The sequence below is a fragment of the Onychomys torridus genome, chromosome 12 (assembly GCF_903995425.1).
Source record: "Onychomys torridus chromosome 12, mOncTor1.1, whole genome shotgun sequence".
In the NCBI taxonomy this organism is placed as follows: domain Eukaryota; kingdom Metazoa; phylum Chordata; class Mammalia; order Rodentia; family Cricetidae; genus Onychomys; species Onychomys torridus.
The window spans coordinates 36,066,292-36,210,470 of record NC_050454.1 but is presented as its reverse complement, the minus strand read 5'-3'; the positions used below and the strand labels follow the sequence as shown (position 1 = coordinate 36,210,470).

The 144,179-nt window shown below is 42.4% G+C and overlaps 2 protein-coding genes and 1 pseudogene across 2 annotated transcripts; all 3 read left to right on the top strand.

Annotated features, from left to right (window-relative positions):
- Positions 1-2,424: 2,424 nt before the first annotated feature.
- LOC118593849 lies at positions 2,425-3,492 on the top strand (annotated as a pseudogene).
- Positions 3,493-76,388: 72,896 nt separating this feature from the next.
- On the top strand, positions 76,389-108,002 carry Cmss1 (cms1 ribosomal small subunit homolog). Its single transcript, XM_036203437.1, has 11 exons — positions 76,389-76,428; positions 82,246-82,317; positions 90,502-90,614; positions 90,722-90,790; positions 92,341-92,470; positions 96,079-96,138; positions 97,516-97,618; positions 101,563-101,623; positions 102,001-102,088; positions 105,768-105,856; positions 107,719-108,002. The coding sequence occupies exons 1-11, from the start codon at positions 76,389-76,391 to the stop codon at positions 107,800-107,802; spliced, it is 909 nt and encodes a 302-aa protein (XP_036059330.1). The 3' UTR covers positions 107,803-108,002.
- Positions 108,003-119,542: 11,540 nt separating this feature from the next.
- LOC118593754 (cell cycle control protein 50C) lies at positions 119,543-137,109 on the top strand. The gene is made up of 7 exons (XM_036203267.1): positions 119,543-119,728; positions 122,199-122,309; positions 125,670-125,771; positions 126,816-126,903; positions 127,340-127,480; positions 133,305-133,514; positions 136,925-137,109. The coding sequence occupies exons 1-7, from the start codon at positions 119,543-119,545 to the stop codon at positions 137,107-137,109; spliced, it is 1,023 nt and encodes a 340-aa protein (XP_036059160.1).
- The last annotated feature ends 7,070 nt before the right edge of the window (positions 137,110-144,179 follow it).

The following is a 144,179-nucleotide window of genomic DNA, read 5'->3' as shown; positions in this document are numbered from 1 at the left end:
ACTGCACACACCCTAAGTGAGTTCCCAAGCAATGATGCATGGTGTTTTTAGAAAGAAAAAAAAAAGTCTTTATCTTTTTTTTTTCTTTGTAATCTGTGAAACAGAAATGCTTACACCTCACTTGAATCTCTTAGGTCAACACCAGATGCAAAAATAGAAGCTATCAACAAGAAGGTGTTTAATGGTACATTGCTGGATGCAGCCTTCCAGGAACCTATAGTGTAGAGCATTTCAAGGAAATGCATTTTGAGATATGGGGAGTTTACACAAGTGAAGAAAAATAACATTAAAGGTAGAGGAAGCCGGGCAGCGGTGGTGCTCACCTTTAATCCCAGCACTGGGGAGGTGAGCCAGGCAGATCTCTGTGAGTTCAAGGCCAGCCTGGTCTACAGAGTGAGATCCAAAGCTACAAAGAGAAACCCTGTCTCAAAAAACCAAAAAAAAAAAAAAATTAAGTCATGAAAAAATTACATGGTTAGGAACACCCAGTTTCTTTATTTAGACTCTAAAATAGAATGCCAGTAGTATGATGGTCTACTAAAAGGATATTGCTTTTACCAACAGTATTAAGTTATTCTGTCTAATAAAGAATTGAGGGTTTTTTTTTTTAAGATGCTATGTTTTATATGCTGATTTAATAACCATCTTATCTCAACATTTTAGGATACAAACATAATATTCGGGGTGTAAATACTTAGTCTCACTCCCCAACTCAAAAACGAAGAAAGGATATTACATCTCAGTCTCCAAATATATTGGACAATAATGGGTCTAATGGAGATGTGATTCCCACTGTAATCTTGATGTAATCTTTAATATCAACCTATGTGTAAACAACTATTGGTTAATCCAGAGCAAATATAGAAACTTTGTCTAAATTTTTCTCTGGCTTGGGTCTAAGACAAAGAACAGTTGTGAAATCTTGCTTTAACTAGGCAAAGATGTGTTACATTTTTTTATGATGTAGAATATTACTTTAACTGTGTAAACGTGTGTTGTATTTGTTTATGCTGCATTTGTGTAATGAAGTAAGAATGTGTTGCATTTGTTTCACTTTGGCTGCCTGAGGTACCTGATTGGTCCAATAAAAAGCTAAACAGGCAATAGCTAGCCAGGAGATGGATGGGGGAGGGGCTAGTGGGCAGAGAGGGTAACTAGGAGAAATCTAGGCTCAAGAAGAAGGAGGAGAGAACAAGGGGCAAAGAGAGGGAGATGCCCAGGGCCAGCCAGCGAGGCAGCTGCCAGACAGACAGACGTGGAGTAGGACATACAGAAAGAAAGAAAGGTTAAAAGCCATGAAGCAAAATGTAGATGAAGAAAAACAGGTTAAATTAATTAATAACAGCTAGTGGGCCTAGCATATGCTAAGGCCGAGCATTCATAACTAATATTAAGTCTCTGTGTCATATTTGGGGAGCTGGTTGGTGGCCCAAAAGAAAGCCTGCTACAGGGTACACAGTGGATGTTTTAACCTCTGTTGCTATACAACAGACCATTCTAAAGTGTAATGACTTAAAGACAACAACAGGTTATCATTTACTGATTAGAATCAGCTAAACAGCTCCTCACCACAGGGTGTGCCAAGCTATGGCATTTTGATGAGATTTCAGTTGAGGCTATAACATACAGAATGACCTCTATCATCTAAGGTGTCTCTTCCTTACCCCTCAGCCATCCACAGACTAGGGCAGATTTTTTTACAGCATGGTGACTGACTTCAGAGAGGCCAGAATCAGAAGTTCCCTGACCTTCAAGGCTTAAACCCAGAAGCTATAAGATTTTTTTTTTTTTTTTTTGGCTATTTATTGATCAGAGCAATGACAAATCCAGCCTACATTCACGAAGAAACAGTCTCATCCCTCCACCCTTCATGATGACTTACAAAGATCTTAATTTATCATAGTTACTTAGTAAATTTTTGCTGAGTGGTCATATGAAGATTGCTTTTGAATTTTTTTTTGTGTCCTTTGTGAAATTGAAATGATATGTGTTATCATTTTGTAGAACAATTTACTTCGTACCTTATGGACAAGCAAGAGATATTTTATCATGTCAGCAGAAGAATAGTAGATGCTTAATCTCTGGACTATTGCTAGATCTATATCACTTTTACTAATGAAAAATCCATCTAAATTTATGAAATAAGATCCTTCTGGTTTTTTTCTTTATGGTAAGTTTCCATGATTTTACATGAGATTATCTGAATTCCCAAAACATTAGAAATACTTTTTGTTGGTGGTGGTTTTTTGTTTTGTTTTGGTTTTTTCGTGACAGGGTTTCTCTGTGTAGCTTTGCACCTTTCCTGGAACTCACTTGGTAGCCCAGGCTGGCCTCAAACTCACAGAGATCCTCCTGCCTCTGCCTCCTGAGTGCTGGGATTAAAGGTGTGTGCCACCACCGCGCAGCAGTGAGAAATACTTTTCAATGAAGACCACAGTGAGGGAAGTGGATGCGACGGCTGGGTCCACGTGTGTGTCCAAGGTCTCTCAGCTGCTGGGTGCATTCCACAATACAAAAGAGGTGACGAGAGGCTTTGCTGATGGTGTTCAGACAGTCACTTAATTCCAGGAGATGGAATTGGCACAGAAATCTCAGCCTCGGTTATGAAGATTTTTGATGCTGCAAAATCCCCTATTCAGTGGGAGGAGGGCAATGTCACTCCCCTTCAAGGACCAGGAGGGAAGTGGTGATCCCTCCAGAAGCCAAAGAATCCATGGATAAGAACAAGATGGGCTTGAATGGCCCACTCAAGACCCCAATAGCAGCTGGCCATCTGTCTATGAACCTATTGCTCCATAAGACATTTGACCTTTATGCTAATGTCCGGCCATGTGTCTCAATTGAAGGTTATAAAACTCGTTACATGGATAAAAATATTGTCACCATCCGTGAGAACACAGAAGGAGAATACAGTGGAACTGAGCATGTGATGTTTGATGGAGTTGTGCAGAGCATCAAGCTCATCACAACGGAAGAGGCGGAGCAATCGCATTGCTGAGTTTACCTTTCGAGTATGCTCGGATCAACCACCACAGCAATGTCACAGCTGTGCACAAAGCCAACATCATGTGATGTCAGATGTTCTGCAAAAATGCAGGGAAGTTGCATAGAACTATAAAGATATTAAATTCAATGAGGTGTACCTTTGATGTTCTCATCATGCCAAATTTATATGGAGACATCCTTAGTGATCTGTGTGCAGGTCTGATTGGAGGTCTTGGTGTGACTCCAAGTGGCAATATTGGAGCCAATGGTGTCGCCATCTTTGAATCGGTTCATGGAACAGCCCTGGACATTGCAGGCAAGGACATGGCCAATCCCACTGCCCTCCTATTTAGTGCTGTGATGATGCAGCGCCACATGGGACTTTTTGACCATGCAGCCAGATTCGAGGCTGTGTGTTTTGCTACAATTAAGGATGGGAAGGTCTTAACAAAAGACCTGGGAGGCAATGCAAAGTTCTCTGACTTCACAAAAGAAATCTTGGATTAGTACTCCTGCAGGGGGGTTGCTGCTCTTAGTCACTCCAGAGGGATACCCTGCAATCATCCTCAAGAATGCCCACCATGCTTGCTTCTTGACAGAGTACATTTTCAAATCTGACCTTAACCAGACCCTTGCAACAGCTGAACATGATGGCCTTAGGCCTTCATTTAAAGGGTTTTTCCCAAGTGCTTGTTGTATTTATTGTCTATTTGGTAAACCTTTTTTTGTAAACTGTAAGTGAACTATATCATTTACCATTGTTACCCATTTTACACTTCAGGCAAAATCGTTTTTCCTCAACTGTAAATATTCTGATACAGAACTAATAAGAGAAAATATTTAACTTCTTAACAAAAGCCCTGGTTTTGGTTTATGAAAAACATACTGGGAATAAAACGGGGGTTTTTGTTTTGTTTTATTTTTTTATTTTTTTGTTTGTTTGTTTTGTTTTTTGTTTTTCGAGACAGGGTTTCTCTGTGTAGCTTTGCACTTTTCCTGGAACTCACTTGGTAGCCCAGGCTGGCCTTGAACTCACAGAGATTCGCCTGGCTCTGCCTCCCAGTGCTGGGATTAAAGGCATGCGCCACCACCGCCTGGCATAAAACAGAGTTTTAATAATCACACAAGATAACATTCTAAGACTAAATGGGCACAAAAGAAATGTCGTAGGAAGGTTCACAGAAAAAAATGGTATATTTCTTAGCAATATGGAAAATAGAGATATTTGTCCTGTACATGAATTACTATTAATAAAAATGTAAGCTACAAGAAATATAAAAAAAAGAAATACTTTTTAATGAAAATAAGACCATGAAGAACCCTAATTTTCGAGTAGGGGTTACTGCCAATTTGTCATTACTGTGCATTATTATTCTCATAACCTATGGTTCAGCAGAAAATGGTGCTTGTTGCCAAGCCTGGCCTGAGTTCAGTCCCTGGGACCCACAAAGTAGAAGAGAGCTGGTTCCACAGAGTTGCCCTTTGACCTCTGCATGTGTGCCATAGCATATGCACACCCATGTCATCTGTATAGACAATGTGGAGGGTTCTTTCTTTTTATTAAAGTACAATCAACTCACAGAGTGTGGAGGCTCACACCTGTGGAAGGAAAGAAGGAAAGGAAGGAGGAATAAAGAAAGTAGTCAACAAAAAGGGAAGGGGATACCAGGCATGGTCGCAAAGTCTTTAATCCCAGCATTTGGGAGGCAGAGAGGCAGGAGGTTCTTTGTGAGTTCAAGGACAGCCACGACTACAGAGAGAAATTCTGTCTGAAGAGGAGGGGGAGTTATTGCCCATTTTCTATGGTTACTCCAGAATATCTGATACTTAAAAGGAACAGGTGTTCATTTTGGCTCCTGATTGTAAAAAGACTGCAAATTCCAAGGCTGTGCATCCAGGTCAGATGAGGACCTCATGCTGCGTCAGCTCATGAAGGCAAGCAGGAGAGAGAAATTGAGACTCTTGCAGTAGTTAATAATCCATCCAAGTGAAGAAAGACCTTAATCCATTTATAAAGGCTTTCTCCCCATAATCCAAATACCCTTCCCTCATTCCCACCCAGATGCTGAGGAATCAGAGTTCCAATGCATGCACTAAAGCCATGGCATATGGACAAAACAATCTATATCAAAGATTCCCTCAGAAAAGGGTGGCTTGGGGGAGATAGATCTAGAATTTACAATGTGAGAAATTAAGCTCACCACAAAAGTAACTAACTGTCCCAACTCTGAGTCTTTACAGGCCCCTTTAACTCTTACCCCTGCTGAAGTATGCTAGCGATTGTTTTTTAAGCTCGCAGATGCTGGCTTAGGGGACAGAGAGGGTGGGAAAGTGTTGCTCTGACTTTCCCTGAGTCCTTTTATAGAGGATTTCTCAAACTTTACTGACCATGAAAATTACCCAAAGAATGGCAGTGTGCTGATGCCTTAGTCATCATGGGCATTTCCAGTTACATAGTGGGAGATTTTTATGGTTTGGATCTGAAATGGACCCTGACTGGGTCAAAGACTAGGTTGCCAGCTTCTTAGCTTTTGAAAAGTGATTGGATCATGAGTGCTGACCTCAGGGGACTAGTCTATAGTTGGATTCATAAGTTGATGACATTACCGGGGTTGGTAGAAATAAGTAGGTAGGGGCTCGTTGGAGGAAGTGAGTCTTAGTGGGCATGCCTTGGAAGAGGACATTTTTGCCCCTGATACCTCTCTCCTTCTCTCTCTCTCCTTCCTGGTGGTCTCTCAATAAGCAGCTCCACTGTGCTCTTCAGACATAATGCTCTGCCTCACTCAGGCCACAGAAATGTGGCCAAGTGATTATGAATTGAAACCTCTGGAACAGTGCACCAAAAGAAATCTTTATGCCTGTAAGTAGTTTTTGTATTTTGATTTTTAAGTATTTTGTCACAGCGACAAAAGTGACTAACACAGAGACGAAGCCCAAGATCAGAATTTAATACCCTGGATGATGGAAACGTAATCAATTTGTGGTCCAAATTTTGAAGAATCCAGCCTCCATCTCCAAACAGTCCAGAAAGGCTGGCAGTGAGGAAAACTGTAGAGTTGGGGTGTGCCGTGGTCTCCTATTAGCGTAGGGAAGTTAATTAAAGAATTCAAATTGATGTAATTCCTTGGCCAGTAAGAGGTTATTTCTGGTGCCTGTGTTGTTTTGTGGTTCTGGAGCTAGAATCCGGGTCCTCGCTTGTTAGGCAAGCATGCTGCCCCTGTGTCTGTCACCCCTGAGCTGCAGTACTTCCTTACTTGCATTGGAGCTGGAAGGCTTGTTCCAGTCCGGAATGTTTCGCCAGCCAGTTATCACCCAGGTAAGACATATCCAGACCTTGCTTGCCTGGTCCTGCTTGGGGATAGATGAGTATGCTTGGCTTATGATTACTAAAACAGTTCCTTTGAGAACCAGCTCATACCACCCCACTCAATGATTACTTGGAGTAAATATAGTTGGTGTACAGTTGTGCTTTTAAAAGATAGAGAAGCCACATATTTGCCAGCCTTCTTTAATTTATTCAGGTAACGTTTATTGAAGATTTTGCGTGAGGAAGGCTTGTTCTAGGACACTGTTTCTCCATTAGTCTTGGCAGCCAATGCCTCAGCTGTTGCTCTTTAGTTTTAGAAAAGATACCGCAGTGGTCCATAATCCTCTCTGCAGATAGAGTGTCATCTGAGCTACCTGAGAGCGTCACTAGTCTCAGTGATTTCAAAGATAAAAGGTTTTTCCCACTTGGTGCTTTTTCTCTGTTACTGCCAGAGGTATAGAAGGACAGTAGCAGTTAATGTGACTCGGGGCAGCATGCTTGTCTAACAAGCGAGGTCCCAAATTCCAGCTCCAGCACCACAAAACACCACAAACCCACCGTAGCCCTCTTAGTGGCCAAGAAATCACATAAATTTGAATTATTTAATTAACAGCTTTCGTATAGAATGAGTTCTCTATGTTATGTTTGCTGCTGTTCCGAAGACCACCTAGAGTTCAGTTTCTGTCCTTGAAAGCCTAACTGCATTCTTCGAAAACATGCTGTCACAGTCTTGGGCAGGTTTTAATAATGTTCCTTTCTCAGCAGTAGACTTTAGTGGAATCGGGTAGCATGAGGGTTACAGCCTCCTGTGTTTGTATCTGAGATCTTGTGACTTAGCCTCCTTAAAGCCTATATGCTGTGGGCTTTGATTTTATCAGAGTGACAATCACAGAAAGTTTTCCAGGAAGTGAGTCTTTTGTACACATTAATTAATATAAGCAAATCATAGAATGGTCACAGGGAAAGTTAATGTGTCTTACTATATTACATTGTGTCTATTATTTTTATAATTAAATCTTTTCTCAGTTGTTTTAGGACAGAGTTTCTCTACATGTGCATGAACTATTACATTTTTGTGTTAGATAAGACTTAGTTAACAAGGCTATCCTGTGTTGTAGCATGTTCAGCAAGATAGCAATCTAGTCTGGTAAATGTCATTTTGCTGGCTCTAGGTATCTCCAGACACTGCTAAATGCAGAGTCCACCTGAAACAAAGTTGCCCCTTGCTGAGAAATACTTGTTTGGGAGTGTCAGGAATAGTGTACTTCAACATTAGGCTGCCTGACTAACTAGAGCAGTTGCCTAGGACAGGTCTTCCCCATCGTCCAGTCGGTGCTCTTAAGGCTCTGAAAGTGCTCATCGACACTGTTAGGAGCACGGAATCTTTGCACTGGAATGACAAAGTGTGAGCACCGCTTGGCTCTCCATTCTGTTATTTCAAACTGACCGAGAATACTGTTAAACTGGAGAGTCATATAAAGTGTGCTGTATAGGATTCACAGGATGGGATCTGCTCCTTAACATATGGACCTAAAATATGCATGTGAGAAAGTAAATACTACAAACTCATAACTCAGAGGCAAGAATTTACAAATAGGGTATAGCAAAAACTTACACAAACTCCTTTATGCAACTGGAGGTAATAACCATGTGTTTTATTATTATGGATGAGAAATTTTTTTCCTCGTTTTACCTCGATGTTTAAGGCTGGTGGTTAGTAGATGGCTTTTCCATCCATCAGTGAGAAGTGATCCGCTTCCAGGACTCTTATAGAGAAGATGGCCCATGGCATCTGAGTGAGCCAGCTTTCAGGCCATAAACAGTAGGCTGGCATTCCTGATTCTGGTCAGAAGAATGCTACTCTGAGAAAGACATGCATGGGGCAGCCAGACTTGGCTCAGACTCAAGGTCCAATCAATTTTCTTTTAGGAACCTTTATAGACACCACACAATCCCACCCATTTTTATACCCTGACTTAAATTTATTGTTACAAGTTTCTGTTTCTGTGAGGTCCATAAATGTCACAAAATCTGCTTGTCAGCATGGTAGTCAGTGTTACCCTTGTTGATTTAAGGAACCGCCATGGTTGAAGAGATATAATTCACCCCTCAGGCTTTATTTTGTGAGAATGACCTATTGTACGTTCCACAATCTGTAGAATTAGCTTGCCTGTGGTTTTGAAAGAATAAATTGAGAACTCCTGCTTTTGTGGTTTTATTTAATGTTTGGAAAAGTTCAAGTTTAATCTGGTAATTTGGAATGTATACATTTGACTGACTGGCTGTATTTATGAAATTATAATTCTTTAGCAGCAGTTTCAAACTCTAAAAAGTTATGTGTGGGTTTTATTGTTCAGGGTCAGGCATGTTGGCAGGCAGTGCCTGACAGTGTCAAAGAAAGAATTTTTATACAACCCCTCAGGATATTTAACATAAGACTCCCCAGAATAGTTGACATAAGAATTAACCAAGTAGTTTTTCTTTATCTCAGCCATGCTTAAGTGATTGAATCTGTAGCTACCTTTTTCTCCCTTAAACCTTGACCAACTAGTTTAAATAAGCAGTTCTTACTTTATATTTTCTTAAAGTATATTGCCTGGAAAAGAGCTTCAGCATCTCCTGGGAGCTTGTTAAAAATAATTCCAGGCCTCAACCCCAGGTCTACTGAATCATTGTTGCTGTGGTATATAGGGTATGGCTCAGTATTAGAATACTTGCCAACCATGTGCAAGGTCCCAGGTTCAATTCCAACCATGGATGAAGGACATGCAAGCAAACACAGAAATCTATGCTCAAATAAACTCACCAGGTTAATCCCATGCACACTAAGATTTGAGAGACATTTGTTTATTGTCATAATCATTGGGATATAACTTCCTGTTGACCCTAATTCTATTGGAAGGACCTGGTTTTTCTAAGAAGTAAAGATTGTCTAGTTAGAAGCATACTCTATCTCTTTTTTGCTTATCTACATAAGCATGAGGACCTGAGTTCAGACCCCCAGCACCCATGTAAAACCAGCCTCTGTGACACATGCCTATAATTCCAGCACTGGAGAGAGTGGTGGGCACGAGAGGACCCCTGCACCTCATTGGCTAGCCACCCTGACCAAACTGATGATCCCTGAGTTCATTGAGAGGCCCTGTATCTAACAGTCGGACATCAAGGAAGACATCAAATATGGACCTCCAGCTGTCACATACATGTGTGTAGAAGTATGCACATGTATGCACACATATATGAACACATACCACAGGGACACACAATAGGAAGTCTACATTTTCTGACATACTTAAAAAAAAATGCTGAAGTAGTCAAGCTTAGCTGAGTTGGAACCAAATTACAGAGAGTTGGTTAAGGCTGAGCTCTTTTGTGTGACTTCTTCCTGTCATACAACAATGCAGGGTTCGTACCAAAACTGCAGGGTATCTGCTTCTCTCAGGCCAACAAAAAGAGCTCAATTCTAAAAGAAATTGCTGCCCCATTAGATTCACCTCATCTGCTACATGGATAGGCTTCTAGCCTAGTTAACTGGTTAACTGTAGCCTGCTTAATAGAAACACCATGTTGTTACTTCATGGGCATGTGTTAGTTTCAACCCCAGCCTTCTGAACGAGTCATTTCAGAACTTAGCTATAGGATATAATGTTGGTTTGTTTTTTTTTAATACCTTTAAGAGAACATATATGTTCATAATCTGAGGTCAATCGTCATACTTAATCTGTGCCTAAATATGAATTCTGGTCGGGACTGCTTGTTCAGTTACAGTGAATGAATAAAACCTTTCAAAGACTGGTTTGAAAGTAACAATCACTAAATACTGAAAGACATTATGTGAAGACCCTTTTAGTGGCCCTGTTTCTTCAGGGGACCTTTATAAACAGGAACGGTATATATGTGTGTGTATATATGTATATATATATATGTATGTATATGTGTAGTATTTGGTCATAAAGTCACAACTTAGAAGAATTACCATTTATATATAACACAAGCATATATGGATGTTCCCAGTGGATCTTGCTTTTTCCCAAAAATATCAGATGAAAATAATATTTATAAGTCATGGTTTTCAGCTGGTTCATAGTGCTGTCTGAGGATGCCAGCAATCTTCCCCAGCCTAGCATAAAATTCGGGTCTAAAATGTTCCCAGAAGCCCATATGCTGAAAGTTTGATCACAAGCCAATGGTGGCGTTGGGAAGTGATAGAATACTTAAGATGTGGGGACAGTGGGTGGAAGTTAAGTCATGGGAGCTGTGGCTTTAAGGGAATTAGGAGCCCTACACACACACACACACACACATTCTGCCTGCTTCCTAGACATCATGGGACAAGCAGCTTCTTCACCTCCACACTGAAATGTTCTGCCTTGTCACGGGCCTTAAGGCAGTGGGTCCAATTTACTGTAGACTGAAACCTGAAACTATGAGCAACATAACCTTTCATCTTTATAAGTTGTGACAGGTGATTCACCACAGATATTTTTTTAGTGATAAAAAATGGACTAACACAATACTAGATATAATATGACCACTATTTAGAAGACAACCTATTTTTAAATATATTTTCATTTTTAATTAGATAAATATGTATGTGTCTGTGCGTGGGTTTTGTGCACTTAAATACAGTGCCCACAGAGACCAGAAGATGGAGTCAGACCCACCCTAGAGTTGGAGTTCCAGCCAGTGTAAGAGCTGGAAACCAACCTTGTGCCTCTTCAAGAGTGGGACATGCCCTTAACTGCTGAGCCCTCTCCCCTGGCCCTACAAGCCCACTTTTAAAAAGTCAACCCAAGAATCGTTTCATAATGCCTCTACATTCCCTTTCAGTCTCTTTGTCTTCAGATTGTCTGTCTAGTTTGTAGAATTGTGGCACACTTTCAAATATGTGAAGTTCTCAAACGAAGCCATAGCCTCACACGGAGGAAGCACATGCTAGCTGAAAGGGATACTTGGGAGGGAATTGTCTTGGAAGTGTTGAAGTTGATTCCCCACCCGGCCAGAGGTAATTACCTGAAGTTTGCCTGGAAAAAGCATTACTAGTTTAGAACAGCTTATTGTAAAACACAGCTTGAATACAGAGTAATGAAAATATGTCACACCAAGATGGCTGATATCCTGGGCATCCTCCCTCCTCCTGGAGGAATTCATTTCCTACTGTCTTCTCATTTAGGGAGGGATGGTCCATTATGATAGTGGTCTTGTAATTCATGTTACCTATTTGAGGCATATGCTTTTTGTATGTACTTTAAATCTCCCCACACTGGATGTCAACCTTCAGGATTGTTGGGGTTTTTTCCTCTTTTGAGAAAGAGAAAGAAAATTGTTTTCATTCCTTCTCTGGTCACTAGGGCTCTGCAGTGACTCCCTTTCATGTGTCCTCTGAACACAGCCCTGAGATGAGGGCAAGTGTCCTCAAACACAGGCTTTCTGACTCTCATGAGGGAAGTAAGCGCCTTCCTGCCAGTGCTTCTGCAATCTTCCTCAGCTTCCTTGGTATTCGGCCATGTTTGTCTCCTGGGAGTCAGCTGTGCGTGTTGATGACCCCTTCCTAGTGGTCAGTATAGAAGTTACAGATGTATTCTATTCACCACTATTTCTCAGGAGACTTCTGCAAGAGGAAAGAAGGTGTTTATGTTGTCCTGAAGAGTAATGCATTCCCAAGTTGGATTCTAATGGATAACTTAGCTCCAGGTTAGATTCCTTGGCACAAATGTCACCATTTTTAATATAGCAGGTCACCAGTATGTCACTAGGAGAGTTAATCAAATAGCTGCTCTAGTTCAAAAGTACATTTGAATAAAATACGATTCGTGTTAGGAAGCTAAACTTGACAGGTTTCCCCCCGGGTAATAAAATGGCTTTTAATGAAATAAATGTGTGCCTTTCCACAGCAAATATGCATGAAGGACAGCACACAGTTACATTTTATTCCTGGCAGTGGTAGGGAACTTTTGACCTGTCATGGGCTGCATCTTCTTTAATCATAAGTACCAACTGTTACTCAACCTGATTAGCAGAACAACCCACTCATAAGTGCCGCAAACGACAGGGACACAAGAGTCCTGAATTTAGTCCTGTTTATCTGGGTGTCAGCAGTCTGGGTCATATTGTTTCAAGCGTTACTTACTGAGACATACCTTTGACTCAGCTTTTCTCTTTGTACACCTGTGCTTGTTCAGCCTGCAGCAAGAAACAGGTCCCCCTCACACCTGTTCTGTAAACAGTGCATAACCCCTAGTTGAGACAGACCATCAGTACTTCTTATGGTCAAGCAACATTGATGACTCAGTGGGCTGATGTCCAGAATATGAAGCCTACTTCTGTGGAGCTTTGCAACCATGTAGTGAGGAGCCTCTGAAAATTGTTAGCATATACCTCTGGAGAGCCAAGAGCCACAACTGGTCCATTTCCTTGCTGTTTAAAATGTTAGATGCAGTAGATCTTTGATATAACTACTCTATACCCGAAATACAGAATTCTTTCATGGTCCCAAGGAAATCCTTCATAATGCCTGTTTTAGTCAACTTATCTTGGCAACCACTAAGCTATTTCCTCTTCCTTTTTTCTCTCTTTTCCTGGTTGTAATATGAAGAAAATCCTATCAGTCTTACCAGAGTGTACTGGAGATACTTCCAAATTGTTATGTTCACCAATAGTTTGTTCCTTAAAGGAACTGCTATTATAGTAGTCCAACATATACATATACATGTATTTTGCTTCCCTGCTCAACCACTTGATCGATATTTACGTTGCTGCCTATTTTAGGGCATTAGCAATAAAGGCCACTTTGGCTGTTCAAGTATGGGATTTTAGAGAACATGACTTTCTGCGTGTTCCTCTGTGAGTGGAATTGCTGAGATTTATTGTAAATGGACGTCTAATATTTTGTGAGGAATTCTCTGTTTTCTAGTCTGTACTGCGCTGCATTCCTATCAACAGAGTGTGAGAATTCCAATTGCTCTTACCCTCGCCAACAGTTAGCATTGTCCGTGGTATTCAACTGGGGAGGAGGATGTCTTGTTTTGTGCCGTTGGTTGGCTGAGTTGTGACTTACTTCTTAACCTTTTTAGTACTGGTACTCATGGCTTTCATAGGAATTGTTTATTTTGGTGAAGTCGGTTTATTTTTTTAAGATTGTACGGATTGTACTTTGGCATCATTCTAAGAAATTGTTGCCTACCCTCCAAGGTCACTGCTTTTCTCCTGCATTTTCAACTAGAAGTGTTTCCCTTTAGTATTGGTGCAGGGTTCTGAAGTGAAATTTGGGAGCTTGTTGGTGAAAGAGGTAACAGAAAGGAGAGATTCTCATCCTGTGGTGTTCCCTTAAGTGGTGTTCATCACTGAAGTTAAGGGCAGGATTTGATACGCATTCAGAGCTTGATTTGATATGCACAGGTAATTTCACATCTGAAATTAATGTAGTTAACCTTATTGAATAAGGACAGCTTTATCCTTCCCAAATTAAAAATCATTCAATGTAATAGTGTCTTATTTCCAAAAATGCATGTGATAAAGCATAATTAATACATAGACTTTTTAAAGATTTTATTTTATGTTCATGAGTGTTTTGTCTCCATGTACATCTGTACTCCACCTAGCTGTCATCCAGTGTCCAGATGAGAGGACACCAGTTCCCCTAAAACTAGAGTCGCAGATGGTCGGGACCCACAATGCTGGTGCTAAGGGTAGAACCCAGGTCCTCTGGAAGAGCAGCCAGTGCTCTTAACCGCTGAGACATCTTTTAAGCTTCACGTTTCTGGCTGTAAAATACATTTCTAAACACCAATCATTCCTTTAGAGGTACCCACATTTTGTGGAAGAGAAACAGTATGTGCAGTGATTTCAAAACTTGGCCCTAACCAGTCCTCTGGGTGTTTTCGGTGTTTTCGACTGGTACTCCTCCTCTGTGCTCTCAACCCTCCCTTCCCTGTCTGCCACTCCCCGCAGTTACCATCCTTTCTCCTGACGGGTTGTCTTCTCGTCTTTTTACCCTGGAATTCCTTTCTCCTTCCATCGGGGGGGGGGGGGGGGGGGGAGGTCCTGCTCCACGGCCACCTTTAGGGTAATGCAAGAAAATCCAGGTAGGCGGCAAGAGCTAGACTCTTTCTGTCTGAGGGCAATTAGAAATAAGTTGCCAGCTGACTGGTAAAATAATGAAACACACAAGCTTTCTGACGTTAATTGTCTCTTTTACTTCATCTTAACAATGGTCTCTGACTCTTTCTGTTTCCATATAGCTGCATATCTCCACACTGCTGCAGACAGCTTACATACATACATCTTTTCACATGGCTACACATCTTTCTTTTACATACATTTCTCTTCTACATCTCTTTTCTATACAACCTTATCTTCCTTGTCTCCACACAGTTACAAATCTCCACACGGCCACGGCTATCTCATTTACACAGCTCTCTCATCTTACAGCACTTTACACAGTTCCCAGGCACAGCTCCTCTACATAGCAGCGGCTTTCACACAGCTCTCTCTCTCACACACACACACACACACACACACACTCTGCAGCAGCTCTCACATAGCTCTATACAGCCATCTCTGTCCACACCACCACTGCTGCTGCCTCACAGCCAAACTCTGGACAATTAAAAGTTACTTTTTCAAGGTCCTACCCATTCTCAAAACACAAGATAAGTCACATAATTTGTCTTAGACTAGTAATGTCACATTGACCCATGCATGTAGCTCTAAGTTGGTGAGAAGTCCCAAACAGTAAACAATGGGCTGAACCTTGAGCGGTCAAGGTATGTTCAGAAAGAGCTATTGCAAGGACTATATGTCTTTATGTAAACAACTTGACCTTGATTTAGCAATAAACAGTACCTGGGAATTAGTCTTTATATATATTCTGTAGGGGCAGCTTAGTCTGTTTTGGACTGGTTCTAAGGTCTTTGCAAAAACGTGTAAAAGGCTGTCCTTGAGACTGAGAATGCTGTTACTTTACTGTGTCAGCAAAGAAGAATATTCTGGTAATGTTTCTGATCATCAGAATTATACAGCTTAAACAGAGATTATAACCTGATCATCCACAGCTAATGTGTGTCCAGACATGGAAAACACACTACCAATGGGCTGTGGAAAGCACCCACAGCTGTTCTTATAGGGAGGCATAGCAGTGGCACCCGGGGAAGTCACAGACAGAAAACAACTCATTTCCACAGCCAGTGACCCCATGGCTTTGCCAGGTGGGGCTGCCCATCAGGGAGTTAATGTCTGGTGGGTCAACTTGTCACACACTAGTTGTCACCTGCTGTATACTGCCACGGCCCTCGGCACATCTGCCTGCCTCCGTGTTTTCACATTAGCTCACTCCAATATAGGGATGGATTCTTCTAGGCTGAATTTATAAGTGAGATCTTTTGTCTTCCTTTGCTGATGTAAATATTAACTTTTTGGGCCTTCTGATTTAGACATTTGGTTAAAACCACCAACCAAGTCACTGTTATCATGCACTAATCAATCATGATTTGTGTACTCTCCAAGAAAGTAGTCTTTAATGAGATAAAAACATTATTTCTTCTTCATACAGCACTAATCAGCAGCATCATTGAGGAACCTGTTATCTATGTCCATGGAAATAAAACATCCCTGATTAAAATATCATCTATTACAGTTAACGTAAGGTGTCTAGACACAGATACTCTTCAGTACATCCTAATGGTCTTTGTTTCCTTTTTCTTAGAGAATGGCTTATTGATTTGCTTACTGACTTTCAGACTTTGTCCTACAGGACTGATTTTATTAAGTAGAGATTGTTCCATGTTCCCAGTACTACAACTTGCATATCTACAAACTAAACAACCCAAGGAGATTCAGTTGCTTTTTTTTTCCCCCCTCAGGTAACATACAAAATATTTGCTATGATATCTAACAAAAGAATTTTACATTCTTTCTCACCTAATGATACTTGCTGATATTTGGTTTCACTAACTTTATAGAGGAGATGATTGACTTAATTATAAACCTTAAAAGAATCCATGGAGATGAAGACAGGATGCTCTTTCTTTGTTTACGTCACATGAAGTCAAACAGAATAGATAGAAGCATTTCTAATTAGTCCCTCTTGCTTAGGTTTAACACTGGAATTGGGCATTCCTGGCTGTAGCTCTTTCTTTGGTAATTGGTGACTGCATAATGCTATTGGTGCACTTGAGGGGAAGGTGCCTGCCTGGGGAAGTAGTATGCATGAATTCCCTTAAGTCCATGTGTAGTGTATGAATCCATTGTTCCAAAATGATCGGGAAGAGAAAACATCTAGTGACTCAGGAAGATTTAGACACTCTGGTATTGTCAGTGCTGGGAATGGAACCTAGGACCTTGCACATTCTGGTCAACCGACCACTCTGCTACTCTGAGCACAACCTCAGGCCCAAGGACAAACTTTTAAAGCACCGTGTTATAACAGAAACAACTGGGTTGTAGTCTTCACTTTTGCACTTCGTGCTAGTTAGCAGACCATGAGGAGCCAGTCCTCTCACCCTTCACTGTGCGTCCTGGACTGTGGAGTGTAGGGATTGTATTTAAGTGACCTTCCAAGTGTCTTCCAGCTCTAACAAACTTTGAAGGGAGTAGGAGTTATTCTTATTTGCCCACTCCAGCCAGCTCTTGTCTTGGTCTGGCTGCTTGCAGCCACAGTTACTCTTACAGTTTCTCGGTGGTCAGTGCTCACTCTCCACGGCTGCCTGTTTGAACCCCATCCTTCTGTGCAGTGCTTGCCCCAAGGCAGTCACTCTCTGGACTGTGAAATACTCCATGAGTACCACTTCCAGGAAGGCCCCGGGCCTCTTGTCCACATGGGCCCACCAGCAGCTGTTTGCTATTCGTTCCCCCCTCCCCAGAACCAAATTTAATTGTCCTACTCTTCGAAGTCTTTAAGATAGTCCAGGGAACATTAGCTCACTGGAAATAATTGAAAACACCTTGTGGAAGAGGGCAGCTGGGGATGTGAGCATCGGATTCAGTCGGGCTGATCAGGGTTTCTTAGCAGAGAAGTTATTCATCTACCTTGTAACATTTTCCAATAAATTTGCACAAAGCAGTTCTGGAGGCATAGAGTTTGGAAGCATGACAGGGCCGTGGACAAGTATGGCTTGCCTAGGACCTTCTAATGGTAGGTTGATTTCCCCACCCCCAGCCTCCACTCCTAACACACACATACAAGCTCTTTCTTTGCTACACCAGTCTCTGGCTCTCGAGGCCACACAGACCAATCCTGTTAAATGTTCCCTTTGACCTGAGGGGAAAGTCTGAACATGAGCTCTGTCACAAGGGGAAGCCATACTGTGGGTAAGGAGCCTACTCAAACACTAAAGGAACCTAGTCAGTGACATTGTATTTAAGTGACCTTCAAAGTGTCTTACAGCTCTGAACAGACTTTGAGGGGAGTAGAAGTGATTCTTTGTCCACCCCAGCCAGCTCTTCTCACACTCTACCACTCTCCCGGGAGGTCTTTATGAATATGTCGGTGGTGGCAGGTGCCCCTCCCCCAAAAAAGACATGCTATCTCCAAATCCACCAGAGCTCCCTTGCTTCCTTCCATTCCATATCAGCTATGGTATATTTTAGGAAAATTTGAACTTAATGCAGAGGTTAAACATTTGTGAAGTGACTTGGGCTGACAAGTAATTTTAAGTCAAGATCATTGGGAAAATATTCTAATTGGAACTCTGTCTTTAAGGAGCATATGAGTGTGTGTGTCTCTGTCTGCTTCCTCCCTTGTATTAATCACTTGTCTTATTGCTTTGACAATATCTGACAAAAATAACTTATGGACAGCCTTGTTTTGGTTCACAGTTGAAGACACAGCCAATCTTAGGGGAGTTATGGAACCAGGAAATAGAGGCAGTATGGTCAGTCAGGAAGCAGAGAGCAGTGAGCATTTGTGCTGAGCTAGCCTTTTCCTTTTCACAGTTGGAACCCACCCCCCAAAGGTACCAGCCGCATTTAGGGTGAGTCTCAATTACCCTAGTCTGGAAGATCTCTCTCCATAATGTCTCTAAATCCCATCACGTTGACAAGGAAGATGAACCATCACATCCTCCAAAGCCAGGTGCTTTAAAAGAAGAGCTTTTTGGACAGACTGTAGGTTCTCTTGTTCTGCAAAGGGAGAAGCTGTGTGGAGAGCAGTGTAGCGAAGAAAGAGCATCCGGTTTTAACGATAGTTTTTACCTCCCAAACAGTAAGCATTGGAAGTGCTCTGCCACTAAGAACACAGCCAGGGCCTAACAGAAATGCACTGAAAACACCGAGCGCCTCAGTTTTCCAGGATCTTGCATTTGAACTTAAGAGAGCATCTGAATTCCTGTTTCTGCCATCGCTAGGAAGGAATGAAAACAATAATGGAAACTAATTATTTTACTTGTACTTAGCAAAAAGTAACTTGTTTTTCTAGACATTTCCCTTAAGTGAGAATTCATCATATGGGTGATATGGGTTCTTCTCTTCTCATTCCATGTCGGACTTGAGCTAAGGCAAAACTTCATGGAGATGAAGAGCTCAAGTTCTGGGGCCAGGTTCCCCCAGTTAGAATCATGACTTTTTCCAACTCTTTTCTAGACCATATTGATTGACTTTTCTGGACCTTATCATTTTTCCACATCCAAAAAATCAATATGAAGATATTAACATCATTGTTGTAGTTATAATGATTAGTAGTTTTTTAAAAAAAAAATGTACTCCCAAAGGCACAATGAAAAACTGACTACTTTCTTGGACATTTTAAATTTGGATGTAAAGCTTTTCATGATTTTAAAATGTATTTTCATTAATAGGAAGTAGAACACAGTAAGTGTTCTATAACATGTCTATGTAAAAATTGGTTGTGGCTGAAATACCTCCTATTCTGGCAGATGTAATTAAAAATGGGATGGAAAAGGAGAAAGGTGAAGTTTAAGAAGGAGAGATAGCTTGCTTTAAAAGCACTTCACATAATAGCCCTTGATTGCTTAAAAGTCTTGGGATTCGTCTCCACTTATCCTGAAACCAATAGTACTTCTACTCAGGCATGTTCTAATTCCAGAAAATCTGCATACCCCAAGACAGTGATGTACAGTACATATTAAGATATGCATTTTAATATTTATTTTATCAAGTAATTTAATACTTTAGTAGGTAAGATTTGCCTTTTAATAAGGTGGAAAAGCAGTGTGAATGTAGGTAGATTCTTGGGCAAATAGAAGTTGAGGTCTGAAGAATGATTCACAAACATCCTTTATGTGCTCGTCTTACAAAAACATAGGCATGCTGATATACATACACTAATTTAAAGGTCATAGGGAGGAAATTACATGTCAACATGTTACTTCTTTAGGCCAGTGCCCAAGATACAGGAAGCAGTGAGCAAAAAACATGTTATTATGTGGCTTTGCAATTCAAAAATAATTATGCGCATCGTTTCAAGTTCCTATCTCGTCCTTACTAGCTGTCTGCATTTGCTATACTTTAGAGTCAGTGAAGGATCACAAAACTTTGTTACCTCTGTAGGAGGAACCATGGCTTCATCATGGGACTGAATAACTCCAGATATAACTGCTAAGACTCCTCTTTTTTGCACATTCATGTTTATTGCTCTTGGACTTAGGACAGCAAGGTACTAGAACCAATGAAGATGCCCATTAGCAGATAAATTAGTAATGAAAATGTGATACATATGCTAAGCAAAGCAGAATATCACTCAGCCATAAAGAAAAATGAAATATGGGAAAGTGGATGAATTTGCAAAGTATAACATTAAATGAGGTGACCCAATCTCAGAAGGAAAAGAATGCTATGTTCTCCTTCATATACAGACTCTAGCCTATAGTGTGTACATGAGAATAGGTGTCCATGTGTGTTTATGTAGCATTTAGGAAGGAAAAGAGCCAAGAAAGAGTACTAGGCCATCAGGGAACAACAAATGTAGATGAAAGGAGTCATAACAGAGGTGACTTTTTGTTTCTTTTCCAGTTGCAACTCCACCATAGTTTTTTTGCTTTTCTCACAGTAGATAAGTGAGTTCAACTCTGTTATTGAAATAGCAAAACTATTAAATAAACAAAGTAATTGAAAAAAAACAGAATTTCCTAGAATTCATTAGCATATGTAATATTGGAATCTTACCATGAAAACAAACCTTTGGCTAGAGTACAATCCTCAACTTGTGGGTCCAAATGACCCTTTCACAGGGGTCATCTAAGACTATTGGAAAACACAGATATTTACTTTATGGTTCATAATAGTAGCAAAATTACAAATATGAAGTAGCAGTGAAAATACTTTTATGGTTGGGGGTCACCACAGCATGAGGTAGGTGTTAAAGAGTTACAGCATTAAGAAGGTTGATAACCACTGGGTAGAGTCTCTTTTAGAAATGATTTCCTTGGCCGGATGGTGGTGGCGCATGCCTTTAATCCCAGCACTCGGGAGGCAAAGCCAGGCAGATCTCTGTGAGTTCGAGGAAGGCAACAAAACTACACAGAGAAACCCTGTCTCAAAAAAACCAAAAAAAAAAAAAAAAAAAAAAAAGGCTTCCTTAAACTAGGAAAGCATTGTAAAGGTCACAGATGATAAGAAAGACTGTAAATTGCCTTCAGTTCGGTAGTTTAAGATCGTAAATCAAATTCCACTTAAGGCTGTGCTGGATTCATCTTAAAGAGTCAGTCATTCAGGAAGCACTGTTTACCTTCACAAGTTAAAGAACTATTATAAATTTAAAAGTTTTCAAAGTGTCATTCTGTCTTACAGTTTGTCAGTCCAAGATTGAATTATTTGCAGAACATAAGATTTGGTTTCTGAATCTTTTGGGTGTTTATTTGGGAGAGGGAACACACATGCTGCTATACATGTGTGGACATCCAAGGACAAAACATGGGAGTCAGGTCTCCCCTAGAATGACAGGAAAGTCCCAATGAGCCTCGCAGTCATAGGAACAGCCCTCTTAACATGATCCAACTATGCCAACTTCAGGAAGTCACTCAACTTTTCTAAGGCTTATAGCAGGAATCTTAAAAGTACTTGTTAATGAAATCAAACCTGAGGCCAGTTATTGGGGTGAATGCTGGAAGATCAGAGAAGCAGAACAAGCCACAGCTATCTCACCTTGCTAGTTCCTCAGGTGATCCTGTTTCCTCAGGCTGGAAGCTTCTGAGTCCTCATCCCAATGGATCTCAGCTGAACTGTGCTGCTCCAAAGCCTGAACGCTTCTCCAGCCAAAAGCTTAACTAACTACATGCTTTTACTTTCATAGTTCCTGGTCCTCATGCCTTATATACCTTTCTCTTCCTGCCCCCACTCCCTGGGATTAAAGGTTGGGTTTCTGGGATTAAAGGCGTGGGTCACCATGCTTAGCTGTTTCTAAAGTGGCCTTGAACTCAGAGATCCACCAGGCTCTGCCACCCAAGTGCTGGGATTAAAGGTGTGCACCACCACCACCCAACTTCTGCTATGGCTTACTCTTCCCATTTTCTAGCCACCATTTTTCACTTTGTTCTAGTGGCTGTCTGTTCTCAGATATGTTTATTTCGGGGGACACACAATATTTCAGGGAACACAATACCCACCACAAAGGCTCATTTTCATATTACACAGAAAAAAAAAAACATGTAATGATGTTTCTGCCTGCCTAAGGTGGCAGTCAAGTAAAATACCGAGCAGGGAAGAGCACTTACGCTCAGAACACCTTCCCTGGTTTTCATCCCATAGATCGTATATAAACGTCCACACTTGACCAGACTCTGCCCTGGTAATAGGATAAAAAGTCAAACGAGATTGTTCCTGTCTGCGGAGACATAGTTTACCAAGAGGAGACAGACATGTGAACTACTTAAGCACAGTGAAATATATTAAGAGCACAAAGACAGAACCTTCCCAGTATGGCCAGCTGTAGGACTAGGATGTGGACGTAGAATGAGCAAAAGACGTCCGTGTTCAGGTTGAGGCCCCTCCCACAGGAAGGGAGTTAGGAAGGGAAACAAAGTGACCAGTTGCCAAAGTCCTCCTGAGTAAGGAATGGAGGTAAATAGGTGTCAGAATTGAGGAGGAGTCCAGCAGGGAATGGAGAGATGAGCCAACCCTTGAGAGAGGACAGATAGTGACATGATCATGGAAAGGAAGGTTCTGGAAATTCTGTCAGCTCAGGATTGAACATGGGTCCTATGACCCTGGGGGCAGCCTCTTAAAGAGACTGAAAGGTTGTATGTCCTTGGGGATGGGTAGACAGGAAATGGGACGTCTAAGAAGGGTAAACCTGTGAGGGTTCGATAATAACAATATAGGTCACTTTAGAAACTTGATCAAAAGACTGCGTGGAGTTAGTACTGTCATCTGGACTTTAGAGCCCGTGCTCATTATTTCAGGTCACACAGGAAGTCCATTTAAATCACTGAGCCCAGATCAGCCTAGCTGCAGATCTGTGCTTTACAGTGTACCACATGCTTCCAGAGAGCTCGGAGGGAAGCAAGAGAGAACAGGAAGATGTGGGGCAAGTGCAGTCAGATAGAGGGAGCAAGCAGGAGATGCGGGACTGTTGGCATAAGTGTGGTTGACAATGGCCAGGCTATCAGAACCGAGATTGTTGAGCTACGGTGGAGGCCAAGGCCTGTCAAGGTTAATAATTGCTTTGTTGGAGGCTCAAGTGTAGCCTCTGTGGAGAGGGCATTGTGATGCCAGTCTGAGAGACTTCTCCCAGTTAACAAAGAGATCAGCTTTCCCTGGCTCTTTGTTCCTGGCACAGTGATCAGCTGAGGCTCACTCACATCGGCGCCTGTTAGCTCCAAAACATGGAGAGCAGAGGAGGGAGTATGGATGACGCTGGTATCCAACCCAAATGGAGGATTGAGAACATCAGACTAGGCAGTGCCTAGGAGACGTTGCGAGATGGACAAAAATCACACACATGGATCAGCCTTTCCTCGTCCTGGGTTCCAGTCTATTTCCTACCTCTATGCCAGCCAACCACAGTGCCCTGCTTTCCTTCACAAAGACATCACCATGCTCCATTTGGGGAAGCAGAGCCCATTGCTCTGGAAAAAGCATTGTTATTTAACAAAAGGAGATGCTCCACTCTACAGCAAGGTAAAAGTGGCCTTGGGTCAAGAGAAGCAGGTCAGAGGCAGCAAAGGGTGAGCAGCTGAAAGAGAAGTTAATTTTCACAGCCTCCATTTCACTGAGTATGTCCACTGGGATTCGTGATTATGGAGGAAATAAACACATCCTTCAAGACACCCTGTGTACTGTCTGACCCATTCTGTCACAGGCCAGAGTCGTAGGAGGATGAGCAAACACTCTGGGAAACAGCATAAGAAGCAGAGCAAAGTGAAAGAAGCTTTAAAAGCCTTCCTTTACAGCCAGGTGTGGTGTCATGCCTGTAATCCCAGCCGTCATGAAACTGGACCAGCGCACCAGTGAAATCAAAGCCAGCCTGAGCTGCATGTTTGAGACCTTACCTTAAAGGGAGTGGGGAGGGAGGGAGGAAAGGAGGAAGGAAGCAAGGAGCAAATCTCTCATTTGTGGTCTGTGTGTGTGTGTGTGTGTGTGTGTGTGTGTGTGTGAGAGAGAGAGAGGGGGGGGGGGGGGAATGGTACTGTATTGAACCCAGGGTCTTTCACATGTTATCCACTTAGCTCTACCCCCAGTGACAAGGTCTCACTACCTGTCCCCTGTTACCCAGACAGGACTCAGACTGTCAGGCCTCTGCCTCCCCAAGTGGCTGGTAGTGCAGGGATGTACTTCCAGGCCCTGCTTCTCTTTCTCTTGAATCAACCCAGATTTTTTCTATAACTCTCCTGTGGCCTGATTAATATTACATATTATTTTATCATTTTAATGAGAAATAATTTCCCATCTTGGTTTGCATTCAGTTACTCAATGCTTGCAGGAACATATGTACCCATGGACACTAACTAATTCTTCAGATTTCTTCCTACCTACTAAAGATACAATTTGCAAATCCAGTTTCCTCCTTTGGTGAATATCACAGACTATTACTTTTTAAGTATATTTGTATTTTATTACATTTATGTGGGGCAAGGGTGCACACCACAATAAACATGTGAAGGTCAGAGGACAACTCTAGGGAGTTGGTTCTCTCCTTCCACCATGTGGGTCCCAGGGATCAAACTCAAGTCATCAGGTTTGAAGACAGAAGTCTTTACCCCAGCCATTTGCCTGGCCCCTAGGGTATATATTGTTTAAAGTGCTTTGTAATGTTTCATGTGTGTAGGAGGGTGGGGAGATTCTTCAGTTTAGGGAATGCTGCTAAGTCTTATAAAAAATGGTCTTTCTGTCTCCGACCAAGTTCTGCCGGGGCGGAGCCCGTTGGCAAGAGCAGTTCACAGGAAAAAGCAATGTCATAACTCTGTTCATGGCCTACAGGCGCTAGTGGAGGAAGAAAGCCTGTGTGGTGGAGGCTTACGGTGCTGACCACAGTAGAGAAAAGAAGTGGACCAACGGATGTGGGTGCAGACATCGTGAAACACCTCCCTTCAACTTTATATATTCCTGTGCACTCTGTCATCCAGGTGTCTTTAAAGGGAAGCTGGTGATCTGAAGTTTCACCACACAAACAGAGTCATCGGGCCCTTATGTGTGGGTTCTTTGACCATGGGGAGGGCAGCAGCTCAGAATGGCAGCAGGGCTAGGAACAGTCAGAATGGCCAGAAGTTAGATCCCGAAATTGGGGGCAGAGCAGTGAGCTGGGCAAAGCCGCTCCATTCTAAAGACTGTTGTTGATCCTCTGGAGATTTACACAAACCAGTGACAGCTGTTCCAGTGGTAAGTGTAAGACTGAATGTATGGCTAAAGATTTACATTCTTGGGAGGTTTATTCCTCGAATGTGTGTGTGCACGCACGCGTGTGTGTGTGCACGCGCGCGTGCGTGTGTGGGGGCGGGGGGTGGTGGAATAATCCAACTTCTTTTCCTATGGAAGTTGGATATGCCAATTTTATAGATAACACCAACCATTCTTAGCTCTGAGCAGGAAGGAATGGACAGGATAGGCCTAAAGTTAGAATGGGTAAATGTACATATGCATGTCTAGGTTAGAAATCCTAGAATGGTGACTTGAGGACCTGTCACAAACCACCCGTGGGGAGGTCCAAACAGCACACTTGGATTTAGCGTAACTAGCTTCCTGCTTGACTAAGCATGCTTGTGGCATTAAGATGACCCCACAGAAAAGTCTCTGCCCTTTGTGTTGGCAGCATTAGCAGTGAAGTGCTGATCTCCATGAGAGTCCGTGTTCCTAACGAGAATCACAAGCTGCCCAACAACTTACTTAATCAGCCCGAAGATTAGTTGAAGCATCTGTTCATAGCCCTAATTTCCCTATGGGACCAGAGGCCATATCACCAAACTGGGGTGCCACAGCTCTTTCTATGGGGTTCCTGCCACAGTCATGGTGCAGCTGAGCGCCACAGAACATTTCCCTCAGGCAAAGCACTGAGATGCCTGGCTGGAGGCTCCTCTGCTGGGCAGCTGTCACTGACCACTGCCCGAAGCAAGGAACAGAGCCAAGATGACATAGCTGTGGCCACATACAGCCTGTTAACTGCATCAATTGTCTTTATTTGTTTATTCAAGAACTCTGAGCTGCTTTTTTTTTTTTTTAACAAGAAATTCAAACCACATTTTGTTTGAGATACTCCAGAGACATGTAGCAATGTGGTTGCCATTTTATAAACTTTTAAATGAAACCGTTAGCAGCTCACTACTTTATTTAAAGAACAAGGCCTTGGAGCGCAGACCTGTGTTCTCAAGACCCAGAAGACAGTGACCAAGGCAGAGAAGAATCCTGTGCAGAGGCAGCAGCCAAAGCTTGCTTTGCATGGCAGGAATTCAGTGTCAGTGTGGAGGCTTCTTCCCATTCTGCAGGAGTGCTGGTGAACTTGGGACTGTTGCGGTCATGATTCCCACCAGTCTTTCTGCCTGTGTTGTTTCTTCCCTCTGTAACAGCCCATACCTAACCAGTGCTTCCATCTAGCCTTTCTGCTAAAATCCCGGCCTTCATTTGGCTTTCTCCCCACAACTCCATGTACATGTATAGGGCTCTCCTTGAAAGTTGTTTTCCCCACAGCAGTTAGCTGTGGCATTCTCTTATCAGTGTCTTAGAAAACATTTCATAAACATTTCCATAAAAGCGTTCAGATAGTTATACCCTTGTTGATTTTCTAGACTGTTGGCAAGGGTCGTTTGGTAGATAACATGGTTCTCACCAGGGAGTGTGGTTGAAATCATCTGTAAAGTGGCACATCTAGTTCCCAATCATACGAAACACATAAGAGTGAAGGAATTTAGACTAATAGCTTTTTGACACGTCTTTTTGGAAAAGTCAGTTATATTCCCAGAAATCCATTCTTTTGGATTAAGTAGATTTCATATCTAGCAATTTCATAGTTTCGAAGGAAGATTATGGCTAAAATGTTAACTAATTCTAGGGCAAAGGGACATTGAGGCTTAATAATCATGTAACAGGGAAGTTAAAGGACTGTGAGATTAACCAGATTTAACCTAAAGCCTAGTGTTTCTCATGTAGCCTTTAAGCAGCACTGACATGGTATTTCCTGGAGATTAATGACAGTCTGAGTTAATGGACTGAAGGAGGGCCATTAATCCCCTGCACAAAGGTAGTTTTGAAAGTAGAAATGAAAAACAACTGCTAGGTCAAGGGCACTGGATCCCAGGAGATGTGTCAGAAGATTAGTTACTTCAGAAGCCATCCTTGCTCCGTTCTCTTTCCCTTCTCTACAGGGTACCTCAGCCTCAGGGCTTGGCCATCCAGGCACGTAAGCAGTGTTTTGTGAGTAGTTTGTAATCTTTTCATCAGACAGAATGGTTTTTGTAATCAATAAACTGCTTCTTCCCGCTGAGAACTCAACAATGTCATCCTCCTAGAAGTCATTCTTCACACATAACTTTGCCCATCACAAACATGGTGGCTAGAGCCGTGCTTGGGAGTCAAGAAACCAAAGCAAACAGAATTATAAAAAGAGTTGTATGTGCTATGCATAAGATACACAGGGAAAATAGGAAATGTAACTGCCTGGGTGGAGTTGATGGAGCAATCAAACTGAGACACCACATCAATAAATCATAAGAGCTTGCCCATCAAAAGGACACAGTGACAACTCAGTCCTGTCAGGAACTATTATAAGCAAAAACTGCAAGCTTCCAAACAGTGAATTACACAATTGAAGATGAAGAATGTCAGGCTGGATTTCCAGCCTTTCTGTAGACCAGTCTAGGCTTGACTAATTTCGCATGTACTAATCTAGCCAGGTTTGTTAATCTCAGGATTAGGTGAGGTATAGTATTACCTCCCAACAAGAAAGTCTCCTAGATAACAGAAAGGCATAGAAACTGGAAATAGATATGTGTGTATATATGTATGTATATGTATATGTATGTATGTGTGTATCACACATTTCAAGAAACTCCCTGGGGTCCTTAGAACAGTTGAAAGTTGCAGCTTTTCTCTTAGTTGAAAAACATCTGCCTTCATGTATGCTCCTCATCTGTAAGCGTGCATCCTTGGCAAGGGTTCACCTGCCTTCATGTATGCACCTCATCTGTAAGCGTGCATCCTTGGCAAGGGTTCACCTGCCTTCATGTATGCACCTCATCTGTAAGCGTGCATCCTTGGCAAGGGTTCACCTGCCTTCATGTATGCACCTCATCTGTAAGCATGTGTCCTTTAACAGGGTCCTTTGAGGTCCAGCCTCAGGGTCCCCTTCAGAGTTCAGAAGAATATGCTGCAACAAGCAAGGGAACGCCATTGATCTGAGGGCAAAAGAATGAGTAAGCTCACCCCGGTCTTCTCCTCTTCTCATGTCTCCATTGTTCTAATGCTTTTCTAATTCTCGGTCTTAATTCTAAAGCCTTCCTCACTTCTCCTCTAGGCTAAAACTCCCTTTTTAGGAGGCTTGAAGCAATAGAAGAAATTACAAGACTTTAATCTCATTGGTCAAAAGTACATTCCTAGGGTGAGCAATAAGGGCAAAGCCATTTACCATGGCAACACAAGGTTCCAAGGTTACAGAAGACTGACCAGAAAGGGGGGGGGGGGGGGGAACAGTACCCAGTGACAAACTTGAGACATAGGTCTGTTGTCAGCAGACTTGGCAAGGAAGAATTGGCAGGCTTTTTTTAGGGTGTCTTGTGTAGTAACCTTGGTAAGACACCTGCGATTCTGACCTTGTACATAATTGTAAAGTTTTAAACTTAACGATCCATTTACAAAGACCTTAAGTCTAGCTTGAACTTGCTCTGAGGGTGAAAAATAAGCTTAATGTGTGCAGTTTGTGTTAGACCAAGGAAAGATTGTTATTTTCTTGTGTTAGTCTGAGCAGAAGGAACAAAGCAGGCGTTGAATGTCTGCAGTCCACGTGGGACAATGGATCTAGCTAATGAAAAGTCATCTTCCTGACCACCCACATATAGCTGTGCCCATAAAGTTGAGATTACAATCTTGAGATTACACATCTCATGAACATTGTGGTACCGGGGAGATATCGTAGCTGTTATTGCACATGAAATTACAGACGGAAGCAACAGTACTCACAGTCTGCAAGCCTTGCCTGACAGGGTACCCCATGTGAGAACCATTCCTCTGGTGGGTTGACACCTGAATTATCAATTGCTCTAAGCTGTATTTGCGCCCTGGCCCACAATAGCTCATGACAATGGCTCCCGACAGTCCTTAGGATCCAGAAGCTTGCTCCCTTTACCTGGGAGAGACGTTGCCCACCTTCCCACTTCGCATGTCAGCTTCCCTGTGAATCCTGAAAATGCCTTTAACCCCATTAAGTGTGTTAAGTTGTTCTGCTAGTTCTGACCTAAGACTCTGATCCTTGTAGTATGCTTTCATATATTTGGAACAATTAAGATGCCAAAAGTTAATTTGCTGCTTAGAAAATAGTAATAACTCTGCTGACAATAAGATAATAGGCCTGTGCTAAGGGAAACTACAAAAAGATATTTTCTGGTCAGGTAAGTGAAAAGTACAAATACAAAAGTTCCATTAAAATAGTGACTGGAGGGAAGTGGGAAGGATGGATCAGAGGTTAAACATGCTCACTGCTCTTGCAGAGGATCCAGGTTCGATACCCAGTACCCACATGTCAGCTCACAACCACCTGTAACTCCAGTTCCAGGGGTTCTGACACCCTCTTCTGACCTCCATGAACACACACACACACACACACACACACACACACACACACACACACACATATAATGGTGACTGATATCTTGCCACTAACATACCTGATCTAACTCTGAAAACTTTCATCCTTACAGAATTGGAGACAGCCATGAGGTAGAAATGTGTGTCTACCTGTTCAAATGGGTAGTGTTACTGTTTTAGCACTGCAAGGGCAGGTGAAGATCTTTATATCCTTCCATACTATTAAAAAACATCGGCCGGGCGGTGGTGGCACACGCCTTTAATCCCAGTACTCGGGAGGCAGAGCCAGGCGGATCTGTGTGAGTTGGAGGCCAGCCTGGGTTACCAAGTGAGTTCCAGGAAAGGCACAAAGATACACAGAGAAACCCTGTCTCGAAAAACAAAAACAAAAAAGTCTTATTTTCTCCTCTTCCCCATGCCCCTGCCCATTAACACCTGAGCAGGTGGGAGAGCCGCTCTTGCCTACCACCAGCTGCAACACTCGAGAGAGCAGGCCCCGAGTACAATAGAGCCAGCCCCATTGGTGGAGTTGTGGTGAGCCAGCCCCGAAGTTGTGAGCATGGGAGAGCTGTCCCCATAACTCATCTGTCATGTGGTAGCATGGTCTGGGGAGAGATGCCCTGCTCCACCTCACCCCTGCCCATCAGTGCCTGAGGTAGGTGGGAGAGCTGCCCCTTAGGCAGCTGCAACACTCAGGAGAGCAGGCCCTGCACCTTACCTGGGCAGCACCATAGAGCCAACCCCACTGTCAGATGTGCTGGCCCTGAAGGTGTAGGTGTGGGAGAACCAACCCTGAGGACTCCATAGTGGGGAACTGGCCCCGCCCCTTGCTCATTGCTTCAGAAGGTGAACTAGCCAGGGCAATGCAAGAGCGCTCACCCTGGTGGTGAGAACAAGGTAGGACTGTCCAGCCCTGCAACTTCTCAGGCCCAGAACCAGGGTTATGAGTTGGCCCATCCCATCATCCACCCAATCTGTGATCTGCTGCAGGAGCACATAAAGCTGCAGAATCTCCACAACACAGGGCAACAGTGGGATTCCAAGAGGGGTTCCAGTAAAGGCTCCTCACATCGATAGTGCAGCAGAGACCAGAGGCCTCGAACCAGACCATGACTCTCTGCAATGAACACTTGAAAGTAAAGATGTATGGCTAAAAGGTTTACTGTGTGACTCAGTGTTACACTACAACTTCCAGACGAGGCTGATTTTTCTTTTCTTTTTTTTCCTTCCTTTTTTTCTCTTCAGTTTTATTTGGAGGTAGAAAGTGGATATGAATAGATGGGCAAATGAATGGGATGGAGATGCATGGTGTGAAAGACACAAAGAGTAAACAGAGGAAGTCTTAAAAATCTTCTTTTGTATGTAGTTAGCTGGAGTGCACCTAGTACAAATTGCCTTGTACAAGCGAACTGCCTAGCTGTGGTTGGGACATAACCAAATTATGTGCTGAAATAACTAGATCATTTAGGTCGTACTTACCACTTCGTGACTCCATCTGGGGAATTGGAAATGACTAAGTGCATGTGGATTGGAGTTGAAGTTCTCCTCCTTCCAGTGGGCACTCTGGCCTCTTTAACACTTGGTTGGTAGTGAAGTTTCCTGGTCACTTGGCTTCCTTTGAGAGCAACAGATCACTGATTGGACCTGGTGCTGTCCACCCACGTGTTTGGCAGGTGTGGAATGCATCTGTACAGCTTTTCAGAAACCTGATCCCCTTGTTAAGTGATGGGATAGTAAAGCTCGCTACCTTGTGTGTACAAATGCTGTCTTTCCAAATTAGAAAAGAAGCAAATAACACCCCGTGGGGGTGCCTTGTTTTAAAAGGAGTAATTTAATGCTCCACTGCTAACATTCTTCTGAGGTAGCATTACATGAACAACCACTGCTGGACGAAAAGTCCTTTCACATTCTGAAATGAGTTGAACACGTTTGAAATTTTTATTGTCTACTCAGAATCCACTGGGCTGTGAGGCTGTAAATTGGAACATCCGTGATACATTTTAACTTTTATGACAGAAGCAAGCAAAAGAATGATATTGAAAAACAATTACTTGCGTAAGGCCAGAGATTCTCAAAGGAAAGAAAATGGTATTTCTACTCTTTAACGTCAATCAAAGAAATTTCTGGTTTGTTTTTAGTAGTTGGCTTCCTGGGGATTTTCCTAGTGCCCAAAACATGAAGTTTGGCTTTCTACACTCATACCTCATGGCGCGTGTGTAGAGTCTGAAGCTGTGGTTCGTCTCTCAGGGTCCAAAGAAAGCAGCATTCTCTTGTACTTCACTTACCGCCCAGGGCTTCTTCAGTTGTTTCAGAAAATCTACATTTTGTGTTTGCATGCGTTTTATGCTTCATAACACTTATCAGCTTCTCAGGAGGGCCTAGTATACCACATTTTCAAGACTGGATTACTTAGCAGCCTAGAGCATCGCGATAGTTTTCTGTGTTAGCCACAGTGGTGATGACAGCACCTGATCAAGTACTCATATGCCATTAAACGTGCTCACTGCTTTCTATTTCCCCTAATTGCTCTCAACAAAGGCAGGCTTAGTTACTGTCTCCATTTTGTAGTTCAGAAAACTGAACACTTTGAGGTTAAGTAGGTTGAAGATCAAACGGAACTGAATTGGGAAGCCAGCGTGCTGTCTGGGAGAATCCATGCTCCCAGGCATTATGCACTGTGGTGATAAACTCAGCCATTTACTGGTTTCGTTCTGACTTTGACTTTATGTGGACGTCATGTATTCAATCCAAACAGTCCTTTCTCTGTTCTAATGATTGGGCATTGCTCCGTATCTAGATGCTAATCTGTTACAATTCCTAGATCAACATCAGATTGTAGGATCCAGAATAGTGTTTGGCACATGATTTGTTGGTAACACAAATAAGTAAACAAAGGAACAAGCATAGGCCCCTTCCAGGCTTGGCATGGGCCTTCTTTTGTGATATTCCTACACTGGGGACAGTGTGTGGTATTTAGTGGCAGCAACATTGGTGACTTTTGATCTTTAAAGATTAGACATGCAATAGTGTCTGACTAGTAAAATCAGATCAAATTCTTTTGTAACTAATTTTTAGAAGCCAGCAGCTTTGGCTAAATTTTTTACAGGAAAGCAGCTACATGAAGAAAATCTTTATGTAGATGTTTGCCCTGCGCCTTTTTCATTGGACAGTACTGTCTTAATAGTCAGTATTAGACAAAATTTCCAGGGATTCTGAAAGTTGATAAATTTTGTTAGCTTAAAAACAGAGGCAAATTTCTCTGCCAACAGTTTCCTCTGGCCTAAGTTCTTCATCTGGAAACAAGATGAGTAAACTATACCAATCATTCAAACATTCTTTTTCCTTTGTTTTAGCATCCTGGCTTCTTAAAGTTAAGATTTTTTAATTTTTATTTTGTATGTATGGGTGTTTTGCCTTCATGTCTGTCTGTATACCACACGCATGCAGTGCCTATAGCAGTCAGAAAAGGGTGTTGGATCCATGGAATTAGAGTTCCTGCTGATTGTAAGCTGCCGTGTATGTTCTGAGAATTGAACCCTGATATTCTGCAAGAGCAGTGAGCATTCTAAACCACCAAACCATCCCACCAGCCCCCTGACTTCTCTTCAGATGAAAATAAACCTGTTCAAAAGCTCCATTGTAGCAAGACCAAAACAGAATATATGTTTGAAGTTTGAGGCGGAAAGCTCTTGGTATTCAGTCATACAGGTGTTTAACATACACTTTACCAACAGTAGGATTTGCCCTTCAGATAATGTACAAGTCTACAAATTGTGACAAAAATATATGGTCACAGATGCCACCCTCAAGACCTACAGGAGTTCCCCCAAACCTACCCTCTTGCCCCTTTACAAAACTCCTCTACAAATCACTGATCTGCTCTCTGTCCCTATAGCTTTTCATTTGCTGCAGTGCCATATAATTGTGCTTACTCAAATGTGACTTCCTGAGTCTGAATTATTTCCCTTGGCCTAATGCTGTTGAGGTTCATCCATGCTGCTGTACTATTAGTGTTCAGAATAATTCGTTGTAAAGTTGTGCTATGGTTTGATTATTCGTTCACCTGTGGAAGGCTGTTTGAATTGTTTCCAGTGTGAGGCAATTACAAAGAAAACTGCTATAAATATTGCTACTCAGTCACATGCTAGTTGGCTGTTAGATTAGAAAACATCAGCTTCAGGTACCATTGAGGAAGGAATGGCTACCCTAATCTTATTCTGCTCCAACAAACACACTTCCTTCTAACGGGCAGGATGGTACATGCCTTAATCCCAGCACTTGGGTGGCTGAGGCAGGAGGATCATCTGTTCTGGGCCAACCTGGAAGTCTCTGCCTCAAAAACATCCCTTCAAAACCTTTCCTTTGACTCCCTTGCCACATCCATATACACAATCACCAATGGAGTCCTTAATAACCCATGTGTTGTCTTGGTGGGAGATTAGTTCCCAAAATAACACAACCTTCACACCCAGTTTTCCTTTCACACCTATTCCCCTTCAAAGAAATAAACAACCCCAAGTGGGCTGTACCCACAGCGTTTACCCTCCCTCACTTTTGCAACCCATAGACGATCTTATGTTCCTACCTCTCACCAAAGAAAATGCCTCTTAGCAATAGTGAAATTTTGCTACTATCAAAAGTGTAATTATGGGGAAGGGCTCCCTACAAAGTGTAGGGACTCATGCCTAAACATGGCTTATCTTACAGAGTGGCTCTGCTGTGCACACAGATCGTTTTGGCCAAGTGCACAGACTACCATTGGTCTTTTGAGTTGAGGCTGTTGACATGGCTTGCTATACTATCACGATGTATCATTCAGGCCCCTAATATCACTTAGTGCAGTCATCATCATCACCCAGGCCATTAATGTCATTTAATATAATTGATGTCAGCTAGGCTGAGAGTATCACTTAGTAAAATTAATATCATTTAGTGATATTCAGAGTGTTGCATATCAACCTCTGCTGCTCTGGAAACTTGCTCATCTGCTATGACATAGACCAGAAATTGATGTAAGCATTTAGGAGCTTTTACAGCAGTCTGATTTACTACAGGAGCTTAGCTTATGATCTTGATTCTGAATAATTTTTCATTACAGTCAATGATGAATGGACCACAACAAAATTTTTGTTCTATGCCACAGGTCAGTGGAAAGCACAGATATAATGTGGTTTTCAAATGCTAACTTACAAAGAAGTTGTATCAACATGTAGACTCGATTCTAGGGTGGAGCCCGAGATTCTGCATTTCAAACATACTGTCGAGTGATACCTACACCCCTCCTCTGCCAAGAAACATGAGCAGTGGAAAGTCAGAGAACTTGTACACTTTACATAAACACTGTCTTCCTTTTGTTTGTTGGTTTAAGCGTATACCTGCCTTTAGTAAACATTAACATGAAAGGCAGCAGAGGAACATCTCTATAATCATTGACCTTTGGTTTGGGTTATTGTCAGTGAGAAGCAGGGCCTGCCATCATACCGCTTACCAAGCTTCATGAACACCTCCTAGATCTCCAGTGCCAGAAAGGGAGGCTCAGTAAGTCGATGGTTGACCAATCCCAGCCCACCCATCACCCTGGACTAGAAAGAAGGCTGCTTGTAGACAGTGTTACAGCTTGCCTGGTTTCTTATGAATGAGTCCTTTACAGAAATAAACCTCTGCAGTTCCACCATGTCGTATTTTCGCTCTCTGTTAAAATATCTCATTTTGGGATTTCCTGAGAGAGTTCCGCCTCCCAGAAAATTCTTAAATCCTGGATGTGCCTACTCCCCTGATTACCCTACCGCCTTTCTTTTCTGGAGTTGGACCCAAGCATCAGATTCTAGCACAACTTTTTGTTGAGTCTCCTAAATAACACAAATGTATCTTTTGAACTGATGGAATAGATAACTCTGACTTGGGTGCATGCAGGTATGGGACACTTGCAGCAGACGGGAAAACCTGAAGTTTAGAAAACTTTGCAGACACTGGGCTTAAAACATTTTTTAAAGGTTTTGCTTTGCTTTGCTTTGCCTTGATCTTTTTCTTTACACTCTATACCTTTAGAGAGTGGTGAGATTCACAGGATAAACTGTCTCCATCAGTAAAAGTTCAAATGATGAATCACAGTTCAGTATTGTCACACAGCCTCATTTGTTCTTATGATGTCCTCAACAGTCATATGCCAAGCATGAGAAATAGAAGTAGGATTATCTTATTGGGCTTTAGCATAAATACTTATACACTATACTACTTCAAGTCAAATTTTATATATAAATTCCATATATATACTATAATTTTATATATTTTATAGAAAGTTTATAAGATTTTATCTATTCTATAATATTATAACTAAAACCCATCCAAACAAAAATTATGATACTTTTAAGCAAGTCCTAAATGGTGTTAATTACATTAAAAGAACAGTTTTGATCTTTTGTTTGTTAAACTTGAGATAGTCTGTGCCTGCATTACTCAGGATGGCTTGGAGCTCATGACCCTCCAAGCCTCCACAAGTCACATTTTTATTGAATGCCTCTCCCACAACATGTAGTTATTTATGTCTCAGTTGTAAGAAAATAGGATAATAAGGTTTTTTTTTTTTTTAATTTTGAACTATTAACTGCACCTGCTTAGGATCTAAAACCAAAGTGAAAAACATAAGGCTTAACCCCACATGCTCCCTGATCAAATGCAAAGTTTCTTAAAATAGCCTCATATGGCTGGTGATATGAGGAGCAGCTGGTGTCACTGGTGTCCCCGGGCACAACCTGGCAGTCTGACGGTGCTACACAGGAGCTGCCCTGCTTCTTTCCCTTCCTGAAGAAGCTGCAACAGCTTTAAGGAGAAGCCCAGGAGCAGCTTCACTTTACCCACTTTGCTAGGATCTCCCAGTTCCAGTTTTGTGGCCATGACACCCTAGATCCATCTGGATGATCTAGGACCTCCATTCCAACCCACAAACGAGAGAAATTCCTCCAAACATCCTCCACAATTACAGCAAACTTTAAATTAGAGTACAAAAAAGCAAGATGGAAGAAAGGAAACACGGGAGATGGAGTCTTGTGATTTTAATTGGTCACAGCTAATAGATGGTCCCGGCTATATGTGGTGCCATACACTCCGTTCTCGTCTTGTGTTAGTTAGCAGCTGTGATGTGTCTGAAGTATTTACTTCTGCGATGTATAGGTTTCAGTATGAAGGGAAATCAGCCCTGAATATAGACAGCACACCATCTCTTGGACTTGATTACAAGACTGAACATAAAATAGAGGAGGGAGCCAGGTGATCAGGAGCATTCACCTTTCTGTTGCCTGACCTCAGGACCAATGTGGCCAGCCACCTACCATTCGCATGCCTTCTCACCATGATGGACTGATCCCTTCTTAAACTGTGAGCCAAAATAAATACTGCCCTTAGAGTTCTTCTGCTGGGTGTTTTGTGACAACAAGCAAAGTAACTAGCACAGCAGCAAGTGGCTTACTCCCTAATGTCATCAGAAAGGCCCACAACCACACTCAGACTGCTTTGTTCAGCTACACACAATGCAGTCTGGTACATGGAGCACTTTCTCATTCATGTAAGGTTTTTTTGTTTTGGTTTCGTTTGGTTAGGGTTGGATTTGGGTTTCTTGTGGTGTTTTTTCTTATCCCTGATAAATTGCTTCTCCACAAGGACCCATCTGTCTTTCCCCAGAAGCAGTACCTAGAATAGGGGAGTCTGGTCTACTGTGTCGGTGTTTTATACTGCTGGGGTTGGTGCTAACCACCAGTTTAAACTCCATTTGCTTTTACACATTGCTGGAACTAACACGCTCTTCTGTCACTGTCCCATCAGTGTCAGATTTTTTGCCAATTCTGAAAGATGCATTAACATTTCTTACTCTGATCAGTAGAATACGTTTTGTTCCATACAGTAGTGCAAGAGGTAAGCTGAGCGTTAACCATCCTAGTTACCCAAGGTCTACACAGAAAAAGTAGTGGCCTCTTTAGGAAGGAAGCTGGTTCTTCAAAAGCCAGGGGAAACTCTGGTCTAAAGAAAATGGAGACAGTTGGGGATTTAGCTCAGTGGTAGAGTGCTTGCCTAGCAAGCACAAGGCCCTGGGTTCGATCCTCAGCTCCACGGGGGGGGGGGGGGGGGGGGGGTGGAGACAGGAAAGGACGATGGAGTGATAGGTGTTGAATCTCTCCCTGTTGGCGTAGTTCCCAGTTTACCAATACCAACTTTAACCAGTAGGTACCTACAGGGTATGAGTGCTCATGTGGGAAAATCAGAATTTTCTAATCTTTCACTTCAAAATTTACTCTGAGGGCCTACATCAGGCTGATGGAATGCTGGGACTAGCCCCCTAAATATCAAAATCCAAGTTTGTGATCTGCTGAGCAAGAAATGATAATATCTCCCTCCCCTATTGCATAGAATCAAATGGTTCATATATGAGTTCAATGAACAAGACAAAACATTCCATAAGTGTGATACAATAACGTTTCCATAGCCAGCGTGGGCAGCACAGCAGCTCTGCTCTTGCAGTGTGGGCCCAGGGATTGACTGTCACACAGGCATAAACATCATGAGCATCTGTTCACCAGGAAGTCCTGATATCTAAGAAGTTATAGTACAGATTTGCCTCTAAAATGTTCCTTAAGGACTTCCTATCTGACCCAGTTCTGAAAAAAGCAGACAGTATCAGTAAATGAGCCTTTTGTCTAGCATCTAATGCATGGTCCAGACTTCAGTATCTCTTTATGATCCTCAAGTTTGTGCAAAATGTGTATTCCAGCTTATTTAATGCTGAGATGGTCTCTGGAATTGTTTCCATATCTTAGAGATATTGAATAACCACTGCAGAATAGGTAAACATTTCTAGTCCTTTTAATCAGAAATGAAGTCAAAAATACTTAATCCTCGTAAACAATATGCACGGTATACTAGTACTGAAATCACTACAGATTCCTTCTACAAAGCATTTGCTTCATTGACTATGGCACCCTTAATAATCCACATGGGGCCTAGGGCAGAAGCATTCCAAATGAATGAACGAATGAACCACTGAAGTCACAAGCTCTTTACTATGAAAGTATCATCCCTAACATTAATGAAACAGCATTCGTCTTTGTTCGGTGTTACTAAATGCTTGTCATCACTAATTCTAGACTGCAGAAAAATCAACATTTTAAAATACTTGAATGCATCATGCTACATAAAGCATATTTCCTTGGTAATAAAGTTTTGTTTTAGACTAAGATAAAGAATAATATGAACTCTGTTCTGAAAGAAAGAATAAAAGGCTCATTTCATGTGGGGATTTTCCCATCCTTGGACCTGCCTAACTCTTGGCAAGTTGCGATCTGAGTCTCTCCAAATTCATCATCATTTTGAAGCCACGATATGATGTATCTAGTTACAGTGCTTCTGCCTGAGGCTAGTACTTGACTGAAATTCTAGTTGAGTGAAGTTTAAAAAGAGACAATTATACATGAACTTTGGTAGATGCTAAACTCTGAGAATAAATCACTGTCCTTTTCTTCCTGGCCAGTGCTTCTCTTTGCCCCAGCATTTTTGAGTGGTTTTGCATTGGCTATAATCAGAACCCAAACCCCACATCATTTTGGGAAATTACACAGGAAAGTCTCCTCGGAGGAGATCTGTGTTAATTATGCTACATATTTGTTTTATTATTTGTTTTTTAGAGAATGGAAATAGCACGTTAAAATTAGTGATGCTTCTGAAAAATGTCAGTAACAAAAAAACTCTCATTGCTGATGCTGAGTTTTAAAGTTAAGCATGAGGAACGTTTCATAAGTGACAACTGATAACTACAAAAAGATCTAGTTACTTGGACTATTTGTTTTTAAGGAGTTGACAAATAGGACTGCGTCATCATAAGAAAGGCATTTTATTCGCATAATCGGAGCATTGCCATGATTAACACCCTACACATATCTTCCTTAATGGATATATGTGAGTATCGTTTGGCAATATCTGCATTGTGCCTCTTCTAATGTTTCCTGACACTTTTTTATTTAAAAAAAATTATTCATTTTACATACCACCACAGATCCCCCACTCATCCCTACTCCTGCTAACCTCACCCCTGCCTAACTACCCCCCCACACCTACCCTTCCTCCAAAAGGGTAAGTTCTTCCCTGGGGGAACAGCAAAAGCCCAATACAGTCAGTTGAGGGAGGACCCAGCCCCTCCCCTCTGCCTGACACTTTTTTAAAAGATGTGATCACTGGTCACTATGAAAAGAGAATGCATGAATAAGACTCAAGCCTCTTAAGTAAGCACACGCCTCTATTAAATGAACTTCTGTTCCACATCCCAAATTTCCTAGCCATCCATCACCTTAAATTATGCTCCCATTGAGCACACTGAGCCGAGCCACAGTATTCTCTCCAGCAGTCTGGAGTCACTTCTCCTTTATAGTAATGTGTGGTGGACCTGTGGATATCCAGTCAGGCTCAGTGCAGTGAGCTGCAGTACAAGTCCATAATTAGCATTGCTTGAGACTTTTGAAAACTTAACTTACAAAACCTGCTCTGTTCTTTGGCACCCATTCACATCCTAACATCACAGAAATAAATGTGAATACAGTAAAAAGAATACTTTTTAGTCATCATGTGGAGATGCTGATCTCTTCTGCCATCTCTCATGAAAGGGGAATTCCTTCTCTGACCCAGCAACCCCAGTAAGCTCCTCCATTTTCATTACACAGTGATCTGAAACTGTATGTTGATCATTTGTATTTACAAAATCTGACTACCAATAAGAAAAGTCATATGCTCAAACCTCTCTTTTTACTTTTGACCATTTCTCTTACTCTTAAGAGGATAATAACTTAACATTTCCTTTAATTTTCTTTCATTGCCCACAATGTAACAAAGCTCACTGTCAGAATAGAACCTCTATTTTGCAATGGGCTCATGCCTATTTTAGACCAAAAGACATCCTACATACACTCTGAATCATACCTGAGACTTATTCCCCTCCCCTTGCATAATTTCCCAGGGATCTTGCTTCTGGAGAACATTTGACAGTCCCCAGCTGATGGATAACACAGAAACACCCCAGTGCCCTTCTCAGTCAGGACAAGGACACTTAGCTTACCATGCAGAGGCCTTTGTTGGGTCACTCCTGGCAGATCTCTCTTCTGATCCCTGTCAAAATCCAGTAGTGGAACCTGAGCACCCAACAACGTTTTCTTTTCTTTTTGGGGACCCTCTCAGTCCTTGTTTTATGGGCTTCAAAGTCACTGAGAGTTTGCAAAGAGGGACCAGTGACAGTTCTGCAGAGGGGATGCAGAAGAGAGCCCAGCGCCAACTGGGCCCAAACACTAAATATAACCTTCTTTCCTTGCTGGGCAACGTCCTTCATACTCCGAAGACAGGCGACCTTGCCGAAACACTCGCCCGGCAGCTTTGCCAGTCTCCTGAAGAAAGGGTCTACCCAAACTGGGCTGCAAGATTAGGCGACCCTAAGGCCAGAACCCCTCTGCCCACAGCACACGAGTAGAAGCAGGTATAGGCTCTCTGAGTGTGTCTGCATGTTCCGGTGTTTGTGTATTTGCATGCCTGTGACCAACAGCTGCTCTCCAGATTAGAAGACGCCACTCGTTGGCAAGCATCTCTGAAACCTCCTCCTGGGTCATTTCAGATTCATGTGCACATCGTGGATGAGGAGAGAAGCTGCTGGGCACAGCCTAGGTCCTCTTCTCTGCCTGATGCTGCCTGAAATCTACTGTGAGCCATAAACAGCAGTGCTGGCCTACGAGGAGCACATACCCAGATAGACAGTAGGTTGCCCCTCTTTTTGTGTCCTGCAGCTGGGAACTGATGGAGGCTTCGTTTGAGATTTGAGTAATGAAGCCATGACCCCTTATTTGACAGCCATAACCCAAGGCACTGTACGTAGACACTCACATTAGTAACGCTGTGTTGCTCTTTAATTTGAATGCCTGCCCATTCCATTTAGTGTTACAGAGGACTGGAGGGCAAATCGCTAAGAAAACTCTACAGCAACACCCAACACCCAAATGTATAATAGATTTTTATTGTCATATATTATTCAGCGGTTACTGGAACTTTGTGTTTTAGAGTTCTAAAATTAAAAGGCTCAATTTCATTTTCTCTTGGTATCACTTATTCGGGTCGGGGAGTGAGATGGGGGGGCTTGTTTATTGATTTGGCAAACACTCTTTGCAGCACCATTTAGATATCAGATCCGATACCTCACATGTCTGCCAGCTGTCTGAGACTCATGATCTTACTTAATCCTCATGGCATCCTTTTAATTGAGCCTTGTTTCTAATGCTCAAATGAGAAGGTCCAAGACAGCAATCACTAAGTAACTGCCTGTGTCTTACACATGATGGACACTGCACTGGGAATTCAAAGTTGGATGTGAGTCCCTCTAAAGAAGCCATATTCTTTGTTTTGTTTTGTTTTTAGGGTGTGTGTGTGTGTGTGTGTTGTATGGGGTTGTAGGTCAGAGGACAAATTGTGAGAAACCATTTCTCCTTCTGCCATGTAGGTTTGAAGAATCAAAATTAAATGTCTTTACCCCCTGAGCCATATCACCAGCTCGGTCCTCCTTATTTTTGATTACTAGCACTGAAGTAAGTTCAGACTCACAGGAAGTATATACAGCATGTATAAGATACAGTAATTCTCTACTTTTTAACATTTTATGTTGCATCTTCCCCCCACCTCTGTGGTTTTTCATGTGTGTTGTTTCCTGAATTGATTTGTATAATCACTTTATAACAACTAAAATCAGGAAATTAACATTTTTTTATTTCTAATCCATTAATCCCATTCAAGTCGTCTCGAAAGCTTTAATGATATTCTTTAAAATACCTTTTGGTCTATGGTTATGGGATGCATTTAGTTATCATGTCTAGTTCAAATTGAGGTGTGCTATAATTGTGAAATGTCTATAATTGTGAAATGTCTAGTGAATTTCAACAAATTAGCAAACAAAATATCTCAATGATTTTTATATTAATTGTATGTTGAAGTTATAAAACTTTGGCATACTGGGTTAAAGAGAGTACTTTTTTTTATCCAAAAGGCAGATACAATCCAAGTGTTCCCTAGGTGACTAGGTAAGTACAGTGTTGTAGATGTATACAATACCGAATTACTCCAGCTTAATAAAAGAGAGTCCAATCCAGGCTACAACCCAGATGAACCATGGAGACTTTATCTCCAGTGAAGTAAGCTAGGTTCAAATCCACAAATGCTGTTAGGATGGTACTTCTATGAGTTATCTAGAATTGTCAGATTGACAGAAACAGAAAGTAAAATGGGGTGACTAAGGACTCTGGAGCAGAGCAAGAAGTGAGGAGAGTTGTCCCCTTAGAACAGAATCTTACTCCAAATGATCACAAAGTCCTGGAGACTCATGGTGATGATGGTTGCACACAGATAGAATTATACATAATGCCACTCACTGGTGCATGCAGAACAGGCTCAGTAGCAATTCTCCCTGTATAAAGAGCTGAAGAAGGACACTTTTTTACTTACAATTATAATCAGGCTCGAGCTGTATACTTCGCTTGTGAACCAGTCACCATTCATGGTTTTATTGTTCCTCATCCCACATGCACGGTATCAGCTGAGCCTCTGTCCAAACACCAACAGTGTCACTTCTTGTATACCTTCTAAAATGTGGTGATCCTAAATCCCCATCTCACACGTAAACATGGAATTGATGTGTCCGTTAATTCTGTTTCAAAACCTGAGACTAATGATAGGGACTCCAAGCCCTTCCCATACCCTCCATGTCACGGTAGCTGCTGAAAACAAACATTTTCACATGGGTATCTGAAGGGACTGGGCACTGCCTTGTACATACACAGCAGAAGAGAGTCTCTAAAGGCATACTTCCACCTACTCACAGTGACCAGTCAGCCCCAGGAAGCAAGAGTCCAGGACAAAGTATTTCCAGTGCTCAGGTGATTTCTTCATTAACTCTCTGTGCTTGTCTCCTTTTCTGTGGTAGTTTGGCACTGAAGCTGATGCTATCGTAGTTCCATTTAGCACCGATACTTTTCAAGTGTGTGACTCAATGATTTAAAGTGACTCATGAAAGCCTCCCTCTGCTTCTTCTGCAAGATTTGTGCAAGTGAGCACTACTACAGAGGTCTAGGGCTGGTTCGGGTACAGTGAGCTTTAAACTAGTATTTTATCCATCTTTTTTCCTTTCCGTGAATTGTGAAAAGTGGGTTCTTGGTAGACTCTGATCACAGGACACTAGAGACAGTTCTTGCACAGCCCCCTAACACCTAATTTCTCTTAATTCATATCCTAGATCTCATCTTTCCCACTGGCCCCTCTGCATTCCAGGGTAATTATGTGTCCTCCACTGTTCTCCCAAAGCCTAATCATGCTTCCCTCAATCCCAAGGTAGTGCAATTGCCAGCATACTTATCTTTGCCAACTAAGAGGGGGAGTTGCTGGGGTACAGATTGCTCCCTCCTGGCTCCCGCAGTCAGTACAAATGAAGAATGATGGAGCATCACTGAACGCTTCAATGGGCAAACAGACAATGAGGTAGCAACTCCAGGCCTAGAGAGCTTTGAGTCACTTCTCAGGACAGAGCATGTGACACAGGGGTGTAGTACTTGTTCCCTACATTCAAGGGTCTGGGTTCAATCCCTGGCACTGATCAAAGGTGGTTGTTGAACAGCATCCCAGTGACCTATAAAATGAGGAATACGAAAACTATGCTATTTTAAACATTTTTAGCAGTTTATTACCAGCAAAAATTACAGGTTTAAATTTCATTTATGGCCCTCTTCTTATTGTTCTGTAAGGATAGGATCAAGGACAAATGTAAAAATAAAAGTGTGGGTAATCCACACAGTAGGAAAGAATTACCAAGAAAACAAATCTGCTAGAATAAATAAGACTTTGATCCTTCAAAATGTACCTGAGGCAGTGTTCTGCAATGATAAATATTTTAGGCTTCACATCTTTCTGAAGTGAAAAATGATAGTAATAGGCTAAGTTCTTGGTTTTTTGTTTTTTGTTTGTTTGGTTGGTTGGTTGGTTTCAGGGTTTCTTTGGGTGGGGGTTTTGGTGAGCAAGATAGGTACTTGACCTCTGAAAATTTTTGTTGCCAGTAATCTGCACTCTCAGGTTCCTAGGGGCAATTTCTCCATGTGCTTCTCGAATGCCAAGATAGCAGGTGGCAGCGGCTTCAGCTCTGAGACGTTCCTCAAGTGACCTATCTCAGCGTCATTATGCAGTGCTTCCCTCTGGGCAGAGCTGCCCTCTCTCCACAGCCTCATTCATTTGTGTCACCACACTGTTCTTTCACGTCTGCACCCATGCCCTTCAGTGGGCCTTTGAAGATTAGAGGAGGGGAAGAGACGATTCCAGCAGCTGTGAATACAAAAGTACATGAGGTGTCTTTCTCTCCGTTCATCCTTTTAAAATGTTATCTCTTGCTAATCTTTTTTTCCTTCTTAATTACACATATTATAAAGAGTTGAGCCAGCTTAAACTTCTTCAGATTTTTCAGATCAAACCTTGCCATAGTAGTTTGAATGTGATTAGCTCCCATAAGCTCTTAAGAAGTGGCACTATTAGGAGGTGTGGCCTTGTTGGCGTAGGTGTGGCCTTATGGGAGGAAGTATGTCACTGTGGGGCCAGACTTTGAGGTCCTGTGCTCAAGCTTTGCTCAGTGTAACCCTCAGACTACTTCTTGTTGCCTGTGGGTCAAGATGTAGGACTCTCAGCTCCTTCTCCAGCACCATGACTGCCTACACACAATGCTGCACCATGATGATAATGGACAAAACCTCTGAAAATGTAAGCCACCCAATTAAATGTCTTTCAACTCTTATGTTTTTAAGATAAGAGTTGCTATGGTCATGGTGTCTCTTCACAGCAATAGAAGCCCTAACTAAGACACTTGCCTTAACTCCTATTGATTCTGATGATGGAAAAGACAGGTATGCATGTCCATAAGCATCTGTTTAATTCACTTAACAGAAACTTACTTACTTCCCATAACACATTGTTGGGAATTGTGCTGGTTATTGGTACTACAAAGTCAAAAAGTTGTACCATCATTGTGAACTCCATCTAGTGAGAGGGGCAATCATGCCAATTCCAGGTTTTAATGGGGCTGTGCCTTTCAGTGTGGGAGCTGAATAATGCTGGTTGAAACTTTTAGAGGTGAAGGTCTGGGAAGAATGTAAATATTTAAACTGGACACCCTGAGAAGAGGGACAGGTTTCTGCCTGGGAAGTAGGCGGGGACATGGTATGAACAAACACCCTGGGAGGGGACTGTGGATGGCTTCAGCAATAGCAAATTGCTGCTTTGCTCAAGGACAGGGTCACAGACCAGGCAAAGTAGAATCTCTGTCTGGGCTTGGATGGGTAAGGGTCTTTTAGATACATGAAATCTCCTGTTCTGTGTACACAATGGAGAGCACCAGACACATTTTCACAGGAAGTTAGTCGGGGATCTTGGATGGGGGATACACATAAGATTAAAACCCTAAGAATTGTTTCTGGGACTCTGGAATGTTTCCCCTGAAAAGGAACTTGGACTTCATCTAATTCTAGCCTTTTGATTTACTCATGAAAATTGTATAACCATGTTTAATACCACTGGGTGTCCTGTGTTTGAGGCCTTAAGCAGACACTTAATGTAAGAGCCTCTTCACAGCAACACCTGATTAGCCATCTGAAGTTACTGAAGGATGCTAAAGTCTTAGAGGTCAACCCCTGTAGGGACAAGGAGTAGGTGAGACTGTCCCAAGACCAGTGGTATTCACAAGTGGGGTATTTCAACATTACAAAGAGACTCTGGCTGGGGATGACAATATTTACTCCAGGTAGTTTGAACTGTGCCCTGATTCCAAGAAGCAGCTGAAAATGGGGAGTTTAATAAATGACGTACCCCGAGACAATCAAGGGGAAAATCTAGTGCTAAGGACTGAGCACATCAGAAGGTGACTGAAGAAAGGCTGTTTTTCATCAACACAAGTCCTCATGCCCACTCCGGAGGCCCTCCAATGAACACCCACATGATTCCAGACCTGGTAGCTGGATTCCTGGTAACCTGCCAGGCTTGGTTTCACTGAGCCCAAAGCAAAATCTTCCGTTTTAGCCACTGGGCAGGACTGAGAGGCAGAGCTGGCATCGGAGTACCACAGAGCTTACAGGCAACTGCATGAGATGTCAGCCCAAGGCCAAGCCAATGGCAGAGCAAGGGTGTTCCCTTAGAGCGACCTCACAAGACTCCCAGGAGCCCATTGTGCTCCCTATTCTTGGTGTTCTGGTGCTGGACTTTAAGGTTCTTTATAATTTTCTCCCAGTTCAGGAATACCAAGCCACACACATAATAGCAACTTTGGCTTCAACCACAAATGTCTTTAAATAAGAAAGCACTGCCCCGTCCCCATTCAAAACGTATTGTGTGCCAAACCTGGTCTTTTAAAGCAGTCCTTTTGAAATGCTCTAATTGTAGCCATACGTTAGGTCTCCATTCTCTCAGCCTCACAAGTTAGTCAGGGTGGTCCTAGTTAAAATGAATCCATGAACAAACTCTCATAGAAATGCAAGATTTACAGTAGTATAATAGTATTTATTGTAGTCAAAACACAATAAAGATGCTCTTTTGTCTCCTAAATTTATTATTTGTAATTATATTCCATCATCTATTCAATGGTTATTCATTGTTATTCATTGTGTTTAGACACTGTCCTAAACAGTAAAAATATATTTTAAGGACTGGATTTAGCACAGCGGTTACTTCGACAATGCATCTGTTTGCTACTTTGCCATTCATGGTTGAGTTTGAGCACCATAGCCAGCCACTTGCAAAGCCTGTGGGTGGTTAGTTCGAGGCCCGCAGGCGGTCTCCAGTCCTTTTTTAAATATATATATATATATGTTTTAAGTAGACAGTATCCATCCTTGCCATTTTGGAATTTGAAATCTGTAAGAGAAATGTAATATAGTAACTGGGCTGTGAACTGTAGTTCAGTTGGTACAGTGCTTATTTAACATTGCAAAAGGCCTTGGGGTAAACTCTGAATAACATAAACACTGGGTGTGGTTGTATGCGCTATTCCCAGCATTCAGGAGGAGGAGTTCAAGGTCATTCTCAGAAGCATAGCAAGTTCAAGACCAGACTGGGCTACCAGAGACTCTATCTCAAAAAATAAAAAGTAACCAGTAATCAGATAATTACAATTAATAATAGTGCTATGACAAAAGAGAAAGTCAAGGAAGGGACATGCCTGCTTCAGTTGCCTGGGACCTTTCTGAAGAAGGAACATTTATAAGACTAGTATTATATAAAGCTAAGAAGAGAGATCCTTCCAGGAAGAACTGTAAGATCCTGAGGTAACAAAGGAGGTTAATGTGACTGGAACACTTTAGGGCACAGATCAGAGAGTAGAAATTGAAGGAATAAGTGGAAGCCAATGTTGTAGAATATTGTTTTAAGGTGTGCTATTTTTGTTACTGTTGCCTTTATTTAATGCCATGAACCTGTGTTACTTTGCCTGTCTAAAACACCTGCTGGTCTCATAAAGAACTAAACGGCCAATAGTGAGGCAGGAGAGAATATGCAGGTGGGGCTGGCAGGCAGAGAGAATATGCAGAAGGAGAAATCTGGGAGGAGAAAGAAGAAAAAAGGTGAAGGAGTGATGAAAAGGAAAGAAAAGTAGCCAGAGAAAGAAGAGGACTTGAGGGGTTAGATACCAAGCCATACAGCAAGCCACAGAGTGAGAGAAAGATTTACAGAAGTAAGAGAGTGGGAAAAGCCCCGGGGCAAATGGTAGACAGGATAAGTTAAGAACAACTGGCTAGAAACTAAGCCAAGCTAAGGCCAGGCATCCATAATTAAGAATAGGAATCCATGTGTGATTTATTTGGGAGTTGGGTGGTGGGCCCCCTAAAAAGTCCAAAGACTAACCAACAACAGGCCAAGTCATGGGAAGCCTGTAGCGCCTACTAGGAATGATGATCCCACTGGTGTACAAAGGAGTACACAGAGTGAAAGCAGCTCAGCAAAGCAATCATTTTTTCAAACAGTGTGCAGCAGCTGGCATGCCCTGGGACCGCAAGTGCTCTTGGTGATTATTCCAAGGCAGGTAGTGATGATTGAGTCTTTCCCCACACTGGGTAGGGTCCTATTTCACAGTCTTTTGCCATGGGCTAGTTTTTCAAAGAATCAGCACAAAGGAAATGGAGGAAAGCAATACAGGGTGAGAAGATGAGAACATTTGAATAAGGTTGTATAAGGTAGGAGAGATAAAAGTCTTACAAGGTGAGTGTATTCATCAGGGTTCTGAACTTACAGAACGGAGAGAGAGAGAGAGAATTTTTAGAGTGGCTTATGGGCTGTGGTCCAGCCAGACCAACGATTATTGTCTATCAACAGAAAGTCTGAAAACTCAGTGGCAGGTGAATCCATGAGCTGGATGTCTCAGCTGTTCTTGAGTATACACCAGAATCCCAAACAAGTGTGCCCTAGTGCCAGTGAAGGAATGAACTTGCCAGAGAGAGTGAGGGTAATCAGGCAAAGAGCAAAGACTTCCTTCTCCCGTGTCCTAGACCACCAGAAGGTGTGGCCCAGATTAAAGGTGGATTTCATATCTCAAAAGATCCAGACTAAAAGTCAGTCTTCCCACTTCAGATGACTTAACTAAGAAAAATCCCTCACAATGTACCCAGCTGTTTGGGTTTTAGTTAATTCCAGATGTAGTCAAGTTGACAGCCAAGAAAAGCCATCACAAGTCCACGCCTTGACAACTTGACACACAATCATATCTCCTTATGCCATGCTTACTTTCCAATTGAAACAATACCCAGGTAAAACCTGACATGATATAACTATCTCACATACAATTGCAAATATAGTTAACCAGGTCATAATTACACATATTGTAACTATTCTTTGTACAATTGCAAATGCATTGTAAGTTTCAGAATAGGTGGAAATGTCCCTTGAAGCACATTTTTTAATATCTTAAAACTTAAATATGATAACCACTGGTATTCTCTTAATTGATGTTATATTGCATAATAAAGAAATTGAGGAATGAAAATACAAATATCTTTACAAATACATTCTTAACTAAATATAGCAGAAACGCTCATGTCAATTCTAATCCTCAGTTCTATAACTGGTCATGTGGCCTTAGCTGGTATTTATAACTAACTTCCTCTACTACCTATTGTGTATTTCCTCCACTTTCAGCAAGCACCTCAACAGGTCTTGGTTCTTTTCCTGGAGGAGTGACCCATACCTTCATTCCTGAAGGGTCTGGGCTCTTTGTCATCCTGCCTGGATTAGATTACCTAGTATCCCGTTGACTTTAATCACAGGACATGGTGGCACCAAGAGATGGCCTAAACTATCTCCTGCACAACAGACATAATTCTTCTTACCTCCATTGTGGAGAAGCCATCCAATTTCCTCTTCAAAATCCAGGTCAGTCATTCCTCCTAACACTGTTATTCCTGCCTTATAGCCTGTTGACATAGGGCATCAGAAGCCCAAAGTGGCCAAGGCTGAGCCTCTAATTCAATGAAATGTTTGTTGTGACTCCTGACAGGAGTGCTCCTCTCTCTGGAACCAAAACTTCTAGACTAACAGAAGTTCCTGTAACTTTAAGTTACAGGAGCAGGAAGCAAATATTTTCATAGTGGGTCACTAGGGATGATAGTTGTGGGAGCCTGTTTTCGGGTTCCTTGTGGCTTTACCCAGCAGGTCCACATAGAGGATGATTAGGGCCACGGGCCTGAGTGCAGGTGTCTGAAATGGTCTGCACTTGGCTGTGCTGGGGGAGGAGGTCTTTTGCTCTACCCCTTGGCGTCTCTATAAATACCCTGGGGCAGAGACTGTCAGGGCCCATTGGAAAAGGTTCTAGGCCCTCTCGAGGCTATCCTGTATTTTCTATCTGTTTATCTCCGCAATATAAATCTTTCTATATAATATTTCCTGCTGCTCACACTCAAGAAAACTCTGGGGAGCTATGGGGTTGGTGGGTAAACGCCCCATAGATAGTGAGTGGAACTATTCCCTCTCCATACCCTTGATTCCTGGTCGCATGGATCTTGGCTATGGGAGAAACAGTACCATATACTGGATGCAGATTCAAAGCCTATACAGTCTTCTGGAGAGTCCTGCCACAGCCCTCCATGCTGCTGCCACCTAATTGGCACTGTAACTGTGTCTTCAAAAGGCTGTTCCGTCTTTCTGTCATGCAGACTGCTTCAGGGTGGTGGGGAACATGGTAAGACTCGTGGCTTCCATGATTGTTGGCCCACCATCACACTTGGCTGTGAAGTGAGTTCCTTGTACAGAAGCAATACTGTGTGGAACACCATCACGATAGGTAAGGCATTCGTACCCTGATGGTAGTTTTGACAGAAGCATCATGTGCAGAAAAGAAAAATCATAACCAGAATAAGTGTCTACTCCAATAAGAACAAACCATTGCTCTTTCCACAGAGGAACTAGTTGAATGTTGTCAGCCCGCCATCAGGTTGCTGACTGGAGAGCCATATCTGGGGCTCAGTGTTGGTCTCTTCATCTCTACCAGAATGGTCACTTTATTCATAGGCCCATTGGGTAAAGACAGGGATGGCTGGGGAAAGAGACTGACTGTCCACAGAATGGGTCATCCTATCTATCTACTTGATTATTGAACTCCTCCTCAGCTGAAGTCATCTTGATGAGCATTTACATGGGACACAAGCATCTTCACCTCCTTCACCCACTTGGAGAGATCTATCTACATACTTCTGACGTCTTTCTCACAAATTTTCTAATCATGCTCTTTCCAAGTCCCTGACTAGCCAGCCAATCCATTGGCTAAAGCCCATGAATCAGTGAACAATTGCACATCTGGCCATTTCTCCTTCCAAGAAAAACTTATGACTATGTAGTGCCAGAAGTTCTGCCCACTGTGAAGATTTCTTTATTGGTGAAATTATTAAGGCCACTCCACGTAGTTAAAAGGGAGGTTTATTTTATGGGATAACTTATAAATGAAGGGGTACGTTGCAGGGTCGGGCAAAGGTATAGCGCAGTCCGGCGGTGTTCTCTGGAGAACTCTGCTCGGTCTACCTCCAGTGTCCAAGATCCTGGAACCGAGAGCCCTCCTCTCGATCCTGGGTCTTCTGCTTCCTCCTCCGCCCTGCCTTGTGGGCGTGACCATTACCGAAGCCTCAATGAGGGTTGGAACTTCCAGGCCAATGCTGGGATGGCTATCCACTACATCTCCCCCTTTTGTCTAAATAAGAAAGTTCTAACCTAATACAAGACTATATACAAAGAGATGGTTATCAAATATTGTCCAGGAGTAATGAGGGATAATGATCTAGATAAGCTGGAATTACAATAAGTGCAAACAATATCAAGCAAAAAACACATAGTAAAATCCAGGGAAGTCTAGAGCATGGGTAGGTGGCATATTACAAAGATCATTCCAAAAGGTATCCTATCCTAAAGAACCTGAGTCTAATACTTAATATATTCTATCTAAGATATTATATATGTATATATACTAAGTTGTAACTATAACTGCTAATCTTCACCCTCATCAAAGACCTGAGAAGGAATATAATAATACCTGAGAAATGGGAGAAGGATGCAAGCAACTTTCGGGAGTCTTGTAAGAGTAGACAGAAACAGCTGGCAGCCTGGACAGTCACCTAATGTTTCTCAGCATCGTTGGTGCATTCAAATTGGCTACAGGCCTAGAGTATCTGACAGACCATTTTCAGAAGCAGGGATTCTGAAAGACCATCTTACCCTGTCTTGGCAAAGTATAGTGGTTGCTTTCCTTGTGTCCCGCTTGTCCAGAAAGGACAGCATTTGTACTGTCAGCAGTTGAGGCAAGGGCAGTTCTTTGCCCAGTAGGCCATTTTGTGCCAAGAAGACAAACTTCCAAATGGAAATGTCTAGAAGCCCAACATTCTCTCGGGATCAAATTGGTGCTGCCAGGAGCAATTATGTCTCACGTCAACAGAATTCTAAGTTATTTAAATGCCATATTCTCTAGGTCCATGAAGTGTTTGAAGATTACCTGTCCATCCCACCTATGTATTTATAAATCTGGATAACCTTACATAATTATAGAGATGACAAGCATAGGTGACAATAACTCTATAAGTCTTATCTACCTAAACAACCTAAGGACTAAGCTTCCTATAAATAAGGAAAACAGTCTGTAAGCAAATGTACAGTAAAAGGACAATGACTTCAAATTGTGACAATACACAAAATATCTTTAACATAGTTAGGAATGTATGGTGCAATATGCAATATGATAATAATCCTAAATATATATCAGTATACAGAATATCTTAAACAGAAGTAGAACATACATACAGTATGACAGATATAAATTCACATTTGTATCAATATACAAATATTTCAAATAAGAGTAAAAATATGTGTACAATATAACAAACATAGTTCTGTATTTGTATCAATATACAAATTATCTTAAATAGGAATGTAAAAAGTTTATATTTGTATCAACATATAAGAATTCATAACAGTGCAAAGGCTGCTATATTACTAAATTTGTTTACTAATGTATATGATAGTCTACCATAATATCTTATACCTATCCATTCCATTTCTTCTTTTCCCTTATTTTTTTGGAGACATATTTTCTTTCCTTAAGGAGAGTACTAAGTTTAACAGTTTCTTCCACCCCCAACCCTAGAACCATTATCCATAACCCTGAGAAATATGAAACCTTAGGGATAAGGGGCGTCATTTTCTTAGAATTGCTTCCTGCTGTTTAGGGGGTGATGGTATCTCTATTGGGTATTGTGAGAAAGCTCAGATAGTTAAATCTCAGTTAGACTAACTGTAGATTCTGAAGCAACTCTCAGAGTAATGGGTAAGATTGTCTGAAATTCTGGCAAGAAGTGTAGTATGATGATGATTACCATGGCATCATTCTGGATTGGGTAGAGTTGTTGTTGTTGGGGCCCCATCTTCCTTCTGGAGACTTCAGAGATTGCTATTGGAAAAAACTTATCATTTTTATCAGAATGGAAGGTTTGGATTTAAAGATGTCATGACATGTAAGAAAGGAGCTCAGTCGGTAGAGCATGAGACTCTTAATCTCAGGGTCGTGGGTTCGTGCCCCACGTTGGGCGCCAGATATTGGTGAAATTATTAAGGCCACTCCACGTAGTTAAAAGGGAGGTTTATTTTGTGGGATAACTTACAAATGAAGGGGTAGGTTGCAGCGTCTGGCAAAGGTATAGCGCAGTCCGGTGGTGTTCTCTGGAGAACTCTGCTCGATCTACATCCAGTGTCCAGGGTCCCGGAACCAAGAGCGAGAGCCCTCCTCTCGATCCTGGGTCTTCCGCTTCCTCCTCCACCCCACCTTGTGGGTGTGACCATTACCGAAGCCTCAATGGGGGTTGGAACTTCCAGGCCAATGCTGGGATGGCTATCCACTACATTTCTTCTTACCAGTGTCTTTCAGGGCTGCCCCAGAAAGTGGTTGTAATGCTGCTGCCCACTTCTACAGAACCATCACTAAACCAGGCCCTAGTTTTCTCTTCCTCAGTCAGCTGATCATGGGGCACAACCCATGAGGCTATAGGTGCATACTTGGCAGCAGATGGCATTGTAAACAGAGTCAAAACCATAGGCATTTGGGCAATTTCTTATATAACTTGCTTGTACCTTCAAGTCTTGCCCTATCACATTCCTACCACTTCCATTTAATAATAGATTGTTGCTGTGACATCCTACTTTATGACTTGATGGGTCAGATAACACCCAGCTCATGATAGGCAACTCAGATCACATGTAACTTAGTGACCCATAGTCAAATGTTCTATTTCCACCAAGGCCTGATATCAGATCATCAGATCAAGAGTTTGTTCTCAATAAGTTAAGAGTTGCCTGTAGATGTTGGTAGAGCCTTGCTACAAAATCCCAAAGGTCTCTTTTTTGATTCACCTATAAAGGCCTGCCAAAGGCTACAAACAGCATCCCTACCTGCCACTGATATCTCAAGTACCATCAGGTCGAATGGATCATATGGTCTAATTGCTAGAGCAGCCTACCCAGCAGCCTGGACCTGTTAAAGAGTCTTCCCCTGTTCTAGGCCCCACTCAAAACTAGCAGCTTTTCAATTCAATTGGGATATGGCCTGGAGTAACACACCCAAATGAGGGATGTGCTGTTTCCAGAATCCAAATAGGCCCACTAAACATGGTGCTCCTTTCTTAGTGGTAGGAGGGGCCAGGTACAATAACTTATCATTCACCTTAGAGGCAATATCTCTGCATGCCTCACACTGCTGGACTCCTTAAGTTTGTAAAATAGTTCACGCCATGGGCGTAACCTCTGAGATTCTAGAAGAGGCTCTGGTAAGTATAGATGTTGGCGAATTGGAAAGCCAATTCTAGATACTTAAAAAAAGTATCACTTTTCAGCAGGATTCCCTGAGCTAATGTTTGGCTGTGTGTCTCTGTATCTGTTTCCATCAATTACGGGATGAAGGCTCTCTGGTGACAGTTGGGGTCATCTGTCACGCCCGCCTCGACCAGCAAGGAAGACTGGACACCGGGATCCTTCTCATTACAGTTTAATCAGACCTTTGATTAGTTACATTGTGTCTCTCTCGCTGGGGCAAGCCTCTCCCAGCACCTAAGTAGGGCTGGGCTGCCAACCCCAAGCAGCCACGTGGGCACTGTCCACAGGTTCACGCATATGCCAGCAACACACGAATCCAGCCACAGCCAAATAAGGAGCTGTTTATCATAAAGAGTGTTTGCCATCGGGAAGGCAGAGGGTAGAAGCCAGAGCCATCTTTAGGGTGCAGCTACACGCGGCTCTCTACAGTTTCCCCCTTTTTGTTTTACAAAGCAACAGGCAAGAGTAGAGGTCTGATCTCTGCTAAAATGGAACATGTACTAATGTTTGTCCAGGCGTCGTCCACCTAGAGAACACTAGACCCATCCGATACCCTTTTCACAGAGGTGGGAGTTAGGGTACCAACCCACATGCAATCAGACTTGCTCTTCTTGAGGTCAGCGTATCATAACCTCAAGTGCAGTGCGCAGGCCTCACATCCTGTGCCTAAATATCTTTTAAAGTAGCCAACCAGGCTTGGGGAGACTGTCCTACATCAATGGCCATAAAGGCTTGGACGATCATGGCTGCATGGCGACGCTGTGAGATCCTAATGCGACAAATGCACCACAAGCATACTAGGGAGGTGAGCACCAGTAAACCTACTAGGGCTCCTATTCCCGCCCACTCCTTCATGTGGCCCATGGCTGTAGCAATCCAGGAAGACAATCCCTCCACCAGTCCGGTATCCACTCGAGTCGAATTCACCGTGACAATAGCCACTCTCAGCTGGTCCATCAGGTTATCGAACTCTCCAGTCCAATTGCCTAAAAGATAACTAGACAACTTTTTAGATAAATCTGCAGCATGACAATTGGAAGCATCCAAATTCAAAAAATTCAGAGTAAATAATGCAAGAGAAAGTCTGTCCTTAGGGGTATGGCCATAGCCTATTCCCCTTTTTTGTTTTTGAAGCAACTCCTTCAAGGAGCGATGAGCACGCTCCACAATGCCTTGACCTTGTGGATTATATGGTGGGCCATGTACAAGTTGCACATTCATCTGTTGACAGAAGGAAGTGAACTTCTGTCCAGTATATGCAGGACCATTGTCTGTCTTTAACTGTTGAGGCTTACCCCATGCTGCCCAAGCTTCTAAGCAATGAGCAATGACATGAGAGGCTTTTTCTCCTGCCATTGGGGTGGCATGAATGATTCCAGAACAGGTATCAACAGATACATGTACATATTTGACACGTCCAAATTCAGAGATATATGTAATATCCATTTGCCACGAGGGTTAACTCCTAATCTAGAAGGATGATGAAAAATGACACATTGGGAACAATCTAGTACCACCTTTCGTGCCTCTGCACGTGAGATAGAAAACTTTTGTTGTAATGTCCTTGCATTAACATGAAATTCTTTGTGGAAAGCATGTGCTCGTTGTATGGCAGAAGCCACAAACATCCATTCCTGTCTAGTACACTGATCTACTATATCATTGCCTTTAGCCAATGGACCTGGCAGACTGGTATGTGCACGGATATGTTGCACAAAAAAGGGATTTTTACGTTGCCAGATCAGTTTCTGTAATTGTCCAAACAATGAGCTAACCGGGCTAGAAGATTTGATGGGCCCTGCACATTCAAGGCTTTTTAAAGCATTAACAACATAACTAGAATCTGACACTAAATTAAATGCAAATGGACAAGCCTTGAAAACTTCAAGAACTATTGAAAGCTCCACCTGTTGAGGTGCACCTGGCAAGAATTGATGCTTTACAGGTTCATTAGAATCCACCATATAAGCACCACAGCCTGTCTTAGACCCATCTGTAAATATAACACTTGCTCCTGGAATGGGCTTTGAAGCAGTTACTTTAGGGAAAACTACAGGATGTTCTTTAAAGAAAGTTAATAGTGGATGTTTAGGATAATGGCAATCTATGTGTCCTGGATAGGTACAACGCAGAATTGCCCAATCATCTATGGCAGTACATAATACCTTGACTTGAGTAGAATCATAAGGAACAACTAGCGTTTGTGGTGATGTCCCAAAATATTGTAAACATTGCTGAATACCCTGTTGCGCAAGTAATGGCACAGCAACAGGATAATACTCAATTGATTTTGCAGGTGAGATTTTAGTATAAATCCATAACAAGCGTCCTTTTTGCCATAAAATTCCCGTAGGTTGTAACTGGGTAGGCAGAATGCACAGGGTAATATCCTCATTATTTTGTACTCTTTGAAGAAAAGCTCTTTGTAGTTTATCTTCTAATTTTGTTAAGGCTTCTCGGGCTGCATTGGTTAATTGCCTCGGTGAATCCAAGGCTGCATCTCCAATTAAAATATCATATAATGGTTTTAACTCATAATTGGCCATTCCTAAACTTCCTCTTATCCAATTTATATCTCCTAATAATTTTTGAAAATCATTCAATGTGCAAAGATGATCCTTCCTTAACTCTACCTTTTGTGGCATGATATGATGATTAGTTATTTTAGAGCCAAGATAATTGACAACTTTGCTCTGTTGCACCTTCTCAGGGGCAATACAGAGTCCCTTTTGCTTTAGCAGTTCTACAAGTGAGCTATATGCTTCTTGAAGAATGCTCTCTTCTTTAGCTGCTAACAGTATATCATCCATGTAATGGAGGCATTTCAAGCCTGGAAAACGTACTCTCAAAAGTTCTAAAGCAGTTGCTACAAATAATTGACACATTGTAGGACTATTGGCCATGCCTTGTGGCAATACAACCCACTGATATCTTTTATCAGGTTCCTCATGATTAGTGGACGGTAAAGTGAAAGCAAATCTCTCACTGTCTTTGCTATTCAGTGGAATGGAAAAGAAGCAGTCCTTAATATCTACCACAATAATAGGCCAGTTTTCAGGCAAGGCTGACAGCAATGGAAGACCACGCTGTACAGGTCCCATAATTCTCATTTGTTCATTTATAGCTCTAAGATCATGTAACAATCTCCATTTTCCTGATTTCTTCTTGATGACAAATATGGGTGTATTCCAGGGAGAAAGAGAGGGTTTAATGTGCCCTTTCTCCAATTGCTCTTTCACTAATTGATATGCAGCATGTAATTTCTCAGAGGAGAGTGGCCACTGAGGAACCCAAACTGGCTCCTCCGTTACCCAGGTTATGGGAATGCCCTCCTCAGCGGCCCCTAGGAAAAACCCAACCCTTGTTTGGGTTTCCTAGGTACTGTTTGTATTGGCTCCTTTTTGCCTTGTGAAAATTTTCCCAGGCCCAAATCAGGATGACACCCCATGTTTTTCATAATATTTTTAGATTCTTTGGAGTATTCATTACTTAACTGAAAGCCCATGGATTTCATAAGATCCCTCCCCCAGAGGGACACTGGAAGCTCAAGGACATAGGGTTGCATAACGCCAGAGTGACCTTCGGAATCTTGCCAATTTAACAAATTTGCACTAACATTTGGAACACTGGCATAACCCAGTCCCTGCAATGTTTGTGAGGAAGCCTGTATAGGCCAACCTCAAGGCCAATCTTTGCTAGCTATGATACTGCGATCTGCACCAGTATCCAAAAGTCCCATTATCTTAATGCCATTAATGGTTAACTGTAATGTGGGTCTCTGATCTAAGTCTAAAGATAAAAATGTTAAATCTGTGCCTGAAGAGCCGAATCCATTACTTCCTCTTTCTCTGTTATAGGCTGGGTGAGAATCATGTAAGCTGGGTAGCAGGATAAGTTGTGCAATTCTGTCTCCCGGGGAAATGGCAGTGATTCCTTTTGGTGACTCAACCATGATTTTAACTATACCTGTATAATCTGAATCAACTATTCCAGGATGGACTCATAATCCCCTTAAGGTAGTAGATGATCTCCCTATTAACAATCCCACTGTCCCAGGGTCAAGGGGGCCTTGAAAATCAGACTCCACTACTTGCACCCCCATTTGCAGGGTTAATATGAGTCTGGAGGTGGCACGGAGGTCCAATCCTGCTGAACCTGCAGTGGCTCGCCGCGGTGTTTGGGATGTCTGAGGGTTGGCCACTGCTCTTGGTTCCCTTCCTGTCTCTGATCCTCCATTGCCCCATATATTTGTGGGCCCTGAGGCTGGGGGCCCCGCTGTCCGTTTTTTGAAGGAGTATTATTCCTCAAAGGCTGTCCATTAACATCCCTGACTGATCTGCACTCACTTGCCCAGTGTTTTCCTTTCTTACACTTAGGGCACAGTCGCGGGACCAGGCGTTGGGCACTATTTGGTCTCTGGTTACTTTCCCCTTGATTACTTCCTCCTTGGGGGCAGTTGCGTCTCATATGCCCCATTTTTCCACATCGGAAGCAAGTCCCAGTGCCACCTGCCCTTTTCTGGCTAATTTGTAAAACTGCAGCAGCCAGCCCAGCATTGGTTAGTGGTCCCCCTAGTTCCCTGCATACTTTCATCCAAACCTCCAATCCTTTAGTTTTATAAGGTGTAATAGCAGCTCTACATTCCTTAGTGCACTGCTCATAAACCAACTGCTTAACTAAAGGCATGGCTGTATCAGGATCACCAAATATCTTTCCAGCTGCATCCACTAGGCGAGCTACGAAATCTGAAAAGGGTTCCATGGGTCCTTGGACAATTTTAGTGAGATTACCACTAACTTCTCCTCTATTGGGCAATGCCTTCCAAGCTCTGGTAGCAATGTTGTTAATTTGCTCATAAACCTGGATAGGATACCCATTTTGCTGATTTGCAAATCTACCTTGTCCAAGTAACATATCCATATCCCAAGCAGCTTGACCTCCACCAGCAGCCCTATTAGCTGCAGCCTGTTCACTAGCGAATTCTATCAGAAATGCTTTCCAATCTAAATACTGACCAGAACTTAAACAGGCTCGTGCAAGGTTCATCCAGTCTGAGGGAGTCATACCATGCCTATGCAGAGCTTCCAACTGAGCTACTGTAAAGGAAGCTGTAATGCCATATGTCCTGACAGACTCTGCTAATGATTTTACAACCTTGAATTCTAGAGGCTCATGATACCTCTGATTCTGAGGATTCTGAAATACAGGGAATGCAGCTTGCATTTCCGTTCTGACTTTTCTCCATACTCCAGGATTAAAAGACATTCCGCCCTCTGCCCCCATTGCCCCAGGATACGGAGGGGGAGCAGAAGGGATCATGCTCTCATGGCCCTTTTCTAACTGTTTGAATCCTCCTCTTTCTTTTCTTTTCTTTCTAACCCTTACTCATTGCAACGACTCACAAACGGATTCAACATCCTCATCATCCGAGACAGAATCGGAGAGATCAGAAGCACACGAGTAAACATCGGAAGCACACGAGTCTTCCAACTCAGAAAGGCTAGGATATTTTTGCTCAGCTTTTGTCTCCTTTTTTACTTGCCCTGTCTTTCCTGGTAGTGTTCTCTTTGTGGCTGTCTTGTCCGAGGCTGCCCTGCCAGATCTCTCTTCCTGCAGTATTTCCAGAGCAGTTTGACCATTCTCAACTGCCTCACTGCATCTCTGATCTTGTAAACATCATCTTATTAGTCTCCAGACTGGTCTAACCCCCTGCTTAAGTGTGCCCTGCTCTGCGGCAAAATCTAAGTCTCTTCCCAACTTCTCCCAGGAAGGCACTGTGAGGCTTCCTGAAATTGCAAACCAAGGAGCAATTACATCACACTGTTGTAAAAATCATTCTAAGGTGCGTTTTTTTATTTTCAGTTTCTTAGAGAGAAGCAGCTCGTTAAGAGCCAAAAAAATTGGGTGCGAGGAGGAGGCGCCCATGTTAGTATACTTTTTTTTTTTTTTTTTCCTCAATTTGAAAAGTTTCTCGGAGGTTTCTCAGAGCCTTTGCAGAATTGCTCCAGCCCTCCGGGCTCCTGCTTGTTTTGTTTTACCTGCTGGTTTGTTTTACCCGCGGGTTTTGTTATGCAAATTACCCGTCTGCTGTAGTCGCAGAACAGGTTCCACCTGTTGACTTTGTTATTTTAATTACCCGTCCGCTCTAGTCGCGGCTCAATTGAATTACCCGTCCGCTCTAGTCGCGGCCCAATTAAATTATCCGTCCGCTCTAGTCGCAGCTCTGCTTTCCCGCTCTCCCTTCTACAGGTGAGCGTTACCCACTTTTGTCGCGGATCCCCAGTTTTTTCTGAGGACTTACCGGTACCGCCTGACTATAAATGAGTTCTGAATCCGGAGAGAGCCGTGGTAATTGTCCCCGTACGGGCCACCACTTGTCGCGCCCGCCTCGACCAGCAAGGAAGACGTGACACTGGGATCCTTCTCATTACAGTTTAATCAGACCTTTGATTAGTTACATTGTGTCTCTCTCGCTGGGGCAAGCCTCTCCCAGCACCTAAGTAGGGCTGGGCTGCCAACCCCAAGCAGAAACGTGGGCACTGTCCACAGGTTCACGCATATGCCAGCAACACACGAATCCAGCCATAGCCAAATAAGGAGCTGTTTACCATAAAGAGTGTTTGCCATCGGGAAGGCAGAGGGTAGAAGCCAGAGCCATCTTTAGGGTGCGGCTACACGCGGCTCTCTACAGTCATCACCAATCTGGTCACAGGAAATGGCCAGTTTGGGCTACCTAGTATTGCTAGGAATCTTACCCTGGGTCATCCTTGTAGACCTCTGGGAGTTTCCCTTGCATCAGGTTTCTACTTGATGCTACAATGGCCCCCTTTCCAGTCATCTCTTTCAGTACTCTCCCACTCCACGCACACCCCCAATCCGATCCCTCAAGTTCCCATGCCCACCCACCCCCACTCTACTCAAGAGGTCTCTTCTATTTACCCTTCCCAGGGAGATCCATGCATCCCTCTTTGGGCCCTCCTTGTTACCAGGGCACTCTGGATCTGTGGATTGGAGCCTGGTTATCCTTTACTTTATAGCAGATACCCACTCATGAGTGAGTACATACCATGTTTGTCTTTCTGGGTCTGAGTTACCCCACACCAGATAATTTTCTACTAGTTCTATCCATTTGCCTGCAAATTTCCTGATGTCATTGTTTTTGGCAGCTGAGTAATACTCTGTTGTGTAAATGTCACACACAGATATTTATAATAGAACCTGTGTGAGCATACAAGTCATGTTGGAAAGTTGAGAATTTTGAGGTTGAGGAGGGGAGCACTTTTGGGGGACAGGTAGAAACCTAATGCAAGGGAAACTCCCACAAACCTACAAGAATGACCCCAGCTAAGACGCCTAGTAACAAATACAGAGACCCACGGCCAAAATTAGGCTGAATTCATGGAATCCTACTGAAGAGAAGGAGGAAGAGTCAAGGGACATCACAAGAAAACTCACAGAATCAATCTGGGCTCATAGGAGCTCACAGAGTCTGAACCAATAACCAGGGAGCTTGCATAGGATCGACCTAAGCCCTCTACATTTATGTGACAGTCTTGATCTATTTGTGGGACTCCTAACAATGGGAGCAGGGGCTGTCCCTAATGCCTTGGCTGGCTTTTGGGAACCTATTCCTCATACTGGATTGCCTTGCTCAGCCTTAATACAAGGGGAGGTGCTTAGTCTTACCGAAACCTTATATGCCATACTTTACTGATACCCATAGGAGGCCTCCCCCTTTCTGAACAGGAACAGGAGGAGGAGTGGATTGCAGCTGGGGTGGAGTGGGGGATAGAGAATGGGAGGAGAGGAGGGAGGGGAAACTACAGTTGGGATGTAAAATAAATAAATTAAATAAATTAAAACGCTTATACTTCTGTTGCTCTAGAACCACTCTGGTACAAAAATCTGTATTAGTCAGGGATCTCAAGAGGAACAGAACTTATAGAATGAGTGTGTGTGTGTGTGTGTGTGTGTGTGTGTGTGTGTGTGTGTGTGTGTACATACATGAAGGGGATTTATTAGAATTGCTAACAGCCCAACAATGGCTGTCTACTAACAGAAGGCCCAAGAATCCAATAGTTGTTCAGTCCACAAGGCTGAATGTCTCAGCTGGTCTTCAATATAGGCAGAATCCTGAAGAAGTAAGCTCTGTAGTGCCAGTGAAGGTCTGAACTTGCCAGGGAGAGTGAGAGCAAGTGGGCAAGGAACAAAAGCTTCCTTCTCCCACGTCCTTTATATAGGCTGCCACCAGAAGATGTGGCCCAGATTAAAGGTCTGTTTTCCTACCTCAAATGGTCTGAATTAAAAGTGGGTCTTCCCACTTCAAATGATTTAATTAAAGGGAAAAAAATCCCTTACAAGTGTGCTTAGCCACTTGGGTTTTAGTTAGTTCTAGATGTAGTCAAGTTGACAACCAAGAAGAGCCATCACGATAGGGGAGATAAGATTTTGATTTCTTGTCATAAAAATTGCACAGTGTTTTGACAGCCAAGACTAAGGTGTTACTTTGATTGCAAGAGCACAAGGTTGTGGAGTTTTAATCAGAACAGTCTTGTGACCCTATTTACATTTTTAAAGATTTCAGGGCTGGGATTGTGGTTCAGTGGTAGAGTGCTTGCCTAGCATGCCGTGAGGCTCCAGGTTTCCCAGCCATACTGTGCCACCACCCCCTACACACACACACACACACACACACACACACTTTGCACACTCATGTTAAGAATGGATGGATGGGATTACAGAAGGCCAAACAAGTTGGATTTGTTGCAGGGATGGTAACAGTGGGATTAACAGCCTAATGACAACCTGTTATTATTTGTGAGGTTTGTTTGTTTGTTTGTTTGTTTGTTTGTTTGTTTGAGACCATGTCTCACGTATCCCAGACTGGCCTCAAGTTAAGCAGGGCACATGTCCTGTGCTCTCCGCTCTCCTGCCTCTTCCTCCACCTTCCAAGTGCTGAGAGTATATGTGTGCTTGGGATGCAGCTCCCTTGCGAAGAATGCTTTCTTCCCAGGGACACTGCTCTTTCAAACACCCAGCCACTTCTCCCTCTGCTTCCTGTTAATGGAAGGAAAAGGAAACACTGCCACTAGTGCTTTAGCCATTCAAGTGGGAACCCAGTCCCAACATTCCTTACCAGAATCCTAGAGAGATGGTATTTTCCATTTGCAGGCTGATTAAATCCTTGCCAACTCCCCACTGCCCTTCAGCACTGCCCCTGGCATTTAGAAGGCATTCAGTAAGGGTTAACTTGATTGTACTTGGATTCCCCATGTTGAGAGGAGAAAGGGAGAACTAGAGAGACCAATGGGATCCCCTTTACTTCCTCTTTGGAGATGCAGTATGACCATAGGCTATGGTGCCTCTTAGGAGCACGGTATTTCCAGTTTCTGATGGGCATGTTTCCACCCCTCTCTGCTAGAGCAAAAGGTGATGCATACATGCAAAAACTTTAAGAGCATCTGGTTAGAATTTAATGTGGCTAAAACATTGCAATTTTTTCATGTTTCAATTACTCAAATATGACTAAAAGTGTGCTTTGGAAATTTTCCAAAATAAAAGCTGCAAAGTGAGAGAAATCTCAGCCCCAACAATAACTTGAAAATTAGACATTGGACTAGGAGCTGGTTTCTCAACTGTCCTAACTCTGTCACCAACAGTGTGATGATTTGATTCCATGGGACAAGTCTGGTTTCTAGCCATTGAGTTGTACCCTTCAGCTTCAGGCATCACTACTCCCCTTCTTTTCTTTTGAGGAGAGTAAGTGGGGAACAGAAATGGTGAGAGAAAGCGAGACCTGAGAAGCTCAGACCTTTCCAGTGACCCCCAGGTCACAAATGCTGACCTTGACCTCAGCAGCCCTATGTGATGTAACCCTGCAACAAACGAGTCGTAGGATGGGTCTCTTCCCACGGAAACCACCACTCCGTATTGTTGGGCAAGTGCCAACAGCGATAGTATTGGGAATACACCTCCAGATGGCCAGGGGCCACCTAGGACCTGTGCAGGAAGGGAGACGATGATACCCCTGAGGTAGCAGACAGCCCATGGCGCAGTGCCTGCCTGGAGCAGCCATCAGGTGGTGGTCCTCTGTATCCTTCAGTGTGCTGATGTGATGGTTTAGAATGGTTAATGTGTGCAAGTCTCAAGCCATCAGCTACTTGCTTCATGTTGTCTTAACTCATTCCCTATATTTATAGCTGCCCCTGTTCGTAGTACTTGGCATTCTTTCAACAGCTCCCCCTTGGCCATTGCCATTCCTTCTTAGTGTTTCTCTGAACCCTGAAGTCTTTAGAAGTCCAGAATACATAGAGCTGGACTGTTCAAAGCACCTCGTTTATCCCCTTCCTCCTTCCTGTAAGGAGAAGGCTTTTGTAGACATCTCTCCTCAGTGCTTCTTATGCTGCCACAGAAGCCAAATGATTTCTTCAGTGATCTTTTGTGATTTGCTGGAGAGCTGTGTTCTGGGATGTCTTGTTTTGCTGCAAAGGGGAGACTGTGACACGTATGATCTCTCACTCGGGCAAAAAGTCATCATTTCAGTTAGGAGCCTGTTAGGCATGTCTGTTTGTAAAAGGAAAGAGTTGCCACGTATCCGGCTGTCTCCTTCCTTCCTTCTGCCCCTAGCCCACCCTTAGAAGTGTCTCTCAATGAAATAAGTGTTGTAATGGGTTGAGTAATTAGCAGCACAGTTATAGTTGGATTGTAACCTGACTCTAATCGCTGACTTCAGAATTCGTTTCATATGACATAGCTCCTTAGATCTGTGCTGCCTTCAAAGTTTCCACTGGTCTCTCCTTTTTGGGCAAGCTGCCTTTTCTATTTCTGTGCTTGTCCTGTCAATGAGTCAGGTGGCCCCAGACTCTTCCTGTGGATGAAAGGGGCATCCTGACTTGGATGTATGTTCAACATAGTAAATTATAAAAAGGAAAAACTCTGTGTCTGCTTTTTGGCATGAAGGTAAGGGAAACTGGAGGGGTGAGTGAGAAGGTATAAAGTAGCCAATATAAATAAACTCTAGCCCTAGGGCTTGGTGTCCAACTCAGAAAATGGTGCTAGGGAATGCTTCTCTATGTTAAAAGCAATCACCATGTGGAGCCTATGATGTAAAAGGTCATGTTAACCTTTTCCACTAAGTTCTAATCACCAAGTTAAAATAACTGAAAAGTAAGGTAAAATGTTCCTGGGGAGATTTATTTGTGCCTGGGCTGCCGTCTGTGGAAAGAGACATTTGCATACACCTCAAGTCTGGGAACCGCTTCAGAAGCTAGCGAGTTCATCAGTGAGGTCCCAACCTGCTTTCATTCTCATAGATGGCGGTTGCCACCTGACTTTAAAGAGATGGTGGACTAGTTCGTGTTCTTTAAAACGTGACAATGGGAATTCTCTTGTATACCAAAACAGTGATATAAAAACCAAACTCAACTTTGCACACTGACCTCTGAGCTGCTAGACAGAGGAAGGGACTGTGCGTTGAGACTTGAGCTGACGTGGTTGTGATGCTTAGGTAGGCAAATACACTTCTGAGGACACTGTTGCTTCCTTGCCATTGCTGGGAACTATTTGGCAGAAAACGACAGCAGAAAAGCTGGGCAGAGGATGAGAGGAGTGAACTATGAAAAGAAAACGGTGATCCACCTGTACAGCTCACTACCAGCCTTGGCTTCCCACTGGGAAATGCTGGCCTTCGGCTGTTTCCATGGCCCTCAATCATTTTTAAACAGGGAAACATGACTATATCAATTTGAGAACCATGTTTGTCTCTGTCATAATTATCTTCCAGCTCTTACCGATAGCACGCCTCTATCGCCAAGGCTTGGACCTGATCCTCACTCTTTCTGTCCAGCAGAGGGAATTGCCTCACAAGTGGCTTTTCTTGGAGCTCCCCAGAGTGAGAGCAACCTCTACCCATGACAGAAAACAATGAGAGCCCAAGGTTTCTCTGTGGATGCTTGCTCTGCCTGCAGAGTCTGGGCCACGCCCCAGCCTTCCCAAGTCTAAATTCTCAACAGTGAGGTGGTAATCCGATTACACACAGCACAAGCAGCACACTTCCAGCCCTCCCCTCCCATGCCCACACGTCTTCTCATGTTCTTCCAAATGAGACTTAGTGCTCTCGCGATGCCTTTCTAGATCCCAAGCCCACCTGATGCTGAGCTCTGCTGCCTTCTTGCCCTCTGCTGCTGCAAACTCACACACTGTGTTTCCATAAGACTTATCATTGAGGAATTTCATTACTGGTTATTATGTTTATTTCCTTAAGAACACAAAAGAAACTCCAGTTTATCAAAAAAAAAAAAAAAAAAAAACATAGTAGAGAAGTTTTCTTTTCTTTTCTTTTTTTTCCACTTAAACACCATTGGGAATTCTGTACTGTAAGAAATAAGCCAAGACAGCTGAGGTCTTATTTTGATTGAGATATCATTTACATTTAACAAGTTTGCTAGCCAAACAGATTTGAACAAAGCCTACGTTTCTTCAAACCCTGTCATTCTTGAGGATTCCCTGTGATCCTTCCCAGACGGTCCTGCTCTGCCCTCCCACCCTGAAGTCACTGGTCATCAGAAGTTAACGTTGCCTATTCTAGACGTGCCTGCAAGCGCCATCATGCAGGCACACTTCATTTTCTCTGCTTTCACCAGAAAGAGCTTTCAGGTCCGGGCTCGTTGCTTCTTCTGCGGTAGTTCTTCCATTGCCGTCACTGGGTGAAGATGCTCTTGTTGACATCCAACCCTCTGCTCCTACGCATCTCCTACACTGTATGCTTTAACTTTTAAATCATCACACAATAACTGCCCGTTCCTTTTGTATATAGACTTCTGGATTTCAGTTAGCAGGATGCATACAGTCCCCCAACTCAGATGACTCTTGGTACTTCCTTTTAGTCAGCCCAACCCCAAACTCCTGCCAGTCTTACGTCCGTTCTCCATCACTGTAGTCTCATATCACATTTGAATTGTTTGCACACACCTGCCTTTTCCAGTCTACTGTCAGTTTCTCAGAGTAAGAACTGAACCTTATTTATCCTGCTACCTTCAGACAGAGCAGAATACTGGGTATGGAACAGGTGCCCATTCAATATCTGAGGGATGAATGAATTCATATCCATATGGCCACAGTGAATACTTTCGTCATAAGTCATAGGAAGGAGAGAAGAGAAATACAGAGTTGAAGGAAACCAACATTAACTTTATTATTTTAAAGAAAGAATTAGGTCATTTTCCCCAAATAATGATGATTGTGTGCTTTTAAGAAATGCAAAAGTGCTGGGCGGTGGTGGTGCACGTATTTAATCCCAGCACTCGGGAGGCAGAGGCAGGCGGATCTCTGTGAGTTCGAGGCCAGCCTGGTCTACAGAGTGAGATCCAGGAAAGGTGCAAAGCTACACAGAGAAACCCTGTCTCAAAAGAACCAAAAAAGGAAGGAAAGAAGGAAGGAAGGAAGGAAGGAAGGAAGGAAGGAAGGAAGGAAGGAAGGAAGGAAGGAAGGAAGGGAAAGAGAGAGAGGGAGGGAGAGAGAGAGAGAGACAGAAAGGAAGGAAGGAAGGAAGGAAGGAAGGAAGGAAGGAAGGAAGGAAGGAAGGAAGGAAGATAGGAAAGAAAGAAAGAAAGAAAGAAAGAAAGAAAGAAAGAAAGAAAGAAAGAAAGAAAGAAAGAAAGAAAAGGCAAAAGAATGCTGGCTGCCAACTGCCACTTGAGAGAATATGGTAAATCATTCAAAATGTGTAGTCTTTTCAACTCAACAAATGCTTAGTTATATCAAAAATGTTGCTGCTAGTTAGAAAATTTGAAACATGCTTCTCTGTCTGTTACCTGTTTCTAAGTCTATTCTAGCATTCTAAAATTCTCCCTCAGAGTCTTAATGTGTTTTCCAGATACTGTTAATGTAAAACTCCCTTCCACTGTAGGGAGAAACTCAATATTCATGCTGCTACTGTTGACAGGGCTTCAGTTTCTTTACTTTTGTCTAGATCAGTGTCATCTTCACCTAAAATCTGTTTAACTAAAGTCATTATTACTGTAAGCAATACTGGGTTCTTACAGCTCGTGTCTTCCCTTGAGTATACACAGTTCTCTTTAGTTTCAACTTTCTTTTCTTTTTCTTCCTCATGTGTTTATTGGTGTTTCCTTTCTCATTAATCACAGTGCTGAAGTGACTCTGTATAGCCTTCTTATCCTCTTAATTTTACCCACCAGGACATTATCTCCTACAAACCAAGCCCTTTGCCAGCTCCATGTCACATTTCTCTAAGCAAATAAATTTCTTCCATGTGCTGAGGATATACCCTTGAGTCCTGTAGCCTGTTTCCCCTTTTAAAACAGAAATGGGGAAACAGCTGTTTCTTGGTTCCTATAAAGTGTGTTCTGTTTTATAGATCACACTGGATAGCTCTATTTTGAAGTCTCCAATATTACTTGGTCTCAAAATTGTGGATTTCCTGGACTTGAATTCCCCTCACAGTTGGGAAATAATGATTAATTCTACAAGCTGTTTCAGTATACTCTACAGGCCATAAGGTCTTCCCTATAGTCTGTTTTGGTGGCTACTGAAGAGCTCAACTGGACATAATGCCTTCTCCCATGTAGCACACAAACTTTAACCACTGACTCACGTTATGGGGTCAGTTCTTGATGCGTTTTAGCAAATGTTGATGGGAAATACCTACCAGATTCTATATTGTTACTTGTATAATATGTAAGGATGAAAGGATGCTCTGCCCCACCCCGTCCCCAGTTCAGGGAAGACAGCTCTAATGCGGGGAGTATTCAAACCCACCGTTCCTAAACTGTGGGTTGTAGCCCACTCTAGGGGCGCATAACTACACCCAGGGATTTCAGAAGAATTGTCAGTAGCACCAGGCTTTTGAATGTGCAGTGATCAAAAGTTAACTCAGAATCAAGCATGTAATGAATCTGAGGTATCCCTACCTCCAGTAAATATGAGGTGTACACCCGAGCTGCACATCACAACTTAACTGCAGCCTTGGTTTGACTTGGACACTTGGTACTGCTCATGCTACCAAATAAATGCTGCCTGAAACACTCCTGCTCATATTTGACACTACTGTATGTTCAAAGCAGTGTTCCTACTGCAATACCAAGTTTCCATCCTCAAGGAAATATCGTGAACAAAGACTTACCAGTTTCCCATCAGCTTCCTCAGCACAGAAGTATCGAGTTAATGTCTCTTTGCACTAAATTATTTTAGAATGCTTAATTTTTAACATTCCTTCTTGACTTGCAAATTTTGTGCTCTTACAAAATTGTTAAGTGAATTTTGACTTAGGATTAGGACAGGATTCCACCTCCCTAAAATGGCCCTAATCATGCTTTTATAATTTTATACTATGTATTTATATGGAGCAGAGTTCTCAGCCACTGATGATTATAAAGTTAAAATAGCAATCAACTCTGGAGAATGTTGAAGATGTGTGTCTTGAGGTATCAAATATTCAGACAATTTTCATTCTTTGTTTAAGAATATATATTTGTCTTATTTTGTGAAAATGAATGTTTTGCTTGTCTGTGTGTATATATGTGCACCCTGTTCATGTCTAGTGCCTGCAAAGGTCAGAAGAGGGTATCGGATTCTCTGAAACTGGAGTTACAGATGGACATGAGCCACCAGGGGGTGCTGGGAACTGAACCCAGGTCCTTTGCAAAAGCAACAAGTGCTCTTAACCTTGGAGCCATCTCTCTAGTCCCAAACTTTAATTCTTAATATACTAATAAACCAGCACATCCACTAATTGGTATGCAAATTTTTTCTTGTCTTTAATAAGTGGTAAGAGTTATACACACACACACACACACACACACACACACACACACAAGAATTATTTTAAAATAAAAATGTTTATGACTTATTATCAGTAAATGCTACCTGCAGCCACATAAAATTTCTCAAGCAAAGCTAAACTGGTGGCTTAGACTTAGAATTCCAGTTACTCAGGAGACTGAGGCAAGGGCATAACAGAGTCAAGGCCTTTCTGGGCCTTGAGTTCAGAGACAGCCTGGGCATTTAGTGAGACCGTGTCTCATAATTAAAAGTGAAAACAAGTCCGAGAATGTAGTTCATTGGTAGAGGATGCCTAGTGTGTTCAAGTTAAAAAAGAAAACTGAGAAAAGATTGATAGCATTTTAAGTAAGTTTATGACTCTTTCTTGGGCCCATTTACAGCTGTCCTTGACTGCATATAGCCCAAGGCCTCAGATTCAAACACCTCCCCCCCCCCCCCCCCCCCCGCCATAGATAAAGTTACCTGCTTTGGAATGAGGGAATTTTCCAAGTAGAATTGCAATGAAAATACATGATTATTTGATCTTAATATAGTTTAAATATCTATACATCAAAAATAATTTAAAAATAAAAATGAAACATTTAAAATTTAACTGACATTAAAAGACTTCAACAATAGATACTGAAAACATTGAAACTTCCTTGACAAATGAGCAAAGATTAAGAATTTCTACTCATGTAAAAATGCACATGACTATTAAAACAAGAAAAATGATGAGCCCTGCTTGTAATCAAATTAACATATGTCGTTTTGACTGGTTGGTAGTATAAAGAATATAATGCCCACTGTTTGCTGGGTTGTGATAAGATGGTTAATATTTTTCAATGTTAATCATAAATTGACTCAAATCTTCTAGGAAGTAGAAATTAAGGTTTTTTTTTTTTAAAAAATTCATGTCTTATACAATGTAGTTTCCCTTCTAAAAATCTTTTATGAGAATACAGATAATATTCAAGTAACTAAATGTAGTGGCACACTATCATGAGCAGAAACAGACATGATTGTAACTTTCCACAATGTCAGAATTTATGGGCTAACAATAAACTCATAAGCTGTGTTGGTTTTCTCAGCCACGATTTGCCAGGTAGTCCTGATTTCCCTCAGTAGTTGGTCTTTGGAAAAATGCAGGTTACTTGTTTATAACTACTAATATTTAACTCTTAGATCCCTCCCTCCCTCCCTCCGTGTGTGTGTGTATGTGTGTGTGTGTGTGTGTGTGTCTGTGTGTGTGTGTGTCTGTGTGTGTGTGTGTGTGTGTGTGTCTGTGTGTGTCTGTGTGTCTGTGTGTGTCTGTGTCTGTGTCTGTGTGTGTGTGTGTGTTTTCAAGGAGTTTCCCAAAGGCCTTCTTGAAGGCCGCAGAAAGCTGATAGAGATGCCAAGAGGATTTCCATTTCCATGGAGTTACATAACAAACCTTTATCAGTCTGCAGAGTCACGCTATGTGGTCAGAGTTGAGCTGAACTTCTGAGTCAAGTTCAGCTGCCCAGGCAAAGTGCAGAACCACTACCAAACAGTCAGATCGGTAGACGCGAGCAAACTGAGTAGACCATTTCAGCAGTGGGACTTTAAAATGAGCCTGAAGCCTGTTGGACTGTCTAGAGCTCTCAGCTCTGCCCCCTGCCTGTTTGTCACTCACCGTAAACATGGCATGTAAAATGGAGTATCTCCGGGCAGTGCACAGCTCTCAAAAGAGACACCATGTGACACACTGTGAAGTGACTTAGAGCTGGACGTAGTCTGCTCTCATTAGTCCCAGAATGTGTGACACTGAAGTAGGAGGATCATGAGTTCGAAGCCATCCTGACAACATAAGTGGACCCTTTCTACAAAACAAAACCAAGAACTATTATTGGCATAGGAAAATGTTTACATACAATGTTAAAGGGCCAAGTGTTTATATATTGTACATAATCCTAGGTATGTAAAATTGAGTATGTATCTGTGAATACACACACACTTACATACACAGAGCGAGAACAAAACATGGAAGCAAATGCATCAATTTAATTTTGATTTATAATCAAACCATCTTTTTATAGTAGAACCAAATTTTTGTTTCTTTTAAATTTTCTATATTGTCTGTAATATCTGTAATTAGTACATTATGTTCTTTACATATATAAAATGTTTTTCTTTTATGTTCATTGAGGTTTTATCTGCATGTATGTCCATGTGAGAGTGGCAGTAACCCCCTGGGAACTGGAGTTACAGACAGGTGCGAGCTGCCGGGTAGGTGCTGGGAATTGAACTCATGACCTCTGCAAGAGCAGCCAGTGCTCTTAACTGCTAAGCCACCTCTCCAGCCTCACATTATGTCCTCACATTGTATTAGGAAAAGTGGTAAACAATGTTATTAAATTTCACTAAGTGATGTTTTTTATTTACAAGTTCTTTATAAAATTTAATTAATTTTTGAACAAAGAACCCTTGATTTACAAATGGAGTTAGATTTTTAGACCATCTTATCTAGTCCATTAGGCTGTTCCATGTTGCTTTATCCCACGCCATCATCAGACCAAGGAACTGGAACATTCTAAAGATAAACCATCTTAGCATGGACTTGACAGTGAGTTGATAGCCTGATGTCCTTAAGCCAGTTTAGCAGTAGGAAACTCTAAGAACAAAACAGAAAATCACATTGTCCTGAGCTCTAAGAAAGGGCCTTTCCTATGGGGAACATGAGTATTTATGGATTTGCAAGACACGTGAGGGTGGGCAGTAAGTAATCAGCGGCAGTCAGAGTCTCTGTGAGGGAGAGCCAAAGGCAATCCTAACAGAATTGTGCCTTCCACTGTATTCCGTCTTCCCTGAGATTAAACATTGTAACATTGGGCTACAAGGCTGACTCCAGACTCCAGTGTCTTTCTTAAGAAACTTCTCTTAGGAAAAATTACATAACTTGCAGACCCACATAAAGAGCCATAGTCACCTGTATTTTTTAAGATGTTTCCCTTTCCTTCAGTGCTTCAGCATTCTACCACACTGTGGAAATTTTGACATGGCCATGGTGTATACCTTTCCAAGAGAACTTACCATAAACCAAAAGAGAATCATAATTCACAGCAGTATGACTTCACCAGTCGACAAATGAGAAAACTGTAGCATAAAGTAAGTGATTTGCCCCAAATCATAAAAGTTGGAACTAAAAACCTTAGACTTCCTAGTGTTTTCCCATCCCTCCTCTGTCCTGACACCTCTTAAAACAGCCACCCAGAGCCCTGTTCTGGGAACCATTAGAAGGTGTCCTGCAGAGGCCGGGGAGATGGCTCAGTCAGTAAAGAGCGGACCATGCAAGCAGGAGAGCCTGAGTTAGATCCCCCACGCCCGTGTAAAAAGCCGGATGTGATGATGTAGCGGGGATGGTGGCGTCTGTCTGTAATCTAAGAGCCCGGAGGTGTGGACCGAGACAGGAGTTCACCGGCTTCCTAGCATAGCCTCCTCAGTGATCTCAGGTTTGACGGGAGACCCTGTCTCCAAAGAACAGACAGATAACGACAGTCAAGGTTAATTTCTGGTGCACTTGAGGGCACACACACACTCATACTCACACACTCACACACATACACGAAACTGTATGCACATAATAATTAATGTATGAGGCATTCTTCAGAGATATTTTTAGGGATCAAATAGCCCCAAGGATGTTCTCATCACTGTTCCTTCACCTATGCAGTAGTAACCCATAGTAACATACAAATGAGTCCCTGTGGGACACAGACACTAAACTAGATGGTGACGACGTAAAGCAGTGCTACCCTATGTTTCCTGCACAGATAAAACAGGGAATAAGGGAAAGGGTACTGACTCGTTGGTTTGGGGCTTTAGGGAAGAGAGGAACTCCTTGCTACATGCAACACCTTCTCTCTCGCTTAGATGAGTGCTCATTAAAAGTAACATACATGGTTATACTAAGCTGCGCTCAAATCCTGTAGACACCCATACCACCAGAAAGGAGCTTAATTGACTTTCCAACTTACTGGGGCAGTTTTGCATCATGGGTAGAGCTTTGAATCCATACTGCCTGGCTCTAAAGCCTGGCATTCTTGTCATCAACCTTGCCTCAGTTTCCACCTCTGTAAAGTGGGTGGTAACCCACTACTCTTAAGATTCACAATAGAGTTGAAATAATTTGCTTAGAGCATTTGGAGGTGTCTTGTATAAAAATAAGGACTATATAAGAATTGCCATTGTTTCTGCTTTCTCATCTAGGAATGGAGAGTTTCTACAGTGCTTCCAGATGCACCAAATGTACTGATCTGGTAGGCTCTGCAAAAACACTGAGGCACAGAATGCTGCCACTGTCAATCACAGCCTGTTCACCTAGTTCACAGTTTGGCAATTGGAACTAAATGTACAGTTATCTCAGGATAAAGCAGACCAGAAAGGAACATGAACATGCGGAACTGAACTTGGATCCATGTCACAAGCCAACTCATCTTTTTCCTTTAAGCTAAAAAGAAAGTAGGTGGGGATGCTTTATTGCAGGGCAGAAAGAAGTTTTCCCTGATTCCTGTATGACCTTCTCCCAGTGTTTGTCACAAAGGTGGCCGAGTCCTGAGCCCCTGGTTTTGGGGCAACTGAAGGCTCTTCCCCCTGCCACTGAGGCCGGGTGGAAGCTGGAGAGTTCACAGGTGAAGTGAGGATGCTGTGGGGCTAGTGGTTCACCAGGAGCTTTTTCTGTGGGCATTTAAATAAGGACATTGAGCGGGCAGCAGAGATGGCTCAGTGGCTTAGAGTACGTGCTGCTCTTGCAGAGGACCCAAGCTCCCATTCCAGCACCCACATCAAGTGTTGGTTCACAGACAGACATCTGGCTCTTCTGGGCTCTACATGTGGTGCACATACAGATAAGTGAGCACACTCAGACATAGAAAATAAACGTTTGTTTGTTTGTTTGTTTGTTTGTTTGTTTGTTTGAGAAAGGGTCCCTCTGTGCAGCCCGGACTGTCCTAGAACTCTCTGTGTAGAACAGGCTGGCCTAGAACTCACAGCAATACTATCTGCCTCTGCCTCCCAAGTACTAGGACCAAAGGCATGTGCTACCACGCTAGGGTTCATCTTTAATTTTTTTTTAAAGAAATACATAGAGTATTACTAAACTAGAGTAGTCAGCCTTTTTAGATAATAAGCAAGATTGAACTCGACTGACTTAAAAGTAGCAGGAGAAACACGAGCATTTTCCCAACTCAGACTCTCTTCAGCCAAGTTCTCTCCCAGGTGCTCTTGTTGGTGTGAACACCCTGCCTCTCTCAGAATGTCAGGACCCGGAAAGCAACTTCATCGCATACATTGCCATCCTGCTCCAAATTCTTGGCTTTAAAGTTTCCTGTGGGAACGTGCAGCATATTTTGTAAGCAAAACTCTGAATCTGTTGCTAGGGACATCCCAGACTGAAAATAGAACCATTATTGGAACGTGGAGGAAATTGTGGCTGTTGCCATTAGAAATAGCAAAATAAATGGGGGGAAGGAATTGCCTCCACTCCCATTCTGAATTGCCCCAAGTTCAAAAGACCAACAGATACTACGTTTCAGCATGCTGGCTCAGACCTTTGTCCTAAACCATTTCTTTGGTCGGGTCTTTTGGAAGAAGGGACACTCAGGAGCTTACGAGAAAAAGAAGAATCTAGCCCATTCCTTGCTGTATATAAGAGAATATCAAGACAAGAGAGAAAATGGAAGAGCCAGTAGGGGTGGGGCACAGAATGGCGAAAGCTATTCCAGCATTGAGCCTGATAAATCAGGGTAAGCCTTCAGAAGACTGTGGGGGCTCCACTATCCTGACACGTAGACCCTAGGCCGACATCATGGCCAGCCATGGCAAGATTCTTGAACAGCCTGTCCCAGTGGCTGGGTGCCATGTGCTGGCTTGATAGACTTGGGCTTGACTTCCTGGCTCTTCCTCCACCTCCTCCCCCAGGTCTCCATTCCCCCCGTCTTTCTCCCTCATTTTCTTTCTCTTGGAAAGTTGGAGGTGCCTGCTACAGCCCTAGGACAGCCTTATTTCTGCTTTCAGGTCTTTCTAACTTAAGGGAAGAGGTAAGATGTTAGGGGGTGATAAGAGAGAGTAAAGTTCAAAGATACTGTTTCCTGAATAACCGGAGTGAGATGCACTTACAGATAAAATGATTCTTTGTTGACGTGGCCTAAGTGCCCGCAAAGCCTACTCTTTTAGTCACAGTGTATCTGTATTAACTGTCCTATGGATGTACAGAAGCAATTAAAACATGGCACCTGCTTTATCGCACTACCTCTCAAGGAAGTTGACTGCCTCCCCTTCTGTAGCCTGTCTCCTAGCTGCCTCATCCTCCCTCCCCGCCCCTCACTGTGTCCTGCATGGCTGAAGTGTGGGAACGTGTGCTTGCTTAGTGATGCTGGTGGGAGTCTCTTAATGAGCTGGGAACAAGGTTCTTGAAGAGAGTTCTGAGCCCTGGTTCTCCTGGCCAAGTAAAACAATCTGGCTCCAAGGGATGAGTAATTGTAACGAAACTCTTTGGAGCATTTAAAGGCTCTATATGCAGCATGACTTTTCAGTTTATATGATGTAGCTTTCCCAGAGAATAGCCAAACACTTTTAGAAATACAGAAGAATCCTTACCACTCCCCAGGTGGAAAGAGAGTCAGAACATCGTTACATGGGAGCAATTGAACAGGAAGCCATTAAAAGTTCCTGAACTGTTGTGTGCCGGTACACTTAGGTTGTGTGCAATTTAAAAAGTTGTTAGAATTACTATTAAAAACTGACAAGTTCAAAATGGAGTGAGGAGATGTTCATATATGTGTAAGTGGTTAAGAGATAAGTGTTCATAAGTAGAAAAATTCTAAAAAACACAAATTTGCCACCCTCTGGAGACTAAGACAGGGGCCTTTCAAGATTTTTAGTAGTTAAGAGCAGTTGTTGCTCTTGCAGGAGGGCCTGAGTTCTCTTTCTAGCACCCACATGGAAGCTCAAAACCATCTGTAACTACAGTTCCAGGGGACCTGATGCCCTCCTCTGACCTCCAAGGGCACCAGGCATGCACATCGTGCACATTCATATGCAGGCAAAAATCATGCACAATAAATGAATGAAGAGATAGATATATAGATAGAAAGAAAGAAAGAAAGAAAGAAAGAAAGAAAGAAAAAAAGAAAGAAAGAAAGAAAGAAAGAATAGAGCCCAGAGAGTCCCTAAGGCAGGGAGATGGTGAGTTAGAGGCCAGCCTGGTCTGTATAACAAGATTTTGGCTCAAACAAACAAACAAAAATCAAAACAAGTTTATCTATGATCATATATAGGTGTTCCTATCAAACAATTACAAACTTTACAAACCTTGAAACCTCTTTTTACTTTTAACTTACATGTAGTAAGTTAATGTTTTGCAAACTAAGGCTGGTGAACAAATCCATCAAAAATGTTACTGTAAAGTTTATCAGGACATAACTGCTTGCTTTCACTCTACTTTAGACTTCTTATGCACAATGGCAGATTTGAGCAACTCCAACAGTGGCCATAAGTGCTGTGCTAACTAGTTTTATATCAACTTAAAAAGAACTAGGGTCATCTGGGAAGAGGTCAGTTGAGAAAATTCCTCTTTCAGGTTGCCCTGTGGGGCAATCTGTGGGGCATTTTCTTAAGTAATGCTTGATGTAGGAAGGCCCACTACTCACTGTGGTGCTACTCTGGGCATATGGTCTTGAGTTGTGTAAGAAAACAAGCTAGTTAAGCCATAGGAACAAGCTAGTGAGCAGTGTCCCTCCATGGCCTCTCTTTTGGTTCCTGCCGCGAGTTCCTGCCCTGGCTTCCTGTTCCTGACTTGAGGAACTACGACTATAAGCTGAAATAAATCCCTTTCTCCCCAAGTTGCTTTTGATCATAGTGTTTTTATCACAGTGATAAGAAACCTTAACTAGCACCAATCACCCACTCTCTGAATGATTGTTTACCTAAATTGTGCAGATTCCTATGCAAGACAATATGGAAAATAAGTTGTAATAAATACATATGGAATGTATTAGAGTGACTTTACAGGCTGTGGTCCATCTATTTTAACAATGGCAGTGCACCAACAGAAAGCTCAAGAATCCAGTTCAGCCCATGAGCCTAGACCTCCCAGCTGAGATATATGCCAGAATACCAAAGAAGAAGGCTCTAATGCCAGTGAAGAGATGAACCTGACAAGAGCAAGCAGGCAAAGAGCAAAAGCTTCCTTCTTCCATGTCCTGTATGTAATCTGCCACCACAAGGTGTGGCCCAGATTAAAGGTGGATCATCCCTTCTCAAAAGATCTGGATTAAAAGTGGGTCTTCCTCTTCAAGTGCTTTAATTGAGTAAAACCCCTCCCAGTGTATCCAGCTGCCTGGGATTTGGTTAATTCCTGATGTAGTCAAGAACAGCCGTCACAGCAAGAATGGGTTGATTTAAATAACATTCTTTCACAAACTTCTAAAGAGCAGTTGACTGTATGATTTCATTGTCAGCATCCCTGATCTCAAAACCTCGGTGCTGGGAAATTGGACTTTAGATATTTATATAGAGATAAAGGCAAACGCGGAGAAAAAACTGAGCAACCTTCTGTTTGTAATTGATACTGTTGCCATGGGTTGGAAAAGGACATTGTCCTTGCCTCCTCTTTCGGAAAAATGCAGCCAATCTCATCTGGCCGTGTGGTTTTTAAACAGTCCTCGGGGAGTTGAAGAAATGCAATCCTGCCTTGGTGCCTCTGCTTCACAGGCTGAATGACCCACTGGGACTGAGTGGGACAAGCCTGGCGTCACCTCACATCCCAGCAGCCATGAAGAACTGGCTTGCTTAGACTGCTATACTTTTCTTGCACTGTGCTCTTAATGGAAATCACAGAACCACCATCCTTACTTCAGGGGAGCAGTTTCCTCTTTTGGAACCAAAAAATGTCAGACTAAGGAAACAGCTAATGTGTTCAAGCCACAGTGACAAGATGATCTCATTTTATGTGAAAAGTTTCAAAAGATGAAATAATTTTTGGAATAAGAAGTAACTGAGATTCAGAGTATTTGATTAACAAGATACTTTAAATGTTTCTCATGGGCATAGAGTCTTTCAAGTATGTTACCTATTTTCAACTAAAGTAGCCAAATATAGGCTATATTTTGCAGCTAGCAAATTCTAGGGAATGGAGAATCAAACCCTTCCTCTCTCTTTATATGTAGGTCATTCTTTTTATCTTAAAGTTACTGTTAAAGCTAACAGTAGTATATGAAAATAGTTCTATTACATATTTAACATTTTTAGAGGCAGGCATGGTGGCACATATCTTTAATCCCAGCAGTTGGGAGGCAGAGGCAGGTGGATTTCTGTGAGTTCAAGGCCAACCTGATCTACAAAGCGGCTTCCAGGACAGCCAGGGTTGTTACACAGAGAATCCTGGGGGGGGGGGGTAGAATTTAACATTTTCATAAGGACTAGGGGCTAGAGAGATGGCTCAGCTGTCATTTACTGCTCTTGCAGATGACATGGGTTCAGTTCTCAGCACCCACATGGTAGCTCATACCATCCATCACTCCAGTTATAGGATATCTGCCCTTTTTCTAACCTCCTTGGACACCAGACATGCACATGGTACACATACATACATGCAGACAGAAAAAAAAAAAACCTCCTATATATAAAATAAATCTTTAAAAATGTAAATAAGGGATGGTTTTTAATTCCAAACTAACCCTGAGCTGAATACTTTGGACACTTACACATATTCTCAGAAAGCATATGGTTCAGGTAGATAGGAAACCTAATATGTATTTGATACCATCTCACATGCCATGAGCAGAATAAACTTATGTGCTAATCTGCAAGTTGAAGTCTAGAAATCATGTGGTAATACAGAGACAAGAGAAAGGAAAAAGGCTGTAGATTTAGCTAAGGCGTCACTGGAGGATCTCAAATGAAGATGGGATAGGAGACAAGAAAAATGAGATTCCAGTGAGACACTCCAATATGAGGATTTTTACTTTTACAAGAAGGATGAGCCTTAGGTCCTGGATATGTTTTTCTGTGTTGTTGTTGTTGTTGTTGTTGTTGTTGTTGTTGTTGTGGTGGTAATGTAAGCAGTCCTGTGATCTGCAAATGGATACGGCTTGTGTCCTTTTCCAATGTGATGCTTATTTCCTTGTCATATTGTATTTTGTTGAGCAAATCTGAGGAAAGCTGACATCCTTGCCTTGTTATCCAGAATACACTGTTAATTCTGTAATTAATTAGGATGATGATCGCTGTGTATTGTTATACATACTCTTATCAATTTCAGTTCTTTTTTTTTTTAAGATTTATTTATTTATTATGTATACAGTGTTCTGCCTGCAAGTGTCTTTGCAGGCCAGAAGAGGGCACCAGATCTCATTACCAATGGTTGTGAGCCACCATGTGGTTGCTGAGTTTTGAACTCAGGACCTTTGGAAGAACAGCCAGTGCTCTTAACCGCTGAGCCATTGCTCCAGCTCCAATTTCAGTTCTTAAATATGTTGATACTTCGTGGCTGGAGAGATGGCTCTACCTAGGTTAGAGTCTAGGCCTTTGGTGATAGGGATGGTGTCTTAGGGGTTCTGTTGCCATGAAGAGACACTCTGACCACAGCAACTCTTAAAGAGGAAAACATTTAATTGAGGCTGGCTTATAGTTTCAGAGGTTCAGTCCCTTATCACCACGGTGGGAAACATGGTGTCGTGCAGGCGGCAGACATGGTGCTGGAGAAGGATCTGAGAGTTCTATATTTTGATTCACAGGCAGCAGAAGGAAACTGTCACAATAGACCTAGCTTGTGCATATAAGACCTCAAAGCCAGTCTCCACAGTGACACACTTCCTCCAACAAGGCCACACCCCTAATGTTGCCACTCCCTATGGGCCAAGCCTTCAGCATATGACTATGGTACCATTCCTATTCAAAACACCACAGGATGGGACACCATTTTTCTGTAGTACTTAGCTTGAGTGAAGTGGTTATCGTGTAAACGTCTTCTTTTTTTCTAGGTTTAGCCCCTAGGACGCAGGGGCTAATTGTACTGATCAAGCATACACGCCCCCAGAGCCTAATTTCAGAGATTAAGCCCCAATTTCTAGATGTTGCACTACCACATCCTTTTGTTTGGTTTTGGTTTTGGTTTGGTTTGCTTTGGTTGGTTTGGGTCTTCTTTGGAAATAGGGTCTTTCTATGTAGTCCTGGCTTTTCCTGGAGCTTGCTATGTAGTGTAGACCAGGCTGGCCTTGAACTCATAAATATCCTTCTTCCTCTGCCTCCTGAATGCTGGGACTAAATGCATGCACATCCTACCCCCACCCCACCCTCTGTTGGACCATTTCTTAATCACACCATAGGGGACGTTTCAGACTCAGACTGTAATACACAATTAAATGTTCTCTAGTGATCTTTGGTTTTTCAGATTCTAAACAAAACTAGCATCCGAGTGCTTAAATCAGTCTCCAACTTCCATAATTTCCATTAAAGTCGCCTTCTAAAGAAAGCCAGTACTACCAAGGTTGCACTGAATGGGAGAGGCGCTCTTTAATTTCTGGACTTCGTATCTCCTTTCAGAGCCATCAGGTGGTGAGGAAGGAGGAGAGCCAGAAATGACGCAGCAGGACACCGCTCCAGCTCCCGAGCCAGCAAACAAAACCAGACAGGTGACAGTCACTGTGAGCACGTGTAGCCATGCTACAGAACATCTAACATCTTGCTGGGGTTGGGGGAGGCTTTTACTCTCTTCGCCTCTCAAAAGGCCATGTTTTCCTAACTGTAAACCAGTGAGGCCTGGCTTCCCCGGTATTTTTCCTAATGTATTGCAGTGGGGGAAGAGCTGTGTCTGTGGAGTCATCACTGCCGTCACTGTCACTTCTCAGCGGGCGCCCGCACATAGCATTAAATTGGGTGAAATCCTTGATGTGGCTTCACCTGTCCGTCACGTCTATGGAAAGGCCCATGATAGTATCCACACAGCTAAGGGATTACTTCTATCTTGGGCTGACAACAGCTATGGCACTATATGATCTAGATGCCGGTCTTCCGTGGGGAAAGTCAACTCGTGTGGGGGTCCTATCATGGCATCCACACACAAGGCCACGATCTAAAACAGGCTTCACAGGACAGTACACAGGGTGTCGTGCCAGAGGCTTTGGCTATTTTCCATGTGTGGTGGTTTGAATAGGCTCATACGTTTGAATGCCCAGTCACTGTGATAGTGACTCTCTCAGATGGCAATAGTTGAGAGAGATTAGGGCTCGTGGCCTTGTTAGGGGAAGTGTGTCCTGGAGGTGGGCATTGAGGTTTCAAAAGCCCAAACCAGTCCCACTCTCTGTCTCTCTGTCTGTCTTGTCTCTCTGTCTGTCTACCTCCTGCCTCTCTCTTTCCTTCCCTCTCTCCCTCCCTAGCCTGCAGCTTATGGATCAGTTAAAGCACCAGCACCTGCCTGCCTGCCTGCCTGCTACAATGCTCTCTGCCATGATGATCATGGTCTAAACCTCTGAAACTGTGAACAAGCCCCCGATTAAATACTTCCTTTCATAAGAGTTGCCTTGGTCATGGTGTCTCTTCACAGCAACAGGACACTAAGTAAGACACCATCCCGTGTTGTCCCTCCCATGACCAGACTTTCCATGGGCCCCGTGAGCAGCCTCTGGTAGCACCTGAGGGCAGCTGGCTCATACTTCGGCAAGGGCATCTGCTTCCTGATTTCCAGGAGAAATTAGTGGGCTGTTGGCTTCCATGTGGGAAGCTGCCAGGGGTTCTGATTCCTGCTGGACTCTGGTATGTATTTCCTTTTACATCTGTTGTTCTCATGATGGCCAACCCAGAACTGGACAGTTCTCCTTTTCCCATTAGGTAAGTCATAAATTGAAGTCTCTAAGTGCAGTCCAACTGTTAGTATGTGTTATCCCAGGCCAACTCTCCGCAATTACTACTACCCATATTGCTCTCTAATGAACACACTGGCTCCTTCTGCCTTCTCCTTTTTCTGCCCATGTGGTGTCTGTGATCACTTGCATTGCTATAGCCACCCATTCCTGATTTATGTTCCTGCACATACAACCCATGTAACATGCATCTGCACAGATGAGTGATCTCCTCTCTAGTACTGCATGTAGCTTAGCTCGGCGGGAGCTCAGTGGCTTGAAAGGACACTGGCCCCGATACAACCTGCGTGGCATTGGTGACAGAGCTTGTAGACACTCTGCCACGTTGCTATAAATATGCATGCCACCATTGTAGGATTTGACCCTGTGCCATCTCAGCAAAAGCGTTTGCCACAGGCCTTCAATCGGAACCTCACTTGGAACAGCGGGTCTTATTATCACTAAGGTGGGGCCAGTGGTGGATTCCTCCTGTTGTAATGCTGTATAAAGAGCCAGCAGTTGCTTCTCTAGCATTCTCTGCTGAGTTCCTGCCCCTGCCCGTGCCTGAGATTAGAAGCCCATTGGAAGCATTTGCTCTGGTCGTTTTCCACAGCCCCATATGTGGCTTTCCGGGTGTCTGCTGACCTCTCACATGAAAGGACATGGCAGTAGGACATACAGACGTATGCCTGTCCTAGAAGGACCTTATCCTGCTCAGAAGCCTCTTGAGCATCTTTATCACAGCCCCACAGGGTACCTCTCTCTATTGAGTTTTCAGAGGATGGGAATTGGGCGAGGAGGGGTATGAAGTATTGCACAAGCCCCAAGCATGGCTGCAGCTCTTTTGCATTTACGGGCACACACAGACTGTGGTAAGATTCTTTATCCCTAGTAATTTTGTGAGGTATCATACACATGTTATCAGACGATAGTAATCCCCAGACTCTCACAGCTGTGCCTGGCCTTTGCACTGGTGTGGATTCATCTCCTGTTCTTTTAGGGACGCACACATCTTTTAAATGCTGTTCTAAACCTGTGAAATACTCAAAGGTTTCGCATCATGTCACTGTATTAGTTACTTTCCTGTTTCTGTGGTTAAACACTGTGACCGAGGCAACTTAAAAGAAAATGTGTTTATTTGGGCTTACGGTTCCAGAGGGCTACAATCCAGATGTCGGGGCAGAGCAGCAGGCAGGCATGGCAGCTAGAGTCAGATGCTAAGAGCTCCCATCTATAACCACAAGGACAAAGTACAGAGAAAGAGCACGAGGAGTGTCAGGAGGCTTTTAAACCCCAAAGCTCGCCACAGTGGCACACTTTCTCCATCAAAGCCACATCTCCTACACTTCTCCCAACAGTGACACCAACTGGGTACCAAGCATCCAGGGGGCATTTCATTCAAACCACTGTAGTCATCTAAATAATGAAACCTTTTTATAGGATGTGGGCAAGGTAACAAAGTCCAGGGCTACCCCCTCAAGACATGGGGACTGGGAAGGCAACCTTGAGAATACTCTGAAGGTCCAGTGTTGACCACTGAAAGTGTCTGGAAATTGGTCTTGGAATCCAGTAGCTAATAAATTTAAAAAAATACTTTAGCAAAGTCTAATGAGCATGGAAAGACTCTTATCACTTCTGTCTATTGTTCAGTAGAAAGAGTAAAGGTGAGCAGTGTCAGGATGTGGGAGCTATCTTATTTAGCTCTCTGTCATCCATGGCCATTCTCCAGGAACCATCTGGCTTCTTCACACATTATACCAAACGTTGAAAAGGCTGTTGGCTGGGTGAAAAATCTCTACTCTTCCTAACTCCTATGTTTCTGTAATTTTGTCATAGCTCTCAAGCAGACTATCCTGCTTGATATTTACTCCATACACACACACACACACACACACACACACACACACACACACACACACACACACACACACACACATACATACATACATACACACACACATACATACATACATACATACACACTCACACACACACATACATACATACATATATACACACACACATACATACATACATACACACACACACACACACACACACACACACACACACACTCACAGTAAGTTAACTTTACAGAAAAGATACAGCACCGAAAGGAAAGAGAAGTGATAAAGAAAAAAAGTGTAAATGTTTCCAGTCCTCAGTGGCAATCAGTCATGTGGGAAGCATTCTCAGTGTGTGCCAACTGCCTCTTCTCTCAGTGACCGCCTCATCGGTGTACCACCTGACAAGAGAACAGTCCATGCTGTTTGCCTGATGTCTTTTTCCCTGAGGTGGTCACCTGTGGTTTGTGGATAGAGCCGGCTGATTACTGTGAATAGTCATGCACCTTGGGACAGAATGGGATGAGCTGCAAGCTTTCTGCTGGCTGGTCCTAGGGCTGTGGTCTTTCAAATGCCTGGTTAAAGGCGGAAGGAGGCCCTGTGAGGTTACGGTGATCTGTACCACAGTGGACATTCACCTTCCTCATCCTGATCCCAACTTTCCATAGCTCCCATGCATAATCATTTGCCACCCCTTGATCCCTCCCCCTCTCTCCTCACAGCTGGACCAGCTCTCCTGGCTAGCATCAGTGGAGAGAATGCTACTATGTGTGTATCACCCTGAGAATTGCAGGTGATGAGACAATCCAGGAAACCTTGCTGAAACCACACGCTCAGATCTGTCCCTTTGTATTTTGCATTTAATTTTCTTTTTGTAAATTCTTAGAATCTTTTCTATACCCACAGTTGTCCTAAATTCTACAGTGATGGTGCACAGTGTGACGTTCTCCTCTTATTCATTGTGCCATACTTCTGAGGAGCCTTTGTTCCAAAAGGTTTCCTTTAGTCCTGGAAGGGCATTCTCCAATTACTGTCCTTTTGCACGTTCTTCTCTTCCTATTTGATATTACTTCTTTTTCGGTAATATCTTTTGGCTCCCATATTGGGGACTTTATTTAAATGTCTAGCTAACCTAAGCTCTGTTTGTATAGAAGAACAATTCTCTTTTTAAAAAAAAAATTGATTTAGAACATTTTTTTTAATTAGTGTAACTATTGGGAAGATGATAGTCACAAACTTGATTTTTAAAACCCCCAAATGTCACTTCCTTGCAGTGTTTTTCTTTGCCCATTCATGTTCTTCCAAGCAAAGAAGATTCAGTAGTATATCTAGAAGTCTAAGGAAGTCTACAGCTAGCATGTAGAGCAAGTGTGGTGATACACACCTCTATTCCCAGTGCTTGGGAGGTTGAGAGAGGAAAATCTTCTGTTCTGGGCCAGCCTGAGCTACACCACTGGACCCTCTCTCAAGAAAAGGAAAAAGGGGAATAGTGCACAAGTATGCCATGACGGTGGGAAATGGTGGGAAGCCCAAAGCTCTGTGCTCTCCCTTGCTAGACATCCTCATCTGTCCAGAGAATAGTCCATTGGCAGGAAGGACCAGGGGAAGGAAGCGGTAATGGGGTGTTTGCTTGGCTTCCAGGGTAGGAGGTTAGAACGGAATAAGGATGGGATCAGGAGACAATTTGTTCTAGCTGTAGACTTCCTTAGACCCCTTCAAGTACTGGGCTTCTTCACAGCCCATCAGGTCAGTCTCATTCATTGTTAGTTTCCACCTCCACCCAGCCTGAACCCACTTTCCATTTTCTCCATTTTCCAAAATAGGGTTGAAATTTTTGCACCAAAGTTGTCTTTTCTGGTGTCTTGGACTTTATAGGTATATACCTTTCCAACCTTCTTCATTTTGAGATTGATTTGTGCTGTGAGAAACAGTCTTCAAGCATGTAGTATTTAATACTTAAGAAATTGAGAATTAATTGTGTCATAAATGCTTAAAAGCTGTGTTTAGCCAGGTATGGTAGTGCACACCTTTACTCCCAGAATCTGGGAGGTAGAAGCAGGAGGATCTCTGTGAGATTGAGGACAGCCAGGACTACAGAGTGAGTCCCAAGCCTACCAGGGCTAGATAGCAAGACCCTGTCTTTAAAAGATTTCTGTTCTTGTGTTTACTGAGTACACATGATTCTTCAGACTACATATTTAAGACTACTATAAAGACAGGACATCATTTATGGGTTGTTTAGGTCTCATCCAATGGAAATAACTTTTAGAAGTGGTAAGTGGCTAGTCTATATCTGCCATATTGTCTGTGCTATCTACAAGGGTAGACAGCAACTGTCAGAAGACAGCAGGCTAAAGTTAGCAATTCAGAATTGCATTTTTATTTTTAACTCCAGAATTGAAGAGCCCATACCCTTAATAAGTGAGCTCATGTTTAGGTTTAACTCACGTCATGTTTGAATTAATCATCTTTTAAACCTGAAAATCTGTAATCAGCACATTAAACCTAAAAGGACCAGGCAGATGCCATAACAGGCTGCTCAGTCTTCTTCCAGAGACCAGCCTCAATTTCAGTTTCCTGAGACTTGAGCAAGCAGTTTCTGGGAGGGCCGTGAACAAAAGACACCGTCCTTGCAGTAGCTCCCTTTCTGCGTGTACTCTGACTGCTCAAGGTTCAGCCAGTTGTTTACTGTCTGGGACCCCTCACCAACTTAGAGCTACGTGCATGGGTCAATGTGAACATGTGAGGCCAGCCAGCCCCCATGGCAGCTCAAGGACAGAGCCTGGGCCACTGAGTCAGCCTCCACAGTCAGTATATGCTAGGCAAGCTAGCCTCCATGGCAGCTCCAGGACAAAGCCTAGGATTTGTCCAGGCCTACCTGAAAATGGATAACTGTAACCCCCAACTAACCCTAGCCAATTAAAAGTTATTAACATGATTGCCACTAGCATAAACCAATTCTGAGTCTGTTCCTGTGTAGTCTGTAGACCCCAGGCCCCCTTGCTTTAAAAACCCTGCCCCATTGCTATGCAGGGCATCTGCTCTGCTGCTACATCAGACGGACGGAGAGTCCTGAATTACCTCGTAGTAAAAAGATTCTTTGCTTTTGCATTGGATTCAGTCTCTTGGTGGTCTTTGGGGGACTCTGGGTACAACAAAACCTTCTTGTAGAGAATAGCTCCATATGCTAAGTAAGAAAACAAAATAGGTGTCTACATCAGCTTCCCCAGAACCTTCATAATGGTTAACATAACATAATTCTGGTAATAATTTGGGGGGGAGGGTGTCTTTGTTGTTGTTTTGAGATAAGATCTCTCTGTCTCTGTCTGCCTGCCTCCCCTCTCTCTCTCTCTCTCTCCCTCCCTCCCTCACCTATGGCTCTTCCCCCATATACACACACACACTCCTCACTCCATCCCCTACCCTAAACCTCTCCCTCCCAGGGGCTGGGCTTCGCTTCCCTTCCCCCAGCCTGATCCCTAGATATAAAACTCAGTGGTCTTGGCTGCACTGGTCTCTTGATCTCTTGGCCCAGGCTGCCTCTCTTGCTCTCCCTCCTCCTCTCTCCCCCCAGGGTCCAGTTTAGTCTGCTGGCCATGATCAGCCTGGACTCTTCCCTTGGCCTGCTTTCTCCCTTCTCACTACAGTTAAACTCTCCATCCTTTAGGAATAGTCATGGCCTCCACTTTCCTTCTTTTGTTCACTACCGCATGGCAGTCTTCCTGCCTCGGCCTCCCAAGTGTTGGTTATAGGCCTGGTTCCAACATGTGCTTTAGGGACTCAGCTAATTACATCCAGACCTTTGCCTCAGAAGGAAGAGCTCAATGCTTCCTTGTTCTGTAATTAGAGGCGTATGGCCATCTGGCATCTCCTGTGACATATTAGCAGCCTTGGCCCAGTTTCTTACTGGCATGTACCAACATTAAATGGACATGAATCTAAATCCACAAGGCAGCTTAACTTTCTAAGTAAGAAAGACAGTATCTTTATTTTCTTAAGCTGCAAGGCAATTGGTCTTCACAGGTTTTTTGTTTAAACTGTAAAGAAGCTAAGGATGAAAGATTCCCATGTTATTTTAATCTGTACTACTGCCTGAAACAATGTCTAAACAATGTTGTTGTTGGCCCAGTGTCTTAAAGAAGTTATAGACCATTGTATCCCTCTTTGATTTGAGGCTGTAGGCATTCCTAATCTTCAGGCTTTCTTGTTGTTGTTGTTGTTGTTGTTGTTGTTGTTGTTGTTGTTGGTCTCACTATGGAGCTCTGGCTGTGCTGGAACCCACTATATAGACCAGACTGGTCTCAAACTCACAGAGATCCACCTTCCTCTGCTTCTCCTGCTGGGATTAAAGATATGTGTCACCATGCCTGGCCTTAGTCTGCTCACCTTCTTAAAAAGTTATTCATCTACAGTTATTTGAGCAGAGCCGTAGAGAAAAGACTGCTGCTGGTGACTGACTGGCTAAACAGATACCCTCTACCTGGAATGAATCTAACTTTCTACTTCCATTTTACATCTTTCTTGGCAACCTGCATGAAATGTTGCATAAAAATCCAGCGCAGGAAACATTTATTTTGCTGCTTATGATTAATACATGTGGAACCTGCACATTCCATTTTATAAATCAAAGTTTTAGTCCAAATTTCCTGCTTTTCTACCTTAAAGAACAAAAACTCAGCTTAAAAATAGCACGAAGCTATGTAGGGTCCTTGGGGCTCGGGGCCACTGGCAAATCAATCACTCTGGGTGCTGGAGTGTGGGGCCTGTTTTCAGACCGTTAGCAAGAACATTTATTCTGTGGTCATTTTGCAGTGACTACATGGGTACAGCTGTTTGGCACAGCTGGTTTTGTAAAAGCATAAGTAAATACATCCTACTTTGGATTTTCTCTGATGTTGAAAAGAGGGACGGAGCGGGTACTACAAACAGTGCTGCTTGGAAGTGCAGCCTCCTCACAGGCAACTCATGGAAAACTTCAGTCGGTTGTGGACTGCCTTGCCACATCATCATTGTAAGCACATCTATTTCTGCCTGCATTTTACAAACCAACCACTGACTTCCATCTCTAATAATCTGCACACATCAAACACATGTATACACTCACTCACTCACACATTTTGATCTCTGTTCAAAGATTTTTCCAGTCTTACGTCATCTGTACTTTCTGACTTTCTCAAATTCTGTCGGCTCAGCTGCTGCATAACAGCTCCAGTGTGCCCTCCAGCATCTCTGTGGATTGTTACCAAGGTACTCTGAGGAGTTTGTGCCTGGCAGAAAATGCTTTGGGATTCATAACATCCATTGACACTTCATCCTGCAAAGATGAGCGTTTTCTCATTTATATTTCATTACAGCCTACCGAGTGTTTCTTGACACGACCAAAGGAAACAGAGGAAGCCCGGAAGACCAGGAAGTGGAAAAAGGTACTAGGAACAGTTTGTTACAGGGGTCTGGACACATGTGGCTTTTATATACAATACTTAAGTGAAGTTATTTCGGTCCCTAACTAAGAGATTCAGAAATTGCAAGATTCAGTGAGATCTGTTAACTTTCCTAAGGCTTCTAGGAATAAGTTTTCTTTAGGGAACTAAAACTACTCTTTCCTGACTCCCATGTCACTCTTGTGAAACACCAAGTGCTTTCTTGCCCACTGGGTTTTCACTGTGGCATCACACATAGATTCTAATCTAGACGGAACCCAGAGCTTCTCTGACACTTCTCCTCTACTTTATCCAAGAAAATCCATTACCCTCTTCCTATCCATTCCAGCTTTAAGCCATATACACAAAAGTAATAACAAAAAGAAAACAAGCAGAGGAAGGCACTATTGAGTATTTCTAACTCTAACTCAGGCCATACTGCAAAGCAAACACTCCCCTTCCTCTTAAATAATGGCTCTTTGCACAGAGAAGACGCTGCTGCTCCTTTGCAGACTCAGCTTTCCCCTCCACAGCAGCTGTGAGAACAGCAGTGCGCTTCTCTCCAGGTCAAGCAAGGTCTGCTGCTGAAGTCTGCTGAGGAAATGATTGGGAGGAGAGAAAAGAGGATCCAACCAGTTAGCTATTTAACAGCAAGCATTTAGAAAGGAGTGTGCATATGTATGTTTTCTTTCCTCTAAAATGGCTGAGGTTTGGCAAGCCCTTAAAGAAGTGCCTTTAACTTCACACAGGGCCTTGAGGAGCCTTAGGCACCAGGTCAGAGCTCTGGCTAGCTTAGCTTAGGCGAGGTCATGCTAACATATGCCCATGGTGACAATGTTAGATTGATATCTTTGATGGAACCTTGAGTAGTTCTGACACTGGGAGTCAGGGAGTCGGTAGGAATCACTCTTTCTGGGTCTTTGGAGAAACAGTAGAAGGAAATAAGGGAGTTTATGACAAAAATGGACAATTGTGCTTCCATCTATTGTATACGTTAAATAAAAGTTTATACAAAGTTGTCCACATCAAAAGAGATGAGAGAAAGTATCTTCTGGGACATCTCTTCTATTGTGTTCCCGTGGGGCCTTGGGATCAGCTCCTAAACCAGGAGACTTAGTAACATCAAGTCCACTTTCCAGTGAGCGCCTGTGCTCAGCTTAGTCTGCAGAAGCTCAGTCTGAGGCTCGCCACCTAGAAGGCAGGTTGTACAAGAAGTTCTCAAAATTCTGCTCTTTCAAGAGTACAGATCATTTAGGAGTAAAAGAGAAGTTTCCATAGCAACAAGACCTTTAACAGAAAAATACCCTACCACTGAGCTGAATGCAAATTTTTCACTTCTGAAAGATGCAGACCAGACATTACAAGGAGCCCTTTAGATTATCTCCTCATTTTTCAAGCACTCACTGTGTCTAAGAAGTATTGCAAGAAGATTTCCCACTCAGCTATCAAAAAAAAGCTACTTGGTGTTTAAATGCCAGAGAAATGAACCTATGCCACGTTGCTATTCTAAAATCTAGTGTTCTGCTTTTTTTTTTTTTCTTCTCTTGTTCTAGAAGAAAATTTCTGATATTCTTGCAAAATCAGAACCCAAACCAGGGAGCCCTGGAGACCTTCAGCAGCTTGTCAAGGACCATTACAGTGGCAGTCGTTCTGTGATTGAGTTAGAAGAGTTGAACCTACCAGGTAGAGCCGGGCTTTGGTTGTCCTAAGGACCGGGAATAGACAGGGTCATTTCTCCTCTACTGTTTTATCCATATCTCTGCTGGCGGAATTTATACATTTTCTTTGCTCGTAATCCTCCTCCCCCATCTAATACTTTGTAGCTCGTAGTGATTTATTTGGGATACTAAAAAAGGTATTTGCTGAACTGAATACTAGATTTGTGCATGTACTTTATCTTTTCCTGGAAAGATTCATTGTTCAGTACACAATTTTAGCAGACCCTTCACAGAGTAAATGTCTCTGATGAAGATAGATATTAAACTCACATAAGGACACTTCACACATTGAAAAGTATTGGTGTGAAACTTTGTTGACCCTTCTTTTATAAATAAGAATTTTAGCTTAGGAAGCCTGTTAAGCTAGGTCCTGAATCCCAGAACTCAGGAGCCTGAGGCAGAAGGATCATAGCAAGTGTGAGTCCAGCCTAAACACCCTATCTCCAAAAAATTACCAAGATTTTTTTAATAAGCATTTAGTTGTATTGTTGTGGTGTCATGGTTTCAGTTTTAGAGTGGTATTCGGGTTGTACCTAAGACTCTTTCAAGCCAACTAGCCAAACGTAGTCATAGAATTCTGCATTTCCCAGATACCGCTGTAGCTTGAGGTCCAGTACCTTATTTAGAATTTAGAAGATACTGCAAAAATACAGTGCCTACTCTGGGCTTTTAGATTCTGACGCATCTGTGAGGTTCCTGGGCAAGGACAGGAGAAAACAGATGTTATCCTGAAAGCAAACCATGAGAGCTTTGGCACCGCTGCTCAAGATAAGCTATTCCAAGACTACTGGAAACATCTAGTGCTGCTTTGGGAAGAAATCAACGGTAGCTGACTTTCCATTACAGCTCTATGCTTTCTAGAAGCTTGAGAAGCTGAAGAACAGCCTGTTCCCTGCATAGTTATAATTCTTCTGTGCTATTTTTTGAAGTGCGCTTTGGGATTAGCAGCAGGAGTGCCCCCCCCCATCTGTTCTTTTCCAAGACAGTTGCCCTTGAGGGAACTGGAGGCATGCACTTGGATGTGAACAGGGTCTGGAATCTAAAGTTTACTGAGCCCAGAGGGCTGCTCCTCCAGTGTGAGAGCTGTATCCTGCCTGCTCTGTGGCAGGAGCCAAGTGGTGTCACAGATCCTCTGCTCAAGCTGAGGCTGAGGTCCAGTTTTTACTGTGACTCAGTTCCTCTTCTAGTTCCTCATGAGCATGTAACTTGAGCCCTGGAAGGATTTGTGAAGGACATCCTGCTATTCTGTGACCTCAGAGAACATCATAAACCTTGACTCTATGTAGAATTTTTGAGAGCAAACAGTTATAAGAAGCCCTTGGGATTCATCTGAGTTCCATAATAAGTTTGTGTTATATTATTGTTATATTAAAGCCCCATAACACAACTGGGTAAGATCATGGACTTTATTTTTCTTTTTGGGGAACAAGTGTATTGGAAACAGCTAGAAAGAACAGGCTTTATTATTAGCTAATAGATGACTATTCTGAGACATAGTCAATTAAGGCATTGTTAGAAGATTTCATAGAAAAGACCCTAGTCACCACACCAAGACCAAGACCAGCCTCTGGGGGTAGTAACCATGCTAGCTGAAGAGATAGATGATGCCATTTGTTATCTGGAATAAGTTAAAGAAGGGATGTCAGTTATAAAGTATTGTTCCTAATCAGTTTGTTGAGTGTCTGACTGGATTTTAATCTGAGGCTGTTTGTGTCTGAAGGGCAAGAACATGTCCTCTTAATTACCATTAATTTTGCTGTACACTGCTAGCATGTTACACATGGGAACTTAATTAGGAATTTCCAGACCAAAGGCATCTGGAGCTAATTAACCTCTACTGTCTCCGGAGGGCTGGTTTGGTTTAGATCAGTGACCCTAAGTGCCTGCAGTCCAGCTGCAACCAACTCACCCAGGAGTCTCCTCCAAAGAAACACAAGCCACCCTCAGGGACTTAGCTGAGTAGAGGCCATTCCTGTTATCACTGTTCTGTATAAAGCTCTCCAGATGAGTCTGACCCTGTCTCAGCTAGGAGAATTGTAACTGTAAAGGCCATCAAAGGCTCCCTGCCTCTACTGAGGCAACAACTTTGAAAGTATTATATAATATGAGTTATATGTAGCATATGTATCATTAAATTAAATCATACTGCATTCAGTAATAGTTGACTCCCTAATACCCTATGTTTATACAGAAACTTTTCTTATAGAAGGAATTGAATTGATAACCATAATGTTACTTTTTTATATATCTCAGGCTCAAAGTGAATGATTCCACTCAGAGTTAATATTGTTACATAATTCATGGTCAGCAGAGGCCTGTTTTATTTTGATGTGTTGTGTTGTATTTTATAGCTAGGCTAAATTGTTATATTTTGATACATTATTCTCATTCTTTCCAAATCTATACTATATTTCCTTTTCTTGTAAGTATTTAAATAGTTGCTACACATTTTTATGTATGCATTCTTATATGCCATTTGGGTATATATTTTTATTTTTAGAACTTACATTTGCAGAGCCTCTCATTCTGTTTCTTCACACTTTTTCCAGATATGCCAGATGTGGCTTTGTGTACATCCAAGTCATTTCTTTGAGATGCTACATAGTGTTTCACTTCTTTCATCTGCCACAAAGCTCTCACCCCTTTTCCCAGATGTGGACATGTGTATGGCTTCCCACATCTCAAGATCATAAATTTTGCCAATATTAATCTTTTTGTGTATCCATTTACAGGACACACAAAAATTTCTTTCCATTGTTTACCCAGAAAATAAATCAGGGAATCACAGCGTATATAATCTTAATATTATTACTTTCCAAAATAAGTTTAGCAGTTGACAACTCTGCCTTCATTGGTAAATGTTGCCATCACCCCACATCCTCTGTAACTCTTACTATTGCACAACTTCTGACCTTTGCCATCCTACTGACTGTTCCCCCCTTGCTCTGTCAGTTTGCTCCCCTAGGTAACGAATGGATTTGAGGTTCTCTCATGAATTTCTCAGCTGCTTCACCTAGCCTCTGCACACCACCTCATTCATAAATCTCAAATGTAAAGATGCTTCACCCATCTGTAAATGATATGCAGAGCTTTTACTTCACTGCTCAAGAGTTAAAAGTTCTTATCCCAGGGATGAGCCGGGTTATCCAATACACACTGGTCATTCTCGTATATACACACACAACAAAAATGTACTCAACAGGTTATATTTCTATACATGTGCATATATGTGTGTGTCACGATAACAATGGAAAGATGCTATCAATTTGAGAGTGGGGGCATGGAAGGGATTGGTGGAGAGGACTTGGGGCTTAGCTAAAAGGAGAGAGGAGGAGGGAGAAGTGATGTAATTACATTTTAGGTTAAAATGTAAAACTAGAAATAAAATATTTTAAGTGAAAAAATAAAAAGTCTGTTATTGCTACTCCTGCTGTTTTTAAATAACACTTTAAATAATGAGCCTCCAAGCCACTCGTGTTTTATAACTCATTCAAGAATTCATCATTCACATTTCATCTGTTTTGACTGTGTGCTTGCAAAGTTCTTAGCAAAGCATGTTTCTCATACTTCTAGACTCCTGTTTCCTCAAGGCCAACGATTTGACTCACAGTCTCTCTTCATACCTAAAAGAAAGTAAGTAAAGTCTGATATTTAAAAAATTATTCACCAGGTCATTATTCCACAAAAGAACAGGTTTTAAGTCGGGTATGTTGGTACACCCATAATCTCAGCATGCTCAGGAGACTAAAGCAGAAGATCAACACTTATTTAAGACTAACCTGGGCTACAGAGGGAAACTAAAAATCCCAAATAAATAAGGTTAATCTCTCTAAATTAAATACAAATATATTGCAATTTCATGTAATGTGGTATAATATGCTATATATACATATGCACACACATGCACTACATGTGAAATTAAGTTTCTAGCTTAAGTGGAGAGGGATTTAGTGTTACACCTTTTTTTTCCCTCAGTCGTACGATTTAGGCCAGGGTGATCTATTCCCCTGCCTCAGCTTTTCACATGCTGAGATTGTAGACTCATTATTGTGATGCTCATTATTAGATGTCAAGTTTTAATGTTTGCATGTATTCCCGTTTTGCTCTGGCTTTGAGAATTTGCCCCACTTGGGTTTTATAAAATTTAGATGTGTTAGTGTAGGAATCTGGAAAGTGATGTCATAGCCCAGAGCATCTAGTCTCCTTGAACTTGACCTTCTTACCTGAAAGATCAAGAAACTGAGCCATGTGGTTTTTAATAGCTGGGAGAACTCTGTTTACATGTTCAGAACTCAGACCTAGCAGCTATTACAGCCAATCTGATTTGATATTTTAATTTGTATTGTGTATATCCAGAAAAAAACTAGATTATTCATATCAAAATATCATTTACTTGTTTCCAGCAGTACCATAACTTACATAGAGAGAGTCAACATTCTTCTTTCAGCCCTTCAGTGTTATGATGATACCCAATTTGTGCTTATTAAACACTTCTCAGAATTTAACTTCATAAATATAAACCTGGATTATAATACGAATAATATCCTGGCATAAAAACTTGAAAATATTAAGTTTCTAAGTCTATAGAATAAATGTAATAATGAATTTGAAGTATTATTTATTGTCAGTTCCATTTTAGATCATGCTGGATGTCTCTTTAAAATTTAACATGGTCTGGGTATGGTGACCCATGTCTCTAACCCCAGACTGGTAGATGTCTATGAATTCCAGGCCGGCTAGGGCTCTGCACTGAGATCCTGTCTTTAAACAAACAAAAAGCTAAGCCAAACTAAAATCTAACATGATCGAATCAGAATTACCCTATTAGTCAACAGTGTCTTCAAGCATTCAATATAATTTTAATCTGCTATCTAAAGTAGCAGAAAATGTAGTAACAATCCGTGCTTGTTTGTTTTCTTAAGCACTTACAGATAGATAATTGGAGATTATCCACTGTTCGCAACACTGTTTTACTGTCTTCCACCACAGTTTTTGTGATCTGTCTTTCAGTCTGTCCTAAGTGGGTCAAACTTCGGAAGACCCACGGCGAGAAGAAGTCGGTTCTGATGCTGATTCTCTGCAGCTCTGCTGTCCGAGCCCTGGAGCTCATCAGGTCCGTGTCAGCAGTAGGGTCTCCTGAGTGTTTTCTAATACATGCCAACCTGTAGATTCTATGTGCAATAAGTAAAACAGAGTCCCCACCCCATGAGATTTATGTTCTGTTGGGGAAGCTGACAGTAACCAAGTAAGTACGCATGACAGTATCCTAAATAGTGATGCATTAGATAAAGAAAATAAGGCAGGCAAATGAGATGGACACAGAGGAGGATTCTTTTTTTTAAAGGGATGACTTGAGAGCAGAGATTCAGATGAAGTGAAGGACAGAGCCACATAGCTCTCTTGCCCTGAAGTCAGAGGGAGGTTTCCATGTGTGTAGCAGAGGGCCCTGAAGCAGGATGCCATGGAAGGATGTGGGGCAGAGGAGTTCTGTGAGCCATTTGAAAGGCATACCCACACTGCTGTGTAGAGAAACACACTGTGCAGGGCAAGGGTGAGAGCAACCAGCCCACACTAGTGAACAACAGAAATTAAATGGAAGGGATGCTCTGACTCAAAATAGAAACAAGGAAAGGCAGAATACCAGGGAAAAAACTTTCTTCACCTATATAAAGAAAATGTCATGGGCTGGAAAAGCTCTTATATTAATGTGAGTACCATACTCTTGAGAAGGGAGACTCAGTGTTGTAAATATGCCTGCTTTACTTAGGGTCATCTACAAATTTCACAGGAGTTTCTAGTAAAACTCCAAGAAAATTTGTTGTTTTAACTAGATAAACTAATTTTAAACTTTTGTGAAAACATACAGCTAAAAATGGCCAACAGTGGATTGTAAAGGCCACTGAGAAGAGGCACTCACTGTGCCTTTCAGACTGCAGTACGTGTGTTATAGTCTCAGCTGTTCAAAGCCTCTGGGTCTGTCACATGCAGGACAGGCAGAAGGGATCAGTGGGCCAGAAGTGAAAGGGAAGAAACAGACCCAAATGCATGTGAAAATGTAGCACACGGAAAAGATGACAGAGAAGGACATCAGCAGGGGAAGATGGCTTTTCAACAGTCGTGTTGAACAACTGAGTAGCCATCCAGAAAAATAATGTCGGATTCCCATCTCACTCCTTCTACCAAGATCAATTCCAAATGGACCAAAAACTTAAAGGAAAAACATTCTATAGTAAGATAAGTTGACACATTATTAAGCGCTTTCACAGGCATTTCCACTTGCTGCTTTTATAGAATAAACAAAAACTCTTCCACGGGATCTGTGTAACATTGAGAGAACAGACAGAGTAGGCTGGCATTTACAGGGAAAGCCCTGTCTGGGAACCAGGCTTTGACAGCAGACAAAACAAAGGAAGTCTGTCTTGAAACAGGAGCTTTGTCAAGTACCCTGAGGTGCAAGGATATGGACTCCATGGCGATTTAACATCTGTTTTTCTAGATGAACTAATCTAATCATGATTTTAGAAAAGCAGTTGTTAAACTTTACTATCCCTTCAGATTCTGCTTTCTCCACCTCAGCACACACATGAAATCATATTCCACACCCTCCAGTAAAGCAAATGTTCCTTTCAAGTACGTCTGCTCCAAACATAATTGATCTCCAGTACTCCTGTTTACCTGGGTAGCCATCTGTACTTGTGGCCTTGAAGTCAGAGCATTTCACACCAACTTCTCTGAGTTTAGACAGGACTACTACAGACCCACTGCAAGCTGAGGTGCTAATAGCAAAGAAGTTGGCCTACATGTGACCTCTTACAAACGAGTTGTCATGTTCATTTGAGCTTCTACTGTACATAAATTCCTTCCTAAAGAGTATAAAAGCACTGTGTCGTCACACTTCATTTACCAGCTGTGCCCAGATATATTATGATCCATTTCAAGGTTAAATGAATTGCAGAGTGTGGTCTGAGCCGGCCCAAGGACCACTGTTTAATAATCCTACTTTAAGGACATCTGTTCTCTTGACAGCCATAAGTCCTGTTGTTATCCTGGTTAACCCTGCAATGGAAAATGTTTATGTGTAATTAAGGACTCATTTGCAATAGAAATCGGATCGCATGTTTCACTATTTTGTGTATCAATAGCTTCCTCCTAGTCAACATTATTTCTCAAAATATAATGACATAAAGAAAAGTAATATCTTAAGTATAACTCTAAATCTTAGTTAAAAACTTACTTGTTCATTATACCCACTTTAACTCAAAACAGAATTTTAGGTGATACACAGAAATACACCAAAATGAAAAACAGACGGTTAAAAAGAAAACAATAAACATCAAAAATCAGATGAAGCCAACTGGAAGTGGTGTTCATGATCTCTTCCATAAAGCCTTGTTAGGTTGTAGAGATGGTCCTGACTTCTGTGGACAGAATGTGTTTGGAAAGGTCAGTTCACACATCCATGGCATTCTGTGAGTTTAAATTTAAAGATAAAAACTGGCCCCAGAGTGACATATTGTCATTAGTGCCATCTGTCAAATAAAATAATGGGCAGATGGTGTCACCTGGCTATTCACAGAGCAGTTGTTTGTAGACTCCGGGTTCCTGTGTCAGAACAGCTCTATAAAACCTCTCCTCTAAGGTGCCAAACAGAGCAGCCTTGACTTTCAGAACTGATCATCTGAATCGATGTAGATAGATCCAAATTATTGAATACCTAGAACTGAATGGACTACTCACCTACCTACAGATGTTATAAGTCGACAACCCAAGGATGAGTCTACCCAATAGCATTTTGGCCCTAAAAGGTTCAAATGAAACTGAGTATATTGTTGCATGCATGCAATCCCAGCACTTGGGAGTGGCAGCAAGGGGAGGATTGCAAATTTGAGGACAGCATGCCTAACAAGCTCAAGGACCGTCTTGGGTATATAGCAAGATTCCATTTAGAATGAAGGATGGGTGGGTGGGTGGATGGATGGATAGATGGATGGATGGATGGATGGATGGATGGTGGGTGGGTGGGTGGTGGGTGGGTGGGTGGGTTGGGTGGGTAGGTAGATAGATAGATAGACAGACAGATAGATTTTTAATACGTTGCACATCTAAAAACCTAGATGCTTGACTTCTCCAAAAATAAAGTCTCAACACTGGATTTGTAATCTCACATCTTAGGATTGGCTTAATAACCAACCTTTTCAGGGACATGTGGTCTGTGGTACCCCTCAGTCCTCACAGCAACCACCGAAAGAATCACTTCACTCCTGCATGATTCACATCTGCTCTTGGGGTCAAGATCTGCTGCCCAATGTCTTTTTTCCTTCCTTCCCCCTTCCCTCCCTTCCTTTAGGCTGCAATTTTTTCATGTATGAAATTTTACAGAGAAGTTCAGTATGTAATAAGGAAAAGTGGGGGTGTCCTGCCCTCCTCCCTGGTGTGCTCATCCTGTGGCTCTCTGTCTGGACACCCTTCAGACTTTCAGATGACTGGGCTCCCCGGATCACAGGCGGACCCCACTGCTCTGAGACTTCTTCTTGTAACCAGTTTTGTTGTTTTGGGTTTTTTTTTTTTGGTTTTGGGGTTTTTTTGGTTTTTGGTTTTTATCTCATGGAAAACTCTCTGCCAGACACCTGAAACACAGAAATTCTGTTTAAAGAACTGCAGATGCATGTGTTTGAATCTTCATAGAAACCAAAGTGGCTGACCTTGTGTTGACTTGGAAGGACACACAGATGCATACCTGAGCAAAAGCCTTTCCCCATTTCTGATTTTTTTTTTTCCCTTTTTTAAGATAGTGTCTTGCTATGCCATGTAGACTGGTCTCAAACTCACCACAGTCCTCATGAGTGATTTCACACACATCAGCCTGAAAGCCCACTCCAGTTTCACAGCAGAGAGAGACTTGCCTAATGATCTTTTTGTGTGTAGATGCAAACATAACTGTACACATTTAGAACAGTCTTTTGAACAATAAACTATAACTTGTAAATAGTGAATTCTTAAATGAGTAAGTTGTCATAATCTATTCAATGCATTAATTAACATACTCCTTTTTATTAGGTCACTGACAGCATTCAAAGGAGATGCCAAAGTTATGAAATTATTTGCAAAGCATATAAAGGTGAGCAAGGGCCTGTAGTTCTGATCAGAGAAGTAAGTGGCATCAGAAGACCTCAGCACTCCCTTTCAGCCTCTCTAATCACCCTAGGAATCGCTTTCTGTCATCCACTCCTGATATGACAGATTTAACAACTACACCGGTTTTCTCTGCATTCTGTGCCTCTCCATGGCCACCTGGGCCACTGCCTCGCTCTATTCCTGAATAGACGCTGAGGTCTGATTCCCAAATGAAAGAAATTTTCTCTTTGTCCCAGACGCTAGTCCCAAAAACAAGTGGCCTATTTGCTTTCTTATTTTTTAACGTAGAGATAAAATGCTCTAAAGTGGCCCGTGATTATACTTTCTTAATGATTCTGCCTTTTCTTTCTTCTCCTCCAGGTCCAGGAGCAGGTAAAGTTGCTGGAGAAGCGTGTGATACACCTGGGTGTGGGAACTCCAGGGAGAATCAAAGAACTTGTTAAACAAGGTATGAAATGAGGACGGAGAGAATTCTGGTTATAGCTAGCCCTTTACTTTGCCCCTACGTGAGTCTAGGAAGCACATTTGGAGTGCTCTTGTACAAGAAGAAAAACAGACCTCTGTAAATCGCCCAGTGAGAAACTCAAGTCAGCCTTTGATCTCAGAAGCCAGCCAGTTTGAACAGTACTATGGGGAACGACGAGGACCGTGGCCCACTGAAATGTGTTCACCCAACTAAACACATTCAAATTCCAGTGGCGCTGAGCAGCTGGGTGAATCCACGCAGCCTTTACCACCCCTTAGCAGTCCTCGGGATTGGTAGAGTCAGCTATGCTAAATATTTCCTTCTCAGGAAATTGAGGCTTGGTTCTCAGAGACTCCCATTCTAGTTATGATGGGATAATAAATGTACTGAAATGAAAATACCATTTCTATAGATGATACAGAGATATCCCTGAATATTCCTCCCAAGTACCTTTCCCTTTTAATGCTTTACACAGTAAGTATTCCAGAATTCCTGGTGAATTTTAACAGTGTGTCAACTTCTTCAAGCCAGAAGCCTAAAAACCTGCTGGTAATCCTATTACCTGTTCTTGACCAGACCTTTAGGTTTGAGGGCCTGGGGTGTTTTTGAGGTGCTAGAGACTGACTCTAGGGCCACGCCCATGCTAGGCAAATGCTCTAACACTGTATCACCAGCACTCTTTTTACTTTGTACTTTGAGATGCAGTCTTATTAAGCTGCCGAGGCTGCCCTTGATCTTGGGGTCTTCCTTAACCCCCCAGAGCAGCTGAAGTCACAGACCTGAGCCCAAAGGCTGGTTCAGATTCATTGATTTCGTTCTTCATTTTCTTTTTTTTTTTTAAGATTTATTTATTTATTTATTATGTATACAGAAGAGGGTGCCAGATCTCATTACAGATGGTTGTGAGCCACCATGTGGTTGCTGGGAATTGAACTCAGGACCTCTGGAAGAACAGTCGGTGCTCTTAACCTCTGAGCCATCTCTCCAGCCCCATTCTTCACTTTCAAATTACTTAATACAGTAATGTGACTTTGTCTTCTGCCTAGCTCCAATCCTGAATTATTTTGTATATATCAAAGTAACACTTCCAGCAATATTGTAACTCAGGAAGCCACATCTAAAATGCCTGGCATTCTGCTCCAACTGACAGCTAATAACCTACAGCTAATTAAACCCACTGACTGCAGAGTTCTGTGCAAGTGGCAAAGAATTAAGACACTGAAGGTCCCTGACAGAGACAGGAAAGGAACATTTTTTTAATTCCTACTTGTAATTGGTGTTATGCTGGACATCCTTTTGTGTGCTCTCTAACTGGTACCCACAGCATCCTTGGCTGGCTAGGACTCTTAATTTTTATAAGGGAAAACAGGGCCTCAAAAGAGATGAATGACTCCACTCATGGTCTCAGGCCAGGGCTTCTTCATTCCAGGGACTCCCCCCCACCAGGGGTTCCTTGGTATCTGGGTGTTTGTCTTATGGACATAGGAAGGCATTGGAATTAGAAAGCAGGTGTTAGGTACCAAGTCTGCTCCTTCTAAGAGATGAAGGTTTGAGGAGATTGTATGGGCACTGGGAGAGGCCAGGGAGAGATTCTCGGGTTGGTCCTTGACTCCCCAACAGCACTCAGCTCAAGATTCAGCTCACCCCTCTGGGACCCAGGACTTTTTCTATGTTACCTGATTCCCCCACCACCTACAAATAGGGCCCTTTGTAGGTTTCAAATAGAAGCAGAGAGGAAGGGAGGGAGGGAGGGAGGGAGGGAGGGAGGCAGACAGAAAGAAGCGATCCAAGCTGTTGAGTAGATTTCTACAGAATTGGTAAAACTCTATTTGACGGCCTGTTTTATATGGAAAAATAATGTTGGGCTGTTGATTTTTTTTATGTGATATTAGTGAAAGCTTTTACTTCTGAATCTGATTGGGTAGTTTAAAACATTAGCCACAGTGTTCAGACGCATGGGAGATGTTTATAGAGACAGCCCCAGCACTCTGGAGACTGAGATTCTGTCAAAGCTCAAGCAGGCACTTCACTGTTTATGTGTCCTCAACAAAATGCCTGTATTTTCAGTATGTAAGGCGTGTGTCCAGACATGAACGACATTCCATGACACTGGGATCTGTAAAACTATCTTCAGAATTGTGTCGTTTTAGTTTAGCAATTAAGGAAATTTTCTGACTATGGGCCTGTGAGAAATGCAAGAAGATACAGAAGGGGCAGGTGAGATGGCTAAGTGGTTAAGGGGGCTTGCCACCAAGCCTGAGGTCCTGGCTTGATTCCTGGAACACAGCTGGTGGGAGGGAGGGCTGACTCCACAAAGGTGTCCCCTGACCTCCACACTCTCACTTTGGCATGCAGGCATGCACACACTAAATAAAATTTTTAAATTAGGATGAGGATAAAAAATAAGTTACTTTAGAGATAATTTATAGTTAATTATAATGAGTATACTGCCTTTCTGTCTTTTTTATACACAAGTATGTTTTTTATGAAGCAGAGATCATATAACATTCCACATGGTTACAATGTATTTATTTTATATGTATACATATAGAGAGACTGTATTATAAATATAACATATATGCCTCATTTGTAATATATATATTTATACCTTAAATATATATACCTTATACCTTAAGAGGATTTTCCTTCTCAGGAAATTGATTTACTTCTCATTTGTAATATCTATATATTACATTGTCCGTCTGCATACTTTTAGTATAGAGTACTTGGATTTTATCCAGTTTTTTTAAAATTTTACATAAAGCAGTGATCATCATTGGAGTGCCTTTAAGCTTCTGGTAATTTTCTTAAGTGGGACATCACAGAAAGAAAGCTGTTTTGTCAGTGTGTGTTTGACAGCTCTGGGTAAAGATGGTGTCACTCAAGAAGGGGTTTCTCTGCCTGCACTCTACAGCTCTGAGTCTCCTTGAAAGGGGGACTATCAACTTGTTACCTTTTCCCGTCCGCTAGCATAGTTCCAGTGAGTGTTGTAAATGCAAGGTCTGATAATTACCTGGGCCAGAGAGGGAAGTGCTGGAGAGGGAAAGGCTGTGGGGAGCAGCTGCATGTGGGGAAGCTTCAGATACTGTTTCCAAGCATGGTGTGCAAGACTTTGAAACAACTGCAGGAGCCGGGTTTGTGCCCACCTTTCAGGGCCTGAGGACCAACAGTCCTGGGTACCTCCAGTCTTCACGTGCAATAATTCGAGGTAACTCAAGCAGCAGAGTGGGTGTAATCCTTACGTGATTTGCCAGCCTCCCTCATCATCGGGTAACCCCATCAGCATCCTCCCCCCACCTCCTCAGACTCACGCAGACTCCGGTGCTCTCAACTCCTCGGAAGGCCCACTTGCCCTGGCTACAGGAGACGGCTTCTCAAATCCCTGTCACGAAGGAGAGCCCAGCCTCTGGCTCTCACACATGGAGGGCTGAACACCTGAGTACTGACAGACTTAACCAGGGTCGCTTCTCTGTCCTCAGAAGCAGCGGTACAGCCGCGTGTGTCAGAGTGCTGCATGTGTTTCCCATCAAGCAAGCGTCAGCATGCAGAGGTTCATTGCTGGGGGAGAGGCCGGAGAGTGGGGCAGCCAGGAGGAGGAAACCATTTTAATAGGCTTACGTCATGAGGGCTTTACTACCGGGACTCTGGCTGTGTCTTTCAGATGGCCTTAATTTGAACCCCTTAAAGTTTCTGGTTTTCGACTGGAACTGGAGAGATCAGAAGCTAAGGAGAATGATGGACATTCCCGAGGTACTGTGTAATCAGATGTTGTCTTTAATCTTTTTTTTTTTCCAATTTGAACTTAAGTTCAAACACAGTAATAAAGTCTTTGGTATAGGGAGCCAGCACATTCTAGCTTTGGAAATACTTTCTGTCTTTAACACTGAGGTAACTATTATAGAGCCATCTCATCCGCTTACACATAACTATATCCTTTCCATGTGTAGTATACAATCCGTTTGGTTGCCACTAAATGACCATGGCCCCTGCCCCACTAGGACATCTGTACTTCAAAGAAGCTAGACGATCTGGAGGATTTGCCTTTTTCCTGTGCCTCTCTCATCACAGAAGGCCATCTTCGCCATTTATTCTCACAAGTACATCTTTGGCCAAATTGGGGGAAGAGAGGCTGCCTCCTGGTTGGCTTCTTCAGATCCCCACAAAACCTACTTACATAATTTACAAAGATGTTTTCATTTTGTGTGGAGGGTTTCTGTGTCTCAGTGGATTCAAACTGAGTGGCTGAATGCCTTTGTGGGCACCACACAGCTCACTGTATATTTATGAAAAATAGCTCATTACCCTCATAATATAGAAATTTTATTTTGCCACCCACCATGTTATCATGGGACAATTTTTCAATCTAATCTGATATGTGTGGGGAGGGAGTTATGTAATAATAAATAAGGCTGTCAATCACCTCTCAGGATAAATCATGCCAGTCACTATCAAAGAGGCTTGGGATTATGCCTCTACAACGTGCTGTGAGTTAATTTACCACTTAAAACTATTTCCCCAGACTGAACAAAGTTCAGTATAATTGATTGACGAGTTGTATTAAGCATCAAGTTTAAAAACCATTGGCACGCGCGCGCGCGTACACACACAATGGGGTACACTGTGTATCCATGAATATCCTTTTTTAACTAGTTATATGTCAGACACGAGGCCAGGTTTTATAGTTTCTATTATAATGTTAAATATGAGTAATCCACTATAACAGTGTCAAAAATTTATCATCAGTTTTTACATTTTTTTATTTTAAAAAACGTTTTTATTCATTTTACATATCAACCACAGATCCCCCTCTCATCCCTCCACCCACTCCCCCCCCCAGCCTTTCCCCCCAATTCCCTCCACCAAAAGGGTAAGGCCTCCAATGGGGAGTCAGCAGAGCCTGGTACATTTGGTTGAAGCAGGTTCAAGCCCCTCCCCCACATCAAGGCTGTGCAAGGTGTCCCACCATAGGTAGTGGGCTCCCAAAAGCCAGCTCATGTACCAAGGAACAGATCCTGATCCTGCTGCCAGGGGCCCCTCAAAGAGACCAAGCTACACAATTGTCTCCTGCATCATAGATATCTTTGTTATGTTCATGCCATTAACAATGATCACAAGGCAATCAATCCTTTATTGGATTCTTGCATGAAAATCTGGGTTACAAAAAGCACTTTGGAGTCCTTGAACATTGCTATGGCATTTTCTTTTAGATGGATGCAAACTTAAAGGCCCTAATGACACTGGTGTTTTACATAGTACTCTCCCTTTACTTACCTGACTCTCAACTCTGAATCAACATGCACAGGACTTTTGCCCACTCCCATTCTGTCCATAACAGCTGTATCAACATCTGGGGCCCCAGATGTGGACCTAGCCCTCGCTAGTTCTGGCCATAACAGCTGTATGAACATCTGGGGCCCCAGATGTGGACCTAGCCCTCTCTGATTCTGGCCATAACAGCTGTATGAACACCTGGAGCCCCAGGTGTAGACTTTGCCCTCTCTGATTCTGGCCCTGGCAGCTGTATGAACACCTGGAGCCCCACGTGTGGACTTTGTTCACTAGGACTACTTTTGTGTGACCATGACCTTTCTATTTTTTTTTCTCTCATTTAGATAAGAAAGGAGGTTTTTGAGCTTCTAGATATGGGAGTATTTAGCCTATGCAAGTCGGAGTCCTTGAAGCTGGGCCTTTTCTAAGCCTGGGTCCTGATGAAGTGTCCAGTTGCCAGCACACTACAAGTGCTCAGTAACTACCTACCATGATGGAATGATGTTAACTGCATCCATCACCCAGTGGATCATTGAGAACGCTTCCTGCGGATTCTTTGATGGCTGCCCTTCGGCTCATGCCTCATACAATAAAGAAGCTCTGCCTTGCGTGTGTTGTCTTTGTTGAACAGACTGGGTTTTTCTTCTCTGCTTTGACTATGCAGGAGACAGGAAATAGCAGCTGAGAACCAGAGCCACTTCCCTCTCTGAGCTTTAGTCTTAGAGGCTCCAAATGGGAATGCTACCCCACAAAACTGTCAAAGAGACCATGAGATGGTGCCCATGGAGCAAGTTGGTAAACTAAAGCGTGACGGCTGGGGCTATAACTCAGAAGTAGACTTCCCACAAGTGAGTAGGGGATCTGGAAACCAAAATCCATCCCCCACTACCCCAACCAGGAGAGGGCTCAGGGTTGTAAGTGCTTTTGGTGACCTGGGATGAACCCCCCTTCCCTCATTTCTGATTGGTCAGCTTAAACAAAGAAAAGTGAACTATCAGCTCACAGCCCTTGTCAGGCAGGTCAGCTGGAAGGGGCCCTCCATGGGGAGACAGATGCCTGCTGGGTCTCTGTCATAGCTTGAAGGGAAGCTGGAAGTTATTTATGGTCTTTTCATATCTCTCTGCCTGTCAGGTGCCGTCTGGCTCCTATATTCCCTCTGTGAAGTGTGGTCTCGGCACACAGTGTGGCCCACAAAACTAGAGAGAGCAAGTGTGCCTGGTACAGGCAGATAATAAATACAGCAGCTTTGTCCACTTACTTGATTCAACTTTTTAATTTGAAATAATTTCCAACATGCACAATATTTGCAAAAATAGTGTAGATAATTCCCATGTCCCCTTCCCCAGGTTCTTCCCATGTTACCATCCAATATACCCAGTGCACGAGTACCCAAACTGACGGTAAACCAACACCAGCACAGTGCAGTTAAACAACTGTATGTGTTACTCTGATGGCACAAGTTTCTCCTCTGATGGCCTTTTCCCAGGTAATAGGGATGTAAGGCGGTCCAAATTTGTAAAGTGTGATACTGCATAAAGGGTATTGTGATGTGCTGTCCTCCAAACATTAGCTGCCATCACTGTCTAAACCAGAACAACTGATATGACTGCTGTTGACATTCCTGCATAGAATAGAAACTTGGGAGGGTTGTTAGATTCCACCCACTCCTTTCTGTACCCTGCTCCCATCCCTATGTAGTTCTGCCCCAACTGCATGTGGTTTTAGGAGTTATTAAAACATACAGTGGATTCTGCCCCGGAACTCACATCTGGACCAGAGGTGAGTGCCTGGGGTTGTAGTCACAGAGGCAACCACCTCTGGGTCCCACCCCTGGGCATCAGCCATCCCTGGAGGACCTGCCAAACTTAGCCCCAGTTTCCAGCCATTCATCAGGCCCTGTGGGAAGGCTCCCCTTTTCCAAGACTGCGGGAAGACTCTGCAGTCTCCACACCCTGCCCCCAAACCCCAGCCACTTTCTGAGATTCAGAGACCAGCCCCCAGCTCCCATCCGCCCTGGAACTCGCATCTGGACCAGAGAGCCCCCAGCTACCATCTGCCCTGGAACTCCCATCTGGACAAAAGGAGCTCCCATCTGGACAAGATAAGGAGTCTCCAGGGACTTCCTGGGACTCAGATTCCAGCCCCCCAGCTCCTATCCAGCCAGCACTCTCATCTGGACCGGAGCTCCAATTTGGCCCAGAGTTTCCATCTGGACCAGAGAGAGGCTCCCTAAATCTGTCAGCTCTGTCTGGACCAAGTACACTGATAAGACCAAGAACGAACACAAGAGGAGATGGGCAGACGTCAAGGCAGAAGTACATACAACAAAACAAAGAGCAATACAGCATCACCAGAACCTAGCCCTTCTCCAACAGCTAGACCTGAACATCACGGAATGGGAGAAGAAGAAGAAGAGGAGGAGGAGGAGGAGGAGGAGGAGGAGGAGGAGGAGGAGGAGAAGGAGAAGAAGAAGAAGAAGAAGAAGAAGAAGAAGAAGAAGAAGAAGAAGAAGAAGAAGAAGAAAACCTAATAAGTAACATCATGCAGAGGCTAGAGCCTTATATAGAAGAAATCAAAAATAAAGTGGAGGAACAGACAAAAAAAAAAATGGGAAGAACACTATAAAAACCCAGAGGAAAGGGCAATTAAAGCAGAAGAAAACAATAAGTCCCTGAAAGAAAATCATGAAAAAGCAAGGGAAACAGTCCAAGACCTGAAGAGGGAAATAAAAAAAAAAAAATGAAGACACTAGCAGAAGGGATGCTAGAATTAGAAAATCTGAGTAAATGAACAGGAACTTCAGATGCAAGTATACCCAACAGAATGCAAGAGATGAAAGAGAGGATCTCTGGTGTTGAAGATATGTTAGAAGAAATAGATTCATCAGTCAAAGAAAACACTAAAACCAACAAAGTCATGACCCAAAATGTCCAAGAAATTTGGGACACCATGAAAAGACCAAACCTACAAATAATAGGGATAGAGGAAGGAGAAGAATACCAACTCAGAGGCACAGAAAATATATTTAACAAGATCATAGAAGAAAACATTCCCAACTTAAAGAACGAAATGACTATGAAGATACAAGAAGCCTATAGAACACTAAACAGACTAGACCCCCAAAAAACTACCCTCGCCACATAATAATTAAACAACTAAACATACAGAATAAAGAAAGAATATTAAGGGCATCAAAAGAAAAAGGCCAAGTGACTTATAAAGGCAAACACATCAGAATAACACCCGATTTCTCAATGGAGACTTTGAAAGCCAGAAGGACCTGGACAGATATAATGCAGACACTAAGAGAGCATGGATGCCAGCCTAGACTAATATACCCAGCAAAACTTTCAATCATCATAGATGGAGTGAATAAGACATTCCAAGAGAAAACCAGAATTAAACAATACTATCCACAAACCCAGCACTACAGAAAGCACTAGAAGAAAAATTCCAACCTAAGGAAGGCAGATACACCCATGAAAACACAGGCAATAGATAACACCACAGCAGTAAACCCCAAAGAAGAGAAGTACACAGACACTACAACCCAAAAATAAAAATAACAACAGGAACGAACAATCACTGGTCATTAATATCCCTTAATATCAATGGACTTAATTCACCTATAAAAAGACACAGACTAACAGAATGGATAGGAAAACAGGACCCATCTTTCTGTTGCATACAAGAAACACAGCTCAAATTCAAAGACAGACACCTCCTAAGAATAAAAGGCTGGGAAAAGATTTTCCAATCAAATGGTCTTAAGAAGCAAGCTGGTGTAGCCATCCTAATATCCAGCAAAATAGACTTCAAACTAAAATCAATCAGAAAAGAGATATAAAGGACATTACATACTCATCACAGGAAAGATCCACCAAGATGAAGTCTCAATTCTGAACATTTATGCCCCAAACACAAGGGCACCCACATGTTTAAAAAAACATTACTGAAGTTTAAATCACATATAAAACCCCACATATTAATAGTGGGAGACTTCAACACCCCACTTTTACCTCTGGACAGATCGGCCAAATTGAAACTTAACAGAGACATAACGGACTTATCTGATGTTATGGCTCAAATGGACTTAATCGATATCTACAGAACATTCCACCCAAACAAAAAAGAATATATCTTCTTCTCAGCACCCCATTGAACCTTCTCTAAAATTGACCACATACTTGGCCACAAAGCAAATCTCAACAGATACAAAACAACTGGAATAACCTCCTGTGTTCTATTGGACCTCCATGGTTTAAAGTTAGATTTCAAAAAAAAAAAAAACCTACAGAAATCCTACAATCTCATGGCAACTGAATAATGCTCAACTGAATCACCAATGAGTTAAGGACGAAATAAAAAAGACTTCCTAGAGATCAATGAAAATAAATACACCACATACCCAAACTTATGGGACACTATGAAAGCAGTGCTAAGAGGGAAATTCATAGCACTAAATGCCCACATGAAGCTGGAGAAATCTCACACTAGTGACTTCACAGCACACCTGAAAGCCCTTGAACAGGAAGAAGCAAAGTCTCCCAGGAGGAACAGATGCCAGGAAATTATCAAATTGAGAGCTGAAATCAATAAAATAGAAATAAAGAGAACAATACAAAGGATTAATGAAACAAAGAGTTGGTTCTTTGAGAAGATCAACAAGATAGACAAGCCCTTATCCAAACTAACCAAAAGACAGAGAACATCCAAATTAACAAAATCAGAAATGAAAAGGGGGACATAACAACAGACAATGAGGAAATCCAGAGAATCATCAGATCATACTTTAAAAACCTCTACTCCACAAAGCTGAAAAATCTAAAAGAAATGGATAATTTTCTGGATAGGTACCACATACCTAAGTTAAATCAAGACCAGATAAACCATTTAAATAGTCCAATAACCCCTAAGGAAATAGAATCAGTCATTAAAAGTCTCCCATCCAAAAAAGCCCAGGAACAGATGGTTTCACTGCAGAATTCTACCAGATCTTCAAAGAAGACTTAATACCAATACTCTTTAAGTTGTCCCACACAATAGAAGCAGAAGGTATATTACCAAACTCCTTCTATGAGGCTACAATTACCCTGATTCCTAAACCAAACAAAGATGCAACAAAGAAAGAGAACTACAGACCGATCTCCCTTATGAACATTGATGCAAAAATACTCAATAAAATACTGGCAAACAGACTCCAAGAACACATCAAAACAATTATCCACCATGATCAAGTAGGCTTCATCCTAGGGATGCAGGGGTGGTTCAACATACGAAACTCCGTCAATGTAATACACCATATAAACAAACTCAAAGAAAAAAACCACATGATCATCTCACTAGATGCAGAAAAGGCATTTGACAAAATCCAACACCCCTTCATGATAAAGGTCTTGGAGCGATCAGAAATACAGGGAACATACCTAAATATAATAAAGGCAATCTACAGCAAGCCAACAGCCAACATCAAATTAAATGGAGAGAAACTCAAAGCAATACCACTAAAATCAGGAACAAGGCAAAGCTGTCCCCTCTCCCCATACTTATTCAATATACTACTTGAAGTTCTAACCAGAGCTATAAGACAACATAAGGAGATTAAGGGGATACAAATTGGAAAGGAAGAAGTCAAGTTTTCCTTATTTGCACATGACATGATAGTATACATGAGTGACCCCAAAAATTCAACCAAGGAACTGATACAGCTAATAAAAACCTTCAGCAACATTGCAGGATACAAGATCAACTCAAAAAAATCAGTAGCCCTCCTATATACAGTTGACAAACAGGCTGAAAAGGAAATCAGAGATACATCACCCTTTACAATAGCCACAAATGATATAAAATACCTTGGGGTTACGCTAACTAAGCATGTGAAGGACCTATATGACAAGAACTTTAAGTCCCTGAAAAAAGAAATTGAAGAAGATGTCAGAAAATGGAAAGATCTCCCATGCTCATGGATAGGCAGGATTAACATAGTAAAAATGGCAATCTTACCAAAAGCAGTCTACAGATTCAACGCAATTCCCATCAAATTACCAACACAATTTTTCACAGATCTGGAAAGAATAATACTCAACTTCATATGGAAAAACAAAAAACCCACGATAGCCAGAAGAATCCTGTACAATAAAACAACCTCTGGAGGCATCACTATCCCTGACCTCAAGCTCTACTATAGAGCTACTGTAATAAAAATAGCTTGGTACTGGCATAAAAACTGACACATGGACCAATGGAATCGAATTGAAGACCCTGACATTAACCTGCACACCTGTGAACATATAATTTTTGACAAAGAAGCCAAAAATGTACAATGGAAAAAAGAAAGCATCTTCAACAAATGGTGCTGGCATAACTGGATGTCAATGTGTAGAAGGCTGCAAATAGATCCATATCTGTCACCATGCACAAAACTTAAGTCCAAGTGGATCAAAGACCTCAACATAAATCCAGTTACTCTAAACCTGATAGAAGAGAAAGTAGGAAGTAGTCTTGAACGCATTGGCACCAGAGATCACTTTCTAAATATAACACCAGCAGCACAGACACTGAGAGAAACAATCAATCAATGGGACCTGTTGAAACTGCGAAGCTTTTGTAGAGCAAAGGACATGGTCAACAAGACAAAGTGGCAGCCTACAGAATGGGAACAGGTCTTCACCAACCCCACATCTTACAGAGGGCTGATATCCAGAATATATAAAGAACTCAAGAAATTAGACATCAAAATGCCCAACAGTCCAATTAAGAAATGGGCTATAGAACTAAATATCTATATTGGATATAGATCACCCAATGACAGAGAAATGGATGAGATCTACATGACCACCTTGGACGACAGTGGGAGTAATGAAGGGCAAGGTTTGAGGGAAAGAAAGCTTAGGGGAGCAGGAGATCCCAGCTGGATCAAGAACAGAAAGGGAGAACAAGGAATAACAGACCATGATAAATGAAGACCACATGAGAACAGGAATAGGCAGTGCTGGAGAGGTCCCCAGAAATCCACAATGATATATCCTCTGTAGACTGCTGGCAATGGTCAAGAGAAAGCCTGATCTGACCTAGTCTGATGATCAGATGGCCAAACACCATCACAGTCGTGCTGGAACTATCATCCAATAACTGATGGAAGTGGATGCAGAGATCCTCAGCCAGGCCCCAGGTGGATCAGGCCCTGTTGAGAAAGAGGAGGGACTGTAAGAGTATGAATTGTTGAGACCAAGATTGGAAAAAGCACAGGGACAAATAACCAAATGAATGGGAACACATGAATTATGAACCAAAGGCTGTGGAGCCCCCAGCTGGATCAGGCCCTCTGGATAAGTGAGACAATTGAATAGCTTGAACTGCTTGGAAGGCACCCAGGCAGTGGGACCTGGACCTGTTCTTAGTGCATGAGCTGGCTGTTTGGAACCTTGGGCTTACACAGGGACACTTTGCTCAGCCTGGAAGGAGGGGACAGGACCTGCCTGTACTGAATCCACCAGGTTTAAATGAATCCCCAGGGGATTCTTGGCCCTGGAGGACATGGGAATGTAGGGGAGGGCCTGGGGGGAAGGTGGGAGTGGGTGCGGGAGGGGGGAGGACAGGGGAACCCATGGCTGATGTGTAAAATTAAAACACAAATATAATAATAATATAAAAAATACAGTGTATGTTTTAGTATATAGGTAGTCCATTCCCTGAAGAACAGACTCCACCTATGCAGTGATGACAGTTACCCTTGCTGGGATGAGATTAAAGCAATGTGGCTATTTGGGTGTCAGTACCCCCCACCCCCCTGCAAGGAAGCTCAATAAGTACACTGCATTGGACTCATTACTTTGGTCTGTCATTGGTTTCCTGTCTCCTGTAAGTGTACATAGAGAGTATACACACCAGGTTATACTGTGATTAAGGAAAAATAACGACTACAATTTAAGAATATCCCTCCCCCGATTTTTTAATGATACCACCACACAACAAGCTACTAGCCAATGAGTCAGTCCAGAACAGTGGTTCTTAGACTGGCAATCTTCCCCACTTAGGGTGCATCTGCTTTGGGGGGGGGGGGAGTTCCTCAAGACAGGATCTCACTAGCCATGACTAGCTTGGAACTCCTATGTTGACCAGGCTGGCCTTGAACTCAGAGATCCTCCTACCTCTGCCTCTTAAATGCTGCAATAAAAGGCATGTGCCACTGTTGTTCTTCATAGTTTACTCATTTGTTTAGGGGGCCTGCCACCCAGTTCCCAAATAATTCACACATGGAGGCTTATTCTTACTTTTGAATGCCTGGCCTTAGCGTGGCTTACTTTCTAGCCAGCTTTCCTTAACTTAAATTATCCCGACTACCTTTTGGCTCTGGGCTTTTCCTGTTCTCTTACACTATAAATCTTACTCCATTGCTGGTTGTGTAGCTGGGTGGCTGGTTCTTGGAGTCCTTCTCCTCTGGCTCCTTGCTCTCTGCTCCCAGATTTCCCCCTCTATAAATTCTCTGTGCCTGCCAGCCCTGCCTATCCTTTCTCCTACCTTGCTATTGGCCATTCAGTTCTTTATTAGCCTAATCTGGTGTTTTATACAGGCCCAGTAACACAGGTTCACAGAGTTAAACAAATACAACATAAACAAAATAACATTCCTTAAAATAATATTCCACAACACACCACCACTGCCCAGCTTTAGGGTACATTTGCAATGCCTAAAATTATGTTTAGCTGCATACTGGAGCAAGAGGCTACTACTGGCATCCAGTGAGAGGTGTTACTGACACTTAGCTGGTTGAAATCAGAGATGCCGCTTAATATTCTATGTCACATAACATACCCATTTGTCAAAAGTGTTGAGGAACATTCATTATTAATAAGCAAAACAAATGAGATGTATTTGTAAGTGTAACTTGTGTTAAATAGAACTGGATTTAGGCCCACTCCACGAGATGGAAACAATATTCAAAACTGCTGAACTGGCCAAGAACATAAGGTAGGTCATGGGCCCTAGGAAAAACCTACTATTATTCTACTAAAGAAATATAGCAATAAAATCACTCCTAATAACACAATGCTATGCCCACAAATAAGTGTCTCACTCGCTCCTCATCAGAGAAGATTCTTCTTGCAACAGATAGTAATTAACACAAAGACCCACAGCTGGACAACGTGCAGAGTGTGAGACTTCAGAGCACTCAGTCCTAAGTGAGATGTCATCATCAAACCCCTCCCTCAAGGCTCAGGGATCTATTTATGTGGAGGAGAAGGCAGAAAGATTTTAAGAGCCAAGGTGATGGATGACTCCGAGGAAACATTGTCTTCTCAACACAGCAGGAATGAAACATAAATTCACAGAGCCTGTGACAGCATGCACAAGACCTGAGCAAGTTCAAACCAGACATGATCCCAGCACTGACAAGGGCAGTGAACCCAAAATCCCACCCCTAACCAAGAAGCTATTGGTAACTGATACCTGCTGAGAAAGGAAATGCCCTATGGAATGTCCAGGAGTATACCCCAGGCCAGGACAGGAATAGTTGGCCAATAGAAGACAGTCTGGAGTTTGGGAGATTTGTTTTGCTTTGTTTTGTGGTTATTTTGTTTGTGGGGTTTTTTTTTTTTTCTTTTCTTTGGTTTGGGTATTTTTTGCCTGATTAGATTTTTGTTGTCCATTTTTTGTTTGTTTTGTTTTGTTTTGTTTTGTTTTTGAAAGGGAATATGAAGTTGAATAGGTAGGGTGATGGGGAGGAGTTGGGAAGGAAAGAATATGATCAAAATGTGTAAGAAAAAAATTAATGAAAAATAAAAAATAAAAAGTTTAGATAAGAGTGAATATAAATCGGTGGGTATATAATGTGTATCTGGCTATCTCAAGAACATTGCACTAGAAGTGTTTGCACTTCCTGCCTAAGATGACAGGTTTTAATATGTCTACTTCGCTGAACCACATGGTGCCAGAAAGTGAGGCATTATTCTGTGAGGTTGTCTATGGTAAGAGTAACATTTAAATCATTGGACTTAATTGAATCAGATCGCCCTCCATTACGTGAATGGGATTTACCCCCTCCCATTTAAGACCTACCCAGAACTGAAGGCTGAGTTCCCCCACCCCCAACTAACAGAATTCTAACTGAAAAACTGACTCTTCCTAAGGTTATACCAGTCTCTTGGTCTTCAGGACTCAACTGGGACACTGACTGGAATCTGCAGATTTTGGACTTAGCCTCTAAAATTGTGTGAGACAATTCTTTATAATATATACTTATGTGTCTATGGATTTGATTTTCTGGAGAGACACGATTAACAACTACCTGTGAAGCTCTTTTAAGTTTGTCAACTTGTTTTATAAGACGGCTAAGAAATACTGTTTGGGTTTGTTGGTTGGTTGGTTGGTTGGTTGGTTGGTTGGTTGGTTAACTAATAAGTTTATTGGAGTTACTTATACACACATGGGTGAGGGTTTACATAACTAGAGTATGGACGACTCAAAGGGAGCTGCAGTACAGAAAGCCCACCCCAGTATGGGTGACAACTCAAGAAAGCTGCAACTTTGGAGCTCTTTGAGTGAAAAATACTGTTCTTAATGCTCTGTTATAGACATAAATAACCCTTTGGTTGAGCATTATCTGCTCCAGCATTGGAGCAGGATCTTAAGTCACAAATGTGCCTAGTGTCTTGTGGGACAGTTTTATGCAGATGAATCTGATCTTGTGCTCTGTGGCTGCCCTTGAAACCAGCCCTTAGCCATGTTCATTTAGCAAAACAACTAGTGGGTGCTGTGTCCTCTGATATCTCACACACATAAACAAAAGGAACATCCCTTAAAATAATATTCCACAACACACCACCACTGCCCAGCTTTAGGGTACATTTGCAATGCCTAAAATTATGTTTTGCTGCATACTAAACTGCTGTCTGATAGGGGACAGCAGTAGCCTGTCTAGTCTCCACTTGCAGGTCAGATTCAAATGGCATGCTGAAAATCTCCCATGCGTGATTGATTCTGAATTGGAAACTTCCTCCTGTGTGTGTGTGTGTGTGTGTGTGTGTGTGTGTGTGTGTGTGTGTGTATTTGCATTTACTTGATATTCTTTTAAATCAGGTCCATTGGTCATTGACACAGCATGGCTTCTCTGCCGACTTTGTAAAATTCAAAGTCTGCATAAAGGAATATTTATAAATTGTTAATGGCCAAGGGAGAAAACCCTCAAACCAGAGCTAATACCATATTGCAAGGCTGAACATCTGATGATGCTTTGCTAACCTCTAAAGAGTAGATTTGAGAGAGGCTAAGGGGAGCCTTTTTATTTCAAGATTTTTATTTTTATTTTATATGTACTTGCATATTGCCTGAATCACGTGCATGAGTATTTTGTCTGAGCCTGAATTATGAGTATTTTGTCTGTGCACCATGTGCATGCAATGCCTGAGGTGGCCAGAAGAGGGCATTGGATCCCTTGGGTCTGGAATTAAAGATACTTGTGAGCTACCCTATGGGTACTGGGAATCAAGCTTGGGTCCTCAGGAAGAGCAGCCAGTGCTTTTAATCATTGAGCCTTCTCTCCCACCCCAAGAGGAAACATTGTCATCTACATTTTCTGTCTGGTTCTTTCTTATGTATGAAAGAAAGAAAGAAAGCTGGTGACGTTAAATACATGCACCTACATTCTGCAAATTCCTGTTTGTTTCTCCTTTCTCCCTCACAAATGGCAAAGCTAGCTGTGGTCTCAGAGCCATTTTCTTAACTTAGCTCATATTCGTATTAGGCAATAGCCATATTTGAGGGAAAGCTGATAGCCCTAACTTCACTTGTATTAATCACCAAAGATTTACACAAGTTCATAAAGATAAATTTAGGAAGCTTTTACCTCGACTTAGCCAACAAACCTCAGAACCTTCCCATAACAACTGCTTCTGAGCATGAGCAGTTGGTTTTTACAGATGCTGAGGCGAACTCTCTTAGGCATGGCAATTAACACACCAGGCTTACTAAACGGAAATCAAGAAGAGCATCCAGCAGTGACTGCAGAGAGTTGTGCTTACCGGTAGCAGGTCTGCATAGAGACCAAGATGGAACTTTACAACTTCATGTCATTCTTCATGTAGCATTAGCATCATGTGATAGGACTACAAGTGTGAATGTTCTAAATGTCCCTAAAGTGTGTGAGTCATCTACAGGACCAAAACGGAGATGATGCCCCAGTATGACCTGTCCAGGATGCCAGAAAACACAGCCCTGAAGCAACAAACATTGCCTGCCCACCAGCTAGATTTATCTGCCTCGGTGGTCCTCTCTATCTTTTTTGCCACAGGAGGATTCTGCCTCTGTATGGGCATCATCCTTCTACTGTCTGCAAAGAGCACCAAGGAAATCGAGGTTTGTGGTGGCTTACTCTTTTCATTTCCAAAGTTGCTCAGTTTGGGACTAAATAAATGGGAACAGTCACTTTAAGAACATAGCCCCTCAATGGGAAACTAGGTATGACTGGATCCACCCAACTTTGGGCTGGCAGGGCTGCAGATGGGAAAAGAGGTCTTAGTGTTGACGTCATTCATTCTTGCTGTCACACTGATCACCTACTGCCATATTTACATCTAAGAGCTTGCCCAAGTCAGGTGATCTTGGAGAAGTGAGCAAGCAACAAACAAAGGCAGAAGGAGAGAGTCAAGTTCAAAAGCCCGCCAGACCCCAGTAATCCATATGAGCTTTTAAATGTTATCCTTGTGTAGTTAACGTGTCATAGTTTACTGGGCACAGTGAGTTGTTTTAGTACATGTTTACAAATATAGACTGAGCAAACCAAGGGAATTGCCATTTTCCTCCCCTTAATTTCCTTATGATTAGATTCTAGCTCCTCTCTTCTAGATAGTTATGAAATATACAGGAAATTGCTATGAGCCATAGATACACTACTGTCCTGTGGAGCACAAGGATTATTCTTTCTGTGTTCGGTTCACCTCGGTCAGCTTCATCCCCCCTCCCACTGCCCTTCCTGGCCTCTGGCTACTCTTCTCCTGTACATGAACTGTTTTTGCTTCCGTATATAAATGACAGCATGCAATATCAGTTGTTGTAATAACCTCATTGCCATTCATTTTGCTGCAAATGACAAGATTTTGTCTTTATGATCTAATAATGTTCCATTATTAGGATATACTATGTTGTCTGTATTCATCTGTCACTAGACAATTAGATTGAGATCAATTCCATGATATTATGAATAGAACTGCAAACAATTGTGGGAATATGGGTATCTTTTTAATGTGCTAAATTGCATTGTCTTTAGCTATATACCCAATGAGAGGAGTCACTCTTTACAAGAAACTTTAAGTATGAGTGACACCTGCCTCTCAAATTCTATGAATAGCAGACCATAGTCTTTGCTCTGGTTTTATCTAAAGGCTTACAAGTTCAGCTGAACACGAATTGCAAAATACTGTCATCATGCACATAGCAAATTGGGGATATGTGTTTCTCACTAAAATTCTTAAAGATAGAAAGCATCGGAGATACCATCTACTCAAAAACTGTGCGGTCATGAAATGTTTCTTCTAACTCTGTGTTCCCACAACAAGGAATGGAATCTATGAAATAAAGGGCATTCCAGTATGACATCTCTGGTAGACAACTGTTCCATCATGCTGATGATGAGAATTTAGAATCCTAGAGGTCCTAATCCTCCAGCCAAAAGAGGAGTTTGGCCACACTGGAGCCCCAGTTCCCTTGGTGTGGTTCAGTGTGCTGTCTGTGCTTGCTCTCGACTGGCATACTGTCCTGTTCTTCAACACTCCTTATCAGTTGAAGTATAGTTCCACAACCAGAAACGGAATAGTTTTCTCAGAGCAATCATTCAAGCCATGCCGTGAGTGTGGAGAATGGTGACTGAGAGCGTTGGTAGCGCTTTAATATTCAGCTTTGCTTTAACTCTAAGGGACTTCACAAAGACTCAGTATTTCTTTTTTTCTGGTTAGTTTCTCTCCAGAAGAATCCTACATCCTACTGGCACCTTACCAAAGAGCCCTCCCTTGCTTCTCTGAGCTTCCACTTGCCCAGAATCCTCTGATTGCTCTTCATCATAGACAGGGAAGCAGAAGCTGCCCACAGGATTGGGGAGCACGCCATTCCTGGTCCCCCCAGCCCCTACCCTGTCTCTGAACCTTGCCTCCCACTGTCTTCCAGCTTTATCCTTCCAGAACTGAGTGTGGAGTGCCTTGCCAGAGCACACAGGCATCGTTACTCACTTGGGACACTTGACTCTTTTTTATTTTTTTTTAAAGAGTTCATTATATAATTTTTCCACAGAATTTAACTTTCAAAAGGCTTTCTCAAGCTGAGAATTATTGCACATACATCAGTAATCTTCTTTGGAAATACTGTTTTTCTGCTTTGTCACTTTCAGTAACTTCCTCCAGATGATGTGTGAGGTAATTAATCTGAATATTTTCCATAGAAAAACATGGAAACTAGAGAGTGAGCTTCCTGTAAAGGTGATTAGGCTCAGGCTGGAAGCACGGTCTTCGGGAATCACTGGCTAATGCCTTCCTAGCAGCCCCTACTCAGGACTGAGGGAAAGTGGCTTCCTCCCAACCAATCACAGAAGTGTGCAGCAGAGATATGGAGTTCCCAGCCAGTGGCAAAATGCCTCCTGGCGACCCAGTGGAAGACTTGTAGGAAGGCCTCATCCCAAGCACCCCAGAAAAGAACATCCACACTGCAAGCTGTCCTCTAGCCATGCCACGGGCTCCATCTCCAAAAAATTGAAGACTTTGGATAGGCTGGGACATGAATTTTCAGATATGGGCTCATCTAACCTCTAAATGAATTATTGTGTTTCCTTGCCTGACAGATTAATTACACAAATATATGCGCAAACTGTGCTCAGCTACGGGAAGATAGCTCAAATTTTGACAAAGAATGCACTTGCTCTGTTCCCTTTTACCTTCCAGAGAAAATGGAGGTGAGTTCAATTCACTTCATACTGATGGACCTCCTCATGTTTCTGCATGTTGTTTTTGTACTTTCCGTCAAATACTTTCCAAAAACTGAAAGATATAAGACATAAAGCAAGGTAGAAATGGTAAGTCTTGAGTCCATGACTCTACAACCTCAGAATGCTTTTTGTGTTGTTGTTGTTGTTGTTGTTGTTTGTTTGTTTTCTGTTTCTAAACCTCAAGATTCTATTTTTAATTTTATTTATTTATTTTACATCCTGACCACGGTTTCCCCTGTCTTACCATTCCTTCTCCTTATCTTTAGACTAGTTAAGGCAATGCAGTGTGAGGAAGAGGTTCCCAAGAGCTAGCCAAAGATTAGGGACAGAACCTGCTGTCATATGAGTTCCACAAATAGACCAAGCTACACAACTGTCACATAAATGTAGACAGGTCAGTCCCATGCAGGCTCCCTGGTTGTTGGTTCAGACTCTCTGAATGCTTATGAGCCAGGTTAGTTGATTCTGTGGGTTTTCTTGTGATGTCCTTGAACCCTCTGGCTCCTATGATCCTTCCTCCCTCTCTCCAGCAGGATTTCCCAAGCTTATCCTAATGTTTGGCTGGGGGTCTCTGTATCTGTTTCCATCAGTTACTGGATGAAAGCTCTCTGAGGACAACTGGGGTAGTGACCAATCTGATCACGGGAGATGGCCAGTTCAGTTCACTATTGCTGGGCGTCTTAGCTGGGGTCACCCTTGTAGGTTTGTGGGAGTTTCCCTTGCACCAGGTTTCCACCTGTCTCCGAAAAGCCCACCTACCCCCAACCTCAAGATTCTTAACTTTCCAACATGATTTGTATGATCAATCACACAGGTTCCACTATAAATATGTGTGTGGACAGGGCTATAGAACTTACTACATTTAGCACCTCGTGTTAAGTGAAATCGTTAATGGACTGAGAAGTTACATGACTTGGCTAAGGTCACACGTTAAGTTGGTGTCAAGAGTTTTACCTGGCGGACTTCTCCATGGATTCTCCTACCCCAAGACATCTTACCAGTGCAGTTGCTGGATCCAAAAGAGGCTCTCAGCGTGGCTCCCTGGCAGTGTGAGGAATGCCAAGAGAAACCCCTGCTGTTGAGCTGATTAAACTATCTCCTCATGTGACTACAGATTCTAGGGAGATTCCATGAAGAAACGTCCCGGAACAGGCTGAGGCAAGGAGAGCTGTCCACCCTGACCTTTAGGGAAGAGGAAGGGAAGGGAGAAGTGAATCGATATTTTAGGAGATGATAATGACTTGCGTTTGGGACCAGCTAAATGAGCTGTAAGCCCTAAGGTGGGTGCTCAGTGGAGAGACAGAGAGAAGGCTAGCCTGTACCTGGATTCCTATGTATAGTAACATTCTGAAGGAAAGCAGGGAACCAGGTCTTTGTGGGAGACATTGAGAGGAAGGGGTGTAGAATGCAGAGCACAGGGTGGACATTTGAAATATCTTTGAGAAATAGAATAAAATACATTTCTCATTTGAGTCTTGACTGCTAGGTAAAACCATGGAGGCATAAACATCTCTTCTCAGCGCTCCATGCGGGGAGTGTAGCTGAGGGGTGGTCCTAGCTCTGTGCCCACGGGCCAGGCTTCCAGGGGATCTTATATGCCACGGGCTGATCACAGTGGTAACTAAGGTAGGCTCTCCCCAGAAGAGAAGCATCCTGTGAGGCATTATAGCATAAGCCTTCCTGTCAGCTTGCTGAATGGTTTGAAGAAATACTGCGGCCTGAGGTCTTCTTTGCTCTCGTTCTTGACCTTCTTCTAGCCCTCGAGTCCATCCATACTTCCTGAATCCCCCTCTCCTCCATTCCTTCTTGAAGGCCCAGAATATTTAAATTTTTGAAGGAAGAAAAATCCTAAAGAGAAAACCTAACATCAATTCCCACCTACCTGCGCTCTTAGGAAAAGCACAGAACTTGCCGCTAAGTTAGTGACATTCTTCACGAGAGTCTGAGCTCGGGGAGTTTCCCATCTCCTGCTTCCCATGTGCCCAGCATGCATATTCACCTGCATGTGCTTAGTAACTCCAGTTCTAAGTTACATCCCCTGCATTTGAAACTGTACTCATGGCTCTGGGTGCTTACATCAATGCAACATGCAAAATGTTTGGTGTGGTATGTTTGTCCTTCCTAAATGAAGCATTAAAACAGCTTCTGAAGGGAGAGATAGAATGGTGACCACCAAATGGCTGTGTGTAGCTTCAGCTCAGTGCAAAGACAGGCCCTGGGTCCATCCCACTGAGCAACACACACAAACCCACAGTCAGCCTTGCCAGTCAGCACCTCCTCCAGGTCATCCCATGGCAACTACCCCACAAACTCAGAATCAAGCTCCATACAAGCATCCTATCCTAACAAGGCTGTTCATCTAAAACCAAGTCCTCACTAAGACCCTCAGCATGCCGGCCCTCATCCATCCCAAAATATGCCCAGTACTACCATCCATGCAACTGCTCCTAGACCACTATTTGATACAATGAGACACCACCACAGACAAAAGGTCCCTAACCTACAACAGCAGCTGCTGTGGCTATTCTGCTGTCTCACTATGCCATAGTATAAATATACTGTATAGTCTCCAGCAACATCTTAGTACATGGCCTGTTCTTCACATACAAGGTCATTAACTATTATTAACTGCTGTCCCACTCAAGAGCACCAGCAAATACTGGATGAACAGTCTTAATCAAGCCATGCACCCCACTCTCACTGGGAAAATCACTGGAATGCTGTTGGATATTAATTACTCCAACTATTTCAGCTGCTTAAGTCCCTGTCTCTCCACTCTGAAGCTGATAAAAGTAATGTTGTTGTCCCAGAAGCTGCCGCACCAAAGAGGCTGCTGGGAAAGCTTATACTAGTGCTGTTGATGTTACAGCTGTTTCAGATTGATTGGGGACCCCAAAGAGAAAAGCGTGTTCCATCAAGAAGAAATACCTAGATATTGAAATCTTATAAATAGTAATTTAAAAGTTTAGAACATGGTATGCCAAGTATTTTTCTGGTATCGCCACAAAGAGACAAAATTCATAAATCTGCATTTATGTGTTGAAAATACACAGCCTGAAGCTGGGCTTGGAGACGGCACTCCAGAGGTAGAGGCAGGCAGATCTCTGTAAGTTCAAGGCTGGCCTGGTCCTGTGTCAGCCAGGACTATACAGTGAGACCCTGTCTCCAAACATTTTTTTTCTTTTTTGAGTTTCTAGTTTCTAAAAAGAAACTAAGTTCCCATCGACGTTTTGTATACTGTTTCCTGTTTGTTTTTTAGGAGGTATTGATGTTTATTAATATCCCAGTCAATTTATCTTATTTGCTTCTTATTTCTCTTTTATGCAGGGTGACGTTTACATGTACTACAAACTGTATGGTTTCTATCAGAACCTCTATCGATATATTCTGTCGAGAAGCAACAGTCAACTGGTGGGGAAGGATATTTGGGTAAGGCTCAGTCCCATTGGTGTAACGTTCTCTTCTGTTTAAGTCATTCCAAAAGACAGGAGTCAAGCAGGACTCAGAATCTAGGTTTTTTGAAGATAGAAATGTTTTCTTCATCCTTAAAGTGAAGGAGCTGAGCATTTGAGATAAATATTATCAGGAGCAAGCACTGGCCCCTTTTAAAGCAGTTAGTGTGGGTGATAGCCATTGAAGTAGCTATCCTGTGTTCTGAGAGACCTTGGTCTCTGTTTGATTCACTTGCTAACCATGTTTGCCTTTTTAAAACTGAGGTCCTTGATCCATCCTACTTAAAGGAAACTTGCTTGAATAAAAGCCTTTGGTTTAACTAGGTATAAAAGCCTACATATATGCTGGGCAGTGGTGGGACATGCCTTTAATCCCAGCACTTGGGAAGCAGAGCCAGGCAGATCTGTGAGTTCGAGGCCACCATGGTCTCCAAAGCGAGTTCCAGGAAAGGCACAAAGCTACACAGAGAAACCCTGTCTCGAAGAAAAGAAAAAAGCCTAGGTATCCTAGGATTATACATTTTTATTCTCAGTAGTTCGTATAGGTTAGCAAGAGAAACTAGGTGAATCATTAATTATTCCATCCTGACAGTCTATGGAAGTGATAACCTAAACATGTCTAGCAGTTGCCCTATAAAGTCATCTAGCTATGGAATCTGGCCCGAATACCCTTCTGAATATGGTACACTTTCACAGATTTTTAGAAATGTTCCCATGTAGACTCAATGTGATACTAAGCATACCAAGGTAAAATATTTTTCCTGCAAATAGTTTTGGCATGCTCTGTGTTATTAAAGAGGAAATAAAATACCTAGACATTCGCATGCACATATATCTCCAAAGACTGAACATATTCTAGTCTAAGTGAGCCAGAACCCCTGAAAAAAACAGGTAGCAGTCCATAATCTTTGCCCATGCCAATACACTAATGAGAGTCGATGCACATTGCCAGTGTTCTCTTTTTCAATAGTCTGAGAGTTTGCCAAAAGCACCTCTCATTGATACATCATCTTGCACACAGGATGTTAAGAACTGTTCTCCGTTCCAACTGTCCCACAACAGCACCCCCATCATTCCTTGTGGTGCAATTGCCAACAGCATATTCAATGGTAGGTGACTTTTTTCCTATCTCTTCCATAAGCGTGTAACCACGTCCACATCCAGGATGTTACCCGGGCAGCTGAGTGGCTGGTTTTATTTTCTTGCTTAACGCCAAGTATTTCATCCAGAATAAGCCAGAACACTGATGTCTGGTGTTTCATTTGTAAATATCTTCTCCCTCACCAGCAATCTGAAGGAACTGTCAGAGAACACAATTAAATGGAGCCAAAGAATATTTTTCAATAATTGGCTCAATGTTGGTTAAAGAAAAAATGATCTCATGATTAAGCATCTATGGCATGTAGGCGTGTTGAGTATCTGAAAAAAAAAAAAAAAAGACAAAAAAAAACCCAACTAATTTGTTTTTCATCTGTGTCTGGGTCTGCATTTTGAAAGGTAGCAAAATGGCTAACATCTCTACCATAATTTTAAATTTCCTTTCAGATACCATCACTCTTTCATACAACCTTAATTCATCTATAAATATAGAAGTCCCAATGCTAAAGAGTGGGCTTACATGGTGGACAGATAAGTATGTCAAATTTCGGAATCCAAGAGCCAGTGATCTTGCTAGTGCATTTGCAGGTAAGATCCAGACAGTTACTCGATAGAGTTCCCCTCTCCCTGTTTTTGGAGACAGGGTCTCTCTACATATCCTTGACTGTTCTGAACTCACTGTGTAAACCAGGCTACTGCAGAGCTCAGAAATATGCCTGCCTCTGCCTCCAGAGTGCTGAGATAAAGGCATGTGCCTGGTTCCCGTGTGTGTGTGTGTGTGTGTGTGTGTGTGTGTGTGTGTGTGTGTGTGTGTGTGTGTAAGATCCCACAAGGCTTCTTTTTTATTTCTTTGATTCCTGTTGTCCTCATTCCTCATTTTCCCCATCCTGGGCACCTCCATGGTTTATATGAAATAATTGGTTCTATGTTTTGTTCAAATTAACCATTAAGAAAAGGTAAATGTTTTAGGAAACTCATGTTTAAGCTACAATTTTTCATGAAACTGGACACATTTTTGAGTGGTTTTTGAGACAGGATTTCTCTGTATAGCCCTGGCTGTCCTGGAACTCGCTCTGTAGACCAGGCAGGCCTCAAACTCAAAGATATGTCCCTTTCTGCCTCCAGAGTGCTTGCATTGAAGGTATACACTACCATGCCCAGCTTCAACTGGATAACTTTTTAAAATAAAAATGACTATCTAATTATTTAAAATTTTTATTTATTGATTAATAAATTGACATAGTATTGATGTACCTATAAAACAATTCTACTCAAATCTACTTTAAATTTTTAAAATTTACTTTCAAACAATGCTGGTTTTCAAAAATTAAAATATATAAATGCATATTAAATATCTTTTGAAATATTTGCTTTAGTTAGTATCAAAACAGTAAAGATAATACAGCAGAATAATTTTCCTGGATACCCATTCACAAGCTCAATTGGTTTCTTGGCTGTATGTGTTATGGCCTTATTATTTTTAATTATTTCAAAAAATTGTCTGCAACTTTAAAAGGTGAATTCTGTAGCTAATCAATTTAAGATTGTCAGCACCTTTAAATGAGTCTTGTCTTTTGACTCTGAGTAAATATCATCTCCATAGTCAGAGTCAATTTTGTTAAATGGGGTGGTGTCTTTGTCAGGGTCTCTATTGCTGTGACAAAACACCATGACCAGAAAGCAGGTTGGGGGGGAAAGGGATTATTTGGCTTACACTTCAGCATTGCTGCTCATCACTGGAGGAAGTCAAGACAGGAACTCAACAGGGAAGGATCCCAGAGGCAGGAGCTGATGCAGAGGCCATGGAGGGGTGCTCTTACTGGCTTGCTTCCCGTGGCTTGCTCAGCCCACCTTCATATGGAATCCAAAACGAACAGCCGAGGGATGGCACCACCCACCATGGGCTGGGCCCTCCTCATTGATCACTAACTGAGAAAATGCCTTACAGCTGGATCTCATGGAGGCATTTCCTCAACTGAGGCTTCTTCCTCTCTGATGACTAGTTTGTGTGGAGTTAGCACACAAAACCAGCCAGTACAGAGGAGAATGTGAATTTTTATTTCATTGTAGTGAAATATGCTAGTATTTTAATCCAAATATTTTCATAGGCATTTTTTACTCCATGTTTTTTTTTTGTTTTTTTTTTTTTCTATTTTTTGGTTGTTTTGAATGTATCATGAAGTTTAGATGCTACAGTATAAATCCTGGGCTTTCTCAATATCACTTTATTCTGGCACAGAAATTATTTTAACCAAAAGTAAGAGTGCCTACCAATAGTCTTTATACAAGTCAAAATAATCTGAGGCACAATTATAAAATTCAAAAATTGAATCTTATTTTGAACTATCATATGTTCAGTTATTCCTTTACTGTCACCTGAGTGAGTTTTAATGTTACTTTGGAAGCTTAGTTTTCCATTAAGTATTGCTCACAAAGTCTTCACAACCTAGCATTTCTGACATTACCTATGTTGCATACTTAAAAAATTTTTGGGGGGGGTTGGGGATTTAGCTCAGTGGTAGAGTGCTTGCCTAGCAAGTGCAAAGCCCTGGGTTCAAGCCTCAGCTCCAAAAAAATAAAAATAAAAAAATAAATAAATTCAATTGTCTTGCACAAAATGCAACCCTAAGTTAAAGGGCTCATTAAAAAACAAAAAAGTTGGGGATCACTGTAGATCATGACATGAGTTATTGATAGACAAAAGCCTTCCTTAAAGTTTGAGGCATTCCAAGAATTCTCGTTCATGATATGCCTGCTGAAATATGTATCTGCCTGTCACACGTGTCACTCTGAGTGTTTTGCCTTTTTGTTTTGTCAATACAGAAAAAATACTTCTTTCTGCAGCTGAAACTCTTGATAAGTAATGTGTTGTAGCATTAATGGGCACTACTGTGCTTCATGTGTGTACCACACCAGTTTAAGGGCACTTCCTCTCTGTTGTTTTCTCTACTTGCTCAGGGAATTAGCTTCACTGTGGGGTGCTGCTCCACCAGATTTGCACTTCTTTTATTACTACAAAAGCAAACAATTTAAACTTGATTGTTGGAGTTCTTAACTGAGTTTATAGTAACATCTATAATAAATGCCAGATTTTTATCTTCATGATTGACTTTCTAAAAAGCTTTGCTTTGATTCTATGAGGAATTAAACCCAAGGGTTTATTATTGCTTGAATTTTCCTGTCTGAAGACATTCACATAAAACTAGCTTCATTTAACTGTTCACAGTTCTTTAGTCCTGATGAAGTCAACACATTAAGACCTTTTCTTTGGCTATGAAAAAAATTTAAGTAAAAACCTAGGGGCTAAAGAGAGAGAGAGCTCAGTAGTTTAAAGTGCTTGCTGCAGCATGAGGGTCTGAGTTCAGATCCCCGATAGCCACATAAAAAGCTGGATGTGGCAATGCACACTTGTGACCCTAGTGCTGGGGGTAGGGAACTGGAGAAACAGGTAGATCCCCAGAGCTTCTAGTCAGCCAGTTTAACCAATTAACTGTAGGTTTAGGAGAGACCCTATCTCAAAAAGCTATGCACATTGACACCCAGTGCTTATTATAAGCGTGCACACAGGTACACCTACACACACACACACACACACACACACACACACACACACACACACAATGCAACTAGGTAGGCTAGGTGCACTGCCCATCCCAGCACTCAGGAATGTGGGAAAGGACTTTGTGTCAAAAAAACTATATAAACAACCACAACAACAAAATGAAAGTAAAAATAAATCCTTTTATTTCTTATTTTATGGAAACAGGGTTTTATAGTCTCACTCTGGCTGGCCTTGGACTCACAGAGATCCTCCTGACCCTGCCTACTGAGCACTGGGTCTGAAGGTTTATGACACCATGCCCAGCTCTGTTTAATCTTAATGAAGACATGCTCCCAGAAAGACATATAAATGGACTTTCTGTAGGAGTTAAACCATTGTCTGGATAGAGTCTATAATCACAAACTTTTGAAATAAGTTCAGATGTTCTTCTGATTTAGTTTTTTTTTTTTATTTTCACATGGTCATTAACATCATTGTGGTTGCTGTGGTGGGATGATGTCAACCAAACTAAGTCATTTTCAGAAACTTTAAGAAAATACACTTGATTTTACATTAAACATTTCATTCCAGTCTTTAGCTCTTCACCGCTAAAAGGATTTATTATAAAATAAAAATCTGATACCTAATCATACCTAGTGATCTATTCAGACCATCACAAAATGGCTGTCGAGATTGCACATGCTTCTCATCTGGACTGCTCAGCATCCATTTCCTACAGAGACATCATGACCACACAACTAGACCTGTTCTTGCCTAAACCCCAACGCCAAAACACTATCCCCCCCTCCACCAGGTTACAGCCCGGCAGCTTCATACATCTAACAGGCAAAGTCAGAAACTTCATGCCTGCTAGCTGGAATGTTGAGCAGCTGGCAGGGGCTTAGAGATACCTTACATTGTAGTTTGACTGAAAAAGTCTCTGCTCTTCTTTCAGACACAATCACAAGTTCAAGTAGTGGCCCCATTCACTGCATATGTACATCTCACACGCTAGGCAAGACCATGTCTAGAGGCTGAAAGAGTGAAGTTACATGTATACAGACTGTTTGCAATAAATACCAAATTGCATGAACTTGTGGGCAGCAGATGTCAACTGGGGCTGCCCTGTGCTGCCTAGTCCCTGCATCTACAACTCAGTCACTAGTTTTTCAAGGAACTTGACAACATTTTATTGTTTTGTCTTACCACAGTATCTGTAGGTCTATACTGTAGAGTCCTTGGGTTTCTCTTCTCCTTTGCCATCCTTTGTTCCTGCCTCAAAGTGTTATCACATTGTAGTCTATGTAGTTGTCTGTGAGTTCCTTCAAAGATCTTACATAGTTTTTTTTTTTTTATCCTTGACCTTTGATACAAAGTAAACAATCAAGAAATGGTATTATTTAATGAATGAATGAATGAAAACAAATGACCCAAATTAACTTGGAAAATGAAGAAAGCTGATGTCTCAGACCAGACCATGCATATGATATCATCCAGATATATGGGAAGTGGTGGAACTGGAAGGTGATAGGGAGGTCTTAAAACCTGCATTTCTACAAGCTGTGTTCTAGCCCCAGTTGTCCCTGGCATACATCGCCTTAGGTCATGGTTACAAGACAAACCAGTAAGTGGGTTCTACAATGTAGGCCCCAAACACATTTTTTTTTTCATTAGAATCAATGACTGGTGTCTTGTGAAAGGCCAAAATAGACAGGTTCCGTGATAATTGCAGAGGAGGATTCTCTAGCACAGGATTATTTCCAGAGGAACACGTGTGGTATAAACTACTCCAGTCGATAATCATACCAGATTTAGTATAGCTTTGATAAGCACCTTTGCCTGTGCCCAGGGCGGGGGGTGGTGGGGAGTCTATTAGAAGCAAATTGTCCCAGTTGAAGAAGAATGGGGTTCCTGTTATAGGATTTGTTGTTGTTGTTGTTGTTGTCTTTGAGACAAGGTCTCACCGTATGCCCTTGACTGACTGAGAACTCAGTCACCTGTCTCTACCTCTCAGTGCTGGGATTAAAATCATGGGACACCAAACCTATCCAAGAGGCTTCTTATTTATCTTTTGAGTCCCCATAGGTAGAAGGACTAGCCAGACAGTAGGAAAAAGTCCCTCACACAATTTACTGTTGTTGATTAGCTCTCTGAAATTCAACATGGATCCTATCAACTTTGGGCAGGTTGAATAAGACCCTTAGATCCCTTCATGAAGCAGTAATTGATAATTGAATACCTGTTGCATTCCAGGTGCTGGAATGAGTGATAGGGAACAGATGAGGGTGATTCTGTCTTCAAGGGTGCTTTGTAGAGTGGGGGTAGCAATGTGGTCAGCAGAAAAAGCAAGCGTGAGACTTGGGGCAAAGTCAGTATATGGTCTCCTGACTTCACGCAAGCCTGTGATTCCAGTGCTCACTACTTCTTCACACTTTCTCTTTCTGTTTTTGTTTCTTAGAATTCATTTCTATTATCATAAGGTTAAAGTGAGTGGGTATAGAAGGCAGGGGATGAGTATGCTCTGGTGTATGTGCAGGAGGTCAGAAGACAACTTTTGAGAGCTGGTTCTCATCTCCCACTGTGTGGGTTGCAGGGATTGAACTCGGCTCTTCAGTCTTGACAGCACTCACCCTTACCCAGGAGCTATCTGCAGTATCGCTGATATCTCTTATTAACCCTACAACATTATCGTACACTCTTCCTTAGAATGTTTTAAACCAATATAATTAATGATTACATATTAAACTTACACGCACATTCTTTTTTTAAAGTCAAATTTCTCCTTTGTTGTGAATGCAGTTCTTTCTCTAAGGAAAACTAAAGGGAGAGCTGACTTTTCTCTACCATATTCTTCATCCCCCACTCCCACAGGAAGTGCAAAGCCTCCACACTGGGCCAAACCTATCTATGAACTAGATACAGATGACCCAGGAAACAATGGCTTCATCAATGAGGACCTCATTGTATGGATGCGCACAGCTGCTTTTCCCACTTTCAAAAAACTGTACCGCCGACTCAATCGTGTGCACAATTTTGTTGAAGGTTTACCTGCTGGTAACTACAGTTTCAACATCTCCTACAGTATCCTTTTGTGCCTCTTCCATTCCTAAGAGTGAAGGCGAAATCTGGCTGTTCATGGTTGAGTTTTTCCATTCCGTTTCTGTCCTCCAGCCAAATATGTGCACCACTAAAAAAAAAGTAGCACTTTATAGTAACACACAGAGGAGGAAAATGCTACCTCCTTGATTCGGGGGTGGCGAGGGGAGGTTCTATCTCTGGATTGACATGTCAAGAGAAAAACATGCAAATTTTGTTTATAATGTAGTTTAGAACGCTCCCAAAAAATAGAGAGACCCAAAGAAGTGACTGCATGTATTTACACGCTAGTTTTAAAGGAGTATCAATTATGTAAGAACTGCTGAGGGTTAGTTTAACCAAATTTGTCTTTGCAGGTTGACTTCTGATAGTAAAAATATCTTATTCCTCCCTCCCTCCCTCCCTTCCTCCCTCCCTTCTTTCTTTTCTTTTTTTCTTCCTCCCTTCCTTCCTCTCTTTCCTTCCTTCCTTCCTTCCTTCCTTCCTCCCCCCTCTCTCTTTCTTTCTGTCTTTCTTTCTTTCTTTCTTTCTTTCTTTCTTTCTTTCTTTCTTTCTTTCTTTCTTTCTTTCTTTTTGTGTTAGGGTCTCACTATGTGGCTCTGGCTATCCTGTAACTCATTATATACACCAGGCTAACCTCAAATGCACAGAGATCTTCCTACTTTTGCCTCCCAAGCACTGAGATTAAAGGCATTTCTCCCCACACCTAGTAAAAAGTAATTCTAGTGTTAGAGGGCATGTTTCATCCCTGCCTATGTCGTCAGAAGAGGATGGAAGGTCAGCGTGCCCTTCTTGCATTTGCTGATTTTCAAGTACCTTAAGCCGAAATAATATGCTGATGTGGCATATTTGGGGTTGATATGTCTTCTTCAGCTATCATCATCAACTATAACATCATCATATAAATGTGTCTGAAATGTGTATTTGATGTGTCTTTTTTTAAGGAACAACAAGCAGTAGCAATATCAGATATGGATATAGGAAAGGAGTATTTTTGTCCCCAAGAAAGACCAATAAACAGTAGATGTAGACATCTAAAGCAGTGAGGTGAAGCATGCCATATTGAGTAGGGTGAGATGGAGAATCAAAAAAATAAGGGAGTGGGTAATAAGAAGTACATCTGGAAGGCTGATTGGAATAGCAGATGCTGACACAGACCATAGAACCTTTAGACAAAAGTGTGTTAGAGCAAGGGAGCCCCCATCTCCCCGACTCATCACCCCGGGAAATGTGAAGCTCTGTACTTGACCAAACCTACCTATGGACTAGATAGAGACCATCCAGCAAACAATGGCTGCCTCAATGAAGACGTCATTGTGGATGTGGACAGCTTGATGCAATCCAGGCCAGGAATGCTGTGAGCTCTGCACTGCAGATGTGTGCTCTTCCTCCCTTAGGTACAGAGCCTGCCAATGGGAGACCATGTCTTAGCAACAGGCATATGGGCCAAGTTAGGAGACATATGTTCGAATAATGGATTATGATTTTTCCTCCTAATTTAAAGATACAAATGTGAGTCTGGATTTAAAACAACAATGAAGTTTTAACTATAAAATGTAACCAAGTCTTATCTCTAAGCAGTTATACATTTACATATAATTTATACTAACTGTGTAGAGTTCATTTCCCTGAAGGAGGTAGATTCCTTAGCTAGGTTCTCACCCAGCTTGGAAGCATCCAATTAGGCATCCACACCTCTTATAGCATACCAGGGTTACTGGCTAGGATTGTTCTAGAGGACACCCATCAGGCCAGAGCTTCTCCACACTGAATTATCCTCTTCCATAGTCATCTCTAACTCCCAGAGAGGTTCAATGAGAAATTCTTATTTTCTTTTTCAATGCCAGGGATCAAACCCAGAACTGTAGGCACACTAAGAAAATGCTCCTCCACTGAGCTATATGGCTAATCCTGGAATAGAAAAGCCTTGACACAATGTGAAATGCATATGTCCACATGTGGTCCTGCACCCTACCCCAGGATTTTTTTTCTCCTAGAGCAGGTGTGTGGAACTCTCCCACAGGAGGGCAGGGGTGCTCCTCTATGAGGTCCCTGCTGATAGAACATCTCTGCCTTGTCAGCCTTTCGTTTTCTTTTGCAGTAGTTGCTTTAAAACAGGGATTGGGTGTTGCCTGGTGAGTGTTGTCTCTCAAGTTGAATCTCTTGAGACTTCCTGACTGTCCTAAGAGGAAACTACACAGGAAACTGCAGAGGAAAAAACAAGATCAAAACGCTGCCTCCACCCCTTGCTACAATTTGGGTTGGGAGTGAGGAAAGGAAGCCACATCCTACAAGGGAGACAGTTTTTCCTCTCCAGACATGCTCTCCTTTGTGACTGCTACCAGCCACTCTTGAATGCTGATCTCACGATGGTCCACGCACAAATTCAACCGAGTGTGAGCCCTCTGCTCGTACTACCCCTGTGTGGCCTGGCTGAAGCCTAGACTGTAGCAAAAGCCTGAACTGTAGCAGTGTCCACTACTACAGAGGAAAATGATGCCCTCTAGGTGAGACTAGGACTCTCCCTTTCAAATAAACTTGGAGAAAACACAGGCAGGCAGATGAGGTAAGGCAGCACCCAAGGACCAGGTGACAATGAAGAATTCCAGTATTAAAAAAAGAAACAGAGAACGTGTCCCTAACATGTTTGCTTGTGTCTTTAAATAGCATGTTGCCAAGAGATTGGAAGCCTTTTAAGAGCTTTGCTGGGAAATGCCTCTGTCCTCTGTGTTGCTATGAGAAGGCTTTGTTTGTTTATTAGTTTCATTTACAAAAGGCACCAGATGTTTAAAACCCTCAGGCCGCATGCATCATGAAGATGACATCATTAAAATGCTGCATAGCAAGCCCACTTGAAACGCTTTCTCACCAGCAACAGGGACACTGCCTCTGCAGAACCCTAACAAATCCACCACCTTTAGCGTTCTCACCAAAAACATTTCACTGTTCATTCTGCTTTATTTATTATTCTCATTCTTCTTAAAGAATTTTATCTGTGGGGAGGATCCCTGCTTTGGCCTGTTAAGGAACTTAACCTCTCTGGAGTCTTCTGAATCACGAAGAAAACTTTCGGCTTGCTGTGAACATTATTTATATTCTTTATGCTCCCTTAGACTCATCAAAGGCAGTTAGATATCTGCTCCTTATCTAGCTGCTGGCAAATCATCCCGATCAATATACTTCAGCATCTCCTTTGTACACTGTAGCTATGTGGAGGGGACCCTTGTATTGACTAATTTTGTTCTAGCAAAATAGAGTACTAGTTGACTGTGTTGAAACATATGAATAACTGTTTCATGTCTACAAAAAAGATCGATTGTCTATCATTTAATGTAGTGTATTTATATCTGCCATGGTACCAATGAAAAATACTGAGTCCTTAACAGACCTTCTAGATTTTCCAGTTACCATGTTCCAGGGAGAAAAATCTGTTGTTCTTTCCACCCTGACATGGATTGGAGGAGGTGGCCTTTTCTTGGGGCTCACTTACACAGTGACAGGAGCATTGACATTGTTGGCCTCTTTCGCCATCCTGGCAATTTACTTGATGCTGAAAAGGAATAAAAAAAGTTTCCTGTAGAAGTGCAGTCAAGGTTTGAAAAGAAGAACAGTAGAAGGCAGAAGTGGACAACGAAGTAAAAGAACCAAAGATTTCTGGCAAAGCTGGAACATTTCTGAGCTATCTCAACAAGGGGTTATTGGATTGACTGAATCAATTATAATCCCAACTATGTGGATAAATAATGAGATTCCCAGAGTGGGGTGAAGAGGAGGGAGGAGGAGGAAGAGGAGGAGGAGGAAAAATGTGTGCAGTAAAATGTTCTTGGAATGAAGACAATAAATGGTTTTTGAACTCTAGACCAAGTGTTAAGAATTTGAAGTTCTTGTACTTGAGAGTGGGTGAGTTCCCCAGGGGTCTGCCATTACAATAAGAGCAAGCAAGCCGGAACTAAGTCCTTTTAGCTTTCCAATTAGACTCAGTTTTCTGGCTGGATGAATTTATAGATTTTTTTTCAAAGCACAATTGTTGAGCTGAGCAATAGAACTGAGTTGCAATCAAGTTTTATGCCAAGAATAGACCAAGCAATGCTTACCTATACCTTGAGTATTCAAAATACATCAAAAAGAAAGTTTCTTTAATGTTACAAGGTAATAGCACTAAGAGTTACTAATCCTTTAAACTATTTTGAGCCTGTTGAGGACACAAAGCAATTCTAGGCCTGATATTAAAATGACACTATCTAGAATATGAACGATGGCTGGCCTCAAACTCACTGTCTACACAGACTGACCTCCTGCCTTGGTTTCCCTAGTGCTAGGATCATAAGCGTGTACCATTACACTAGTTATATTAGTTATCTGCCTTGCTGTGACAAAATACCTGAAACAGTTTTGAAGCCAGGCCTGAGCCTGGCAGCGGTGGCGCACGCCTTTAATCCCAGCAGTTGGGAGGCAGAGTTAGGTGGATCTCTTGTGAGTTCAGGGCCTGCCTGGTCTACAAAGAAAGAAAAAGAAAAAGATGAAGAAGCATCAGCAAGTTAGGCGGGGTTTGTTGGGTTTATAGTTCCAGAGGCTACAGTCCATCATGTCGGTGAAGGCATGTCTGTTAAGAGCAGCAGGCAGCTGGTCACACTGCGTCAGGAGTCAGAAAATCAGAGCATGAGATGACCGCTGGTGCTCAATTGGCCTTTGCTTTTTATGTAGTCTGGGACTCCAGCCCATGGAGTGGTGCTGCCCACATGTATCTTGGGTCTTCCACCTCAGGTTAGTCAGTCCCTCACAGGTATTCCCAGAGGCTTGTCTCTTATGGGATTCTAAGTCCTATGAAGTGAACTGTTGGTATTAACCATCACACCAGGCTCAACAGGGATGTTTACTACTTGAATTCTATCCACACATGGGAAAGAACTTGTTATTTTAAGCACAGAGTAAGCATCAGCTTGCTATAGTGGCAGTAGAAAATCCACACACCACTGTCTGTCAATGCTCTAATCAGCTCAGCAATTGTTTTTGGGGTTTGGGTGTTCCAGAACAGAGCAAAAGGAAACACATGACTTGAGTCATACCCATTAACCTCTGACCCTGGGCTCCTGGCCCTTTGTCCCACAGCCCTCCTTTACTGTGCTAATTAGAGAAAGCAAATACAACTGTTTTATCTCAAACTCATAAGGACATAAGGTATAAAGATGCTCTATCAGTTAGGGATGTATTGGTAAGACAGAAAAAAATCCCTCTTCTCTCTCTCTCTCTCTCTCTCTCTCTCTCTCTCTCTCTCTCTCGCTCGTGTGTGTGTGTGTGTGTGTGTGTGTGTGTGTGTGTGTATGTGTGTGATGTTGGTAGCTAAACATTTCTTATAATTGGCTTGCGTGGTTGTTGGCAGCTCTACATTCTAGTAGATGAGTCCTGCTCAAGAAAAGACTTATAGTTAATAAGTCCAAAAGTATTCTGCCAGGAAGTGTTATGCTGTGGGTGGACTCCATGGTTGCTGAGCATTCCCTCTCGATCAGATAGTCTACCCTTTTCTAGTCAGTGTTCCACACACTATGTAGGACAATCTGCTTATGAAGAATCCACTGTTGTAATTCTCATCAGAAGCATCCAGAATAATCCACCCAGGTATCTTGGAACTCCATAGCTTGGCCACGTTAGCATAAAATTAACCATTACAGAAGCCAGGACGGCACCTGTGTTCAAGTGGGTAAGCACCTTCCCAAAGAAAGCATCCTTGATTTCACTCGGAGCTAGAGTAGGCTTATGGGGAGAGCCTATACAAAAACACATGTTGTGTTCACGAGAAACCAATTTGAGAAAAACAAAAGGTTTCATACCTTTTTCTTGCTTCTCCAAAGCCAGTACACCCAAAGCCATTTGTCCTCACAGGCCTCTCACCCTGGTTTAGTCTGGAAGTTCTCCTTGTTCACCATCAACCTCCCAGTAGTGGGAAATTAGAATTCTCTGATTTTCATTGTCTCCCATTCCATGTCCCTAACCCCTACTCCTACCATAAACTCCCTTCTTTCTACACGTTTCTAAATTCTTCAGGTATGTGTGTCAGGATCTCATTGAATGATCTTGGATGTCTTATGCCCAAATGATCCTCCTGCCTCAGCCTCCTGAGTGTTAGAACAACAGGTATATACCATGGCGCGTGGCTTGTCCTTATATCACTGTGAAGCATTTGGTGCAAGCTTGGAGAAACTGTGCTACTCTAGTCTGTCACCAACCCTGACAACGTCGTGAAGAGAGGAGGGAGAATGTACTCAAGATCAAGAGAAAAAGAACAAAATGGAAAATCAGAGTCTGTCTGAGTGTGAGTCTGGGTGTGTTTAGTACATAAGAGCACGTGAAGAGGAGCTTGGGACTGTTGGGAAACCCAGACCTTTAAGACACATCTATTTTGGTGTGTATTTTAGATGCAGGGACAGTCATTGGGAATAGGATTGCATAGGATGGAGTTACCAGAGAACAACGATGTAGAGTTGGGCCGAGGCTGTTGCTGAGTTACTGCTGGTGCTTAAGGTGACCTGTCCAGGTCTGATTGAAATCAAGCCCCACTGACTTAAGACTCCCAGCCCTTATGTTTTTAGTCCACACTCCTGATTAGGAAAGGCATAAATGCAGCCATTAGATCTGAACTTCATTTGTCCATATACTATGATACTGTATTATGGTTGATATATTGTGCATCCTAATAAGCTTATCTGGGGTCAGAGGACAGAACAGCCACTAGATAGACATAGAGGCCAGAAAATGGTGGCACACACACCTTTTTAAAAAAGTTATTTATTTATTATGTATGCAGTGTTCTGCCTGCACATATGCCTATAGGCCAGAAGAGGGCACCAAACCTCATTACAGATGGTTGTGAGCCATCATGTGGTTCCTGGGAATTGAACTCAGGTCCTCTGGAAGAACAGCCAATTGGAAGAACAGCCAATGGTCTTAACCTCTGAGCCATTTCTCTAGCCCCAAACACACACACCTTTAATCCTATCACTTGGGAGGCAGAGATCCATCTGGATCTCTGTGAGTTCAAGGCCACACTGGAAACAGCCAGGCATGGTGACTTATGCCTTTAATCCCAGGAAGTGATGGCAGAAAGTAGAAAGGTATTTAAGGCATGAAAACCAGGAACTAGAGCTGGTTAAGCTTTTAGGCTTTTGAGCAGCAGTTCAGCTGAGATTTATTCTGGATGAGGACTCAGAGGCTTCCAGTCTGAGGAAACAGGATCAGCTGTTGGCAAGGTGAGGTGGCTGTGGCTTGTTCTGCTTCTCTGATGTTCCAGCATTCACCCCAATACATGGCTCCGGGCTTGTTTTTATTAATAAGAACAGTTAAGATTCGTGCTACACTGTCTGAGCATATACAAGGCCTTCAGTTCACTCCCCAGCACCACACAAGTCCCATGTGTGATGGTTTATGTATGCCTGCAATCCCTCAAGAAATAAAGGCAGAGGATCCCAAGTTCAAGCTTATAATCAGCTACACTGTAAATTTGAGGCCAGTATGGGATACATGATACCCTGTAGTGATGATGACGATGATGGTGATGGTGGTGGTGGTGATGTAGAGTTGATCTTTATTCAAAACTTACTTATTAGACTATGACCTTGTGTGGCAAGCTCACAACGCTGAGTGCAGGAAAAGGAGCCAGCACCCCAGCTGTGAAGGGGTTTTTATCTTACATCAACCTTTGTTTTTCCATCCAACTCCACCCAAGTCCCCCTGTCACTTTCAAAATGAGAGCATCTTTTGCTTTTATTATTATTATTATTATTATTATTATTATTATTATTATTTTATTACAGAGAGAGAAAAATACATAAATACAACCTGCTGTGTCCATTTTTGTTTGTGTGCACATGGTTTCAGGGCTGATTACTTTGTATTGGGTAACCAATTAGAGGCCTCATCCCTCGGAAAGGCTAATTCACTGTCTCTCGGCAACCATTAGGTGTCTGCAGTTCTTTATCTAGGGTGGGGCCTTGTGAGATTTTCTCCATTCCTCATTAGTAGTGCATCAACTTTGGTAGCCCCCCACAAATGTACACATTCACCCCATGGTTGATCATGATCCCCTGCTCTTCTAGGTTTTTCTCGGTTCCTTTATGCTATGGATTAAGGAAATGTTCCCAGCAGCACCAGACTTCCAACTTCTTCCACATAACCCCAGAACACCTAAGCCAGAATAGCCACTGACTTTGACAAAGCATCATTCCCCCACCAGTGTTGCAGCCATCCCCATGAAGGGAGGGGGTTTTCATCTGCTGTGTTACTTAGCACTGGCTTTATTAATGCAATATTCATAAGAGGAAGCAAGCTTCAAGCAGCTGCTGGTGGTTTTGCTTTGCTATGTGTCCAGCAATTCCCCAGCACTGTGGCCTGTGGTGATCAACATTTTTTGTCTCTGAATATCCATAAGTGGTTGTACCACAAAGCAGCTCTTTGCTGGCTTCTCCACAGGGAAGTCCATTTCCTGTCCTGAGAGCCAAGGAAGCCACTCAAAGGTTCAACTCAGAGTCTCTTTCACCAGGCCTGGCTCACAATTCCATTGCTAACTCGACTTTCTTTTGCCAAATAGAGTTCCCTTTGGAAGGCCAAGTACGGTTGAGCATACCTGTAATCCTAGTATGAGGGAGGCTGAGGCAGGAGGATGGCCAATATTAGAGCAGCCTAGGCTTTGCAGCAAAACCATGCCTCAAAAAAAAAAAAAAGTTTTTAAGTTTCTCTGAAGTCTTTATTAAGCAGATTCCTAAAAACTATGTTGTTTGTTTGTTTTTTAACCTAATAACAGGTCAGTGCTTCAGTGAGACTTCATTTTGGGGTGAGGCTTTAAAAAAATCCTCATCTCTTCTCCGCTAAAAAATGATTATGTGGTAAAGTGATTAGGAAAGGAGGTGGTGAAATAGATTTGGATTACAATGACTCAGACGACAGTGGGGACAGCTCATTTAGAAGCAGGGAACTTGGCTGCACAGGAAAGTTGTCCAGTATCAGCATTCTGTCCTGTGGTTTCCACCGGATGATTCAGAACTACTCTGACAAATGTAGGAAGTCTTGGAAATCTAGAGAGTGAAATACTGCCTAGCAACGGATCTCCCTTCTGTGAGTGCGGAGCTTGGGTCCTGCCCCCGAGAGGTAAGTTCTGCTTTTCTTACTCATTCTCACCACAGTTGGGATGGAAAAACTGAAGTCATTGCTCTGATGACTAGAAGTATCTTGTGGGGCTCAAGGCCAGCAGCAGCAGCAGGGACAGACAAGGGCAGGCCTCTCAATTCTCAAGCTTTTCGCTGCAGGCTAACGCCGGAAAAATCACTCTTGATTTGTTTATTTATAAACATTCTCAGTCCTTGTTCATAGTCGGCATCTGTGGATGAGGCATTAGAAATGCGTTTTCCAATCTAAGGCCGGCCATTATCTTGAGAAGTCATGGAGTTTCCAAATGGTCTTCGAAAATGGGTGCTGCAGAAACCTACAAGGAAGGTCGAGGTTGAGTGACCAGCAGGGCTTTCGTTTTTGGAGGGTGAGCAACTGGATTTCCATGTTTGCCCTAAAGGTTAAAAAAAAATGAGGGGACACTGAAGGGGGTAAAGGGAGAAACGACACAGAAAGCCGAGAAGGAGCAAGCTCGTTCTACGTGCAATGTAGTTAGAAGCGCCTTGGAGCCACTGTCTCAGGGACTGTTTGCTCACCCTCTTCCCTCCTGCCAGAGCTCATCTTCAAGTACAATAGACACTGAAATGCTCGGGACATACTTTACCAAGTGGTGCAGTTCTATGTGAAGTCTGTTGGGTCAGTTCAGGAAACTACCTTTCTCTAAGGCAGATGGAAGGGGAAGAAGAGAGAGAGGAGGAGGAGCAGGAAGAGAAAGAAGCATACCTAAGAACTGTGTGACTGGGGAGATGGCTCAGTGGGAAAGACTGTTTACTGTGTAAGCAAAGGACCTGCATTTGAATCCCCAGCACCTATGTAAAAGCCAGGCATGGCTGTGTGTGCCTGTAACCCCAGGGTTGTGGGGAGAGGGAAACAGAAAGACCCAGGGAGCTCCCTGGTCATGTGTAGAAATGAGCTCCAGGTTCAATGAGAGCCTCTGTCTCAAAAAACAAGGTGGAGAGTGATAGAGGAAAACATCGTCATATGTGTACACACTGCAAAACACACACACACACACACACACACACACACACACACACACACACACACACAATCTGTAGATGTCCCCTGCTTCAGTCTATGAATGCAATTGTGAAATAACATATCTGGAGGTGCTCCAACCATCTTACAAACAAGAGGTGAGCAATTTGATTTGAGATCCTGGTATTTTCATGTTGAGGATGGAGACATAGAGAATGGGAAGAGCTGGGCTCTTCATAACATTGTGGAGACTACCAATTCAGCCCTAGAAATGCCTGCTACAGAGAGTGAAAATAAAACTAAAATAAAGCTTAAAACGTTCTAACAGATACACTATGACTATTTGATTTTACTCTGCTAAATGCATTTCATTAAATAGACCAGAAAATTAATCCACTGGTTATTGCAGGAGAAATAAAAACATTTTATAACCTCTCCAAAAGAACCTTTTTTTTTTTTTATTATTTCTGACATTCATTTCTTCCTCTTTGTTCTTTATGTGTAGATGATAAACAT

Excerpts from the sequence above, each read along its gene's own strand:
- Cmss1 (XM_036203437.1), top strand. The coding sequence starts at position 76,389 with ATGGCGAAAGCTATTCCAGCATTGAGCCTGATAAATCAGG. Across the intron at positions 96,139-97,515 it reads CTCTTCATACCTAAAAGAAA|TCTGTCCTAAGTGGGTCAAA; the intron begins GTAAGTAAAGTC and ends TCTGTCTTTCAG. Across the intron at positions 101,624-102,000 it reads TATTTGCAAAGCATATAAAG|GTCCAGGAGCAGGTAAAGTT; the intron begins GTGAGCAAGGGC and ends CTTCTCCTCCAG.
- LOC118593754 (XM_036203267.1), top strand. The coding sequence starts at position 119,543 with ATGATGCCCCAGTATGACCTGTCCAGGATGCCAGAAAACACAGCCCTG. Across the intron at positions 119,729-122,198 it reads AGAGCACCAAGGAAATCGAG|ATTAATTACACAAATATATG; the intron begins GTTTGTGGTGGC and ends CTTGCCTGACAG. Across the intron at positions 122,310-125,669 it reads ACCTTCCAGAGAAAATGGAG|GGTGACGTTTACATGTACTA; the intron begins GTGAGTTCAATT and ends TCTTTTATGCAG.